General features: G+C 37.3%; 5 protein-coding genes, 2 long non-coding RNA genes and 1 pseudogene across 10 annotated transcripts; 5 read left to right on the forward strand and 3 right to left on the reverse strand.

Annotated features, from left to right (window-relative positions):
- The first annotated feature begins 15,505 nt into the window (after positions 1–15,505).
- Positions 15,506–20,114, forward strand: LOC103948730 (putative pentatricopeptide repeat-containing protein At5g08490). The gene is given in 7 exon segments (XM_009359788.3): positions 15,506–16,642; positions 17,151–17,716; positions 17,718–18,149; positions 18,151–19,215; positions 19,217–19,255; positions 19,257–19,419; positions 19,422–20,114. Coding segments are annotated over 6 exon segments (2,649 nt in total). The 5' UTR covers positions 15,506–16,642; positions 17,151–17,299; the 3' UTR covers positions 19,955–20,114.
- A 7,128-nt stretch (positions 20,115–27,242) lies between these two features.
- On the reverse strand, positions 27,243–32,194 carry LOC103948707 (nitrate regulatory gene2 protein). Its single transcript, XM_048591736.1, has 4 exons — positions 30,874–32,194; positions 30,505–30,692; positions 29,386–29,609; positions 27,243–28,312 (listed from the first exon to the last, which is right to left on the reverse strand). Exons 1-4 carry the CDS (start codon positions 32,177–32,179, stop codon positions 27,523–27,525), a joined length of 2,508 nt encoding a protein of 835 aa, XP_048447693.1. The 5' UTR covers positions 32,180–32,194; the 3' UTR covers positions 27,243–27,522.
- Positions 32,195–35,893: 3,699 nt separating this feature from the next.
- On the forward strand, positions 35,894–36,992 carry LOC125480672 (annotated as a pseudogene).
- Positions 36,993–38,470: 1,478 nt separating this feature from the next.
- On the forward strand, positions 38,471–39,680 carry LOC125480759. Its single transcript, XR_007261028.1, has 2 exons — positions 38,471–39,062; positions 39,291–39,680. It is a non-coding gene; the product is annotated as an uncharacterized LOC125480759 (long non-coding RNA).
- Positions 39,681–61,976: 22,296 nt separating this feature from the next.
- Positions 61,977–69,734, reverse strand: LOC103944865 (leucine carboxyl methyltransferase 1 homolog). 2 transcript variants are annotated; one of them, XM_048591811.1, is made up of 13 exons: positions 69,680–69,734; positions 69,539–69,637; positions 69,215–69,303; positions 68,974–69,116; positions 68,657–68,704; positions 68,315–68,396; positions 67,954–68,056; positions 67,169–67,337; positions 66,043–66,126; positions 65,613–65,677; positions 64,482–64,533; positions 62,745–62,783; positions 61,977–62,509 (listed from the first exon to the last, which is right to left on the reverse strand). In XM_048591811.1, the coding sequence occupies exons 2-13, from the start codon at positions 69,601–69,603 to the stop codon at positions 62,414–62,416; spliced, it is 1,035 nt and encodes a 344-aa protein (XP_048447768.1). In that variant the 5' UTR covers positions 69,604–69,637; positions 69,680–69,734; the 3' UTR covers positions 61,977–62,413. The 2 variants fall into 2 exon arrangements, with proteins under 2 accessions (XP_048447768.1, XP_048447769.1); XM_048591812.1 differs by having other exon boundaries at positions 69,539–69,686.
- LOC125480730 lies at positions 62,443–63,602 on the forward strand. Its single transcript, XR_007261008.1, has 2 exons — positions 62,443–62,579; positions 62,721–63,602. It is a non-coding gene; the product is annotated as an uncharacterized LOC125480730 (long non-coding RNA).
- Positions 69,735–79,644: 9,910 nt separating the features above from the next.
- Positions 79,645–85,341, forward strand: LOC103933371 (COP9 signalosome complex subunit 7). Of its 3 annotated transcripts, none has more exons than XM_009343059.3 (9): positions 79,645–79,832; positions 80,035–80,110; positions 80,948–81,036; positions 82,793–82,882; positions 83,619–83,663; positions 83,810–83,880; positions 84,289–84,427; positions 84,752–84,857; positions 85,017–85,341. In XM_009343059.3, exons 1-8 carry the CDS (start codon positions 79,674–79,676, stop codon positions 84,821–84,823), a joined length of 741 nt encoding a protein of 246 aa, XP_009341334.2. In that variant the 5' UTR covers positions 79,645–79,673; the 3' UTR covers positions 84,824–84,857; positions 85,017–85,341. The 3 variants fall into 3 exon arrangements, with proteins under 3 accessions (XP_009341334.2, XP_009341332.2, XP_009341333.2); XM_009343057.3 differs by having other exon boundaries at positions 84,769–84,857; XM_009343058.3 differs by having other exon boundaries at positions 79,646–79,832; positions 84,749–84,857.
- Positions 85,342–137,023: 51,682 nt separating this feature from the next.
- Positions 137,024–137,560, reverse strand: LOC103933375 (ethylene-responsive transcription factor 1-like). Its single transcript, XM_009343063.2, has one exon. The coding sequence runs from the start codon at positions 137,558–137,560 to the stop codon at positions 137,024–137,026; it is 537 nt and encodes a 178-aa protein (XP_009341338.2).
- Positions 137,561–144,179: the final 6,619 nt, after the last annotated feature.

Consider the following 144,179-nt stretch of genomic DNA (forward strand, 5'->3'; position numbering starts at 1 on the left):
TAAATCGAAAATAGACCTTGTACGTCACTTACCCTCTCCTACTTCGGTTAGAGAGGTACGTTCATTTCTTGGCCATACAGGGTTCTATAGGCGTTTTATCAAGGACTTCTCCAAGATGTCCAACCCTCTTTGCCGATTGCTTCAAAAAGATGTGCCATTCAAGTTTGATGAAGAGTGTAATTCGGCATTTAACCAACTCAAGGAGAAGCTAGTCTCGGCCCCATTATTGTACCTCCAGATTGAAGCCTTCCGTTCGAGCTCATGTGCGATGCATCCGACTATGCATTAGGAGCTGTTCTAGGACAAAGAAGAGACAAGCGGCCGCATGTCATATACTATGCCTCTCGGACTCTCAATGATGCCCAATTGAACTACTCCACGACGGAAAAAGAACTTCTAGCTGTGGTTTTTGCTTTAGATAAATTCCGTTCATATTTAATTGGTACTAAAGTAATCGTTTATTCTGATCATGCAGCTTTGAGGTACTTGCTCACGAAAAAGGAAGCAAAGCCGAGGCTTATCCGTTGGATTCTTCTTCTTCAAGAATTTGATATTGAAATCAGGGATAAGAAAGGAAGCGAAAATGTAGTGGCTGACCATTTAAGCCAAATGATCCACGAGGAGCATGAACATGCCGTACCTATCCCTGAAACTTTTCCCGATGAGCAGCTGCTATCCATTGAGGTAAGTGAACCATGGTATGCAGATTTAGTGAATTACTTGGTGGCTAAACAATTTCCAAATGAACTAAACAAGCACCAACGTGATAAGCTTAAAAATGATGCACGTTTCTATGTTTGGGATGACCCTTATTTGTGGAAGTATTGCTCAGATCAAATTGTACGTAGATGTGTGCATGATTCTGAATTTCACTCAATTCTAAGCTTTTGTCACACATATGCATGTGGTGGTCATTTTGGCACACAACGCACTGCCCTCAAGGTTCTAGAGTGTGGTTTTTATTGGCCGACTATATTTAGGGATGCTAGAACCTTTTGTATGTCTTGTGATCGTTGCCAACGAATGGGTAACATAGGTACCAAGGACCAAATGTCGCAAACCCCTGTCTTTAATGTTGAAATTTTTGATGTTTGGGGCATTGATTTCATGGGCCCTTTCCCTCCATCTTATGGTTTCACTTATATCTTGCTAGCCGTTGATTATGTTTCTAAATGGGTGGAAGCAAAAGCCACCCGTACTAACGATTCTAAGGTGGTTGCAGATTTCGTGAAAACTAACATTTTTGCTAGGTTTGGAATGCCGAGAGTAATCATAAGTGATGGAGGGTCTCACTTTTGCAATCGAACCATTGAGGCGTTGCTAAGAAAGTACCATGTCAACCATAAGGTCTCCACACCTTACCATCCTCAAACAAATGGCCAAGCCGAGGTGTCTAACCGAGAAATTGATGCGTGAATTATACGCACACAAATTAACCCTCTTGTTGTCAAATTGTAGTAAGGATGCAAGTAGGGATCGTTCTAGACCGGGGATTAGGAGGGCTTGCTAAAACCTCTAAATTGACTCAAAAACATAAAAACAAAGTTAAAAACGTTCACAAAGACTCAAAGGACTCAAAACAGGTTCAAAAGACTCAAAACTGCCTAAAAACACTAACTAGGCAGTTTCTGACCTTAAACACAAATTTGGACGAATTTAAGATTATAGGTTGATTCAAAACACTTTAAAACACAAATTAAGACACTTTAACACTAAACTAGACTCAAAGAATGCAAAACTAAACACTTAAAACACTAAAACAAACCAAAAGACTCAAACAGCACCCAAAACACTCAAAACTGCCTTAAAAACACTTTCTGGGCAGTTTTGAGCACTTTGACTACTTTGGACGAAATTGGGTAATAAAATGAATCAAAATACTTAGAAACACAAACTAAGACACTTTCTAACTAAGTTGGACACTAAAGCAAGGGGGGATTGAGTTTTGGACGAAATTAAACTAATTGCACAGATTCTAATTAAAACAGATTGTAAGTATGAATGTGATGGATTGTTAGCTAAGGGGTTCATCTCCACACATGTTACACTTGCATACTAAAAAGATTTCCAATTGCATTTCAATAAACCATGAATTCTCAACACCCCAAGTTAACCGTGATGCACTAATTAACCTTCAAATCTTCCTAACGTTATTGAATTGGATGATTGCATACGACAACCCAAAACATTCCCCACAAGTCCCCTACATGATTGCATAATAGAGATACAAGCAAGAATCATTACGCTCTATGAAAATTATAAGTGTTGACGAGGCATTCGTTACTATGATTGCATGAAACTTATGCCAAGAATTCGTTTAACGCGATTGTTTATAAGCAACCTCCACTACTTGTGAATATAAGTTCGTAACTATTAGGTGAAACTCACTTATATTCTAGCGTCATATTCATGCATGAAAATTAAGCGTGTACTCTCAATAAACATACATATGAACGTTTAGGCACTCTTCTCCTAAACATTCCAACATTGTAATCGAGGAAAAGAAACACCTAAACATTCCAACAACTCAAACTTGAATTGTATGAACGTTTAGGCACTCTTCTCCTCCTCTTCGTTGTAGCACAAGGTCTAAGGATAGTTTGATGGTGTGGATGTGTGTTTGAATGAATGAATTTCTGAAATGGAAGAATGTATGAGAATGAATGGGAATGCCTGAATTGTGGCTGCAATGGATGCTTATTTATAGGTGAAAATAAGGGAATATGACAGCTAGGAACTTGGTGGAAATCTGGAATGGTGATGGGAGATGCATGTGGCTGATTTATGCATGTGATTAAAGGGTAATGACAGCTAGGTTATGATGATGAATGCATGTGCAAAGTTGGTTGAATGATTATGGGTGCATGTGGCTGATTTATGGTGCAAGGATGAAAGGCAAAGTGCATGTGGCTGATTTGTGAAGGGAATGCATGTGGAATGAATGTGTGAATGATGGCAGATTGTGTATGTGAATGATTAGGGTGAATGTGCATGTGCTTTGACAGCTAGGTTGAATAAATTAAAGGGAGTGCATGTGGCTTGGCTGGAATGATTGGAATGCAATCTGAAATGGGATGTGTTGGTGTGAATTTCTGGTACAAAGGGCCTCCTTTGGTCTTCAATTTCGTCCATCTACTTGGCTTCAAGTATATGCAATCCATTTAACGCCCCAAACTACTCCAAAATGCATCAAAATGCACCATTTTGCATATTTTGCCCTTAGAACCTGAAAACACACAAAAGAAGCATAAAGGACTAAAATAACTAAAGAAACATAACGTAAATGCAAGAGAACAAGCCATTTAAGTCGCATGAATATGCTCCTATCAGAAATCAAACAAATTTTGGAGAAGACCGTTGGACCAACAAGGAGGGATTGGAGCTTACGTTTAGATGATGCACTGTGGGCATATCGTACGGCGTACAAAACACCCATTGGGATGTCACCTTTTCGGCTCGTCTATGGTAAGCCATGTCATTTGCCCGTAGAGTTAGAGCACAAGGCACATTGGGCCGTGAAGACTTTCAACATGGACATAGATGCAGCGGGAGTTCATAGGAAGCTCCAATTGAATGAACTTGAGGAGATTCGGAATGAAGCCTATGAGAATGCCCGGATGTACAAAGCCAAGACCAAAGCATTCCATGATAAAATGATTCGAACCAAGACCTTCACAGTTGGGCAGAAAGTGTTACTTTTCAACTCTCGCCTACGTTTGTTTCCTGGTAAGTTGCGTTCTAAATGGATTGGCCCGTTTGTTGTTACTAACGTTTTACCTTATGGTGCAGTCCACATAAAAAGCTTAAGGAATGGCGTAGAATTCAAAGTGAAGGGGCATCGGTTGAAGCCATATTACGAGCATGGTGTGGGGCAAGTGGTGGAAGACATTCCTTTCCATTCCGTGGGCTCAAATGAAGATTGAAGAGAGTACTCGTCCGACTGCAAGACGTAAAAGCAAGCGCTTCGTGGGAGGCAACCCAATACAGTGAATAAAGCTTGTTTATTGATTTCCGAGTGATTACAAAAAAAAAAAAAAAAAAAAAAAAAAAAAAAAAAAAGGCAGAAAGATGGAGCCTTCACAAAGGTTGTGTACGTGAGGCCCCACTACGTGGCAACACTCTCGGAACAGAAGGCATTGGAGCGGGAGGCATCGGAGCAAGAGGCATCGGAGCGGAAGGCATCGGAGCGGGAGGCACCAAAGATAAATCATTCAAGGCCCCAAACCTTGGTGGAACGCTGGATGACCCATGAAAGAGGTGCCTCTGGAAGAAAGCTGCAAGCTTTTGACGGTCATCAAGTGTTGGAAGTATGCCCACAAAGCCACTCATTTGATGTAATAGCTTTTTGGAATACTTATTGTGTTAAACTTTTATATGTTTAATAGAAGGGCAAAGCTTATTGTTAATCACTATTTATAGTATCTTGTGTTTAAGCAATAAGGGAATCCAAGGAATGTATTTGATCTAAGAGACAAGTGATTTAAGTTAGTTAAATTAACGAGACCTTTCTCTTATGTTCATTCCTAAAACGTTCCTAGCCATAGGATTGCCAATTGGGCATTGACAATCCGCTAAGGTTAGTATGTGTTATGTCGACTCAAGCGTGAGTATGAACTAGTCTCAAGTCATTTGGTGTTGGACACTAAGGCAAACACATAGGTGCTCGAAAGAGTAATCGAGTACACTGAACTACAATCAAACAAGAGTTCGAACATACATGTCATGTGAGAACTCAATAGTTGCAATATGCAAAGTAGTCCTTTGACCTGAGGCATCATTGATGTCTAATGGTTAGGTCCTTGATCTTTGATTATGTCAACGGCATTCCATTGGAGTGTCCACGGCATTGTTGGGGTCAAGCTATCTAGTCATGTAGGCATATGAATGTACAACAAGGGATCTCTAACCTTCCATGATGGAAGGAGAATACTCTAAGATATGATTCGAGAGTCTTTGGCCAAAGCATATGAATATGACTAAGGAAGATGTTCCAAATCTTATTCCATTGAATCATATAGAGAAGTATCACATTGGATAGTAGACATGAAACAAACTATCACTTAAACAATGTGATTAAGAGTATTGTATTAGAGAAGGACCGTATTGCATTGTAGTTGTAACTGGATAGGTTCTCCAACCACTTCTACTTAGCTTGGGTAACCATGACATGCTGCTAGGCGTCACCCAAGGTTTGTGGAAGCCCTAAAGATTAGCAAACACTAATTTAAGGGAGAATTGAAATGTGGTTTCAATTCACAATCGATCGTTAAGAGTAACATCGCCCACTACCTCGCTAATTGGAACCTAATGGATCGTACACCGAGTAAAGATATAAGTGAAGAAATTATATGAAATGGATAAGCAATTAAATGGTTTAATTGAAGAATGGTCAAGATTAATTAAATAGTTAATTAATTATACGAAACGTTCGTATTGGGCGTTTAAGTTAGTTTTGGGCTTCGGGGCACAAAAACGTTTTGGCCCACAAGGCCCATTATGTTTAAGTTGTATGACAACTAAAACAAAATGGGCAATTAAGCCCAAATACATTAAATGGCCGGCCATAACCTTAAGGGTAGTGAACTTGGCTTAATTGCAAGTTTGCCACTCCATTGTGAGGTGGTATAAAGACATCTTTATAGCCATTTCACCCTAAGGGGTTTCTAATTGAATTTGGGTGAAACCTATTCTCTCATTACCTTAGGTGAGGAACATCTAGCAATCTTTCTTACCTAAGTCATCCATTTCATCTTCACACAACATCTTTGGTGTGGAGACTTAGAGACACTAAACTTTTGGTGTTTTGGAGAACAAATCCTCAAATCCTCAAAGAAGAAAATGAGCACTAAAAGGGAGGAAATCACAAGGAAGATTCAAGGAGCAAGGAGGTGACTTGAAGGCCCTCCACTTGGGTGAATCCCTTGTGTAATCAAGGATGAGCTTCAAGGGTAAAGAATCTCTAAATTCTTATTCTCTTTAATTTTGTTAAAGAGTCTTATGGTTCACCATATACTAGGCTTTGAAAGTCATGGGTTTTATGAATTGTTTTTGAATGCATGCCTACTTTAAAGAGTTATTAGTTTGTATATGTATTCAAACGTTCTTACATGTTCTTAGCTAGGACAAAATTTTTCCTTCATCAAGCTCATCAAGTTTCCTCTTCATGCATGTCGAATAATTGTTGGCAAGCACGTGCAAACTTCGCTTCTCGTACTTAAGCTGTTTGATCTCCTGCTTAAGACTCTCCACCTCCACCATCAAGGATTCAACCTGACGGGAGCGAGCAAGTAGGCGTTGGCCCATGTTGGACACAGAGCCAGCGCACTGAACGCTAATAGCCAAGGACTCTTGAACGGCCAACTCATCGGACCATCCAGAAAGCAGCTGACTGTCTTTGGGAGTGAGGAGGTTCCGAGCTACTATCGTAGCCGTTGTGGCATCCGTCATCACAGAGTCCTCATCTGTAAAAGGGCCATGAGAAGATAAGAAAGATGGGCACCATACCTTATCCTGACGCGGCGTAACAGGATCATTGCTTAGACTCAAATCTAAGCAAATGTTCGATGGGTTAGATGAGCTAGCCATTTTTCAAGAAGCTAAAAGAGAAGGGTTGGATGGAGTGAAATCTCGACGGGCCGGAGAGGATTTCTGGGCAATTTTCAAGTGTGCATGCTAGAGGTGATCGCTCACCTCTATTAAAGGAGAGGCGTTCACCGATTCAGAAATGAAGAGACAACACTCTTCAAAACCGGAATTTCCGGCGTAAAGATCGCCAGCTCGTCAGACGCAATCCCGGCTTTTCAGAAAGCGTGTGTAACTTTGTCAAAAGCTCCCAGCTTTTCAGAAGACGCGTGGAAGGCGAGAATCAGCTGCACACTTTAGCCGACAAACGTGGGTGACAAAGCCGAAAGCTCCCGGTTTTCCAGAAAGCGAGTGCAACTTTGTCAAAAGCTCCCGGCTTTTCAAAAGACGCGTGGAAGACATTGCCGCATCCGCACTGCCATTTGCCATTACAATTCCTATATACATCAACATTCATGGCAAGGCATACACCCAAAAGCGCATAACTTTCCTTCTCGGCCGAAAATGTAAGCTGCAACCAACCCTCTCAAACATGCTCAGATTTCTCCTTCTCTTGAAAACACACTTTCAAACATGGATGTATCCCCCAAAGAAGATACCAAATGCCTGCAGTACGAATGAGGAAGAGGAAACGGTGGATCGAAACATGTGGATTCATTCGCTGCCTCTTCGAAAGCAAAGGTATCTCATATCATGCTCTTTCCCTGTCTTTTCCTTTGTCCTTGATATTACTTGCATGGCAAAGTGAAAGAAGCAATCAGCCGGCACTTGGAGTCTATCTGGACTCTATTCCCTGGTTGCTTACCTAGCTTTGCCGAGCTATCCTCTAACCCTCTTCAATACGAATTGGAGAGATTGAACAAAGAAACAGATAAAAGGAGTAAGCTCAGACCTTCGGGGGAGACCAAAAGAATCCTGTTGCCCAGTTCAAGAGTAGCACAAAGGAAAATCAACGATCGGAGGAAACCAAAAGAATCTCCAGCTCAGTTCAAGAGTAGCCTGTGGAAAAACTCAAGATGAAGCCTCACTGTAATCACCAAGGAGAAGATGGAATTTACACTCCATAACCAGATTTGCATCCCTAAACTCTTCTCTTTGTTAGATACATTCTGCCATGTTTAGTATGTTTAATTGCTGTTTATTGTTTGCTTGTGTTTAGTGTGGTTTTAAGCTTAAAACATTGAGGACAATGTTTGATTTAAGTGTGGGGGAGTTACTAAAGTGTTTTGATGCAAATTCGTAGGGTTTTATCCACCATAACTTCAAATGTTGTTTCTTGCTGTTTTTAAGTGTGTTTAGTGTGTTTTGACTTAAAAATTCGAAAATCACATAAAAATTTGAAAAACATGTTTTGAAAAGCCTAAAAAGAGTGTTTTGAGTCGTTTTTGTGTCGTAGGTCACCTTCCAACACAATGATAAGGATTTGGTTTCTAATTGCATGACTGTTAAAAAGAGTTATAAACATAGAGAAAAGTTTGATTTACTCTTGGTATATGCTTGGTTATGGTTATAATGTATGACTTCACATGCAACCATAAAAGAAAAATTAGTTTTTGTAACATGCCTGAAGGAAGGAACTCAAGCAAACGCTACAACCCTGAGAGACTTGAGCCTATAACGTTCTTTGGAGAGTATAATCTGTGATTTCTTGTTTTCTAAAAGTCGTTGCATGATCTCATTATTCTTTGCTTGGTTACTACTTAGAATGTGTTTCATCATATAGTTCCAAATGCTAGAACTCATGCCCATTTCATTCAAAGCATGTTATTGATTTGCATAACATATATCAAGATGAAGTTGTGTAGTTGCCACCATAGCCAAATAGCCTCACTTCCCATTTTTCGTATATGTTGTAAGTTTTACCTCCGTTGAGCCATGTTAGCCCGTGTTCTTTGTTAACCCACTTTATCTTCACCTAACCTAGAATATGACCGTCCTTACCCTTGTTCTTGAAGCATAGTAAGCAATGAATTCCTTTTGATTAAGGTATTGCAGAAAATAAGTGTGGGGGAAAGAGTGTTTATGTAAGTTGATGTGCCATAGGCACGGCCAAAAAGAAAGAAAGAAAGAAAAAAAAAAAAAAAAAAAAAAAAAAAGTTGAAAAGTATTGTTGGTTGAAGTAAGGGCCCAAAATAATAAATTAGGCCCTAAGAGTTGTTGAATCTCCCCCTTATGTCTAAAAGTTGATTTCTGCATGCCAAGTGAATTCTAAGCCTTAATTTCATTACTTTGCTTGCTATTGTTTAAAGAACTTTTGTTTAACCCTACCTTTCCTTGTGAGCCAATATCCCAAGCCCCGTTACAACCCTTGACTTCTATCTTGAGTGTTGTGCATTTCAATTGTGAAGTTTGAATTTGGTATGAGCATATGGTGTCACTGGTTCTCGCATCTAAGTAGTAGCATTCCATTCATGAGATCATATCTAAACATGCTTATTAACTCCAAAAATTGCGTTCTTTGTGATACATATATGTGAGTGTTCGTTTTCATGTTTACATCAATCTTCTCACATATGACTAGATTAGGGTGTGTAGTTAGAAAATCTGAGTGAAAATTGAGTGCATATCTTGTAAGGAATTGAGCAAATTCTCTAAGGCATGTTACTACATTCAAAACATGGTTTTAAATGCTTAATTGCGAACTAGTATGTGGTGACTATGATTAAGAATGTACTTAAGGGTAAAGATGGCTAAATTCTGTGGGAATAATGATTTTTAACTTGTCATGTGCATTGGAAATCCCTGAAACGATTGTTGGAAGGTGTAGGTTGTGTTTTACGTGTTTAGTGTCGTTTTGTTTATTTGTTTTTATTCTGTTTTGCTCGAGGACTAGCAAAAGATAAGTGTGGGGGAGTTTGATAGGAGCATATTCATGCGACTTAAATGGCTTGTTCTCGTGCATTTACGTTATGTTTCTTTAGTTATTTTAGTCCTTTATGCTTCTTTTGTGTGTTTTCAGGTTCTAAGGGCAAGGTATGCAAAAGGATGCCTTTTGGAGCCTTTTGGAGCAAATTAGAGATTGGAATGGATATCATATGCTTGGAGCCAAGAGGATGGACGAAATTAAAGACTTGAAGTAGGAAAGTTAAATCCTAAAAGACCTCATGTTTAAGCATCATTGAAGACTCCTACGCATTTTAGAACACAAAAACAACATTCCTTGCAACCTTAGGACATTGTCGTGTGTTTCCTTGTGTCTCCCTTCCTTGCCATGCAAGGAAGGGCTTTGTTCCCTATTTTAAACACTTAAAGCATTCACTTATCATATCATTCATTTATCACTTAACATATCATTCACTTATCACTTATCATACTAATAATCATCTACACATTTCAACCATTTAAACATATGCATTTCAACTCACATGCACACCCACCTCTTTCCACCTAATCCACATGCATTCACACACATGCACATCATTCATTCTTCTTCCTAGCCGTGCATCCCCTTAGCCATTTCCAACCACATTTTTCCACTTCCCACTTCATCATTACACCACCTAATCCACATGCACTCCCATCCATTTCATCATTGCATTCATCACCAAAGAACCAACAACAATGCCGTGCATTACTCATCAATTCCAGCCACATTCCACATGTTTTCACAACCTAATTCACATGCACATTCAGCCACCTTTCTCCCAAAAACAGTGCACATGCATTCATTATTCATTCACTTTGCATTCCCTTTGCATTTACACCCCACATGTCCCCTTAATCATTCAACCACATTCCCATTAACCACAAAACAAATCACACAACACACCAACACACATGCATCCTGAAATTCTTTGCCGTGCAAACACATGCATTTTCCTTGACATTTTCAGCCATCACACTTCATCATTACACCACCATTCATTCTTTAATCCACATACATTCATCATCATTCACCCTAAACTTCAATTCACATGCAAACAATACCCATTTCTGCACCAAAGAAGCCCATGCCGTGCACTTCCCTTGCCTTTCCAGCATTCTTCACATGCATTTCCCACCTAACATTTCCCCCTTTAATGCACATGCATTCCCATCATTCAATTACCCCATTCACACACCTTTTCTTCAAGCCTAACCCGTGCATTCCCTTACCTTTCCACAATCCCATTCATCAACACATGCAATCACATGCATCACAACCACAAAGAACCATCCAGAAAACACATTGTCGTGGCATTCACTCACAATTCCAGCATCTTCACATGTCTTTCTAGCTTTCCCTTTCATTTCCACCACTCATTCTTCATCATTTCAGTCACCTACATGCATTATTTATTAAACTCTTCATCATTGCAGCCAGAAAATCATCAAAAACTTCCCAATCACATGCACACACATGCAATTCCAGCACCAACAACAAGCCATGCCATGGGGATCCTTGTGCTTTCCAGCTTTCCTAGCTGTTTTCCACCACATTCAAGCACATGCATGCTTAAACAAACAGCCATATGTTCCCTCCACTACTCCTATAAATACCCTAGCATTCATTCATTCATTCATTCATAATCTCATTCACAACACAACACAACACACCACAAACACTTCCATTTCCTTCTCCTAGCCGTGAGTCTCCCTTAGAATCAAAAAACCATCTTTCATTTCCATCACTCCTCACTCCTTTCCACACTTCCATTCCCCCAACCAACTATCCCTAGACCTTATGCTACAACGAATAGGAAGAGAAGAGGGCCTAAACGTTCATACAATTCAAGTTTGAGTTGTTGGAATGTTTAGGCGTTTCTTTGATTTCAATGTTTAATTTCAATTCTCTTTGTTTTGTACGTATGAGGAACTAAACCCTTTTTGGCTAGGGGTGATTTCAATACCATGATTATTTATGTGATATGAATTGATGAATTCCGGTTATGAACTCTTGATTCGTGAATGCAATTGGCTTAACTATTTGATGATTAACTTATTTGTGTTTGTTGATTGAGGGTCGACACTTAATTAGCATGCATGAATATGTGGCTAAAGTTTAAGAAGGTTTCACATAATCGTTACTAACTTATACTTGAAAGTAATGAAGGTCGCTTGTCACGATCGCGTTAAGTTTAATTCTTAGCATGAGTAACATGATGTCATAGTTACAAATGCTTTGTCAATGCTTATGGTTTTCATTATTCTTAATGATCTTCGATTGTATCTCTATTATGATGACATGTAGGGAACTTTTGAGAATGTTTTGGGTTGTCGAATGATGCCATCCAATCCAATAATATAAGGAAAATCTGAGGGTTAACTAGTGATGTCACGGTTAATTTGGGGCATTGTCGTTCATAATTCAATGAAGGAATAACTGGAAATTGATTCATATGCATAAATATCATGTGTGGAGAAAGAACCTCTAGCTAATTCACCAACCATCTTGTTTCACAACACTTGTTTACAATCTGTCCATTTTTGCATTTTGTTTGTTTATTTCAACTTCGTCAAAACTAAAACCCCCTTTTTTTATTTCCTTGTTCCCAAGTGTCTTAAATCTGTTTTAATTTAGTTTTTATGTTTTTAAGTCAATTTAGAAGGTTTTAGCAAGCCCTCCTAATCCCCGGTCTAGAACGATCCCTCACTTATCCATTCTACTACAATTGTCAAACGAGGGTTTAATTTGAGTGTCAAGTAATTCTCACATCACTCCCCAATTTGGTACTACCATAGCAAATACACCATGGCTGTCGTCGGTCCTACCCCATCCCTTCTCTAGCCTTTTGCCTCCCTTGCTTCCTCTTCAATCCCTATCTCGTCCGGTGTACCCACCCAAAATCCCTGTCTTCTCCATTGAGCCCAATCTTCAATCCCTCTATCTGCAACAATCCACTGATAATCACTCTCTTCATTGGCGACTCGATGAGCCCAACCCTCACTTATTTCTTTTCTGGTGAGCCCAATCCTAACCCCTTTTTTCCAACGAGCCCAGCACTAAAGTATGTCTTTTCCAGCAATGCCACTTGAAATCGTCCTCTTCAACGGTCGTCGATTCAAAGATGAACGGTCATGGAATAGGAGATTGATAAAGGGATGAGAGAAATGGGAGTAAGATGTTTGGTTACAAAAATAGTGTGAATATCAAATTGTTTTAAATTGACATATGTTTGTATTTTGTTGGGCAATTCAAGAGAGTGAGTAAATTAGGTTCTCCTTGGGGGGAAAATGATTCTCGTCGGATCCTTTTCTTGGGGATCTTAGGGATCTCGTGATTGTGACCCTTCATCATACATCATTCGATCATAAATCATTTCAAAATTTAAAATTTAAAATTAAATATAAATAGTACCTAACAAAAACTGACCGCACGATGTACGGTGAACGGTCACAATCGCGGGATCCTTAGGATCTCCAGAAAAAGAAGATCCTTTTCCCTTCTCTGAAATATAATACAGTACATAAGGAAAAATAGTAGAAGAAAACACAAGGCCTCGTTTGGTACGTTGTATATAACACCGAATAGTACTAATAGTATGGTACCAGGTGTTTGGTGCACTAATGTAATAAATAGTAGCCAGACTAAATTATCCGACCCCACCACTTTAATACTCCTCACGTCCGCCTAATTATACAACCCAAAAGCTTCATATTATTAGTTTGACTCACCCCCACTGTTTTCCTTGCCTTCATCTTAGTGCATCTACCCCCGTTGTCTTCGTTACTTTCATCCTGACGATATGTGACAGTGCTTCGTGGAGATTGAAACCCATGTTAAAGAACTTCAAGAAATGCCTAATTTTGGGTTTCCTGTATCTGATGGCGTTCAGAGTTGCTTAAGATTCCATGCGCAATTGCAAATCCGTTTGATCTTTCTTGCTTCCATGCTGATTTAAGACCATCTCCAACCATGACCTAAAACCTAAAAATATTTAGCCCAAAAAATTTAGGTTTTAGCCCAAAAACAGTTTTTCTACTCCAACCCTTTTGGCCTAAAATTTTAGCCCCAGATTATTAAAAAATGAATTTAGGCTAATTTTTTTTTTAAATTAACTTAAAAAAAAATTATGTAGACTATCCTAAATTAATTTTATGAACATTTTAACCTAAAAATATTTAAATTCCAATAAATTTTGAAAAATCACTAAATCAATACATAAAAATCATGATAAACCACATAAACTTAATACAAACGACACTTAATAAACCACCTAAAAAAAATAAAAAATAAAAAAAAGACAATTAATAAACCACTTAAACTTAATACAATCAAAAAATCATAAACTACATAAACTTAATAAGGATATCCACCATCTTGACTTGGGTGATAGTCTTGAGATGAATCATCATCTTGAAATATACTCATTGTGGCATTCCTTCGTAAAATGTCCATTTGCTTACCACATAAGTATTTCTTCCTCTCTGGAGTGTATTTGTCGAGGTCCTCCATCATCAAATTAATTTCAAACCTTTCTTGCTCCCTATCCCTTTCTTTCTTCATGGCTAAACGATTTTGGGCCGATTCTTCTTGCCGAGAGATCTGACTTTCGTTCATTCTTGCAAATCCAGTAGCAATATGTGCACTTATCTTATCAGAACTTGGGACTTCCCTTTTCTCTTTGCTTCCTTTTGCTTATCTCTACCCAGGGGCCTTGCAAAAGAAGAAGCTAGGGTCATTTGTTTGACACCTTCATTGACATCATTTAGGGGTGGGGCTTCACTACGAAATAATCTTCCACATTGTTGGTCCACATCGGTTTCCCACCTTGGACAATCCTTAAGGATGTTCCAAGCATGATGCAACTTAAAAGCTTGATTTTTTGGTGTAGTTATTGTCTTGTAAATTGCCATTGCTTTGTCACCCTATGCAACAAATACATAAAAACAATTAGTTGCAAAATACTATTATGTACATGACAAATAAAATATCAACAAAGAAACTCACAATTTCTAAGGCACCCCTTCCACTAGGGACAAAGAAAATTCAATTCCTCTTGACTAGTTACATCCTCATGCTTGTTTTGTTTTGCCTCTTCTAGAGTTGGGATGGAATCAAAATGCTTCTTCAGCTTGTGTCGAAAATCAACAAACCGCCTTTGTAATGCATTCTTAATATATGTACTAACATGAGTTAGTGATATATCAATATCATACTTGCTCTGCATTGAATTCAATTTATGGTAAATCTAATTTAAGAAGACTTTTTCATACTGAATGTAACAAAAATGTGAAAAGAAAATATCACTCACAGTTATTCTTTCAATCATCTTATCCACATCCTTCTTTTCTACATTCCTCCATTGCTTCACATTTACTGGTTCATAGGTCCGAACCACAACCATGTGGCTCTCTCCAATCTTCCCTTCCACAAAGTGCATGCTTTGTTGATAATCTTCCACTAATCATAAACACCACTAGTTCCCTTTGATCGGCGTTGGAGTTTTCATGGAACTTATCAACGATTTTACCCACAAAAACTTTCTATTTTGATTCGTGCCAACAGCACCATCTTCGCTAACAGAAATCCATGTCAAACATAAAGCAATATCTTTGTCAAGGGTCCAATTACGACCTCTAACATGCTCTTTTGCCATCTTGAAAATTTTGGAAATGAGAAGAAATGGTAGAAAGAAAATTGGAAGAAGTGTAGGAGAAAATTGAGTTTTGTGTGGATGTTTGAACAAATACAGAGGTATTTATAGAGGTTTTGGATGAATTTTGAGTTAAATAATTTTTTTTTAATTATTTTAGTCATTGGATTTAAATTTGGACCGTTAGATCTTTTTTTTTTTACCGTTAAATTTGATTATATTCAATTTAAACCGTTTGATTCAATAAATATATAAATATAAAACGAAAAAAAAAAATTTGAACTTGGACCATTGGATTAACCAACGGTCCAATTAAACTAGTTGTTAGATGAAGAAAAGTAGTCGTTGAGCTACAGTGAAGCTGACACGCAAGGGGGACAACCCCACGTGGATGGGCCTCGGCTGGAAAGGGATGTGGAGCGTGACGCTCGTTTGGGCGTCTAGGTTTTAGGGTGTGGGCTTCACAGCCCACTTTTCACTCTCATCCGTGGGTCCCACTTCAATTTGTGGGCTAAATTGTGGCCGGTATTTGGCTTCCTTTTAGGTTTTAGGTGTTAGGTTTGGTTTAGGTTTTGGGTTGGATTGGATTTTTTTTTTTTTTTTTTTTGGGGGGGGGGGGGGGTGGGGAAAGGAAAATTTGGGTTTTAGCCCAAGGTTGGAGTGGGTTTAAGAAGGTGTTCATTCTTGTGATTAAAGATTTGATGTAGCTAGCGCTGGATAGATGTTTATGGAGATATGGCACTATACCTGTTTGACAATTTGTCTGATTTGAAATATGATCTGCAAGTTCTAATTTCTATGGATCTCTTTTCGTTTTTTAGGTTATGTTTTCTAATTCAATGGATATCTTTCTGTCTGAATGTCATAGAAACTTCCTGGAAAAAAAATTGGATCTCAAATATTTGGATTTGGAAAGTGAGGGGGGCAGTGCGGTGGAGAAGATCTGGGGAAGAGAGGATTTAGTATTTTTTTTTTATTATTTTAAGTAATTTGGTTTAAGTAAAGAATAATTTGGAAATGTAATTTCAGAGTTCAAACTGGCATACAAGATCTTGTTTTTTTATTTGATGCATTTGGTGGTTGTGAATTTTTAAATACCTAAAAAAAATTTTCCTTTTTTTTCATTTCATTAATCATTAATTTTTTTCTTAAAAATAATAATAGTTTAAAATCCTATTATCAAGTACCAGTATCAAACATATTATAAATAGTACAGTTATTGGTTCGATACTGCATCAAACATACGACTAAATTTAATCAGTAGTATCCAATAATAAATTATCCTACCTAACTGAAATAGTTAGTGCAGTTCGAATTGCTAAACGACTTCAAACAATTTAATATCGAAGGGTCAAAACAGTGGGTGTATTTTGCACCCTCCTTCTCGAATTCTTTTCGTCCTCCACCACGTTCTTGTCTTTCATTTTAAACACCGTTAATATTACTCTCTCCAGTCTCCAGCGGAAAAATTTTGTGCAAGGTTGAGTAGGTTGCAGACGCAATCACCACCAGAAACTGACGGAAAACGCAACTTTGAATTCTGGGTATCGTACTGAAACAAGTTTACTGTCTGTCTATTATATATTGCCTGATACGTGTTTGATGAAATGCTTCAACGAGACTTGATCATCAATTTTGATTGCTTGAATGAGACTTCATCACCAACTGGGTTATTTAAGATAACAGCAACTGGGTTAACCTAGATTTTGGAGTTATGTCAACCGTTTATTAGTTAGAGTGTGGTGGACTGGATTCATCAAAACAAACTTGGTAGCCAATTTATTTGTTTGGTATATTTGTACTGAGCATCAGAGGACTGAAATTCTAAGAGAGAGGAACGCGTTCCTCATAATTATATGAGGGTTCGGGGGGTGTGCTGTTCTGGAGGATAATATTTGTTTTCTGCTTTGATTATTCGACATCTTTTTATTCAGTCTATGTTTCTTGCATTTCTATTAGTATTAGAAAAATGGGGATAAGAAAATCAAACGATGGTTTTCTTCCTTCGTTTATGTTGTGTCTAACATTGAGCTGTTTGATTTTCTTTTTCAGAAATCAATGTGAGGTTTGTTGTTCGCCAATGCTTCAATGGATTTCATGTAGTAAATACATTTTTCATGCATGTGGTCCTTCTAGAAAAAGCCTCTCACACCCTGGAAACGTGTGCGAAGAGAGCTTAAAATTACTGATGCCGGGGTAAAATGCTGAGAATATTCAATGTTATAAACCTAAATTTAAAAGGCACGAGAGCTGCCTATGGAAATGCTTCAATCAGATTTGAAAACATAACCAGGAGCTACCGCGTAGATGCCAGGCACTATGAAGAGTTGTCTCTTCTGCTTCAAAGTTCCCAAAGTTCATTAGCATTGAAACCCAATTACCAAGTATTATGTGCCATTCTAAAATCCTGTGCTGCCCTCATAGCCATCAACTTTGGGAAGTCTCTTCATGGTTATGTTGTCAAACAGGGCCATCTTTCCTGCCAGTCTATCTCTAAAGCTCTGCTTAACATGTATGCCAAATGTGGTGTATTGGGTGACTGCAAAATGCTTTTTGGTCAAATAGGTTCCTCGGATCCTGTCATATGGAACATTGTCTTATCTGGGTTTTCAGCATCTCGAAATTACTGATGCTGAGGTAATAAGACTCTTTCATGAAATGTGTTTAGGTGGGAAGCCTAAGCCCACATCTGTTACCATTGCTACCATTCTTCCTGTATGTGCTCGCTTAGCAGATTTAGATGTGGGGAAAAGCGTGCACTCTTATGTGATAAAGTCTGGATTGATGACAGATGTCCTTGTTGGAAATGCTCTTATATCAATGTATTCAAAATGTGGGCTAGTTTCTGCTGATGCATACGCTGTGTTTAATGGCATTATTGACAAAGATGTTATTTCATGGAATGCAATGATTGCAGGGTTGGCTGAAAATAGATTCATACATGATGCATACAAGTTATTCAGTTGGATGCTCAAAGGACCAGTTGAACCAAATTATGCAACTATTGCAAATGTTCTGCCAATTTGTGCTTCTTTAGATAAAAATACTGCAGTACTGCGCTGGGAGAGAGATCCATTGTTATGTTCTGCGTCGGAATGAATTGGCAGCAGATGTTACTGTGTTCAATGCTTTGGTAAGTTTTCATTTACAACTTGGACGAATGGAAGAAGCGGAATCCTTGTTCCACCGAATGAAATCAAGAGATTTGGTTTCATGGAATGCAATTATTGCAGGGTATGCTTCAAATGGTGAGTGGTCGAAAGCATTGGATCTGTTTCACAAATTACTCTCTCTGCAGACGATTCGGCCAGATTCTGTTACCATTGTGAGCATTCTTCCTGCTTGTGCACAGTTACAGAACTTGGAGGTGGGGAAAAAGATCCACGGGTATATTCTTCGACGTTGTAGCCTATTTGAAGCTACAACGGTTGGAAATGCCATGGTTAGTTTTTATGCAAAATGTGATAAGCTTGAAGCAGCTTTTGAGACTTTTTTGATGATTTCTAGGAGAGATTTGATATCATGGAATACCATACTTATTGCCTTTGCAGAGACTGGGTATATTAACAACTTTTTGAACCTATTAGATGGGATGCTAAGGGAAGGTATGAGGCCTGATCATATAACCATTTTAAGCATAATACAATTTTGTGTTGCAATTTTGAGAGTAGATAAGGTTAAAGAAACTCATAGCTATTCAATTAGATCTGGCCTTTTGGTAGGCAATTGTGAGCCTACTATTGCAAATACTATGCTTGATGCATATGCCAAATGTGGTAACATGATGTATGCCTTCAATATTTTTCAGAGTTTATTGCGGAAAAGGAATTTGGTTACTTGCAATTCTATGATTTCAGCTTATGTGAGTTGTGGTTCACTGGATGAGGCATATATGATATTTAACAGAATGTCTGAAACAGATCTCACCACTTGGAATCTAATGGTTCGAGCTTATGCTGAAAATGGTTTTACTGCTGAAGCCCTCAGTGTGTTCCGTGAGTTACAAACTCAAGGAATGAAGCCTGATGCAATGACCTTTATGAGCCTTCTTCCCGTGTCTTCTCAAATGGCCTCAGTCCACCTGCTGAGACAGTGTCATGGATATGTGGTGAGAGCTTGTCTTAAGTGATCTGTGCTTGAAAGGAGCTCTGTTGGATACTGTACGCAAAATGTGGTGCTATAGTATGTGCTTATAAGCTATTTCAGTCAAGCCCGGATAAGGATCTGGTTATGTTTACAGCTATGGTTGGCGGGTTAGCCATGCATGGAAGGGGAGAGGAAGCACTGAGGGTCTTCTCTCACATGCTTGACTTGGGTGTAAAGCAGATAATGTTGTTATTACTGCTGTTTTATCTGCTTGTAGTCATGCTGGCCTGGTAAATGAAGGGTTGAAGATATTTAATTCGATAGAAGAGGTTCATGGGGTCAAACCAACAATGGAACAGTATGCTTGTGTGGTGGATCTCCTTGCGAGAGGTGGAAAAATTGAGGATGCATTTTCTTTTGTGTCCAGGATGCCTATTGAAGCTAATGCTAGCATATGGGGAACACTGCTGGGTGCTTGCAGGACTCATTGTAAGGTGGAATTGGGCCGTGTTGTGGCAGATCATCTTTTTAAAAATGAAGCTAATAATATTGGGAACTACGTGGTGATGTCAAATCTATATGCAGCAGAAGCTAGATGGGATGGGGTCATGGAGGTAAGAAAGCTGATGAAAACACGAGATCTAACAAAGCCAGCAGGATGCAGCTGGATAGAGGTGGAGAGGAGGAAGAATATTTTTATAGCTGGAGACTGGTCTCATCCAGAAAGAAGTGTTATTTACAGCACATTAAGTGCATTGGACCAACAATAAAAGAGCCAGTTTAAACATGAGTTTGTCAATGCCTAATTTCTGAATGCAGAATCATTCTGTCACTTCGCATTTAGGTTCGGCATTCCAGTGAGCTGCTCCATACATACTCTTGTTATGCAACCAAACCTGACTTTTTTTAATGCCAAATTTCATGATAGCATATGGGATGCTTAGCTGCTGCTTCAGAAAAATCTCAAATCTTGGATAAGTTTGTTATATGCCCTTAATCAAGTTAACTGATGTAATGGAGATGTGAAGGAAGTTAAGTGGTTTGGTAACCTGGTGGAAATCTCTCTAAGAGTTTCCGGCAACTCTCATGTCTGGAACGTTGGAGTGGTTCTTACATGTTTCACCTGCGTACATTCTTCCCACAGTTCCACCATGTCCATTGGCAAAGCATAGGGTATACCTCTTGGAAGTCGCCAGTAATAATTTCGTTGTGCCAAGAACATTACAGATAGCAGGCACACGTTTAAGGATTCTCAGACATGCAGTTAATGGACTCACACTGTAGGAGACTACACACTGCACACTAAGCAAGCTCAAGTTCCTACTACAGACATGCTACCTTGTACGGACCTATACCTTAGAGCGGAATGTCCATACCATAGCAAATATGAAATTACTAAAATCTGGTGCCACCATGGAAGTGCCAGGTGCTAGTACAGAGTAATGGAACTATACCTTAGAGCGGAGGTCGTTACCATAGCAAATATGATCCTTGGGAGAAATGACTAAAGTCCTGTGCCACCATGGAAGTGCCAGGTGCTAGTGCAGAGTAATGGAAAAAGGACTCGTCCACAGCAGTTACCAAAGGGAGAGAATTAACATTTTGGGTAAAACTAACGTTAACATTCAGTTAAGTTCCACTACGTCAAGTCCATTCATATTCCTGATTTTCAATTACTGTTCCCTCCCTCTTTCTCAGCGGTGGAAGAACCTTAACTGAACAAAGCTGTCTCCCATTGAAGCTTTCTGGTGATCTGAAGCAGGAATGCACCGGGGTGATTTCATTTTTTCTACTAAGCCTTAGAAACTTTATGAGGTATCTGCGAGGTCTCATCCTAAGGTGTACAGGTACTTCAAATTTGAAAATGTAGGCTCCCCCCATTCATTTTGTAAGATTTCTTCTTTTAATCCTTCTTTGGCTTTTCTTTTTGCAGGCTTCAAATTTCTGGGCATCGGCATTGGTTTAGCACCTTGCTGCCTCTGCATTATTATTTTTTTTTTCTATTGATTTATTCCAGGTACTTTCGTTTCTTTCATTTTTTTAGCGGAATCTAAATCTTACTGCAATTTTTCGGTCGAACTTTCTTTCATCTGTTTGGCATGGAGTTTGCTTAAACTCTGGGGTTTGGTTTTGGGTTTTGGTTTGATAGATGCTTAGCAAGCTAATGTGCAGAAACATAGTAAAGAAACAATAGGATTTTGGTGCCGGGAAAAATGCTCCACTGGGTGAACAAACCGGGGTTTGAGTTAGCTGATCAAGCTGTCTGCGACGAAAACTTGTACGGTTTTAGCTTGCTCAATTACCTAGCTCCTCTAAGTGGCAGCAATAGCTAGTACGAATATGGATATTCCTTGACGATGGATAATCGTTTCTGAGATCGTCGGCTAGCACCAAGCTTCCTCGATCAATCCTGAACAAGACAGCAGAAATGATATGCAGTATGGATGAACTGGAAGCATGAACAGCTACCTGATTTCACTCAAGGTATCGAAAAATCTTGGCTGAACTGCTACCCTATACAGTGTTCAAGCTCAACCGATTCGGTGAGGCATTGAATGAAGCAAACACTCCAGAAACTACTGTACGTCTGTCTAATTTGAGTAAGAAGCACTCATAATTCAAATAAAGATGAATGGATCGATACAGAATAACCAATGTATTCGATAAGAAAAAAATAAGTATGGAATGATTCAATCTCTTATATGTAAACAAGTAAGATATGCGGGGATGTTGATGAAAAAGAAGGCTAATTGCAGTTTCAGTCCGCTACTCCTGGTTTAATTGGCTTTATGCAATTCCCACGACAACCTTAACACAAGCTTTGGACCTTTGGTTGCAATATTTATTCTTAGGAAACCATTTGGGAACAAGTGATATTATTTACATTAAGGAGGAGGGGGTGGGTTAAGCCTCACAATGGACTAGCAATAATGTGGTTCAAATTCGGCTTTGACGAGAATCGAATTTACAACCTCTCACTTATAAGCGAAGAAGAATACTATTAGACCGTAATACTAAGTGACTTCTCCAAAACCTTTTTCCATCAAAAAATGATAAAACGCCAATAAGGAAGGGATGAGGACACTCTTTGTGGGGATCTTAGATACCAATTCATCTTAACCGTTCATCGTATGTTGTACTATCATTTTTCATTAGGTATTGTTTGTTTCTAATTTTAAATAAAAAAATTTAAAATAATTTCTAGTTGACTGATGAACGGATAAAATAAATTAATCCCTACGATCTTCACAAGAGCCGTATTTCTTCTGTGCTTCTAAATTTAATCATGTTGTTGTTTAAGTTTAACTTGAACTAAATCTCTTTTTTTTATTTTTCACTAGGTTTACGATGTAACTTAGCTATGAACACTCGAATTTTTTTTATTTATTCAATTAATCTTTGCTTGTTGAATTACTGCTTGTTACCATCAAAATGCTTGCTACTAATTCTTTGATTAGAAGGATTAGGTTGAGATAGGAAGGATGTCACACAGGCCCGGGACGGATCACTTCCCGGGCCCACTCCACAACCGTAGCACGATATTGTCTACTTTGGGCTTACCATTCCCTCACGGTTTTGTTTTTAGGAACTCACGAGCAACTTCCCAGTGGATCACCACTCATAGGATTGCTCTAGCCCCCTTCTCGCTTAACTTCGGAGTTCCTACGGAACCCGAAGCCAGTGAGCTCCCAAAAGGCCTCGTGCTAGGTAAGGATGTGAATATACATTTAAGGATCACTCCCCTGGGCGATGTGAGATGTTACAAATGAGATATCTAATAGCTTCTTGTAACAAATGCCATAAATTACATAGTGGACTCAGAAGATTAGATTATGTTTTGTGTGACATCCCACATCGCCCAGGGGAGTGATCCTTAAATGTATATTCCCATCTCTACCTAGCACGAGGCCTTTTGGGAGCTCACTAGCTTCGGGTTCCATGGGAACTCCGAAGTTAAGCGAGAAGTGGGCTAAAGCAATCCCATGATGGGTAACCCACTGGGAAGTTGCTCGTGAGTTCCCAAAAACAAAATCGTGAGGGAATGGTAAGCCCAAAGCAGACAATATCGTGCTAGGTGTGGAGCGGGCTCAGGAAGTGATTCGCCCCGGGCCGGGATGTGACAATTTGGTATCAGAGCCTAACCCTGGTCGCGTGTGTGCCGACGAGGACGTCGGGCCCCTAAGGGGGGTGGATTGTGACATCCCATATCGCCTAGGGGAGTGATCCTTAAATGTATATTCTCATCTCTACCTAGCACGAGGCTTTTGGGAGCTCACTGGCTTCAGGTTCCATGGGAACTCCGAAGTTAAGCGAGAAGTGGGCTAGAGCAATCCCATGATGGGTGACCCACTGGGAAGTTGCTCGTGAGTTCCCAAAAACAAAACCGTGAGGGAATGGTAAGCCCAAAGCGGACAATATCGTGCTAGGTGTGGAGCGGGCCCGGGAAGTGATCCGCCCCGGCCGGGATGTGACATTTTGTGTAGTTTTGGTATTTTTCATTGAACGTAACTAAGGGGTTCCATAACTAGGAATAGAGTTGATTGTTGGTGAGGAATACAACTTGTATAACTCGCAAGAGAGTAGTGGTGAGATTCTCCAATAAACAAAAAAAATGTGGGAGGTACTAGGTTCGATGCTTTGAGCTGGTGAGTCTACTTGAACTTGACCACAGGTACGGTGAAAGGGCTCAGAAAGGGTGGATAACTGTGATTTGCTACTAATTGTTCCCATTTAAAAAAGACAAAATGAAAAAGAAAAGATTAAGGAAAATTACTATCAACATGTTAGGTGAATGAGAGTTAATAAACTTGGCGGGATTTAGTTAGGCTTAATCGGTGTCCTATTGCTTTATCAAATTTTGTAGTATTAGTTTTTTATTTGTTGGAAATCAGTATCATTATTTTTTGTTATTTTAATTGTTTTGTTGTAGGCCAAGGATTAAGATTTTTTTGCTCGTTAAATTTATGATTTCTTGTCTCTTAGGGATTAGATTAGGGTTGATTTAGTTTTCTCTATAAGTAGAATGCTTTATAACTCATAGAATTTTAAGTTACTCACAATGTAGTCCTTTGGTTGTAGTCATCATGCTCCGGGCAAGATATTTATTTTCGTTTCTTATCGGTTAGTTCTTCAATTTGTCGGAGACTCATTAAAATTACATACCAAGAATAACAACCTGGCTAATAAACTGAAGAACAAGCCGATAAGAAATGAATATAATTTTATTAGCTAAAAAGAAAGTTTGTGATGATGGCTACAAACTAGGGGACTATTTTATGAGTAACTTAAAATTCTAGAAGTTATAAAGCATAATATTTATAGAGAAAACTAAACCAAAAATTGTGATTCTTTTCTAATATTTTTTTTTTCTATGTCTATTATATTTATGACTTTATATCAATCTATTTATATAAAGCTTGACATAAGAGACAAGCATTTTGAAACGAGTCAAACAACAACCAAGTTGTATCTCACTAAGTGGGGTCAATTGTATGAATCTTAAAATGTCACCGAGCTCAGTTTTACACGAAATCTTTCATGAGCTCGAAATACTCTATATCATGTCTTATGTCTCTTCCAGGGTCTTCCTTGGTCTTCCCTTACTCCCTTTGTGCTGAGCCTCTGTCTCATAGTCGTATTTGTAGGTTTTCTGTTCACATGTCCAAACCATCTTAACCAATTTTCTCTCATCTTATATTCAATTATGGACACTTCTACCTCGCATATCATCGTTCTTAATCCTATCATTTCTCGTGTGCTCACACATCTAACGAAGCATTTTTATCTCTGCTACACTTAATTTTTTGCACATGTTGCTTTTTGACCACCCAACATTTCGTGCATAAAGCATCGCTGACTTTATTGTCGTCCTATAAAAAATTTCTTTAAGCTTTAGTGGCATATGACAATCGCACTATACACTTAATGCACTCTTTCACTTCATCCATCTAACTTGCAAACAAATCTCGCAAAGTCGTTCTCCAAAGGGATTATTAAATAATTTGAAACAAACCAAATTCCAACTAGTTATTGTAAAACAGAAATCTAAGATAATTGCTTTTTATGACCTAATTTAATAAAACGAATTTAATTAATAAAAATAAAACAATCTACAATATTAAAGTTGAAAGAAAAGGAAAAGTTTTGGAGAAATCAAATTAAGAAAGCACTAGGGTTCCACCATCACCTAGCAATCCTATGAACTTTTACCAATTACTTATGATCTACAGATGCCACTTTGAAGGTTAGGTTTTCCTAATTTATATTCTACTTGGAACCTCCAACATAGAATGTATATCTAACATGCAACCCGTCCGGACGTTCGGATCAAATCTAAACATGAGAGACTCATTATGCTTTATGAAAACCCTTTGAAAAACCATGCAACCCTTAAACATGGTGTTCATCTTAAGCGAAATTACAATTATTAACCACAAAAAGCCAGCGTCAATTTCAGGAAACCTTCCAATCAAAATTGCATCAAATTACTTTTCTAAAGGTCCTAATGATGATCAGGCATTAAGACAATTAGATAGTTTTAATCACGGTGTTTAATGATTCAAAGTGTGCATGCAATCAATCATAAGCAATTAAATAAAAATCACATATTCATGTTAAAACCCAAGGCTTCGTCCCCAGCAAAAGGAATTAATTACGCATATTCATAATTGAAATCATAGAAAATATTATTAAGAATAAAAGGAATGAAAACACCTTAAAGTAGAAAATCTCCAAGAACCCTAACAATTACTCTCTGTCTCCAAAGTTGCGTAAAAGAAGCGTGGACAGAAAACTCAGAAAGGCAAAAGCCTTAAAATCCCCTCTAGCTATCGCACAAACCCTAGTCTTTTTCTCCCATTAGGAAACTAAATAACAAAATAAAATAACTTAGAAAATAGAGTCCTAATTAAGAGAAGAAAATCTGCACAGAAACTATCCATCCACGTTTTAGCCTCAAATCTCCTCCAAATCCGGCCCAAGATAGCTTGTTTTAAAGATCAAGACGTTTTGAACACGTCTCTAGAAGGCCACGAACCCATTCTGAGGTCATCTTGGGCTCCAAAAATGCAAGTCAAGCCCAAAACGTCACTATTCTAGCACCGCGCATTTCTTCTTTATTGTATTGCCAGAAAATCATCGCTTGGTAGAAAAATCTGATATTTTGATATGATCAAGCCAAGTGACTCACGAACATCCTCCAACTAGAATTACTCCAAAATTCGTCCATTTGGCCATGTTTTGCTCCAAAGGAAATTGAAAATCCTATTTTGAAAATATAATTCAAAGTATCAAAATTCTTTTAAAATATTAACCAAAATATACTAAAATTAGGGTTAAAGATATAATATAAAATCTTCTCATCAAGTGGCATATAACAATCGCACAATACACTCGATGCACTCTTTCACTTCATCCATCTAACGTGTATTTCATGTTTGAGATCTCCATCTAATTCTCCTTTATTTGCAAGATATGTCCAATAAAACAAAAACTTTCAAGTTTTGGTACTTTATGATCTCCAAAGCTCACCCATATCTCATTTGGGCCCCTATTCTCATCGAAATTGCACTACATATAATATGTCTTTGACCTACTTAGGTAAAGATCTTTAAATTTCAACACTTCACATCAAAAATGAGAGAAATGGTATTTCAAGTATTAAAACTAAAAAATGAGAAGAAATTTCAAATATAAATATAATCGAGACTGCCCTCAATCATAAATGGATGATTTGGTGTAGTGGTTATGATTATGCATGTTTACCTTGTGGATGAAGATTCAAATTTCCACTCGTCACATTATTCCATTTTTGGTGGTGATTGGCCAGAGCTTGGCCGCCGGTGGTGGTCGCACGAGGAGAATCTCACCGGAGTTGTTAGTTATTGCTTAAGTGGCAAATGGTGAAATAAAATTTAATTTTAGTAGGAGTTATGATTGTATGCAAATACGACAGTGGCATCAGATCTTAGATTACAAAATATAATGATTATGAGCTGAGCTATATGATTAGAGATGATATCGGGATCCTAATTTGCAGCCGGCACTAGTACTACGGTATATTGGTAATTCCTCTTCACATATAAGTCCGATGATTTAGGTTCAACTCCTTGCAGTGACGGACGCGGGTTGCAACAATCTTAATTGCATCCCTGTACATGCATATTTTTCCTCCCTCCAAAACAAAAGGATTTGCAAACCACAAAATTCCACAAATTTCCATGTTGTAAACCCCACAAAAGAATACTACTAACAATATGAGACCCCTGACAAAAAATTTCCAGCTCTACTAAACTCCAACCTACCGGAAACCCCACAGGCACCAAAATCACGTTCCCACCTATTTAATGGCGTAGGAACGGGTACAAACCGACTCTAGTGCCTCCGTAAATAGGCCAGAAAAACTGGTCAGTGCCTGAAAAACTCCTGGCAAGCCTGTTTGAAGATTGTTTAGTGTCATGGCTCTTGTCACCTCCACCGCCTTTGTATGCCTCATCATCTCATCTTCAACCCGCCTCTGGCAGGTTGTAAGTTCAGATTTCTTCTCAGCAAGCGGGTCTCGCGCATCCAAAACCTGCCCGTTTTCAGGCCCTGAGTCAGGAAGCCCGATGCCAACCATGGAGTAGGAGTTGTAGAATTTCTTTTCAATGTTTCGGAGAGAAGAAGCCTTTTTCTCAAGCTCCCTTGATGCAGCTTCAGTGCGTTTTTTTATCTTGAGCTCTTCGCTCTGTTTCACAGAGATTACGTGGACAACATTAATAAAGCTCTTGATAGCCTCGGAAGCTACTGTGTCAGGGACGCGCTCAAGTGCAAGCTTCCATTCATCACAGAAGGAATATACATCAGAAGATTCGTTGTGCACATTGAAGGTCATGTCGTTGTTTACAGGAAGAAGGGTGAGCTTGAACCAACCATGAACAGACCGAATAAAGTCCCGTTTGAACCTTATTAAGCGGCAGAAACTGGAATGCCAGGCAGAGACAGCCGATTCAAGGTCACGAGTTGCCTGCCGGTGCAGTTCCGAAGTTGAGTCACCCTTTGCCAACCGGTTCTCAAGTCCCTTAACCTGTTGTACAATGTTGTTCTGGACTTCATGGTACTGGTGCATTGCTTTCCACATGTACATGAACCTGCACTCGGTATATCACACATAAATGTTGACATTTTGAATTAAGGTCACCGTTAAGATAAACCCTACTCACACGACAATCGGATCTACCCATTATTCAATAAAACAGGGTCATCAGAATAATTTAACTACTGTATTCTGCAGTTCCATGTATGACGGGCGATAAATCAACTTTTTTAATCAATATTACAGAAAATCCTATTCAAATCTGAGCTTTAACAGAGAACCGAACACACAAAAGTTACCCTCCATTTCATTCACTCCTTTCAGACCAATATATGTCCACCTCAAGAAAGAAGAGTTAATTGGCGTAGGACCTTTTGGTAATCGATGTTAGTAATTATGCTTCTTCAAAATGGAACCCACAAACATGGTGATGAATAAATTTTCACTTCTCATAACAACGAGAGATTCTCTCTTGCAACCAATTCATACTCCCAGTGGTACCACCCAGCCAATCAATACTCACCAAATGTTAAAAAAATTGAAGCACCCGCCAATAAGAGCTTGCGATGTGGTGAATTGGTGACGAGAGTCACTTCTTAATAATGACACTGATTTATAAACCATACAAATTTGTAAAATCAATGCTGTTACTGACTTGTTAGTTAATCAAACCTGGAAGTGGATCCAGAAACAGACAACGGTGGGACATATCATAGTTAAAGTCCAATCCACCTAACTTTCCATCTATAATAACTGTTAACAAAAGGGTTTGCAGACAAGAGGAAACATAGCCACCCCACCTGAGAAGCAGTTTCAGGATTACGGTCTAGTTTTAAGAGGTGGCCAGAGATTGGATGGATTGGATTGGATTGCATTGGACTGGACAATCCAGGACAAGAGGGAACATGTGGTTCCAGAGGAGGGAAGAAGCAAGTGGCACATCTGAGGAGTAATTTCATAGTGCTTTCAACCACCAGCCACTCAGCCAGTGACCTAACCTTGTATTTTCCACATGTGCTAAATTTAAGTTACCAACCGAAATTTCATATCGAATGAAATACCCGAATATATTTTTCCACCGTAAAGAAAATACATCTTATTCAGTTAATGAAAAGAGATGAGACTTACCCATGGCACAGTTCAACAAGCTGAGGCACAAGATCAGAGTCTCTAAGATCGATGATTGCCGTGGAGGTGGTTGAGACGGCCTGAGATGTGACAATAATTAGTGATTGCAGCCTCTTTATCGACGCCTTGGTCTTGTCTACCTTGGTTTCATCCTCGCCCTTGTACTCCTGATGTTGCAGTGCCGACAGCTTCTTCTCGTGCTCAATCTTGACACCTTCTCTCACCTGAAATTCAATAACAATATGTTGCCTGCATCAGCACTTTCCAGTTGGAACGACACGGCTTCCACATAAATACAACAATGGAAACTTATTTCCTGATACAGCCGAATCCGGGACACGACCGTCAAGCCAATCATTTCTGCGACTCTGATCTTTGGTCTCATCTGGGAAAAATTTCTATGTTTCCACAATATGACAACTACGACATGATTCTCTTCTATTTGAAGTAAAAGGCATGAATCATTGAAACCATTCAAAGTTCAAACGTACCAAAAAGAAAGAGTAAATCCATACGATGCGAAGCTTATCAAATTTTGAACAAGAGAAGAACAGAATGCGTGTATTTTTTCCCGTGCAAACCCTCCTCCAACCAAAAGGGACGGGCGGAAAGAGTACTTGAGGAAAAGTAAAAAGCAATTTATATACCACTACGAATGTAGTAAAAACATTATACACAAACACGGAAAGAGACTCCTGAGAATACGAAGCTATACTCGTTAAGATGTCCATATTTGCCAACCAAAAACGCAGTAAAGTTTCCCTTTAGGCGCTACAGGCTGCATCCACTTTATCAAACCCAGATTACAGGACAAAGGCAGGCTGCCATGGGCATATCGGTCATTTGAACCAGCATTCCAAAAGCAAATCACAAAAAGAAGCCCTCAGGAAAAAAAAAAACACTTTTTGAAATTCAATCAAGATACTTATTTTTTCCTTCTACTTTTACTATATTACCCTTTGAATATCCCATACAGGACACCCAGTTTAATCTAGTAACTCCGTAACGACACTTTAACAACAATAATCTACGACACGTTCATTTCCCATGAAAATTAGAATGGGGAGAAAAACTATGAGTAAAAAGTTGATGGATGAACAACGGGAAGAAAAAGAATACCTTGACTTCCTCATAGAGCTTCTTCTCCCAGGCCAAGAGCCGTTCGAAGGTGGAGCAGAGGCTCTTTGAACCGCCTGGCTCGCTCATCAGCGAGCCGGCATCCAGCCGGTACTTGACTTCAAGTGGCGGTTTTGAACTCCAAGTGGAGCTCAAACTGCTCAGCAAACTACTGGAGTGGTACAATGTCCCTGCAAGAAAGAATTGGGACAAAATATAAGTTAATTTCAATTGAAACCGAAATCTAATCACATCTACAAGTTCAAAGTATCCGTTTGAATTTTGATCACATTCCGAAAGATTTTATTTTATTTTCCCACACTTTTTCCCGGGAACCAAACACCCCCAACTCCAAGTTAAAGAAAGACATACTCTTGAGTTGCCGGAAGCTCCGATCAAGCTGCGCCCGGCTGGTCTCGAGCATCTCGGAAACCTGGTCGCCGGCGGCGGAGGCCCTGTCGAAATTCTCCTTAATCGCCTCCACAATCTCCTTCAAATCCTTGTGCCGCACCACCATCTTCATATTGGAGATCTCACTGCTCCGGTAAGTACTCCCTCCCTCCCACCCCTCCGACCTCTCCGACTTGCTCGTGCTTGGCGCATACCTTGGCATCGCCTGAGCCACCGGAACACCGCCCGAACCGGCCACCGACTCGGCCCGAACAAACTCCGGCTCGAAATTCGACCGGGTACCCATCTCGGATCTCGACTCCCTCTCGTCGTCCCCTTCTTTGTCGGAGCTCGTTGTGCTGTAGTGGTCGTGGTCGTCCCACTCACTGCACTCCACCTCCTCCCTCTCCGATGGAGCGTACTTTTCGGACTGAGCGTATTTCTCGGACTGGACGTATTTCTGCGAAGGCGCGAGCTTCTCCGACTGAGCGTACTCGTACCTTTTCTGGTGATGGGCGTTCTGGGCATTTGGGTTTCGGTGGTTGAGGACGAAATCGTACTCCGATCTCTCGGTTTCGGTCTCTGGCGGCTCCATCTCTGTATCGTTTTCGTCCGAATGTTCGGGGTCGAGATGGTGGGGCGATTTTTGGTGTTGGCGGGATTGGAATTGAGTTTTTTGGCGTTGGTCGAAGAACTCCGAATCCGGCGGCGACGGAGGGTAGAAATTTTCCCAGTTCCACATGGAGGAGGCCTGAGACGGCGTGGTCGAGTAGTTCGACTCCGCCTGGAAAGCCGACGGAAACCCATAAGGATTGCCGAAATTCGACTTCTGACTTCCAGGAGAAGACGGAAGACTCGATTCCGACAGTATGTGAGGGAGCTTCGGGGCCGGCTGGCGGCGGCGCCGGTGTTGGTGAGAGGCGGGGGCGGAGGAGGAAGAGAGGATGTGGGGAAGGTTGGAGCTGTTGATGGTGGGAGAGAGAGGCGGAGGAGGTGGTGGCGGGTGGAGGGAGGAGGGAGCTGGGGAGGGGGCACGTGGAGGGATGTGGTTGGTGGGAGGGGGGACTTGGTGGAGGAAGACGGCGGGGGTTTGGTGGGAGATGGAGAGGGGTTCGAAGGCGGCGAAGGAGACGAGGGCGGAGCCAGTGAGGCGGAGGGAACGGCAGTAGTCGGCGTGGGCGGCGGCCAAGTGGTGGCGAGCGTAGACGGCGTCTTTCATGAGGCGGCGCCGCTCCTTGCACCGCCTGACAGTGTCCTCGTTGTCCAATTTGGACGCCGTGCACCCCATAAAGGTAAAATAATAATATAATAAGTACCAAAGTGGGAGTGAAGAAGCCTCTGGTTCGAGCTCAGAGCAGGGAAGGAGACGGGAAGTTATAGTTGTTAGGCTTTGTACTGTTGCCTTGCCTGTTCCGGTGGTTTTTGTTTTCTTATTAATTTTTTTTTAAATTACTTTTTTTATTTTTTTACTTTCTATGGAAAGTAAAGTGAGTTTTATTTTTTATTTTTTATTTTAATAAAAAGTATAAAATAGATTGAAAAGGGTTGGCAAATAAAATCTTTCGAAAATGTTTCTTTGTCGGGACTTATTAATTTATTTTCATCATGTATTGTTTGGGTTTGTTTCTCTATGGTAAGTGGCTACGTAATGTCATGTTAAGAGGGGAAAGAAGATAGCTAGTTTGGTGATTGTGGAGTGAAAAATAATACACAACATCTTGGAGCTAACGCATGAAATTTACGGGAGGCAAGAATGCCCTTATTGAAGACCAACTACTACTTCTTCGAGTTCTTCCGTCCATGCCAAAGAAAAAAGTTAAAAGTATTAAAGATACGATTAATAACCAAATTCTATCTTCAAAGCCTTCCTTATTGAAGACCAACTTCATCAAGTAAAGAATCACCATCAAATCCAATCAAGAATTCCACGAGATAGTTACAAGATATTATTAATTCAATAATATATTTGGGATTATTGCTCAGGTATCTTTAAGATATCACAACATCTCAATGACACTTTCCTACTGCATCCAATGGATGACACATCTTGGCGAACTAAACGTTGACACAAGGCATGACAAACCCTTCACATGTGGCCAAGTATCTCCTTATAAATACCTCATCGCAACCAATTTCTAGTAAGCTTTTGCTACGCAACTAAGCCATAAACTCTCTCTTTTCAAAGAAACTGAATTTGATATCAGAAATGCATTGGCCAAACTTCCGCCAGTTCGTGGGTGTGTGGATTTGGTCTTTAACTGTTTTGTAGGTCCACATTTATCTAGACTGAAGACGATGGATTTTTGCTACTATAATGAAGTTATGATGTTAAAGTGTAAATTTGAAACATTTTTCATCTTATGTAGAATTTTGTTTAGAATTAAAATAGGGTAAATACCCATGACATAATTAAAATTAACGACTTTGGTTCAGTTTTAAAGTAAGAAAATAACATATATACAGGCAGGTGTGGCACAACCTAATTCATTATTTAAACGTATTTAATTAAATTAAGTGTTTAGTTATAAGATGTGAAATTTTTTTTTCTTTCCTTTTTGTCTAAAACTCTAACCTAAATCTAATCATTTTGTTGTTGCAAGAAAAGTTAATTAGACTAAACCTGTTTTCTGTTCCTTTTTTTTTTCTGGCAGATAAAGTATAAATTAAAATTCTAGTTATGGTAATGTTTGCTTAGTTTAGTTGATTAATTAGAGACGTATTCAACTAGGATTTTAAGGGATTTTAATAAATTTATAAATTTATTGATCTTAATGGAGTTTAATTGATTTCTAAAGATTACATGTGAAATTTTGAGTTAATTACCTCAAATTTTTAAAGATGTGAAATTTGAGAATGTTTAAAATACATTACGATATATTTTCAATTCTTCAACTTTTTGAAATCCTGTAAAATCAATTTTTAATCAAATACACCTAAAATATTATAAAGTGAAAAACTTAATTAAATAAACCTAAACTTTTAGAAAATTACTTAAATTCATGACCCCTAAATTTGTAAAAAGAATTAAAATCCTAAACCCCCTTAGTTTAGTGTTTTGTATTGTGGAGTTAATCAAATGAGAGTGTTGAAGAAGGTCGCCTTTTCGTGACTCCTCGGAGGGATCGGGGGATGGAAGATGAAGACAGGTGGATGTTCTCCAAATTGTGTGGGCCCCTTGGTTGATTATTGAGTCTCCAATTGAGTAAATCCATTTTCTTAGTGGGAATGTCTATGAGGAGAAGAACGAATCCCACGTTGATTGGGAAGAAGAAATTTTATATGAGTTTATAAGTAATTTAGTCTATTCTGTATATTACTAGCTAATTTTATGGTAAAACCTTAGCTACATTAAGGGACTCGCAAATGAAATTATGCATGGACTCTTTACCACCTCATAGTTTAAAATTAATTATTGTGTCAACGTTATAAAGCATACATGGTATCATAGTCTATCGAGTGTCCCACTTCTGAGTTTTGAGAAGAGTTTACATAGAACTTCTCTTTCTAGCTTGTATAATGTCTGTGCGCTTTTCTCAAGTGAAGGTCTTAGTGTGACCCCTGTAAATAAAACTTTAATACTAAATAAGTAATGATTTATTGTGAAGTTTAACCCAATTTATTCTCTTAATATTTTTGCAGTAGAAGTTATATTATTACAAAAAAAAAGGAAAAAAAAAAAACAAATCGTGTTATTTAGAGTTTTAGACCATGCCACCGCTTGTATTGTCAAAAGTTCAAAATCAATTTATTTCTACACTCCTTGTATAAATATTTTTTTTTATATAAAAAATTTAAAAAAAAACCCTAGTTTAATGGTTATTTTACTTTTTAGCATGCACAATTTGAAACAATTCTCCTCTTCAATTAAGTCAATAAAACAAATTTCATCTCCAACTAAGGTCAATATCCCTTTCTAATATTTTTATTTATTGATCTCTTCTTAAAAATTGACTCAATCCTAATGTTGAAAATGCATGTGATTTAATATCCTAATGGATAAGACATTGGGTTTTTATCCATGCTCTTTAGGTTCAAAACTCTCCCTCCCCTGAACTATTATAATCGTTTCGAACCTTTTTTCCTTCCTTAATAATAATAAATTAAAACAAAATCCTAAAGTTGGAAATAATTTGGGTGATCTAAAATAATACTAATATGCATTATTGTTGTACTACATTTCTATCAGCAAGACCTTTCTTTTCTCTGAAGTTAAGAGTATTACATTTCACACACTTTAGGTTTAGACTGACTTGAAAAACAAGTCATGATATTTCAGTTCATTCATATTGCACCATAAGATTTTGAAGTCGTATAAATTCATGTGTTTTTTGTTATTTGATCATTTAGTCTTTCATTTACAGTGGTGACACGGAGAGTGTGGAACCCCACGAGGGGCAACGTGCGAACTACATGTGCACCACATGGACCGAAAAAAAACTCATGAGTTTCGGCTTCTCCCAAATCGTTATTTGTATCCTAAAACACCAACATATAACATATTTTGGCCCCAACTATGAAAGTGTGACTACTATGTCAACTTATAAATAGGTCTCACATATGTCACGTCATCAATTTAACATAGTTATAAATTTATGCAATTACAAAACCTTATTATATGATGTAGAAAATTGAAACTTCGTGGCCATTTTGGAAACCGCCTGAATCCTGGAGGGTGTAAAGTGTAGTTAGCCATATTTTTCACACTTTTATGGAGTCACGTATTTATTTTCAATTAGATATACATGTATATATGATCCTCACATGATAAAACCTCGACGTTAGAAGTCAAAACTTTATGATAAATGAAAATATGACGACGGGAGGACATTAAGCCTAAGGGGGGTGTATTCAATTTAGATTCTTAGAGAGTTTCAAGGAATTAATAATTTCAGGAGTATTCAATTAAGAATTTAAAGGATTTCATAAAAGTTTAGGTGTATTCAATTGAGAATTATACACTTTTTAAATGTCTCTAATTATAATGTATCATCTAAGATCATAAATGGGAGATTCACAACAAGAAAAGGGAAAAGGAAACTATAATCAATGGTCTGTGGAAGAGAGCAACCTGTTGTTGCGACTACTTGTTGAGGTCGTAAAAAATGGATGGCGTGATGCTAATGGCATAATAAGCAAGCAGACTATAGGAGCCAAAATTGTTCCCGTGCTCAATGAAAAACTTGGGTGTCAAAAAACTCAAAATCATGTTAAGAACCGTGTGAAAACGTTGTGTCAACTTTTTAGGCATAGTTCTAGTATTTGGTTAGGACCCCGTCACAAAGAAGTTCACGGCTAGTGATGAAGTATAGGAAGGCTTCCATAGGGTGAGTTCTTTTTCTTATAGAATATATTATTTACAGTGATGATCTTTCATTTATATTGATTTTGTATTTTAACATTTATTATGTTTTTCTTTTTCGCAAGTCCCACCCAAAGAGTCAAGGTGTTCGCAAAGAGACATTTCTGGACTATGAAGATTTGATGACGTATTTGGCAATGCAACAGCTAAAGGAAATAACTCAATTGGATTGGGTGATGACACTGATGCCATAACATATATAGTCGATGAAAGTAGGCCAATCAGAGTAAACGAATTTCCTCCACCTGATGAGAGCTTTGAGCAACTTGATCCATTATTTCAAAATCCATCATATGCATCATCTTTCCTAGATGCAAATTTGGAGGGTTTCGCTCTAACACACGTACAAAAGCTACTTCCAAGGAAAATATCTCGATCTAAGTCTGAGCTAAAATCAAATGAGATCACCCCTCACATCGTTCTTATAGAAAAAGTTTCCCTTGGAATGGATTTGATTGCTGCAATTGCCACTGAAATTCAAGCAATTCATAGCATAATGGAGAAAAGAGAAAAAGATAGAGAAAAAAAGGAAAAGGAGAGAAAAGAAGAAAATAAAAACAACAATGTTTGGGATGCTTTCAAAGAGACTCCAAACTTTGATGCTCCCGTTCATTACAAAGCAATTGCATTGGTTCAACATTTGGGAATGAAAATAGAGTTCTTGAAAATGACACCAAAAGAACACTCAGAGGTGTTCGGTATCATCTTCAAGATTTTGCTGGTAATGTTCGTGACCCCGTAAATGCAAATGAGTTGTTCAATCTTCGACATGCTTCCTTGAGAAACATAATAGAGAGGATATTTGGTGTATTTAAATCTCGATTCACAATTTTGAAGTCAGCACCTCCATTTCCAATTAAAACACAAGTAGAGTTAGTGTTAGCTTGTGCATGATTGCATAAGTTTCTTTGCAAGGTGTGCCGTTTGATGAATTTCCAATTGAATCAGAAGATGATGAATCTAAAGATGAAGAAAATCATGATGAACCAGGTAATCAAACCCAAAAGCAACAACGACAGATTGCTAATGCATGGAGAGTTGGCATAGCTACAAGTATGTGGACAGATGATGTGAATGATAGGATTCAAAGATGAGAAATATAAAGGATTATTTGACTTTACGGGGTTTTTTTTGAATTTCTATTCTTATCTCTCGGATTTTAGGATGGTGGTAGAATAAAAGGCTTGAGGACCATTGGCATTTATTGAGTATGAAAAATGTTTCTTTTTCTTGCGCAAAATAACTGTTGGTAAATTTCATTAGTGATTTTATTGATCGAGGTGAGCAAAATTTGCAGGTTGGTCTCTGTTTCTTACATGTAAGTCAATTTGTTACATTTTTGTCAAGCCCGTAAGCAATGGCTGCAGCAGTTAGTTTGTTTATAATGCGCTCACATTCAAGGCCAGCAATGGCAGAAGCATTTTTGTGACTAGTGACAACCCCAATTAAAATATATTTTAATGCGTATTCATGTGCTGTGATTGGATTGTTATTTTGCTTCTTCCTTTTGCCTTCTGGGACAACCCGATTATACCAATTAATTTGGCTTTTCTTGAAATAAAATAATCACCATGACTTCATGGAAATTCAAACAAATCTCTTGAAATTCATGAATAAACTCTCTGAAGTTCTCTAAGTCCATGCAAAGATTTCTCTCACAATTCATGTGAATTCTATGAAACTTAACTCAGAATCTCTGGAAAGTGATTTTTTTTTCTTCTCAAATTCTTTCAAATTTCATGGAATTAGATTCTCTGAAACTTTCTCAAAATTCTAATTGAACACACCCCCCTAAGTCTGATTAAATCTTATAAACTGATTGAAGTCAGTTAATAAGATTAAAAAAAAAAAAAAAAATTAGATGAATGCCCTAATCATTAGACGACCTAATTGCAACAGAGCTTAAAGCATATGAATATTATTAGGGAAATTACATTTTAACACTTCAACTTTGGGTCTCATAACAATCTCATACCTTATTTTTTAAACATTACAATATTATACATCAATTTACAAGTTTGTTGCGATGACATATCTCCGTCAATGTTTCTGTTAATTTTTTAAGAAAACTAATGAAAAATGCTTTAATACTTTGAATTTTAACAAAAAAAAACCATATACTAACTTTATTTAATGATTAGGACAAAATCCAATATCAAATCAGCCCAATAAAACTGCCCAAACAAAGTAATTTATCAAATTTCTGATTTTACCCTTAACGTCAGTTTTTGCCCCTAACGACAAACCTCACTGTTGGTTCTACCTCTCCTCAGACCTCGCTGGTGCTTGCTTCAGCTCTGTGGTTTTCAACTCCATGGCTTTTTTCAACTCACAGCAAGAAAACCACCACGAAAACCTTGCTTTTCAAGTCCATGGTTTTTTTTTATATCTCAAATTCTTTTTTTTTTTTTTGCTTGATCTTATGTTTGATGGAGATGTTGAATGCAGGGTGGCTCGATAAGGTTATCTTGGGTTTGTCCTCTAAAGCTTCATAAAACTCCTCAACATCACAAACTTTTCCAAATTGCTTGAAATCAATCGGCAACATCGCCATCATCCTTCATCTGCACCAAATGCCATTCCAATTACTAAAAATGTAATTGATGGCCAATACCAAGTAATAGGTGTAATCAAATTATAAATTTTGTGTGGAATTAACAGATTTCATAGAAGAAGGAGGAGAGAAAAACAAGACATGGGAAATGAGAGCTTGCCCCGGCGTCATGGAGAAGAAACCGATGAGCGAGTATGTGAGATTGAGCCATGGCTTGTCATCGCCGAGCTCGATTTGTGCAAAGTAGAAGAGCCAGAGGTGTGTAAATTTCCCCACAAAACCCTTTATTTGTTTATGGCACGCAGAGAATCAAGCTCATCAATTTGAAGGGTTTTTTTTTTCTTTTCTATTTTTTTAAAGTTCTAAAACCATTTGTCTTGAAATTTGTACAATCCACCATCAATTTATTTTATATTATTTTCTTTGCAATTTCTCTGTGATTTGACTTCTGAATCTCAATAGATATGCTCATTGCAACTTGATCAGTTTGAAGGTATTAAATTGTCCTCATTTGTTGTAAGCGATCTCAGTTTAGCAAATTGGCAGGCAACCTGAAGGAGATTGCATGCCCCTCACTGCAGTGTGACTTGGACCGACTCATCCTATAAGAATTGCTTTACAAATTGTCATACTTACAATCAAATATGTCCCTAGCTATGCAAATTATATGTCTTTGCAATTTGTAAAATTGAAAGCCCCTGCATAAAAACCCTAAATTAATAGAGCATTCAAACAAATTAGTAAAAGATGCAAATCCTATACTTTAACATTAGAGTAAAAGTTATTTACTTATTTATCTAGCATATGAGCGCGTTGCATTTGTAATTAAAAAAAACAGTTAATTATAATTCAAAAGAATCATATTATTAAGGGAAATTTGCATCAATGTCCTCTTTAAGAAATTGTGAATATCAATGTTCAGTTTTAGAAATAGTGCAGTAGCCATGTTTATTTTTAGAAATAGTGCACTACCCTTGTTTAGTTTCAGAAAGTCAGTTTCAAAAATAGTGCACTACTCGTGTTTAGTTTCAGAAATAGTACATTAACTGTGTTTAATTTCAAAAATAGTGTAGTACTCGTGTTTAGTTTCAAAAATAGTGTAGTATCCATGTTTAGTTTCAGAAATAGTATAGTATCTATGTTTAGTTTCAAAAATAGTTTGTTCCATAAATAGTGTAGTACCGTGTTTAGTTTCATAAATAGTATAGTATCAGTGTTTAGTTTCAGAAATAATCTGTTTCATAAATAGTGTAGTATATGTATTTAGTTTCAGAAATAGTTTGTGTTCAGTTTAAGAAATAATGATAGTACCGTTTCAGTTCTAGAAGTAGTGAATGTTTGCTAGTGTTTTCATTTGATTGTCACATTCACTCTAATTGAATATTTTGTATAATAAGGCCCCCACATAAGCTTTGCATATATATTTTTTCATATATTGAGTGCACCAATCGAACTAAAAAATATTTGTTCACCCAAAATTGCACATATTCTTGGTCTAGTAATATAATTTCTTCCTAAATCAAACAACTAGCCACTGGCCAGGAGACCTTTCTAAATTTAATTCTCTCATTTTGATCACTAGTTTATAAATTAGTAAATGAGCAATTCTTACATCTCATTTAGGGATGATAATGGGGTGGATCGGGTTTGGATGTGTCATCCCCATACCCGAACCCTCTTATTGTCCCCGAACCCGAAACCGTAGAATCCCCGAATGGGTTTTCCCCATAACCGAACCCATTGGATAACGGATTTTCTATTAGGCAACAGTTTTTCCCATTATAATATTTTTATATTATTAATTAAATAGTAAATTTTAAATAAAAATTAAATAAATTACTGATACTGTCACATCCCCGCCCGGGGCGGATCACTTCCCGAGCCCGCTTCACCACCGTAGCACGATATTGTCCGCTTTGGGCTTACCATTCCCTCACGGTTTTGTTTTTGGGAACTCACGAGCAACTTCCCAGTGGGTCACCCATCATGGGATTGCTCTAGCCCCTTTCTCGCTTAACTTCGGAGTTCCTACGGAACCCGAAGCCAATGAGCTCCCAAAAGGCCTCGTGCTAGGTAGGGATAAGAATATACATTTAAGGATCACTCCCTTGGGCGATGTGGGATGTTACAATCCACCCCCCTTAGGGGCCCGACGTCCTCGTTGGCACACACGCGACCAGGGTTAGGCTCTGATACCAAATTGTTACATCCCGGCTCGGGGTGGACCACTTCCCGGGCCTGCTCCACCACCGTAGCACGATATTGTCCGCTTTGGGCTTACCATTCCCTCACAGTTTTATTTTTGGGAACTCACGAGCAACTTCCCAGTGGGTCACCCATCATGGGATTGCTCTAGCCCCTTTCTCGCTTAACTTCGGAGTTCCTACGGAACCCGAAGCCAGTGAGCTCCCAAAAGGCCTCGTGCTAGGTAGGGATGGGAATATACATTTAAGGATCACTCCCTTAGGCGATGTGGGATGTTACAGATACAATGCATATACAGCATATGTTAAATAAGATTAAATATTAAATACTAAATAGTGTTATTAATACAATTGATACAAACAATGCATGTGATAAATATTGTTAAAAACGAGATTAATACTATTAATAATTGATAAGAATATAATTTATATTATTAATGATTATTGATAACTTTCTTCTCTATATAATAAATATTGATATTTTTTTTATTAATTCAAAACAATTCGGTTTCGGGCATGGGTTTGGGGCGGATACCCTAATAAGCATAACCAAATCCGATACCGAAAAATTTACCCAACGGTTACCCATAACCGTAAAATACCCAAAATTTAATCCCCAAAACCGAACCATTCGGATCGGTTACCTACGGGGAACGGGTTTTGTCACTTCCCGGGCCCAACTCCACCATAGCACAATATTGTCCGCTTTAGGCTTACCATTCCCTCACGGTTTTGTTTTTTGGGAACTCACGAGCAACTTCCCAGTGGGTCACCCATCATGGGATTGCTCTAGCCCCCTTCTCGCTTAACTTCTGAGTTCCCATGGAACCCGAAGCCAGTGAGCTCTCAAAAGGCTTCGTGCTAGGTAGGGATAGGAATATACATATAAGGATCACTCCCCTGGGCGATGTGGGATATCACAATCCACACCCCTTAGACCAACTCCAATGGTGGGCTAAAAGCTAAATTACCCCCCAAAATTTCCCCCCAAACGCACTCCAACCCAAGGGGAAATTTTGAGCTAAATGCTAAATGCTAAACCAATGTCAAATTCCCCCCGAAATTTAGCCCAGAAATCAGGGTGAACTCTACCCAATATTTATCGGAATTTAAATTTTTTTAGATTAAAATGTTCATAAAATTAATTTACGATAGTCTACATATTTATTTATTTTAAAATTTAATTTAACAAAAAAAATAGCCTAAATGTATTCTTTAATAATCTCGGGCTAAAATTTTAAGGTAGAATGGTTGGAGTAGAAAAGCTATTTTTGGGCTAAAAGCTAAATTTTTCGGGCTAAAAATTTTGACTTTTAGCCCAACCATTGGAGATGGTCTTAGGGGCCCGACTTTCTCGTTGGCACACCACGGCCAGGGTTAGGCTCTAATACCAAATTGTCACATCCCGACCCGGGCGGGACCACTTCCTGGGCCCAACTCCACTATAGCACGATATTGTCTACTTTGGGCTTACCATTCCCTCACGGTTTTGTTTTTTGGGAACTCACGAGCAACGTCCCAGTGGGTCACCCATCATGAGATTGCTCTAACCCCCTTTTTGCTTAACTTCAGAGTTCCCATGGAACCCGAAGCCAGTGAGGTTTCAAAAGGCCTCGTGTTAGGTAGGGATGAGAATATACATATAAGGATCACTCCCCTGGGCGATGTGGGATATCACAGGTTTGACGGGTCAAATTGCCATCCCAATTCTCATTTTAGTTCCTCTAATTTCATTTGTAAATTTTTATGCACACCATAAATGTAGTTGAAGCTACTCACAAGCCCCACAAGACATAACATGGGCCAATTGAAAGATATAATCAATTGTCACTCAGTACGACGGTCTGGTGGTATTTATCTAATTAGGTTTGAATCTTGTGGATGGTGAATTCGATACTAAATTAGGCTACCCATTGTGTAGCTTTGCCAAACTCCCCCTCCCCATAGTGTAAAAATATCGATGTACTAAAAAAACATAATCAATTTAATTTTAAGTATATATGATTAATGTTCAGCAAGTAAAAGAGTATATGGCTATGGAGACAAAGGAGGAATATGTAATTGAGCTTGACTGGCTCCATCAGTCCAATTTAATTAGTATAGTATCTTTATATATAAAGCCAACAACCCCTTTTGAGGTCATAAGCTTCACCAAAAAGTTTTAGCCAAAAACGCCCCAAAACAAAAATATTCAAAAGCAACCCAAAATAATGCACCAAATAATGCAGGGGTAATTTTGTCATTTTAATAGTGCTTTTTAATAATTAATTCTTTTTGTACAGTTTTTTTTTTTAATTAGTACATCACAATGGACTAGTAATGATGTGATTCAATCAATTGTTCATTAAATATTATTTTCTCTATTTTAAATATGTTCAAAACATCTTAAGAGACGTCTAATGCCGGTTATAAAAATAAAAAAAATTAAAAAATAAAAAAGTCTTTCGCACGCACATAATAATGTAATTAAATTAGCTGTCAAATGATTTTTTTTTTGAACAAATGATATTATCTACACTAAGGGGGCGGGGTGGGCTTAGCCTCACAATAAGCTAGCAATAATGTGATTCAATCAGTTGTTTATTAAATATCATTTCTCTATTCTTAATGTAAATTCAATATAATGTAGATAAAAACTGAAAGACCGATTTTATTATGTGAATTCAGCTGCTTTAATTGGTTTGTGAGGGGTTTTTTCTAGCATGATCTAAGATTATTTATTTACTTCAAATATTTTTTCCTTTTGTCAATTCACGCATATTTAAAACGTGTAAATTGCGAGTAGCTTGCCGTAATTCAAAAAATGCCTCATGCACGCGCGTGAGCACATGCATGAAGGCTAGTATCATATAAGATGGGAAAGAAAGAAGGAGTTCTCACATGTCACATCACACGCATTTGAACCAAAAAATTGCAAACTTTCTACTGCCTCGACGAGCCACGTGTATTCTACTTCCTCCATCAATTCCCATTAGATTTCACCATTAAAATAATTAAAAATATAAATTTTAATATAAAATAATATTTTCTCTCTCTTCATCGACCTTTGTAGCTCTCAAAATATCATGAATTGAGAAAACTTTTTGCTAGTTGACAGACAAATCAAGAGGAATTGGACTGATGGACGGAATTGAGCTTCTGTCGGGGGTATAGGCAGGAAAGAAAAAAAAAACATTGTTTTGCACATGAGCTTGTTTTCTAATTATGAGTTTTAGTTTTTGTTCTTATTATTTTGTATTTGGTGTAAACATTCCTAGTCTAAGTATGATTATGTAAATTCTAAATTAGATTTGATTTTAGTTATCCTTTCCTATTGTATCTTATATTCTTTGGGGATGAAGGAATATCTTCTCTCCCTTTACTACTATAAATAAAGGCATAATATAGGAGGGATAACAACACACACATTCCCCTACAATTCTACAAACACATCTCTCTCTCTCTTCTCCTTGTCGCCGGCCCTCTCTCTCCTTGTCAGATAAAATAGACCACAACACGTTATCAGCACGCTTCTACCGTTGCGTTTAGGAATCTGACGTTAGAGATTTTTCTGCATCAAACCAATTCATCCATATCATCACACAATCAGGTCATTTCAAAACAACGGTTTTTAACTCAATATTTTTGCAACCTGGTAGCAAGAACATTCACCATGTTGCATGACCCAACTTTACGTTTTACATATTTTAGATTCTACATAAATTGTGTATGCCTCATAATCATAATTGTTGAATTATGTGAATTTGATATTGGTTATGAACTGCATCAAATGTATTTGCATATGCATATTATTAAATTGAATTGAATTTACGTTGAAATGAATTCCATTGACATATTATTGTTTTGAATATGCATATAATTGAATTAAATTGAAAAAAAAATTCGAATTTGGGAACCTAGAGTTCTTTCAAACCCGTGACCACTATCCTGTAGATGGGTTTCCCCACGCTAAGCCGAGAGCCTGTAGTGTTGGAAATGTGCCCTAAAACCAATCATATGATGATACTTTATGGACATTTCACATGTTAAACTAATCTAGTTTAATATTAAGGGCAAACATTATTGTTTGAGCCGTCTCATATAAATGTTATATGCTTAAACGATAAGTCCAAGGAATATGTGATTGGAAGAATGCGATCTAAAGAAGTTAGATTCATGAGACCATTCTTTCGTTGACACATCCTAAACGTTCCTGATCATAGGATTGTCAATTGGGCATTAACAGTCCGAGATCAGTACGTGCTATGTCTTCTCTCAGGGAGAGTGACTAGTCTCAAGTCATTGGTGTGTGTGACATCAAGACAAGTACGTAGGTGCTCAATAGAGAATGAGTTCACTGAACACGATCAACAAAGAGTTTTCATATTCATGTTACATGAGAACTCATGGTTGGGATAATGCAAATTAGTCTTTTGACCTAAGGCATCACAGTTGTCTTGTGGTTAGGTCCTTAATCTTTGATTATGTCAAAGTCACTCCATCATGAGGGTGTCCATGGCATCGTTGGGGTTAAGCCACTTAGCCATGGAGGCAAGTGAATGCGCAACAAGGGATCTCTAACCTTCAAACTGTTTGAGGGAGAATACTCTATGATATGATTTAGAATCTTTGGCCAGAGTATGAATGAGATGTTGGAATGCGTTCCAGATCACATTCAAGGTAATCATATAAGTACAAGATTCATATTGGATAGTAGACATGAATAAACTATCAAACCAAACAATGTGGTCAAGAGTATTGTATTAGAGAAAGACCGTATTGCATTTGTAATCCTAAACTGAATAGGTTCTCCACCTCTTCTGATTAGCTTGGGTAACCATGACATGCTGCTAGACGTCAACCATGGTTTGTGGAAGCCCTAAAAGTGTATTATCACTAACGGGAGAATTGAAAGTAAGTTTCAATTCACAATCGATTAGAAAGAGTTTTAATCGCCCACTGCCTCGCTAAAAGGAACCTAATGGATCGTTCACCGAGTAAGGTAGAGTTTGAAGAAACAACGGAGATGAGTAAGAATAATTAAATGGTTTAATTATTTATCTAAGGCTAGGATTAATTAATATGTTAATTAATCAAACGAATAAGTTCGTTAAAGACCTCAGGTTAGTTTTGGGCCGCAAGGCCCAATGGGATTTGAATGTCAAACCCATTAACTCAAGTTGTATGACAACTTGAATAAAACAAAGGGCTTGAAAGCCCAATAAACCTATAGGCCGGCCATGTGTAAAAGAATAGGGCTTTTGGTCCATTAGGTCACTTATTTGAAGGGACTATATAAAGGACTTTATAGCCTAAAATTTACTAAGGGTTATTTTTGGGGGAAAGGATGAGAACACAAGCTCTCCTTTCTCTCTAAAAATTTCGGCCAACCTTGGAGGGATCATCTAGCAATCAAACTCCTCCAAGGTCACTCATTTCTTCTTCATTATGCCTTGGTGATGAATAATTAGAGGTTCTCAATTTTGGGAACTTGGAGAAACCTTTTCATCCATCCAAATCCATGGATCTAAGATGCAAGGAATGAAGGCCCTCTCTTTGGGTGATTAGCCTTTGCTTATGCAAAGAGGAATCTACAAAGGTATTGATTTCTCAACTCACTTTGTTTTGAGTTGAGTCTTGGTTCACCTATCTACTAGGCTTTGAATTTCATGGGTAAATGTTTTGTTTTTAAGTGCATACAAGCATGATTCCGCCTTTAATTGTTAATTGCATGCTATTGATGTTGCTTAAATGAACATGTTTTTCACAAATTTTCCTTCATGTAGCTCTCCTCCTCACGGAAAACCCACGGAGCTACAAGCTCCAAGTCCCAAAACTAACTAAACCCGGCACCTTTCATGGTGTCCCCAACCACAGCATGGCCTGTAACTATTACGTTGAACCTTTGGTTCATGTTGCCGATGACCAGAAGTCGTCCCAGGTCAAAACACGGCCATCAGCAGTGGCGGCACTCCAGCGACCCTTCCCAGCAAACGTTGGGGTGTTTTTTTTTTTTTTTTGGTTCTGACCCGAGCCCATTAGGACTTGGCTGCATATGATCCCAACACCAGCCTTTTGGGCTTTGGTGTTCTGTTCGAAACCTACTGGAAAGCAATTGCAATTTGGGTTTCCATATTGCGGCCCATACGTTGAAACCCGGCCCAAGCATACACCAACCCAAGGGTTATGGTTTCCCATATGCTTGCACCGCACCGGATCACTGCCCCTGCACGAGCGAATTTAGATCCAGCCGATAATCTGGGGCCTGCTACTTGAACCCATTCCCTCGCCCACTGTCTTGGGCCGACTGAAGGAAAAAAAAAGAAATTTCTTTTTGGGTCTGCCTACAACAACTCAGTCCTTTCCCCGTGGGCCTGCAACCCCACCCAAGACACCCTAGCCCAATTTCGAGCCTAGGTCACATGGTCAAATTTTTTTTTAAGCCACCCATGGCATAGCTTTTCCTTTAGGCCCCAAGCTATATTCGCCTAATTATTTTTAGGCCCAATGAGTTTTATATTTTTTTCACCCACACTTTAATTTGTCACGAAGTCCAAATAATTAAAATTCAATTATAATTATAAACCAAATATTATATTTTTGCATATTCTTGTTGCATATTTGTTTGCATATATATTTGTGTTTGCCTGTAGGAATATATGAACCTAAATTCATAATTATTTTGAAACCTGAAGTTTCTTACATACATGCCTTGTTTGAAAACCTGAGGTTTTTCATTTAAAAACATCACCCATGAAAACCTGAAGTTTTTCATGCAAAATTAAACCAATATTAGAACCTGTATGTTCTACTCATGCGTGAATGGATTGATTTTTCTCCATTACACTAACCACATCTTGTCCATCTCTTTTGTGATAGGAATATGTCAAATTTGAACAAACTCGACTTCACCGCTTTAGAGGTCTCTGGAAAGAACTACCTTAATTGGGTTCAAGAAGTGAAGCTGCACCTCACTGCAAAGAACTTTCGTCCTGCTATTGAAGAAGCAACAGATGAGCCTACTGGTGAAGCTGAAAAAGCCACTGCTATGAACTTCATCCGAAGACATATTCATGACGCTCTGCAAACTGAATATCTTGCTGAGGAGGATCTACGTGCATTATGGGTCACCAAAATGACATATTCTTGCCTGAAGCAAGACACGATTGGTAGCACTTAAGCTTCCAAGACCTTAAGTCTGTGAATGAATATAATTTTAAAGTTTGTCGAATCCAATCACTTCTAAGTTTTGCAATGAAACTTTGACTGAAGAGGATCTCCTAGAGAAGACTTATTCCATCTTCTCTGCTTCTAATATTGTCCTACAGCAATAGTATAGAGCTCAAAAGTTCACTAAGTTCTCAGATTTGATCTTTATTTTACTTCTCGTTGAAAAACAGAACCAGCTGTTGATGAAGAATCATCAAGCTGGACCTACTGGGGCGACTGTTGTGCCTGAAGCACATTATAACACAAACCAACACCCAAAACGCCGAAAGAGGCGTGGTAGGGGCGACCAGAAGCCATCCCACCAAGGTCAATAGATCCAAGGCCCATCTAAGGGAGTAAACAAAGCCTAAAAGGGCCCAAACCTCGCTCCCAAGGCCCCGAACTTCAAGAATAAGGGCAAAGAACCTAAAACCATGGATGTGGACATGTGATATTGTTGTGGTTCAAAGGACTATCAGTCTCGTGTTTGCTAAGCTCCCAAGAAGGTTGTGGACGAATATCATTCTCATCGTAAGAAATTTGAATCAGACTTCATGCAAGTGGATGAATCAAAGACTACAAAGATGGAGGTTTCTAACTTTCAGGAGGATACCACCCCTATGTAAGATTAGAATCTTAGACATAGATTTATCTTTTAGTTGAAATAAGACAATTGGGGCCGAATTCCACTAAGTGGCCGAACCCCCCCCCCCCCCTTGTTTTATGGTTGATTTTTGAACAATTTTCCTTTATGTTTGGATTATTAGTTGGTGACTTGTTTTTTGGATATTAATTTTTAATTAACTACCATCCTTGAATACAATGAAATTACTTTGAATTGATATTTGTTTTTACAAACTTTTATGCAAGTGACTGATTCAAATTAATTTTTCATTCTAGGTAGAACTAGTGGGAAAATTAATTGTCTGGCAGATAGTGCAACCACGCACACTGTTTTGAGTGAACGCATCTATTTTACTAACTTCATACCTAAGAATGCACCTCTGACAACCCTCTCAGGCCCATCCAACCTGATAGAAGGATATGGTAAGGCACGTATAATGTTGTCCAATGGTACAATCTTGACCATTGATGAGGCACTCTATTCTCCACATTCCAAAAGAACGTTGTTAAGTTTTAAAGACATTAGAGATAACAATTACCACACTGAAATCCACGTAGAAAATGGAGTTAAATTTCTGTGCATAACTTCCTACGAATATGGCCAGAAGCGTATTCTAGAGAAGATGGAGCGTAACCCGAGTGGTCTGTATACTACAACCATACGCCCCATTGAATGCCACTATGTGGCCGGCCCTACTATTGGGACCACGCACCAAATTACACTTTGGCGTGATCGTTTAGAACATCCTGGACGAATAGCGATGTGTCGTATCCTCAAATCTTCACACGGACATCCACTAACCCGAAGTTTAGGTTCAATCCAAGGAATTGCATGTCAAACATGTTCAATGGGAAAGCTTATTATTAAGCCTTCTTATGACAAGATTTGTTCGAATCCTCCCATTTTTCTACAATGGATTCAAGGGGACATTTGTGGACCGATTCACCTTACCTGCAGACCATTTTGATACTTTATGGTTTTGGTGGATGCTTCCACACGTTGGTCACACATGTGCTTGTTGTCCACAAGGAACGCTACATTCTCCAAAATGTTGGCTCAGGTTATCAAGCTCAGGGCTCACCACCCTGATTATCCGATCAAATATATTCGATTGGATAATGCTGGAGAATTCACTTCTAAAACTTTTGATGACTATTGCATGTCGGTTAGGGTTGAATTTGAACATCTTGTACCCCATGTTCACACCCAGAACGGCCTCGCAGAGGCTTTCATTAAGCGCTTACAAATGATTACTTGATCATTAGTCATACGTACCAAGCTCCCGATCGTTGCTTGGGGCCATGCAATATTGCATGCAGCAAATTTGGTCCACCTGAGGCCTGTTGCGACGCAACCATTTAGTGCCCTTAAGTTGGTTACCGAATACAAACCTGACATATCACATCTGTGCGTTTTTTATTGTGTGGTATATGTGCTTATCTCGCTGCCCTTACGTGCAAAAAATGGGGCATTAGCGAAGGATGAGAATCTATGTCGGATATGATTCTCCTTCGATTATTCGTTACTTAGAACCTTTGACAGGCAATCTGTTTACCGCTCGTTTCGCAGATTATCACTTCTATGAGACAGTCTTCCCGTCGTTAGAAAGAGATAAGAACGTCAACGTTTCTGAAGAACGAAGCAAATTATCGTGGATGACTCCCATTTTGTTTCATTTAGATCCCCGCACTGCTCAGTCTGAAACTGAAATGCGGCACATATTAGATCTCCAGAACATAGCTCAGAGCATGGCAGATGCTTTCACCGATCTAGCACGCATGACAAGATCACATATTCCAGCTGCGAATACCTTTGCAAAGATGGATGTACCAAATGTACGACGGACTACCCTCCTGGAAGCCCAGGATGCCAATCTTGGTGATCCATGCACATTAGTGGCTAGCCAATCATCTGCCCCTACAAAAAAGCATGGCAAACCCCTTGGCTCAAAGGATTCACACCCCCGAAAGAGGAAAACCATGGCACAAGGTCCCGAAGAGCCTATCGTGAATTCGATTATCACTTACTAATTCTATCCAACTCATGAGGAAATTCTAAATTACGGAAGCATCCTTGAAAAGACGAATCCTCTTCCCGATAATCGTGAGATTTCGGTCTATTATGCTAGCTTAGATGAAGTGTGGCGTAGAAATGAGATGATTGTCGATGATGCATTAGCATTGGCATTAGCTACTAAGATCATGTTGGGCGATGACATTGAATCGCGTTCCGTTGATGAATGTCGACGTAGAACCGATTGGTCAAACTGGAAACAAGCAATCCAAGTCGAACTTGATTCGCATATGACACGTAAAGTGTTTGGACCTGTAGCTTATACTCCTCTACATGTGAAGCCAGTTAGCTACAAGTAGGTTTTCATTCGGAAGCGGAATGAGAAGAACGAAATTGTGTGTTACAAAGCTCGTCTTGTTGCATAAGACTTCTCATAATGCCTCGGGATTGGCTATGACAAAACTTATTCACCCGATATGGATGTGATTACTTTTCGCTACCTTATCAATTTGGAAGTTTTTGAAAAACTGGATATACAGCTGATAGACGTAGTAACCGCATATCTTTATGGCGATCTTGATATGAAAATTTATATGAAAGTTCCCGAAGGACTTACATTGACTGGTTCAAATATTTCCAAACCCCGGAACACGCTCTCAATTCAACTAAGGCGTTCACTCTACGATTTGAAACAATTCAGAAGAATGTGGTATAACCGTTTGAGTGAGTATTTGACTAGTCAGGGATATGTGAACAACGAACTATGCCCTTGCATGTTCATTAAGAAGTCACATTCCGGATTTGCGATTATTGCAGTATATGTCGATAACATGAATCTCATCGAAATTCCTGAAGAGCTCGCAAGAACTGCCGCACACCTGAAGTCAGAATTTGAGATGAAAGATCTAGGTAAGACTCAATACTATCTCAGTCTTGAGATAGAGTATTGTTCAGATGGAATCCTAGTACATCAATAGAACTACACCCAGAAAGTGTTGCGCCGCTTTAATGAGGATAAAGCGAAGTCTTCGAGTGCTCCTATGGTCGTTCGATCACTAGATGCAAAACGAGATCCCTTCCGTCCGAAGGAGGATGATGAAGAAATTTTGGAGCCTGGAGTTCCTTACCTAAGTGTGATAGGTGCTTTATTGTACTTAGCTCAATGCACTAGACCTGGCATCTCATTCGCTCTAATCTTTTGGCAAGATACAGTAATGCACCTACACGCAGAGATTGGACTGGCGTGAAAGACATCTTTCGTTACCTTAAAGGTACTACAAATTTAGGCTTGTTTTATTCCTACGAACCCTTGAATGATGATGCACCCTTTGATTCTCGAGTCAATTCTTGCCTTGCTGGTTATGCTAACGCAGAATACTTATCTGATCCACACAAGGCGTGCTCTTAAACAAGTTATGTCTTTACCGTTGGAGGCATCGCAATCTCTTGGAGGTCAACTAAATAGACCTTAGTTGCCACTTCGTCTAACCATGCTGAAATTCTCGCCTTACATGAAGCAACTCGGGAATACTTTTGGTTGAGAGTAGTAGTGGGCCATATTCAAAGCTCATGCAATCTTTATCCTGCCGTTAATGCCCCGACAACGATTTTTGAAGACAACGCAGCTTGCATCGAACAGCTCAATAAGGTTTACATCAAAGGAGACAACACCAAGCACATTGTGCCAAAGTTTTTCTTTACAAATCAACAACAAAAGCATCCGAAGATTAAAGTCACGTAAATCCGTTCACAAGACAATCTGGCCGACCTCTTCACCAAATCACTGTTAAAGACAACGTTTCAGAAGCTTGTTCATGGGACTAGTATGCGTAAACTTTCTGAGTTGTAACTCTGTTATTTCTCTTTTGGAACTGTGTCAAACTCAGGGTGAGTATCCTGTAAATACTTGCTTGATCTTAATGTACTATTTTTCCCTACGATTATGAGCATTTTTCCCACTGGGTTTTTGCTACCTAACTAGGTTTTAACGTGGTACCCACCTTGGGCTAGTCATATCCTTTGATGACATCTTGTAAACGTTTCTTTGACTTTGCATTTCTCATACATTTTTCCTTAGACTATGGATTTTGTCCCTCCTCGGCTTTTTGTCATAGCCTTAGGGTTTTTTAGTAAGACTTACTACTTATGCAAGTTCCTACCTTATTGAGAATAAGCGTTGTTCCTTGGAATCATTGCCGATAAGTCGACTTCCTCAACTTCTGCATGATGTTAAATCTACCTTGAGTATTTACACACTCAATGGGGAGTGTTGTAAACACTCCTAATTTAAGTATGACTGTGTAAATCCTAGATTAGATTTGATTCTAGTTATCTTTTCCTATTGTATCTTGTATTCCTTGAGGATGAAGGAATATCTTCTCTCCCTTTACTACTATAAATAAAGGCACAATGTAGGAGGGATAACAACACACACATTCCCCTACAATTCTACAAACGCATCTCTCTCTTTTCTCCTTGCCACCGGCCCTATCTCTCATTGTCAAATAAAATAGACCACAACAATATTGTGTCCTTTTTATTAAATTTTAGGCCTTTTATATCAAATAAAGTTAGTAGATGGTTTTTCATTTCATTAAAATGAACTTAAGTCAAACCATTTTCAGTAAAGCTCTTTAACTTTTATATTAAATGTTGACGTGGCTGACACAAGACCTACTTCTTTAACTAACTGGGTTTGAAAATTAGTTAATTATTGATTATTAAAGATTTTTTTAGTTCTAAACAAAATTAAAGTTAATAAAAAAAATCTCTCCTCTTTCTCCTCCACCACGCAACTCCCTCTGCAATTCTCCCCTGTAGCCCAACCACTAAACCATCGCCAAAGGCACCAACCATATGTAAACAATTTAAACCTCCTTCCTTCTCCTCCTCTATCTCCACCTCCGTCCCATAGAGACCTTCTACAACGGCATCCTCAGTGGCATCATCGTAGAGGAAGCGAAATCGTGGTAGGCACCGGCCCATTTGGCTGAAATTATGCTTGCTAACGTCGACGATAGAGACAATGACTCCTGGTCCTCGGGGATGGAAACATTGGTAGGCAGGGATGAAGCCTGCACGCACAACTCGGTTGAGTTGCTTCATCGCCAGGGGATCGATTTCAAGCGGATCCAAGATTTCAAGGTAGACTTGATCCGGTTCGCAAAACTGATGATGTCTTCTTCGAGGCTTGTCTGCAAACGATGCCATTAACTGGGTAAATAGGCCTCGTTGGAAAATAAACCTCGTCAGGGATCGCAATAGATCTGAGGTGATTGTCAGGTAGAAGTGGCGGTGCTGAGCCCAGCCTTGGATGTGGGTGATTGGCGGGTGAGGGTGGCGATGCGGGGGCGGGGGTTGTCATTTGTGGTTTTAGTTACGAAGGAAGGAGGAGGCGAGGGGAAGAGACAAATGGAGAATGGGAAAGATGAGCATGATGGGTGGTGGAGGTGGGTCCCACTATTTTTTTTATAAAAAATTAATTTTGAAATGATTTTATCCTATATTTATTATTATTTAATTAATTTTTTTAAATTTTGTGGGTCGGGATGTGGGCTCCGCGCCTGCTAGTCATTTAACTGTCAAACGTAATAGAAATTTAATAGAAGTTTGATATTATAATGAATTCGTAATATGATGTATGACATTGTAATCTTTAAAATATGCGGTATGACATTGTGGTTTCATTTATATTTGAGGTAGTTTTGTGTAATTTATTCATATTATTATTGGAAGAGGATCCTCTCCGGATCTATTTTGTGGGGATTTTAAGGATTCCCACATCCTAGATGTTCATCGTACATTATGCAGCCAGTTTTTGTCAGGTACTACTTGTGTTTAATTTTAAATAAAAAAAAAAGTAAAATGATTTCTAACTGCACGATGCATAATAAATAGCTAAGATATGAGAATTTCTAAGAACCTTATAATTTAGATCCGGATGGGAACCAAATCTATTATTATTAACATAGAAGGGGAGAAGCTTTCACCAATTAATTGGTAGGTGCACTTGGAAACATGTACACAAATCAACCACACAATCATCATCTCATGTTCTTTGTCTCTATTTGGTCATTGGTTCATTCATTCCATCGTGATCATTTTCAAATATTGGGTTTTTACACTCACTCTTTTCTTTTGTGGGTGTGGGTTCACCATGGTGGTCACACACTCAATTGCCTCATAATCTTTAGCAAATATTGCAAATTGCAAAAGCGTCAAATGGCAGGGAAAAATACATAATATTCCCCCAATAAGTGGAACCTTTTACACAAAAGTGAAGGGTAAAGATTAGAAGCAGACTTGACTGTGTATGTGTATGTGTGAGAAAGAGAGAGAGAGAGAGAGATTGAGATTGGTGAAAGAGTATTCCTTGCCTAACTTTGTATATCTCGAGATTAAATCTTCTGCTTTTATTTTGTATGTGTAGCATCTAGTATTGATCGACACATGTTTTTTTTTTTTTTTTTTTTTAAAAAAAACGATTTTATTGATACGTGTTAACTTCATGACAAAAAAAATTAAGAAAAATTAAGTATATTAATACATGTCAATTAATGGTAAATATCACAAAAAGATCATACACAAGATTCGTGCAGAAAATTTTACACCGTATATCTCATGGTCGCACTCACTGGACCCAACCATCCATCCACACCACATGCAATTGCATGCACATATGCCTTTTTTTCTTTGAGAACAAATTTTGGTGAGAAAAGTGTATTTGGTTTTGGAACTTAGCTGGTAAGTTTTCAACTTAAAGGTGTGAAAGGTTTTCATTTTTTCTTGGGTATTTCTGCCCCACATTGTGAAACGGGTTGATACCAATTATTATTTGTATTAAACAAATAACAATTATTATAAATTATAAATAAGAAGAAAAATAATGGAAAAACAGAAGACGAAAGAAGAAAAGGTAATCTAACATTATGCAGTGAGACAATCAGGGGAAGGAATCCCCATTTAAAAAAAATAATGAAAAAATAGTTTTGGGACCCACTCCATATCGAACTTTAATAATCCGAATCATTTATTTTGTAAGTCTTGCTTATTATCACGATGAAATTTCAATGTTTCTTAGATAATAAAATGTTCGTCAATTTTTTTGAACTCAATTAGATGTCCTCAAATATTTCCGATTTGACTAATATTTTGCAAAGATAATCTATGAGATGCAACTTAAAGAATAAACGGTTCAGATCATTAAAGTTTGATGTAATGTGGGCCCAACAACTAATTCTTTTTTTATAAAAAACAAAAATTTCTTCTCTTAAATGCTTCATATATATACATATATATATATATATATATATATATATTAATCTAAAACAGTCCAAATTATATTGGTCTGACACTAAATTTTCAGGAAGAAAAAAAATGAAAAAACAAGAGTTATATGTTGTAGGCTAAATTAATTGGTCAAATAATTTGTTTGAAAAAGCATATTTCCCCAAGTTCAAATTTCGTTCAAATAAGGGAGGTGATCTTTCCTCTCTCCTTTTCTCATACATCTTTTCTAATAGAGATATTAAAGAGAATGGAGAATTGGGTAATGTCACACGATGAGCCAACCACTAATTAGGTATCGGACTCAACACAAATATAATACGTCGTTATCATTCATATGATTCTCATTTACAAGTTACAAATGAAGAAGAATATCTATAGACTGTTGTAATACTAGTCGGTCTTGTGTATTTTTTTTTAGGTTAAAAGAAATTGTGAGTAATAATTATTATGTATAATGTTGTCCCATTACAATCAAAATATTAAGGGCATGTTTTGCGCAACGAGAAATGCTAAGGGACTTTCTCAAAAGTGGATTTTCTGCCACCTCATTTTTTGCACAATGTTTTATAAAGTTACATAGAAATTGACGTTAAACACATGGTTAAGGGATTGGACTAATTGATATATCATATTTTACATCCAGTAATCACTAATTAAATTACAGTCCTAAGGTAGGCATAGTATTCTCGAACTAGATTGTGAGCCCTATCACCCAGAATGGGTCTCAATTGGCGAGCTTTAGGGGCATTGAGGAATGAAATACTTTGGTCGTCTCAAACATCAAGTTTCTTGTCTTGACTACAAGTATCCCAATAGTCCACATTCATGGGTCGTGTCATGTTCGCTTAGAATTTGGATCGGGTTGTACAAACCAGCACGACCCACAATTCCTAGGTATCGAGACTCGCAATTGGAGTCTATCCTACTCACCAAAGTCCCCCAAAAGCCCCTGGCTCCAAGGTTCTCAAGCGGGAGTCTTGGCCACAAGGTTTTGATTACCCTAAGATTAGTTATCCAGAAAAATACATATGCTGGGATTATAGTGAGATTCTTATCCAATCCGCGGTCAATATTTAGTACCAATATAGGGTTAGATTCAACTAATCCAATCCTACTACTTATCCTACGCTAACAAAGAGAAGTGCCTAAGTCATTACGAGTAGGATAAGAATATTGTAATGAAGGTTATACATCGTGTTTTTTATTTTTTGAATAAACGATATTATCCATACTGAGGGAAGAAAGAGTGAGCTTAGTCTCACAATGAGTTAGCAATAATATGATTCAAATTAGTTTTTGACGAAAATCAAATATAAAACATCTCACTTGCTGATGGAGGCAATTGATCGCTTTATTAGGTAAAAAAAGACATAAAAAGGATTTTTCCCTAAATTTGGGCGCGACAATTTCTCTAACATTGGGACTAAAAAGTTGAAAGGAAAATAGGAAGTGTTGATGAAGAAAGTGGGATCCTCCCTGGAGTCCCATGACATTTCCACATTGCACTGGATTTGGATTATCGAAAGCATTTCGATTTTTGTTTCCAACTTTTCAAGGCGGTGGGACCAAAATGACAATCGACCAAGAAAAATGGTGTCTGCTTTGCTCCATAAAGTACAAATTTATAATTCAAAAACAGTTATCTAGGGTGTAGTTAGGCCTGGCAAACGGGACGTGTCTATCGTGTTCGTGTCGTTTTCGTGTAACACCTGTTATCTTAACGGGTCGTGTCGTGTCACACCCGTTATCTTAACGGGTCCTTAACAGGTCGTGTCACTTTACCCAACGGGTAAAGTGACCCAACCCGTTATGACCCATTATGACCTGTTAAGAAAAAAATATTTTTTTTTTAAATTTGCACATACCACACATTGCCACATAAATATTACTTCAAAACATTAAAACATTTCTCGTTCAAGTACTATATCTACACTTGAAAATAAAAGCCTAATAAAAAAAATAATATATACACTACTAATATATTACAAATATTAAATGTGCAAGGATAAAGAGTTTTTGTTTTTAAGATTGTAAGTCTTTCTCAAAAGTTTACACCTCCATTTACAAAATCTTCAATTTACATCGATCATAATGAAATTGTATTCAATTTACACCTACATCTATATAATTATTATAGTTTTTACTTTTTAGGGATATAAAATTATTAAATTAATGTATATAATTATTAATATTATAGTTGATTCATACTTTTATTAAGTATATAAATTATAACATAAGATTTTGTGATATCCACATCCACTAGTGTAAATATTTTAAATTGAAGATCAAATTCATTCTTTGTATTCATATAGGGTTAAGGAGTGTAGCTGTAAAAATTCATCAAAATCAGAGTTAAAATAACCGTTAAATCTTGATTTTTCGTTTATAACCGTCGAAAAGCTTTGTCCCGTTACTTGATCTCTGAATGTTTTTTTTTTGTGATTTTTTGTTGATGTGATCTCCAAGCATATACAAACAATTTTGACGGTTTGGATCGTTGAAATTAGTTTTGGAGAATTCGTAAAACGATAGATTGACTAACACTTAGAGTTTATTTATACTTTCATTAAGTATAACATAAGATTTTGTGGTATCCACTTGTGTAAATATTTTAAATTGAAGATCGAATTCATTCATTGTATTCATATAGGGTCAAGGAGTGTAGTTATAAAAAATCATCAAAATCGGAGTTAAAATAACCGTTAAATCGTGATTTTTCGTTTATAACCGTTGAAAAGCTTTGTCCCGTTACTTGATCTCTGAATGTTTTTTTTTTTTGTGATTTTTTGCTGATGTGATCTCCAAGCATATACAAACAATTTTGACGGTTTGGATCGTTGAAATTAGTTTTGGAGAATTCGTATGCCATCAATCAAGTTCCGTGTGTGTGTGTATATATATATATTTATTAAGTAGATTTAAATCTATTTATTTTATATGTATAAATTATAATTGACTGGTACACGGAATAGTACATACATCACGTGTCACGTGTGTCATTATAAAAATAGTGAGATATGTCATGACAGTCATGTGTGTGATAAAAAGTTAATAACTTAAAAAAAAAAAAAAAAAATTTCTCACCACTTCTATTAATTTTCATTTTTCCCTCTCTTTTTTGTTTCCTTTTCAACTTTTTCTTATCATTTTCACTTTTCCCTCCAACATCTTTCCCTAATTCCCTCACTTTTTTGTTTCATTTTCAACTTTTCTTAACATTTTCATTTTCCCTCAATTTTTTTTTTTTCAAAAAGGGCGGCAAGTTGGCAACGACAAGAAATTGACTATTGAAATTTGAATGGAAAGAAATCACATCAAATTTCAATGGATGCAAAATCATGCAATGCATCATGCATATTAAATTATTAATTAATAATTATTATAGTTTTTATAAAATTTAATATATATATATATATATATAATTATTATAGATAGACTTAATATTTTGGGGGTATAATTATTATAGTATATATAATTATTATAATTATTATAATTATTATAAATTTTATAGTTAATTTAATATATATATATATATATATATTTATTTATTATAATTTTTAGGGGTATAAAATTGTAAAATTAATGTATATAATTATTATAGTATTTTTTTAGGGTTATAAAATTATAAAAATAATATTCTGCTTATCGTGTATTGTGTTACCCACGTGTATACCCGAACCAACCCGTTATCTTAACAGGTGCTTATCAGGTTACCTGATAACGACCCGATTCGTTATCGTGTCGACCCAAACACCTGTTAATTTCGTGTCGTGTCGTGTCGGGTAATCGGGTCGTGTCAGAAATTGCCAGGCCTAGATGTAGTAGTGATTTTTGCGTTCTTTTTCGCATTTTCTGCTTGTGCTCTTTTAATTTTGATATTTAATTATTTTTTGTTTTGTTTATTTCAATGACGCAAAATGAAGGGTGTATAAAAATTATTATAGTATTTTACAAAGACAAAACTTAAATGAATATGGGGAATTACAGCTCCTTTGGTACGTAGTTGGTTTGAAATATATATAACAAGTTAATTTCAAGTATGAAGAAGGGAGAAATGAAAAACATTATGTCTAACTATGAGGTACAAGACGAATTATTCAAATAATAAACTTTGAAATTAGGGAGATAACAATGAGGGAGTTTTAAATTTCGCGCCTAATCCTCTTATGATCTCATCCCAAAAAAATAAATAAATAAATAAATCTCCTCGAAATAAAAATTCATTCATTTTTACCTTTAATATACTTTGAAATTAGGGAGTTTTTGGTACCGATCCAACCTTACGTACCAAATGGGCCCTTGAGGACTGGAATCTTAAAGTTTAAGCTCTATATGATGATTCTACATCCCAAAAGAAATATTCATGTTAATAAATAAAACCAAGCAGAAGAAATTAAGTCGAAACGAGGTTCTTAATCTGATCGTTTTATAAAACATGTCTAGAGAATAACTGTAACATACTCCCAAGTGTGCGAGCATAAAATATGAATGATCCAACCTTCAAAAACCGAACACCAATGTGACTTATTGAGTGAGGAGAAAGATAGAGAGCGAGAGGAAAGATTGACATGCTTACTTACTAAGAATGAGTAGCAAAGCATTTATCTTTCTCAATCTTGACATATCCTTCATTTACTAAGACACAATGGACGAAAAAAATAAATGGATCCAAAATTGAAATAAGGTATGTTGTACCCAATTTCAACTACGTATCAGTACTAAAGGAAATTGTTATCTCATACTTGAACAACTACATTGTATCATTACCATATCATTTGGGCAGTGTTATTCACGCACCCATTTTTACTTCTCAACAACCTTGATAATATTTATCCATCGATCTTATTTTAGTAATTCAATCCGACGATCGAAAATTGAGGCAAGTGTGTGAGAGGTAAAAATGTATGTGTGAACAACACCCTATCATTTTCACACCTGAAGAAGTAAACATGCTCTGGGTAGGAAACAAAGTTTTTCTCCTTCCATGAACCCTAAACTCTAAACCTGCATTGGTATAATATACTTTTAGCACTAGAGCTCGTTTGGTACACAAGATTAGATTATAATGGAGCACTCCTTAAATTCAAAGGTATAGTGAAGGTGCAAGTGACTGATTTTTTATTTGGAAGGGGATTTAAAGAGGGTTGTCTAATAACGAAATTCATCCCTTCTAATCCTACCATTTTAAGGAGGATTGAAATAGATAAGTTTCCTACCATTTTAAGGAGGATTGAAATAGATAAGTTTTGTTCACGAGTACATCCAGCTTGTATCCTCTAGAACATCATAATTTTATAATTTCTCCATTCAACCTACCTTTAGTTTAGCGGATTATTCATTACAATCTATGTGTACCAAACAAGCGCCAAATATCATTGCTTATAATCTCTCTTGTAAAAACAATGAGACTAAAAAACTGGTAGAAAATTCAGATTTGGGGCATTGATTAAGTTTGACTACTGCGAGTCCGAACCAGTATTGCCCTCAGTGTGTAGTGTGCTTCTGGTCAAATCAATCTCGTCCCCTGTCCTGTGTCCTGTGCTGGCACAAGACTGACGCACACGAAAATGTGACATCGAATTTCCACTACCTTCCAAGCAATGATAAATTTCTTCGATAACGTGAAATTTCTTTGAAAATATCTAAAAAAAATCAAAGAAAGATATGAAAATGGAATGTGAAATCTAAACTTCACCTTATATCCGTCGATATTTACAAAAATTTACAATCGATATTTTCACCGATACTAATATTTTAAACCCTGCTTCCAAGCCAATGACATAACGGTCAATCCAGAAACAAGAAAATAGAGGAAAGAAAAGCAAGAAGATAAAAGAATAGGGAAATCCAATAGGAAAAAAGGACCAACCAACCAATCCAAATCCTTATATTTTATTTTTCTCCCCCGCCTCACATGGCCTTTTGCCCCACAGCCACAGGACAGAAGGCCGATGAGATTACATACTTTTGGGTGCTATGGTGGACCCCACCAAGTTTCTTTGCCAAACAGCTAGCACAAAGAGGAACAACCAAAAAGGATCTATCTTCTTTCGAATCAAAACAAAACTAACACACGAAGATAGATGGCTCATCACCTTTTTTGGATATTATAGCCTGAGAGAGTAATTAATAGTTGAGACTTCACATCCTTAGAGAGACCATCTGTTTACCTGACAGACCTCCCCCTCCCGGAAGTAGGGCCGCCACGTGCAGTTGGATGGGCTCCTCTGATGCATTTGTTTAACCAGACTTGGTAATGGCATGGCAGTATGGTCTAGTCTCTCGTGTTTTCATAGTGATGCTGACGAGGAGGGGTTGAGCACGTGCGGCTGAGGCTGCTGGTGGACGTGGTGGCGGTTAAGAAACCCAAAATCACCGAACAGACCCTGAAACATATGAGGAAAGACAAGTGAAAATGTTAACAGTTTTTTACCACGAGTTCTCGTTCACCATCAGGTAGGCTAAATGAGAATTTGGATCTTATATTTGTTCATATTCCAAAAGATTATTCGAGTTATTTGGGTCGGTCTTGCGTGACAGAATATAACCATGAAAAAACGTAGACTGTAAAACGCATATGTGTGATATGCATCCCAGGATTTCAGTCGCATATGGACATACCAGTGCATCATTGATTGCATAAGCTACGCAGTAGTGCTCCTGAAAATCAGAAGATTGGGACAATACTCAGCGAAAAATTAATGATAATATCAATGAGCATATGACAATAAATCCTTCACTGCCCCCTGACTAGAGGAGAGAGATAAAGATGACCCAAATCATATCGGCATTTTCTGATAGGGCGGTACAGGTGGCACGATCCAGCCTCCCAGACAAAGGAGCAATCGTTGCGTCTAGCCCTACGCAATGATAACTTATATGTTTCATACATTTATAACATCCATTCCTAGTCACTTTGTGATATTTTTGAGTTAAACTAGTTGCATTTTACCCTCTTTTGTTTTAGTGTGCAGCTAATTGTATTTTGGAGCTCAGTTGAGGACAAATAAGGCAAAATGGTGCTAAAAGTGGAGAATTGAATAAGGATGCTGATGCAGACAAAGAATTAAAAGTGGAAACTGAATATGGTGATGAATATGGCTCTTTATAAGACCAATAACAGCAAAAAAACGTGGGAATTAAATGCCCAATTACTGGGATGTATTGGCAATCTGTAACAGCCTCTTTAACCTTATAAAACTGAGAGTTTCAGCCACTTTTACAACAAGCCCCCTTGGGGGTCGCCTAGAGCTCTCTCTCTTCTCTTTCTTTGGCATTTCTTCCAGAAACAAAACCCTAATTCCCTTCACCATCCGCTACCACTGAAGAAACCACGCAGCCGCGCTGTTCTTGAAGATGTTCAACATCAGAATTGCTTCAAGGGGGTTTCTTCTATAGTTTCACTCATGTTGTTCTTGATATTTGTATATTTTGTAATCATATTGGGTAATTAAGTTCATAGCTGGGGATTTCGATGTAGCCTTGCAAAACTATTCCATGCTATTAAGTTAAAGTATTCGATTCACCAATCTGTGTTCTTGTTTCATTCACTGATTTTATAGTTTAATTTGTTTGTTAATCTTAATGTTTGATCACCATTAGGGCTGCTTATGAATTATTTGATCAAGGTTATAGTACACATCATGCTTAATCTTGGTAGACATGTGAATGAATGAAGAAACTGCTATGCATACATCCTGCCCTGTGATTTCTTTGGTTCTTTGAAGTTTTCTTGTTCTTAATGGATTCTTACTTGCTAATCTAAGTTGAACATCACAACTAGGTTGCATATTAGGAGTACTTGATCATAACCACACATGAAATGGATGATCATAAATAAGTAAAACGAACCCTAGTTGCAGATTGGAGAGTTGAATGCGTTTTGACTTAACTTTCATGGAATTGACTAGTAATGGTGAAATCGGTATCCCTAGTTCCATTCCAATTATTTCTGAATCAACCTATCATATATCTTTATCTTTCTTGCATTTTTAAGTTATTTAAACTTTCAATTGAAAAATCTAAATTCAGTTTGCATTTTCATTGTTTAGTTAGGGTTCTCATAAAGCTAGTAATTTGTAGAGTTCTAATCAGTCCCTATTGTTCGACACCCTTACTTGTGCCATTATACCATCCTTATATTTGCACTTGAAAGGAAACACAACACACAACCTAGGTCCCTGGACTCACTGCGGTCCCATGAATCGTGTGCCTGCTTGTGGAAACTCACACATGCGCAAGCATACGCACAAATACAGGGAGGAGACCAATTTAACTAACCCCTGTCAAATTACTTTTACCAAAAAATGTTCTAACAATTCTGTTTCCCTCAACAAAATAAATGAAGAGGTGACTTGCCTGCATCATATGCCATTCTTCAAATTCATCAAACAATTCCAATCGTTCAATCCTAATCAACAAGACATCACATATCCCAATAATAATTCAGAAATGATAGCAAGTTAGCTGACAAAGAGCCATAAAAAGAGCAAATGCATGGACAGAGAAATAAAAACAAAAACGAAAGCAGAGGCACTTTATATCCTAGAAATTAGAAGCTTTAGAACCTTTGAAAACAGAGGTGGTACAGCAATATCACTACCACAGGATCTTGGTACAACCATATAAAATCAAAGAAACTTTCAAATATATAATAGCAATAGGAATACCAAAAACAGAAAGAACAAGAAAAAGCATAAAATCAGGGAAAAGACTTCCAGAGAAAAGTCTAGAGGGTTCTAATTTTCTGTATAGTAGATTTTGAAAAGCCGCTTATTTGCCCCTTTCCTAACCTTCAGGATCGAAACCCAAATTTGAAGTTTTTATTCTTAGGAGTACTCACGGATGGAACTCAACTCGTGTAGGAATGTATATGTTAGGAATGTACATGTAATGAAAATATTAAACTAGGAACTGGCTTTCTAAGCAGGTACATGATCAATTAGATAGTTAAGAAAATGAAATCCAAATATGAGTACTAACGACCGTACGACATATTCTATTATAACTTCATGTTTGGTTAGCTTGGACCATCTAAATTTTTTTTCAAGCAGAGCAGAATAAAATGGGTATCAAGATATTCTGAAAGCCAAGCAGTTTCACAGATTTGTAGAACTTAAAAGACAGTTAAATAAGGAGAAAATTTTGATAAACACTAATCCAAGTTCCTGGTAAAAATTAAGTGATGGGAATTGAAAAAGTGAATATTGTCCTTTCATGTCGGATCTGGCTGTCTGGCTATATTTGACAGTTATTCTGTTCACTGGTTGTATTGTGGGTTCATTCCCTCTGTACTATTTTACTAACCCTCAGTGGATGGCTGGTTCACTGATTTTGTATCGGTATTCTTTTTCAATTACAGAAACATTTTCAATTATAGAATGATTGTTCTTCGCAACAAAAGAGTAACAAGAAAGATAAGAAGTGAAGCATGTCACTGCAAAGATGAGCAAACAACCAACAGTTTTGCAAGATACACATTAGAGATACCTGCGTCTTTCTTGAGCTTCAACAAAATCACTGTACACTTTAAGCATGTCCCAGGCAACAGCCCTCTGAAACCTCACACATTCAAACTCACAACATTACTAAAAATAAAGATACATATAGGATGAAGATTAATCAAATGAAATAGAAACAGCAGTGGACATAATGCAAATAAAAGCAACCTAAAACATAAAACTTGATTTTGGAAGGTGACCAAGTTTTAATGGTGATCATAAATTCCTACGATGTGAAACTTCATTATTTTTTTGGGGTGTGAATTAAATCTTCAGAGAAACTTAAAGTTGTCATGTTATTATTTGTTCCAACCTATTTCCTGCTTATCTAGTTCATGCTATCATCATATACATCTCAGTATATCCAGAATATGATAGTTTAATGCCAAAAGGTACTAAATATAATTTACACAATCTACCTGCCATCCTTGGTCAACAAAAAGGTTTTCCTTTGCCTGTAATGTTGGTGTATCATGTATGCCCAAGAGCGAACAGCCTCGACTCTGAAAATACAAAACAATAACGATACTATTTACACATCAAATTTTTATTCCAGATAACATGAGATGGTGCTGAGCAAACATAGTTTCCCCTAAAGGAATAAAGAGATAAAATTAAGCATGAAACAGAAGCAGTTCCGGACCAATGTGGCCTAGACAATCTTCAAGTTTGATATATCCGTTTTTGGATTGATTTATATATTTATTCTATTCAAAACAAGAGAATTTATTTAAAATTTAGTCCACAGTAATAACTGTAATTCAGGTGCCTAGTAACTGAAACAAAACACAACTGTCCTCAAATGTCCTATTATTCCTCTCCGCCATAAACACAACGAGAGGCACAATGACATTTCTTCTAATATTTACAGAGTATTTAAAATATATACAGGACTCAACAGACTCTAAATGGACACTACAAGCATAAAAGTTGAGGCAAGCACAAAATCATCATAGCCCATGCTCATTGTAGTTTATCACACTGCACAAAGTATTATCTTCCTTTGTTTAACGGGACCTTATAATTAACAACAGAACTTGGAACTTACAAAACCTATTTTGGTTGCATGAGCAAAGCCCCAAAACATATTCCCAATGAACAACTGACCTTATCTATCATGAGGTGCTAGAGTTTAAAAAACAAAATCATTGCAAGGTTCTGCCCTGTTCTCAGACAAAGGCTGAGACAAAATTGTCATGTATATCAGAGAACCTAAGTTTTGAAACGTGTAGTTTTGGCACTTTAATGGTAATTTGATTAGGAGATCTCTTGTATGAGTACTCTTCCAACACCTGTGCTTCTGATATTCTTTTAAACATTTAAGTTTTTATCTATCACTAATTAATTCAAAACTAAGTATAATAAAATGGTGAAGATCTGCAAGGGCTCAATTTTTATTTTATCTTTTTAGAAAGAATCGACAAAGACAATAGAAAGACACCAAGGGGAAAGCCACATCGTGAATCAAATTTAAAAGAAAAGTACTGAATTACTAAATAAATAAGGAAAAAGAACTGGAAAAACTGGAAGAAAGTAAAAACAGACCTCCAAGTTTCTGATCATCTGCTGCCCAAAAGCATCATCCGGATGAATCTGCTCATATAAGAAAAATACCGCCGTAGAAAATGCTTTTGCTGTCCATCTAAGTATGGAACGACTTGAATCTGGATCCAAGTATATCAAAACGCATTCTGCAATTATAAAAGTTGGAAGGCTGATAATAATATTAGAATAAACCATTTAATCACTAACTCAAGAAAAACTTAAACAACAGGATATGAAGAATAAAGGAAAGACTCAGTGAATACATTAACAACATACTGCAGGTTCCCTAGGATTCACCACACCAAATGGGATGGACAGCAGAATCAGCATAGACCCTATACCCTATAACATGAGACTTCTTCCCAAATGTTCTATGCATGTGAGATTGGTCCCTGATCTCTCACATTTCTTTCCATGAGGAGTTAACCCAATTCCAACTTTTACTTTTAATACCTAATTCCCAAGGGAAATTTGTTTCCTACTTATTTCTTACCCCCCCCCCCCCCAGGGGGAGTCGTCTCTCATGTTAAAAAGATCCACAGGTCTTCTATTAATTTATTCTTTGATAAGAATCAAGAGGCAATTTTTAGCGAGTACCAAATGCATATTTTGTATAGTAGATAAAACAGTCTCCCTAACAATAAAAAGCATCACCATATTTTAGGGAGGCTACAGTAATTGATATCTAAATGACACACCACAAAAGGAAAAATCAGTAACCCAAAACTCCAAAGAAGTGCTGAAATTACTATAATGAGATCTTGAGATCTAATGTAAGCACATACCTCGGATTCATACCAGCTAAAGCTATAACATCGTCTAGTTTTGGTATGTCACGTAAATCAACAGGAAGTAGCTTGTAGTGGTCACTGAGCACTTCTCCACTCTCTGCAAAGTAAAAATACTATAACTGTGTACCGATAACGGTTTGAATATTTCAATTCTGAACATATGAAAAATAACTGACATTCCTAAAGATACGAATTAAATTTCCAATCACAAGATAAAGGGGAATCAGCAAGGAAAGTTTTAAAAGTGCATCAGTGAAGTTTGCAACTTTGCACAATTCATATAGGTACATAAGGAAAAGAAAAAAATCAAAGAGAGCACTTCAAAGGCACATGTGGTCAACACAGGAGTACCTACCTTGAGAGATTGATGCTGTTGCACTAATTTTGTCCCTCAAATGACTGCACGTTTCAATAAGTGTGGCCTTCTTACTAGTTACCTAACAAACAAAAAACACATAGTTTGAATTCCTGGTGTGATAAAGATGCAAGTAAAAGTAAAAAATTGAAGATAATATTTCTCTGCACTAGATACAGCAGAAAATTAACTCTTGGTCCGAATGAAAACGGTCGGTTAGCTTGAGTTCATCCACAAAATATTCATTCATAAAATGCAAGATGGTTTGCATCCTCGAAGAAAAGTCAGTGTCTATCGCCAACACAATCAATGCAATGTTAATGAACATTTCATAATCCATACCTCCTTAAAATCCAGCTCAACATATAAATATGGTGCTCTCCCCTCATCCTATCAACCAAAAAATCAAACAAGAGTTAATATAATACTATTGACTCACGAATGTAGGAGACGAAGAGAAGATCACAAAAAGAATCACGCTAAAGATTTGTACGGAAAAAAGCACTCCTGATTCCTGAAACTATCTCAAAAGGGTTCCATCCTATTTCACAACCACAATGCTAGTAGGACGAGATTGACGTAGTTTCAACACCATTTTTTCCAAATACAAAATCTTACACAACCCACAACCATAAAAAATAAAAAAAAAAGTAAACTACCTGCAGCTGAAAATATGTTGTATCAAAGCCAGCTCCAAGTGATAATATCTGCTTCTTCAAATGACCCTTTTCGCCACCATTTCCTCCGGCATCAAGAAACTGATTTAGAAGCTTCCGCAGAGCGGCCCAACGTGCAAAGTAACCTGGTTTAACGCACAAACAAGCCAGAAAAGGAAATCAAAAGTCTTTACTGAACTTTCAACTCTAATTTTTTTATGGAGCAAGTAAACCTAAATCATACCACGGTTAATAATCGGAGATCTTCTCACAGGTCTTCTCACAAACAAATGGACATAATCGTCTTTCATGTACCCTTTCTTCACGCACGACCTTTAAACAGCGATACAGTCACTTCAAAGTTAGCATCACACTCTTGACACAAAATTGGATTTTCCTCTCTATTTTCTCGGCAACCAAACAGAAATTAAAGAAAATTTCATCGCACAGTACCATACAAAATGCAAATTTTGACGGAAAATATATGCAGACTCACAAAAATTAAGGAAAAAAAAAAGGAAGGCTTAATTCGAAAGGGGCAGAAAGTGGAAAGGTACAGAAAGCGCACAGTTTGCTGGCCGAGGCGTCGTCGTTTGTTGCTTGAACTGCTTCTTTGTTGCTGTGCGAATCCATTTCCAGATTTCAAGTTTTCTCCTCTCTCTCTCTCTCTCTCTTTCTTTCTCTGCATTTATTTTTAGGATGTGCTCTCCGTAGACTTCTTTTTACTTCTCACTTTGGTGCGTATTTCTCGGACGACACACTAGTTCAGTTCGGTTCCTCTTTTTTTTTTTTTTTTTTTTTTTTTTTAACAAACAATATTATCTATATGTTTACACGAAAATTCGGGTTTTAGCTGAAATCGAAAACCATATCGAATATACTGTTCGTTTCGATTCAGTTTTCCATCGATTTTTTTTTATTCGGTTCAATTTTGGTTCAATTTTTTCTAGTTCAGTGTCGATTAGGTTCGAGTTTTTTTATGAATATTTTTTATAAAAAAAATGAAAATTGATAAAAAAATGTTGTGCTAAAAATTGCAATCTCTTACTATAAGAAAATCAAAAAATTATTTACACAACGGGGATAAAAGCGATAAAGTCCAAAGATGCAATGTGATTATGCTGACTGAGACACAATCAAATTCGCCCCCCACAATTTGTCCAGTTTGACAATGAGAAAATGAAAAGCACTTGCAGAACGTATGGGGAGAAACGAGAAAATGAAAATAGAAGGTGGGGAGAAACAAAAGAAAAGAAGAGGGCTCAAAATATCCGGTCTGCAAGTTTGCTTTTAAAGACATTTGGGTAGGGGTGGGCATAAAAACCGCCAAACCGCAAAACCGCATCGAACCGTAAGAAAAAAAAACCGAAAAAAACCGTGTTGGCCGGAAAAGTCAACTTTGAGTGAAAAACCAAACCGAACCGAACCGTTCAAACCGGTTCCGGTTCCTGTTTCGAATGACCAAGAACCGGCCGAACCGAACCGAACCGTTTTATTAATAATAAATAAATAAATTATATATACACACACATGTCATGGTATAATAGGTTGAAAAATTGTGTACAGGAGCTGCTGCTTCTTGCTTGCTCTCTGAAGTCTGAAAACCTGCAATTTGCTTCATCATTTTTTTGTTTGTTGACTGATTGACCAGTGCATATGTATTTTAGTTGTCTCTTTTTGTTGATTTGGTGCCACTAACAAAGACATTTGCATTAAAAAAGATGTGTTGTATGCAACTTTATGTAATCAGTTTTAGAAGATGTATTTGAATGCATAATGATTTGGTGTTCAAATAATTTATTATTAGGAACCGTAAACCGGCAAGAACCGAATCGGAACCGGTGTAGACCGAACCGTAATGTTCTAGTAATAAATTTAAATGGAACCGCACCGAATCGAACCGTTAATATATTTCGGTTTCGGTTCCAATTTAGGGGTGGAACCGCACCGAACCGCACCGTGCCCACCCCTACATTTGGGTTTGAAAATTGGGCCCAAAAAATAAATACCCAATATAAAATAAAAGTAATATATTTTCAATTCGGTTTGATTTTCAAACTTTAGAAACCAAAACCGAACCAACCACATTTGGTTCGGTTTCTTCTTCAACCTCGGTTCAATTTTCGGTTTTTTTTAAAAACCCACTCAAACAGGACAACCAAACTTCCAAAAACAAACCGCAACAAAGTGTGGTGTGCACGCAGCGCAATATAAATGCCTTGTGTATGCAGTGGATAGAAATAGGTTTTAACATACATCAACTTGAATTTCAGAGGATTTTAAAAAAATGTTTTATATGTGGCAAATTTCAAAGGACTTTAATAGATTCTAAATGGATTTGACAGATTTGTATAGATTTCTATAAATTTGTATGGATTTCTTAGGATTTCAAAGGAATTTAACTTGTACTCTTTGTAACTGAAATTCTTGCCAAATGTTGCTGTAGAGAAGAAAATGTTGAGGCCAATCTAATATCAATATTATAGACTCGTCTTCCAAAAAAGAAAATGGCCTTGCAGATAATATTGTTGGCTTGGCAATCTAATACTGAAACAAGACATGAACAGTGGATCATATGAACAATCTACATAATATCAGATCAAATTAACAAAAAATTCTATCATCCTTAACTACATAAATCATGTGTGTTTTATATAGGGTGCAAGCATGTACTAAATAAATTGATTTCTTATTTACCAGCAAGGAAATGCATGAGGATATTGAGATAACATAGAATTAGCCAAAGTTATCTAGGAGATTGTTCCCTAGTTTCTCTTAACTTATTTTGCTCTCTAGTTTTTAGAAGACATTTTCTAGGAATGATTTTATTTTATAAAGCTATAAATAAGGCTAATTAGTCATTAGGGTTCACTACACATTTGTTTGGTGAACTCAACTTAGAGAGTTTTTGACGATTCAACTTTATTTTTATAAGGTGTTTTTTATCCATGCTTTCAATAATATTTTGCTTTTTGACTATGATTATACATAATTAATTCGATGTCAATTTACTTATGTATTATGCAAGCAAATTTTGAATTATTAATCACCGTATTTGGAACTATCTAATTATCCTAATAATTACGATATTTAGAAAAGTAATTTGATGCAATTTTGGTTAGAGAATTGACTAAGGCTTCTTGTGATTAATAATTATAATTTCACTTAGGATGAATATCACATCTTAAGGGTTGCATGATTTTTCAAAGGATTTTCATAAAAACTTAATGAGTCTTATATGTTCATATTTGATCTAAATATCACAGATTGATTACATGTTTAATATACGTTCTATATTGGTATCCAAGTAGAGCATACTTTAGAAAAATCTCACTATCAAAATATGCATGTATAAGTCATAGGTAATTAGAAGAACTACATAGAATTATTAAGGTAATAGCGAACTGTAGTGCTTTTACAACTTGATTTTCAAAAAGTGCTTTCTTTTGTTTCTCTTACTTTGTTGATTTTTTAATTGTTTTAGGGGTAAATTACATTTTACCCCTTTAGGTTTGAGGCACAATTACAACCTCATACAATATCTTTAAAACATTTCAATGAAAAAATGCATAGTTAAAAACACTTGCAAAGCATATGGGGAGAAACAAAAGAAAAAGAAGAGGGCTCAAAATATTTGGGCTTCAAGTTTGCCTTTCAAGACATTTGGGTTTGAAAATTGGGCTGAAAAAATAAATACCCAATATAAAATAAAATTAATATATTTTTAGTTTGGTTTGATTTTTGAACCTTAGAAACCAAAACCGAACCAACCACATTCGGTTCGGTTTCTTTTACAACCTCGGTTCGATTTTCGGTTTTTTTTTTTTACCCACCCAAACAGGACAACTGAACTTCCAAAAAAAAAAAAAAACCGCAACAAAGTGTGGTGTGCACGCGGCACAATATAAGTGCCTTGTGTATGCAGTGGATAGAAATAGGTTTTAACATACATCAACTTGAATTTCAGAGGATTTTTAAAAACTTTTTATATGTGGCAAATTTCAAAGGATTTTAATAGATTCTATATGAATTTGACAGATTTGTATAGGTTTCTATGAATTTGAATGGATTTCTTAGGATTTCAAAGGAATTTAACTTGTACTGTTTGTAACTGAAATTCTTGCCAAATGTTGTTGCAGAGAAGAAAATGGCGAGGCCAATCTAATATCAATATTATAGACTTGTCTTCTAGAAAAGAAAATGGCCTTGCCGATAATATTGTTGGCTTGCGAATCAAATACTGAAACAATAGTTGACATCAACAATGGATCAGATGAACAATCTACATAATATCAGATCAAATTAACAAGAAATTCTATCATCCTTAACCACAGAAATCATGTGTGTTTTATATAGGGTGCAAGCATGTACTAAATAAATTGACTTCTTATTTACCAGCAAGGAAATGCATGAGGATATTGAGATATAGAATTAGCCAAAGTTATCTAGGAGATTGTTTCCTAGTTTCTCGTAACTTATTTTGTTCTCTAGTTTTTAGAAGACCTTTTCTAGGAATGATTTTATTTTATAATGGTGTAAATAAGGCTAATTAGTCATTAGGGTTCACTACGCATTTGTTTGGAGAACTCGACTTAGAGAGTTTTTGACAATTCAACTTTATTTTTACAAGGTGTTTTCTATCCATGCTTTCAATAATATTTTGCTTTTTGACTATGATTATACATAATTAATTCAATTTCAATTTACTTATGTATCATGTAAGCAAATTTTGAATTCTTAATCACTGTCACATCCACATCTCGCCTGAGATGTGGTGGGGGCCCAGGTCGGGAAAAGTTAAACCTTCGATCAAAGATCAATGGTAGGGTCCACAACCCCACGCAACTCAATCCGGAAGATCCACATCTCGGATTTCCGATACGAAACTTCTAAAGATCCGCATTATACTTCTAGAACATCTTTAAGGATGTGTTTTACGTAAATTACATGATCTATTGATAAGAATTTTGAGATGTGGTTTGACAATTCTCCTAAGCGCCGATCGTTCAGAACGCCTCGATGGTTGTGCTAGGAAGTTGTAACATGGACTTCAGGTGAGTGGATCTTTTCCTTTTTATTGTGTGTGTATATATATATATATATACATGATTGATAATTTCAAAAATACTTTTAAATTGAATTAAGCAATTTATGTCATGGTTTATCCATATGCATGTTACCTACAAATAATTGATGTGAACTACGAATGGCTTGATCCCTGTTTAGGATACGTAGGCAGTCTAACGAGACGTTAAATGCAACCATACAATAAGTGAGATACAATAATTGAGACAAAAACCTTGTTTGGGAAATTGAGCAATGTGAAGAAAATTGGTGGAAATGTGAGTTTTAGCTTTATGAATTGGTGGTTAAATGTGGTCATAAATCAATGTGTGAGGAACAGAAAATTGATGTAAGAAATCGTCAGTTTGGATAGTTAGTTAAACTAGTGTTTAGTTGGGTTTATCACCGATAATTATTCATGAAAGTAAATAGTTTAGGAGTATGGCATTATTGATTGTATATTCTACGCCATATTATATAATTTGGGAATACTATGAAATGCATGATTCTTAGATTTGCATCATGGCATATTCTTATATATATTACCTGAACCTAATTATTGTGAATGCTTTGAAGTGCCAAATGACGTTGCGGACACTCAGGTAAGCTTCAGGTGAGTACATGTTGATGATAGTGATGGTAGTGAGTATGATTGTGTGCAGATGTATTTAATGCTCATTATCCTGCACCTTGGTGTTAGTACTTCGCCCGTGGCCAGGACCGCCTTCACGTGATCGTAGCACTTGAAAGTATTTATTTACACCTAGCTTGTCGTATAGACCATTCTAGGTGGTTCTGACTCTTGTGCAGGATTTGGTAGATGAGCTAATTGATGAGATATGTGATGAGATATGGAAGAACATATCACTTTAGGTGACTCCGACTTATATGCTAGCCATGATTGATGAAATATGTGATAAAATATGGATAAGTCGTACAAATCACTTTAGGTGACTCCGACTTATATGCTAGCAATGACTGATGAAATAATTGATGAGATATGGATTCAGCCGTACAGGTCATGTGAGCTGACTCCGACTAATACGTTGATGAGCTATTAGTTCAGTCGTACAGGCCACCAAAAGTGGATCCGATTGACATACCATTTCATATTAATTTATTTCATCTAGGTTACTTATTTTGTGTTATTGAGATATTTGGCGTGGCATATTTATGAATTTCGTTATTTTGAGCATGGTATTGAGATATATATATATATATATATATATATTATATATATATATTCTATTTTCTGGGAAAGTATACAAGTGTTACGGTGATGGGCCACTACCTTTGGTTTGAAAAGTTTTGTTCACTCACTCACGTTTTCTATTTTTGTACCCCTCCAGGTTCTAGCAGCAGAGTTTCATATCGACGAGGATTCGTAACACTTTCCAGTACATATGTTTTTTTATGATGGTATAATCATTATCTTACCTTACTATACTATACCTATACTCTGTATCACGCGTGAAATGGGTCCAGACCCGCTCATCGCGCACTCGTGTACTTAGGCACTTTTAGATTTTAATTTATTGACATTTTATACATTATCACATTTTATGGCTTCGTCACCTTCCAGGTGTCGCCCAACACGCCTCGATTTGAGGTCCTAGTGGATATTCCGGGTCGGGGTGTGTCAATCACCGTATTTGAAACTATCTAATTATCTTAATAATTAGGATATTTAGAATAGTAATTTAATGCAATTTTGGTTGGAGGGTTGTCCCTAAAATTGACTAAGGTTTTTGTGATTAATAATTATAATTTCACTTAGAATGAATATCACGTTTTAAGGGTTGCATGATTTTCCAAAGGATTTTCATAAAAACTTAATGAGTTTTATATGTTCGTATTTGATCTAAATACCACAGATTGATTACATGTTTGATATACGTTCTATATTGGTATCCAAGTAGAGCATACTTTAGAAAATCTAATTATCAAAATATGCATGTACAAGTCATAAGTAATTGGAAGAACTACATATGGCTGTTAAGGTAATAGCAAAAATGTGGTGCTTTGACAACTTGATTTTCAAAAAGTGCTTTCTTTTGTTTCTCTTACCTTGCTTATTTTTTAATTGTTTTAGGGGTAAATTACATTTTACCCCTTGGGTTTGAGTGCAATTGCAACCTCATACAACATCTTTAAAACATTTCAATTCATACACAAACTTTTATCTTGTTGCAGTTTCATACATTCGTTAATTAAACTATTAGTTTGACCGTTACGTGATGAAGTGTCAAATACATGACCCACATATTTGATGATGTGGCATATAAAAAACAATTTAAACAAAAAAATAAATTTAACCAAAACAAAAAGGGGCCCACCCCGTTCTCCCACCCGAGACCTTTATCGCCATCTCCTTCTTTCTCCACCAACACCACCCATCCCATATGTAGAATTTTTCAGGTCGATGGCCCGAGGGCATACTCCAACAACATCGATATTGTCCCCACTTAACCACTTGCATAATCTTCAGGTGTGGATTTTTATCACAAAAGGCCTTGATGTTAGTTATAGAGGGGTATTTTTATTCAAACTGCTCTTATCTTCTCTCTCTGTTCGATGCGGGACAAATGAGGGTTCCAACACCATACAACCATGTCAATCATCCCCCTCTTAAATCTCCCCATCTTAATCCCTAATAGTTCCAGATTATCAAAGTTGAAAATTGCACAACCAATAATTTGAAACCAAATATATGATTCCCAAATCATGACACAAGGCACGGCGTCGATTAACTCCTTCGACATTGGCGATGATCGTCCTTGCCACCCAACCGCTGCAGCAACAAGTCCAGGTCCGAATATCCTTTGTTCACCGCCACACGTTGATGAGGTCGATTCCTTCCTACGGGGTTTGTCTTTCCAGGTTTTCTCCATGGGCCTTCTAGTCATATGTCGCGGTAGAGGCGGCTGCACCTAAAATTAAAGGCATGAGCACAGAGAGAGCTCTCGATCTCGACCTCTCCTCACGACCCAGTCGAAAAGGGAAGATAATTCAGAAACAAACTTAGCTTTGGCAGGAAATTTTTTGGGTTTTTTTTTTTTTTTTTTTGGATTGAGAGCGAAAAATTGAGAGAAAATTTTAGGGAAATTTGGGGAAGACGAAGAATCAGAAAAAAAAATGGAAAATCTGCGAATGGGGTTTAGGGATTGTCGGGGGAAGGGGCGGAGGATTAACATCGTTGTTGTATGGGATAGGTCGTGGTGGTGGATTTTTCATAGTCAAACTTAGTAGCCGAAGAACACGGAGGAGAGAGAGAAGTCATCTAAAGAAAAAGCCCCGAGCTTTCCCGAGAAAATGGTCTAATAGAGAAATCTCCAAAAACCTAATTCAGAAAACGCCACGATTTTCCAATCCCCTGTGGGTTTTTGGGAAAGTTTCCACCTTGGTCATTCGAATTGAGCTCCAGAACACGAACAAGCAACTGGGTTTTGGGTTTCGAATTTCAGGTCAAGTTTTATCATCTGTGATCTGAGGAAGAGTGATAGGGGTTTGGAGCAGTAAGGTGATGAGAAATTAGAGAAAATGCCACAGCTTTGCACATATCTATGAACTCTGTACAGACATTGGAGAGAGAAGAAAATGGTGATGGAGGTCTCGGGTGAGAAAAGGGGATTGTGCCCTTTTTTGTTTTGTTTTAATTTATTTATTTTTTTTGTTTAAATTGCTTTTTGTTAACAAATGATTTTTTATATGTCACGTCATCAAATATATGGGTCATTCATTTGCCACGTCATCACTTAATAGTAAAAATAACGGTTTAACTAACAGATGTATGAAACTGCAACAAAATAAAAGTTTTTGTATGAGATTGAAGTGTATTAAAGATATTGTATGAGGTTGTAATTGTACCCAAACCTAGGGGGGTAAAATGTAATTTACCCTTGTTTTAGTTAAACTTCGTTTTTAATATTTTAAGTCACAAAATCATTCTTTCCAAACTTTGGTTTAAATAATTAATTAAGAATTAGTTTCAAATATGAATTGTTTTTAATAATTCATGTGGAGAACAATCTTGCATAAGCATTTATACTACAACTATTTGTACACTTGCAAGTATTTTCAAGTGTTTTTATCTCTACTTTTGCATGTGGTAGAAATCCTATCACTTATCCAGTGATCGGGTTCGAGATGTGCCTTGAATCTATTCGACAAATTGTGCATGAATTTTCTTCCACATTTGTTGTACCCTCATCTCATTTCTAGTGATTGGGTCATGAGTAACACACACCTAATCCTCAAGCAAAGCAACGCCTTATGCGATCAATCAAATTGCCTTCTCCTTCATTGTCAAATTTTAGTTGAAAATCCAACCGTCCAAATTATCTGGCGATTGAAAATTCAACAGCTCACAACAAGCCACATCATGGAGTCGTTGGTCTTCTGCAGCGAGGCCCACCCTTGCAACTGCTATTGACCACTCACCATTTGTTGCACATATGTTACACCGCTTGACAGAAAAAAATTAAAATAATGGGTGACGTCAGCTTGATGTATAACTCCAAAATTCTAAACCCTTTAACTGTATATATTCACCTATAATATATAAGGGTAAATTATATTTTACCCCTCAGATTTGGAGGTTGTTACAACCTCATGCATTATCTTAAAAACACTTCAATCTCGTATATTTATTTATCATTTATTTCAATTTCATACATTCATGAGTAAATCTATTAGTGAAATCGTTAGTTTGATTGTTAAATAATGATGTGGCAAATGCAAGTCTTATATTTTTTGCTGACGTGTCAGTCAATTGTGCCACTTATGTGGATTTGACTTGGGTGCGCCAAGCTAATCAATTTCATTTTTATATTTTTATCTTTTCAATATCTATGAAACTTGATATTCTCTCATTGTTAAGTGTTAACGCATAAAAAAGATTTATAATCAAATTTATTGTACGTATGACATAATATTATGGGGTGTTGGGTTCCACGTATTGTGTATGTGATGACCTATAAGTTTTAGAGAGAAAAGAGATAGTCGATAAGGGATCGTTTGGATGTATTTTTAAAATGACTGAAAGAGCTTTTAGAGAAAATATTTTTGGGTTCCAAAAGAACTTAAAGTGCTTTCTACAAGAAGCAATAGTTATGTGCTTCTTCAAGAAACACTTTAAATGATTTTTTCAGAATTTATTTGCATATTTACTGATGATTGGTTCTAAAAACATTTTCATTAAAAACACTTTCAGTCATGTCAAAAGCACATCCAAATTAGCTCAAATCAAAACGAAACGAATTTTGAGTTTCAAAGATAAAATGATGACTTTTAAGTTACAGGATGTAGCTAAAAATAAAGAAAAAAAGTGCTAGAATCATTAGGTCTGATGTGTTTTAAGCGGTTGATCAGCTGGGCCCTACATTGTCCGTACTATCATCCACGGCTATACACCATGCCACATAACTAGGACCGCTAACCACTCTTGGGTTCAAATAGAATCAGACTATGCCACCTTTCTACTCTAGGATCCTCTCTCCGAACCGAAACCCCTCTATTTTCTCCTCAATCTCTTCCCAAAATTCAAGCCCACCAAATCCCTAGCTTTCCACTGCTGTAATTTTCACCGTTTTGTCTCCAATTTTTTCATCGCTGAAATTATATTTTTGCTGTTTTGAGAGATGGAGATTGAGCAAAAGCAAGAGGAGGTCATCGATCACTTCGTGAAGCGAGCCTCGTCTCTCGACGGCTCCGCCCTCGGCCCCCTCGTCGCGGAAGCCACCTCCCACCCTGCCCTTTTCGCCTTTTCGGAGATTATCGCTGTACCTAATGTTCTTCAGGTTCCCATATATTTTTTTAAATTTTTAATTTTGTGAATTTTCCTTTTTCTGTATGTTTTTTGGTGTTGTAGTTTCTGGGTGTGAGCAAAGAATGTTGTTGCAGCCAAAGAGAAAAATAAAATTGTTGATTGTTACTGGGTTCTTAATTTTTTTTACCATGAATTTTGATACGCATTTGTTTTTGACTCTGATATATGTGCAGCTTGAAGGAACTGAAAATTCTGTGTACCTGGATCTGCTTCGATTGTTTGCACACGGCACATGGAGTGATTACAAGAGTAAGCACACGAAACTCGCTTCAGTGTTTTGGTCGATTTTATAGTGGGTTTGTTAATCTCTAGCTATTGGTTTGATTGCTTTGGTCATCTTGCACCAAATCGATTAATGTTTGTTTTCCGCTTCCATGTTTGTGATAAAGAAATCGAGTAATGACGCCCTTAAATTTAAACGTCGACAATTATGCTCTCCAAAGTGATATGCCCTGTTGCAACATGGAAACAAAAACCAGAAGGAGAAAATCCCAAAATTCGAGCCACTGTTGGAACTGTCTATTGGCTCATTGTTTAATACATTGTGCAGCCTCATTTGTCTAGTACTTGTGGCGGGGTTTTGGGTGCTAACATGGTGGGTACTTTTGTCGTGTTAATGTAGCTTCAGGATGTAACCTACCCGTGTATACTTCTATCAAGCTCGTCCTTGGAGTCATCACTTTAGCACCAGTTTTGGTTTCTTACTGCTTCTTTGGAGATGTCAAACACAGATACTATCTTATACTTTTTCACTGATAAGATGAATAAATGAGGCAGCAACATATTCTCGTAAAAAGAAATTTTAAACTGCCACATCTTTCTTAAAGCTACCGCTGTATCTTTTGTTAAAATCTGCTACTGTATCGTTTATTATTTCCTGCATTCTGGCTGAGATGGTACCCCTCCATAACATTTATGCTTTTCCTTTTTACTTCAATAATTTTTAACATTCAGTGAGATATTGTCAACTGCTAGGAGAACTCCATCCCATAAACTCCCGAGTATTTTTTTCTTTGAAAAAAGAAATTTAAGCTTCTTTTGGCATTGTGATGGAATTTAAGAAACTGAAAAGTAGTTAAACTGCAGGTGATGCCAGTCGCCTACCACAGTTGGTCCCTGATCAAGTCTTAAAGCTGAAGCAGCTCACTGTTCTTACACTGGCTGAGACAAACAAGGTATGTTTCCTTAAATGCGTAATCCTCATATTATGAAAAGTTGTTGGTGATATACATCTCTGATTGTGTAGTAATGGTTATGGCTAGGGATGGGCAAAATACTCATGGGTATGGGTAACCGCGGTTATCCGCTGATTTAAAATTGACAGTTACAGTTATGGGTAACCGGTCAAACAAATACGAGGTTGTGTGTATAACCGTTTACCAGTGAAATATAAATGGGTGATTATGGATATTTTCAGCGGTTACAAATAGGTACCCATTTAACCATTTGTAATATTTGTAAAATTTAAAAAAATAAAAATAAAAAGCCCTAAAAACTACGAGACCTCTCTCATCGCTGCTCCTCTCTCTCTCATCACTGCTCTCTCTCTCATCTGTGCCTCTCTCTCATCTCCGACAAAACAATTTTGTCATGATGTCGGTTCTTTCCAAAACCATTAACCTTCGTTAGCTCAATAAAATACCCTCCTGCGTATGGAGTTGCCTCTGGTTGTATCTATATGGCCATAGTGATACAATACCCACACTAAAGAGGTAGTTTTAAAGAAGGCAGAAGCTACCTACAAAATATTATTTACCACAAGTGGCCTGAAAAACAAGCTACATTTTTCTATCAACGATTCACTTTTTCTCGATCAAATAACTGGTTCCTCCTCAAACTTAGTAGTTGGTCTAAACACTAAGGATTGGGATTGAAAATATGTGGTATCTGTACTCGGCATGGCAAAACTTCTTCATTAAAATAAAATGAAGAGTTGTGACAACTATTTGTAAGCTTTATAATTTCCATCATTCAATTCTAGTTGACAAGAGATTGATCAAATAAATCACTTGCTTCTATAATGGCGTTCAATTGTCCAAAAAAGAAAATTATGACAAATTTCTTTGTTAATTTTCAACTTTAAAAAAACGGGTAAACGGGTAAAACCGGATAAACGGTTATGCGGTTACGGTTAAATGGGTACACGGTTATGGATACGATTACGTGTTTATAAACGATTATGGGTATGGGTATACCCGTTTATACAGTTACCCAATGGGTAAATTGTTATGTGGGTAAGGGCTTAAACGGTTATGGGTCAATAACCACGGTTACCCCCAAGCCATAAATAGCTGTATGGTTTTTCAATGTGATTATATGGAGCTTGTCTCTTTTGGTACTTGATGTCTTCCATGCTTCAAAAAATATGTCGTCATAAAGGAAAAGTGAAGGGAGAGGAAAATTGTCATCACTTCTAGACAAGTCTTATGGACAGATATTTGTTTTAGTTGCACTTGGATCAAAGCCTGTAGTTTCCAATTGAATTCTGAATGTAATAGATTATGGTTCCTTTTACTGCAAAGAATGATGTGAAAAGTTAATTTAAAATATGGAATGCCATAAGCTTATTAGGTCCAATTAAAATCAGAACAATAGTGGGCTTACAGGTCCTTATTATCTGATGCATTTGATTGATCATATCATGTGATTGTTATGCTAAAAGACTATGAAGAAAGTCTTCTAGAACCTTTTTAAGTATTTGTAATGTAGTGATTCCTCATATCATGATATTGTTATGCTAAAGGCCTATGGAGAAAGCCTTCTAGAACCTTTTAAGGATTCAGCTACACTTTTTTTTTTTTCCTTTTTGGGGAGAGAGAAGGGGAGGGGGTCTAGGTCACTATTGAGTAAATATCCGTTTTTGATATACACAGATGTCCCATATTGTGTCGTGCATTCTGTTTTCTCATATATTTTTGAAATATTTTCCAGGTACTACCGTATGATCAACTTATACAGGAGTTAGATGTTATTAATGTACGTGGGCTCGAGGATTTTCTCATTAATGAGTGCATGTATTCGGTAATTATTCTTTCATCCCTCTACCTCTATTGTTTCCAGCTACCTTGAAACATTCATCTTTTAATGGACAAAAAAGTTTCTTTAGTGAAGGCTGTGGAATGAATATCATAACTTCAACAAATTATTATTTAAATAAATACTCTTCTCCCTGCCAATTTGTCTCAGTGTGTGCATGTGGGGCAGGACACTGCTATGATTATTTTATTATTTCTGTATAAAATGTGTTCTTCCCTTTGTAAGAATATTATTTTTGAATATCGGACAGTACCTGAAAATTGTTACTGTTAGTTTTGTCTATGAAGCCCAGATATTCCAAATATTGCAGGTGTGGAGTATCCTGTAAGGATATGGCCCTGAGCACCCGATAACACCAGAACAGTTATCGGATACAGATTTGCAGTATTCGTTGATGTTTTGTAAGTTTGACTTTTGGATATAGTGCAACATGTGTTGTGTACGAATGCATCCAGATGCACAAGGTTTTTTTTGGTGAATTTTTTCCTTAAAAATGGGGGGTGTCCATGGTATTTTTAAATTATGAACTCATTTCTGACTTTCTTATGTAGATAACTTTTGCACATATATATGTAATGTGATTATGTGATATATACTATTTAATTATCCCATCCTTGTTGTATGGTACTTTATTCTGTGTTTGTATCTGTGTAGCATAGGTTTAAGTGGATAGAGAAAACATGAAGGAGATGTCTGATTGTTACTTTATATGTTCTCTTAGGGCATAATAAGAGGAAAGCTGGATCAGTTGCGAAAATGCTTGGAGGTTTGTGTCTTTTTACTGCTACCTTTGCTTCAATTTTTTTATTTTGTTGTGTTGTTTCTTCTTGTTTCGCTTGCCTCTATCAACTCTTCGGTTTTTGTGTATTTCCTTTAAGAAGTATTGAATCTATTATTTCTTGTGAAATGCAGGTACAGTTTGCTGCTGGGAGAGATCCGAGACCTGGACAACTTGGGAGTATGATTCAAACACTGTCAAACTGGTAACATCTCTGAATTTGATGCAGTTTCTCTGTTTGGTTGTACGTTCAGTATGCAGATTTACAACTTCTTGTCCAGAAAGTGGTTCCTAAGCATGTGCATTATGATCTGAAAACATTCATGTCTGACCTTGATTGCATAAATGTTTCCTGACTCTTCGTTGTGTACAATCTCGTGCTATGGAGCATCTCTTACCAATTTGATAACATTGTTTCATGTGATATTGAGTATATAAACCACTACCAAATTAAAAAAAGCGGTTCCATGTTTATCGTAGTTATGCATTCTCATGTTTAATCCAGTATGCTTTCTGATATGTTGCTGCTAAGTTAATGATATTTCAAGTTTCTTTTTGAGATATAAATCTGATGGTATTTGCATAATATTTTTTTTTTTTGTGAAAAACCTAGGTTGGATACCTCAAACAATCTTCTTATCTCAATTCAAGAAAAGATTAAGTGGGCTGATGCTATGACTGAAGTGGCCAAGGAACACAAAAAAGAAGTTGAAAATAGGGTGGAAGAAGTAAAGAAGTCGATTTCCATGAAGGTCAGTTTGATCCAGTTTTGTTTTTTGTATTGCTTCTACAAGTATCTCTTTCCTAATAAAATTGACAAGTTCCATTTTTTTGATTTGGACACTATGGCATGGCATGGTAAAAGAAGATTTTTTATTTTGTTTTAGTTGATGTATTTATCTGCGCCTAACGTGCACAACGCCTTTTTGATGAGCTGTTCTGAAGCTATAGATAATCATAGATAAAGAGTGCTTTATTCCCACCCCACACACAAACACCCTAATTTTTAATTAGTCTTTTTCTTGTTGTTATTTGGATATGTTGGTCGATGTGTCTTACTTACGTTGTGGCAGAAGTTCCCCACTGTAAGCAGGCCAACGTTGACCTCCGGGGGCACGAGGAGACCTACTCCGAACCTGGTGGAGTGATGGACTATGAGGAAGACCAAAGTCGACCAAAGAGGTAATGCAATCACCTTATTTTCTTCATTATGGTTTTTATTTACAAATCAAATTCTCTCTCCTCTTTTACTGCCAAAACTATTATCTGCAGTATTTGCATCTTTGGTTTGGGTTATCAATATGATTTGCCTTCATTCCACTGTTTGATGTGGAATTGCAGGAGACGGCATCCATATATAGATAAGAGTTGAGAGGTGGAAATAACCGGTGTTTCCGCAAATTTAAGTAGCCTCGATTTTTGTTCGTGTCTTTCCCAGATCTGTTGATATCTCCTTTTTGGAGACCACGATCTCCGTCTCTGATATTAAACTCTTTTATTTGTTGGTTTAGGCTTATAGTTAATATATAATTTAGCTCGTCTTAAATCCATTGTTATTCCAATTGAGTTGACACAAACAGGAATGAATTATGAAACCACATTGGTTGGTGCGGCTAGCATGCTTTACGGATTGATATTGAGATTGCTATAACTCTACTCTTCTTTATTTGATGGTCTACCTGGTGTTATGCTTGCTCTATCGAACTTGAATAACGCAGGTTGATGAACATTATGTGCGGATTGTTAAAAACATTGCTCATTTGTTTTGAGGAAATAATTTTCGCACATGCATTTTCCATTCTAAGGCCATTTCCGGTGCGAAATTTATGTTGGTTCCGATTTTTCAGTACCTTGGGGTGCAAGTTTGTATATGTTTTGTGTATATGAGAAGGGTGGATAGATATGGATTCATATGAAAATTGTTCGTCATTTTGTAATAGGTTCACAGACCATTTAACAGAATTAGAAACTAAACACAACAACAAAGCTTTATCCCATTAAGTGGGGTTGGTTATATAAATTTTAGAACGTCACTGCACTGGATTTTGTGTCATGTCTTCTGTTAGATTCAAGTAGTCTAAGTCTTTCCTTAGTCTCTGAGTCTTTCGAGGTCTTCTTCTACCTCTTTGACTTCGATTTTGTCTCGTAATCATATTTTTTTAATCGGAGCATTTGTCGGAGAATTAGAAGCTAAATAACTTGAAAAAAAATTAGAACTTTCGTAACAAAAAACATTCATGAAGTTGTGTAATCAAATGTAAATTGCAAACAATATATTTAGGTTTTGCACTAAACTTGTTCCTCGTAATGATGTGGGTAAATCTAGAGGTTTCCTTCTTCAATTGTAAGAGAGGTTTTAGGCTCGATTCTCGTCAAAGGAAACTTGGAACCACATTATTATAGCTAGCCTATTGGGATGCTTAACCCACTCCCTCTCCCTTCCTGTAAATATTGTTTGTTTGGAGAAAAAAAGAAGGAGGGGGTGAGGTTAATCTCATAATGAGCTAGTAATAATGTAGTTCAAATTTGTCTTTGACGAGAATTGAACCGAAGACTTCTAATTTACAAGTGAAGAGGAATACTACTAGACCGTAGTATTACCTAGCATATATTTACCGTTTAAGATTACTTTTGTTAATTTTGGTGTGTGACACTTTTTCCTTAGATTGGTTTAAAAGCTCCGACAGCTACAAGATTTTTTTACGAAGGCTCACTAGCTAATTTTGGTCTGCCACGCTTTCTCAAAAATTTTAATACAAATAAAAGGATTGGTTTGTTTTGCTTAAACTTCTGAGGAAATTGGAGTATCTTTGGACCTTGGCCACTTTAGAGTTATGGTTACTAAACTAAAAATTCTGAAATATTGGTTTCTAAATTTGTCATAATTTGAAGCAATATCTTTTTGGGTAAGTATTCCTTAGAAACCAAATCGTTTTAAAGGGGAAAATAAGGGACAAAAAGGAGAGGGAGAGGGAGAGGGAGAGAGAGAGAGAGAGAGAGAGAGAGAGAGAGAGAGAGAGAGTTCCAAGTGTGGGAGGCAGAGTGAAGTGTAAGAATATTTCAATATTTTGACGTGGCCCATATGAAATGGCTCATGTGTGATATATTCTGTTTAATAGATATTTGGCAAATTGTGAGAATTGATTTTATATTTTAACCTCGATGAGTGGTGATTAATTATGAATTTTATTAGCAAATGGATTCTCTCTCTGCTTATAATAGTACACATATTCATCTAGTGCCCATTAATGAAAAACATGTATTAGAGTTTTAACGGGCAAGGCTAAAGAGAGAAACCAATTGTCAAAGGATCACTCAAGAGAGAGATTTATGTGATATTTGACAGCTAATTATCAAGGTATGTAATTCATGTATTTCGTAATAATCGATTGTGAAAAACATGGAGTTCAACATCCTGGCTATATATACAGGCCTTTTATGCAAAGAGATTCCCAATTTTTTCAAAAAAATGGGGATTAGGTGTGGGTGTAATATTCCACATCGCCCAGGGGAGTGATCCTTAAATGTATATTCTCATCCCTACCTAGCATGAGGCCTTTTGGGATCTCACTGGCTTCGGGTTCCATGGGAACTCTGAAGTTAAGCGAGTAGCGTGCGAGAGCATTCTCAGGATGGGTGACCCATCGGGAAGTTCTCGTATGAGTTCCCAAAAACAAAACAGAGGGTGCGGTCAGGGCCCAAAGTGGACAATATCGTGTTACGGTGGTGGAGCGGGCCCGGGAAGTGGTCCCCCCGGGCCGGGATGTGACAAATTGGTATCGAGCCTAATCCTGGCCGCGTGTGTACCGACGAGGACGTCAGGCCCCTAAAGAGGGTGGATTGTAACATCCCACATCACCCAGGGGAGTGATCCTTAAATGTATATTCCCATCCCTACCTAGCATGAGGCCTTTTGGGATCTCATTGGCTTCGGGTTTCATGGGAACTCTGAAGTTAAGCGAGTAGCGTGCGAGAGCATTCCTAGGATGGGTGACCCATCGGGAAGTTCTCATGTGAGTTCCCAAAAACAAAACAGAGGGCGTGGTCGGGGCTCAAAGCGGACAATATCGTGCTACGGTGGTGGAGCGGGCTCGGGAAATGGTCCCCCCTAGATCGGGATGTGACAAATTGGTATCAGAGCCTAATCCTGGCCGCGTGTGTACCAACGAGGACGTCAGGCCCCTAAAGGGGATGGATTGTAACATCCCACATCGCCCAGGGTAGTGATCCTTAAATGTATATTCCCATCCCTACCTAGCATGAGGCCTTTTGGGAGCTCACTGGCTTCGGATTCCATGGAACTCCGAAGTTAAGCGAGTAGTGCGCGAGAGCATTCCCATGATGGGTGACCCATCTGGAAGTTCTCGTGTGAGTTCCTAAAAACTAAACTGTGAGGGCGTGGTCGGGGTCCAAAGCGGACAATATTGTGTTACGGTGGTGGAGCGGGCCCAGGAAGTGGTCCCCCTGGGGCTGGGATGTGACAGTGGGGCTCACTCCACATTGTACTTCATCGATCCAACCTGTCTATTTTGTCAATCTCAATTCATAAATCATTCTTGCAAAAATTTAATTCAATCTAAAACAATTTGCCAATTTAATTGTCAAGATAAAATTTTATTGTTTATTATATAACAAAGTATTCGTTAATTTTTTTGAACTCAATTAGATATCTTAAATATTTCCGATTTGACTAATATTTTGCAAGAATAATCTATGAGGTGACTAATATTTTGCAAGAATAATCTATGAGATGCAACTTGAAAAATAAACGGTTCGGATCGTTAAAGTTCGATGTGATGTGACCTTACAACTAATTCTCATTTTTATAAAAAAATAGAAATCCTTTCGCTTAAAGGCTTTAGACACACACAGAGACACACAAACACACAAACACACATATAGACGTTCAGTTTCCACACTGTTGAATGCCAGCATATTTCTACAAGTTGAGTTTTCGATGTGTTACAATACGAAACTGAAACGAACAACTGCAACTCTAATTTGAAAATCATACGAATAACAATACGCCCAGTTAAATGAGTTGCATCGTACTGTAGTGACTATATCAATCCACGCATTTCACGCTCACATTTGTTCGAGAGGGAGTGAATCCCCAGGCAACCATCAATATACCTGAATTCCGCGCCTATTATTCCATGTGGGAAATAACCTCCACTGCATAGACAATATATATATATATATATATATTTTTTTTTTTTTCTTTAACAAACACTGATTAGAGAATATTAATCTTTATATATCGTTGAAATTAAGAGATGTAGACATGAAACATATCTCAAAAGTCATGCATGCTTTCATATCTGAAAAGAACGCCAATACATGGAATAACATGCCGGCACATATAAACAGATCATGCTTATACAAATACTGCTCATCCCTTTTCGTCAAATGATGCAGAAACAGTGGCCCAGATACCTTCATTTTCCTTTTTTATTTAAAAAAAAAAGAAAAAAAAAGAAATAAATCGGTTGCACGTACATCGCTGCCGAAACATACCCACGCATGAACTAATACCACGAAGGCTGAGGCCTTGCATTAACTGTATGCAACTCTTCTTAACAGAAAGGGGTAGGCTACACATCAATTACAACCTTATGTTGGAGCAAAACCAGAAAATGTGAATTTTAATATAAATTTCAATGATGATACGACCTACAACCATATAAACTACAACAAAAAGTGTGTCTACGAACAATATAAACAGTGGAGGAAGTAAGAAACATTGACAAACTTGCCGAAAACAGTGGAGAAAACATTGACAAATTTGCCAATTACGGTTTGCATGAATACACTGTCTAAAGACATAATTCAGCCCATGCCCTTCTGCCTTACAGTTCGTTGACGTCTGCCTTTCATGATTCAACAACCAATAATTTGAAGGCGAAGCACCACAATCTTCTGTCTCTAGCAAACCATTTATATATTTGTACTCTTAAAGACAACTTGGAAAGACTTAGAGAATGACATATACATCGGATTTTTGTTGACCCTAGAAATTACAAAGCCTATGTAGCATGTAGGCTGAGTAATCTACTAAGCAAACTATGTCCTTCATGTGGATGCATGCTTGCCAAATTGCAACCAAGCTCGGTCGAGCGAGTGAAATGGATGTGATGGTGTGGTGTCGAACGCGCTGCTAACTTCTACACTTGAGTGCCTATGGTCGAGGAAGGAACAATCTCGGCTTGGGTCTTAGAACCTAAAGACAAGGTTAGTTAATTCATTGTGAAGTTCAAGATCTTCTGCACCAGGTTCGGCAGCTTCAACTATATTCGTGAGAATATAAGTGCTTCGAATAGGTATTAGGCTATAGGGGCAAAGGTACTCAAAGGATATGAGCATTTATGGTGAACGTCATTCGGTTGTATGAATGCCGAACTCTGAGGTGCACCTAAGAGTAACCAATCATAGAACACTTCACCTTGTTGGGAAGCTAATGAAGTAACCATTTTTTTTTTTTTTTGTTTTTTTTTAGCGAAAGAATCGTAAACTCTTTGCTTGTTGAGACTTGGATAGATAATTGTGGTAGTAAATTTTCGTCATCTTCGGTCTTGAAGAAGTTGTACCCACAAAACAAAATAACATCTTTGATCAAAGACCAAAGCTATGCGGATCCATGAGGTTGGGGAGGGGGGAGTGTTGGCCAATAGATCTTTGATGCCTAAGTTAGTTTCTCTAAAGAGAGAGAGAGAGTTTAGGGCTTAAGTGCGTAGCAAAAGTTTACTAGAAATTTGGTGGAGATAGGGTATTTATAAGGAGTAGGCAGCCATAGGGTTATGGTTTTGCCCTTCACATGACGGCTTCCCAGGCCAAGGTGACCCGTAGGATGGATGAGGAAAGAATAATAAAAAGGATATTTACTTATGAGATAATATCTTGGAATGATGATGGAAGTATCCTTGATTGATTGCGATGATGATTCCTTATTTGTTTGAGTTGATCTTCAATCATGAATGTATTAAAGATAGGAATTTGTAATTAATCCTATTTTTAATGTCTTTGACTTTTCCTCCTTTCCACGAGTAAGGGAGCTTGGTGATGTCGTAGTCTGTTGTTCAAGCCTCCAGGTATGTTGGACTACTTGTGGGAATATTTGTGGGTCCTGCCCATTTAATGAAAGCATTCTTGTCTTTTTAAGAAAAAGTCCATGTGGTAGCTCCAATATTTTTAGGATTATTTTTGGTTCCACAAAGACCCACTGTACTGCATGCAGAAAAGGTAGAAGGTGTAGAAATCCAAATGGGAAAGTCAAAAGTTGTTTCCTAATTTGGTCTAGATTCTCCACTTTGATTTAGAGTTAGTTTTGTAGGAAAGGGAAACCAATTGCCTCTAGAACTTATTTAAGTCTACCTTATGTAGAGGGTTAAATAAACTTAGAGAGTAATTTTTATCCTAACAAGAAAGACAAAAAACCAGAAGAAATTGTATCTCATCCCTTAGTTTTCTTTTTTGCTTGCCCTTGTGAAGAGTTGATCGTTGTCGTTGTTTTCTTCCCTGTGTCGCACCAAGGTAAGAAATATTTCCATCTTTTTCACATCAAGGAGACACATTGCGCTCGACTTCCTGGTGGGTCGGCTCATCAGGGAGCTAGGATGTTGTGGTGCGGCTAAGGCAGACTTGGATGGTCTAAGAAGGTGGACGACTTGGATAGGAGCAGGGTTGACAAGCTTGGGCTTGATGTTGGGTGAGCCATGTGGCTCAAGCTCTTTTAGATTTTGGGCCTAGCGTGGGCCAAGTGTGATGGAGGGAGAAGAGGCAATTGAAGGCTTAGGCCTTCTTGCTGCTACACCGAGTGAAAGGAAAGTGTGGGCTCGGGCTCGCCTTGCCGAAAGAGAGAGATCCTTGGTTCTCTGAGCTATAGGGCATAGATCGTAAAAGCTAGGTCTTGCGGCTTGGAGCATGGGTGCTGGGCTTTACGGTCCTAGACTGAAGGGACACAAGTTGACTCTATGGCCTTGCTGATTAGGGCGCGGGGTGTTAGGCTGTGGTCTAGCATCCCTTATTATTATTTTTTTTTTCCATTTTTTCTGAAGGGAATTTCTAAATATTTTCTTGAACCTTGTATGCAAGATTTTTTCAAGATGTCTTCTTCTAGTTGCAGGAATGATGAATATCCTCTGCCTAAGCATTGATAGGGTGGATCCTTAAACAAAGCGAGTTGCTTCAAGGTGCCCATGTGAAGATTAGCTATGAAGAATTGTTCTATGATTTCCTTGATGCGTACATGCATGCAACCTTCATATTTTGTGTTAAATGAGCGAAGGAAGGAAGCGGTTATGAGCCATACACTGAGGCTGTTGAGGTAAGAAAGAGAGCTATCAGGTTCTACTCGTATTATTTTGTGCTTGGGTTTACCTTTCCCATGTCATGCTTCTTCCAAGAGGTGACTTACTTCATGAGATGCGCTTTTGCTCAATGTTCCTCGAACGTGGTTCGCATGATGGTGGGTTTTTCGAACTTTAGTAAATTATTTGATCTGAACTTGACCATAAATGAGTTTTAGTACTTTTTCGAGCTTGTTCATAAGGATGGTGCAAAGCAGCTAAGATCTTGCCATAAGTTGTATGACTCCTCGAGTAAAGATGACCATGAGTGGGTCAGGGGCACATTGGAGATCAGTGGAAAGTGGGAGTTAGACTTTTCACTTGAGTTGCGTGTCCCGACTAAAATTTATTGATGATAAGTGAAATCTCCTTTCTTGGTCTGCTTGGAGTTCTTGTTGAGTTGCCTTTGACTTCGAATTATTGAATATCTTCATTTCCTTTAGCAAATTTGGAATTTGGCTCAACTCTAAAGACCATGCCTGATATGAGAAAAAGTTCACGTTACCCTGGGTATTCTTACTGAGTCCCTTTCACATGAAGAAAAGTGGATAACTTCCATAAGAAGAAGTTAAACGGATTAAGGATGATCTGTTTACTCGTTTGACCACCATTGTTGAGCCTGTTCTTAGTGAGCGTGGAAATAAGAGGTTTTCTCAGCTAGCAGCAGAATCCACCTTCCCACTCTTCATAGTGGTGACCCTTTTAGAAACCGAGCCAGACTTAGCTCTAGACAAACATCTCAACGCAGATCTAGACACAAGGGGCATTACAGAACTGCTAAGATGTGCAATCCTCTCAGTTATGGTTCTAGCCACCTTTGGAGTAGCATGCTTTGTAGCCTTAACAGCCAAGCCCCTATAGGCAGCGAAAGAAGTCTCGGTCTTTTCTCAACCGGCAACTCTCGAGCAGGGGATGAAGATCTATTTTTTATTTTTTTTCCACTTTCACTAAGAATAGGCTAAACAACTATGATCAGAGGAGTTAAGCCATTCCACTTTTCTCCTGACAATGACAATCTTCAATTGGGAATGTATTTAAGATAGAATTTGGTGATTAATCATATTTTTAATGACTTTTCCAAGCTATGAGTAGGGGTGCTCTAAGCAGTCGAGGTCAGCTACTTAAACCTTGAGAGACGCTGAGCTGTGCGTGATAATATTTGTGTACCCTGCTCATTTAATGAGGGCAATCTCGTATTCTTCAGGAAAAAGTCCATGTGTCGTCTCCAAGAATTTTTGGACTACTTTTGGCTCGACAAACGCCCGTAAATCTGCTGGGTTGTTGCAAAAAAAGGCAATAGGTGTAGAAATCCCAAGCTATATAGGTGAGCAGAGAGTTATTTACCAATTTGATGTAGATCTTCCAATTTAACTTGAAGATAAGAGTCTTCTAGGAAAGAGAAACCACTTGCCACCAAAACCTATTGATGAGTAGATTTTATATTATATATTTTACCCTATTCATAGTATGTTTTGGTTATTATTTTGGAAGAATTTTGATACTTTGAATTGTATTTTCAATATAGGACTTTCGACTTCCTCTAGAGAAAAACAGGACCAAATGGACGAATTTTGGAGTAATTCTAGTTAAATTACATTCGTGAGTCACTTAACTTGATCGAATCAAAATATCATATTTTTCCACCAAGCGGTTATTTTCTGGCGATAAAATAAAGGAACGATGCGCGGTGCTGGAATAGTGACATTTTGGGCTTGCCTTGCGTTTTTGGAGCCCAAGATGACTTCGGATGGGTTTGTGGCCTTCTAGAGATGTGTTTAGAATGTCTTGATCTTCAAAACAACCTATTTTGGGCTGAATTTGGAGGATATTTGAGGATAAAACGTGGCTGGACAGTTTCTGTGCAATTTATCCTAACATAATTAGGATTTTATGTTTTAATATATTTTTATTATTAGCCTAGTGGAAATAAGAGACTTGGTTCTCAGGGATTGTGCCGCTGGCTTTTAGTGAGATATTTAAGGTTTTAGTCGGCCCTAGTTTAGGGCTACGCTTTCTTTTATGCAACTTTGGAGATAGAGAGTAATTGCTAGGGTTCTTGGAGATTTTCTACTTTAAGGTGTTTTCAGTCCTTTTCTTAATAATATTTTCTATGATTTTAATTATGAACATCCGTAACTAATTCCTTTTGCTAGGGCGAAGCCTTGAGCCTTCGTATGAATATGTGATTTTTATTTAATTGCTTATGATTGATTGCGTGCACACTTTGAATTATTAAACACCGTGATTAAAACTATTTAATTGTCTTAATGCTTGATCACCATTAGGATGTTTAGAAAAGTAATTTGATGCAATCTTGGTTGGAAGGTTCCCTGAAATTGGCGTTGGCTTCTTTTGATTAATAATTGTAATTTCTCTTAAGATGAGCATCACGTCTTAAGGGTTGCATGGTTTTTCAAAGGGTTTTCATAAAGCATAATGAGTCTTTAATGTTCAGATTTGATCCGAATGTCCGGACAGGTTACATGTTAGATATACGTTATGTTAAAGGTTCCAAGTAGAATATAAATTAGGAAAACCTAACATTCAAAGTGACATGTGTAGATCATAAGTAATTGATAAAAATACATAGGATTGCTAGGTGATGGTGGAACCCTAGTGTTTTCTTAAATTGATATTTTAAAAACTGTTTTCCTTTTCTTTTAGCTTTAATATTGCAGATTGTTTTATTTTTATTAATTAAATTCGTTTTATTAAATTAGGTCATAAAAAGCAATTATCTCAAATTTCTATTTTACAATTATTAGTTGGAATTTGGTTTGTTTCGAATGATTTAATAACCTCTATGGAGAACGAGCTTGCAAGATCCGTTTATATTACAATAACCTTGTCATTCTTGCAAGTATTATAGGAGTTTTTTGCCCATTTGCGTGTGTGGTAAAATCCCTATCACCTATTTAAATCTACTTTAAGTAGAGGATTAAATAAATTTGGAGAACAATTTTAAATCCAACAAGAAAGAGAGAAAACCAGAGGAAATTTATTCCCGTTCCCTTGGTCTTCTTCTTTGCTTGCCCTTGTGAAAAGTTGTTCATCATAGTTGTTCTTTTCTGCGCCGCACCAGGCAAGAACAAATTAATATTCTTTCTTCTTTATTTTTTTGGAGCCTAAGGGCTTGATGTGATGGCTTGGCAAGGGCCGAGGATATGAATTGGGGTGGTTGAGAAGCCATAGTGCTAGGATCAGCTTGGGGAGCTAATGCAGGGCTGCAGTGCGACTGGCTGGGCTCGGCTCAGCTTGGGCCGAGGTGCTGGAAGCATGAGTTGTGACTCAGCACACGGCTAGTGAAGGCTAGGAGTGCTGGGATGCTGGTTTTAGGGGAGTTGGGTTCGGCCCAGGAGAGAGGGTGAGAGGAAGAGGGAGGTCGTGGGCTTCTTGGCTACTGGAAGCCGAGGGAGGCAGGAGATAGGTCATGAGGCCTAACATGTTGGTGTTGGGCTCTTACAATCTTGGGGCCTATGCTGGAGCGAGGCCAAGAAATATGCTACCAATCTTGGGCCGTGGGGCTAGGCACATAGGCGCTAAGTTCTTGTGGCCAAGTATTTTGTTTTCTTCCAAGTAGACTTCTAAATATTTTTCTTGATGACTTTTATGCAGGAATTCTTTGAGTATGTATCAAGTCTCAAAGGTGATGAGTATCCTCCGCCCCTGTATCGTTCAGACGGATCTTCTGGTAAAGTGGACTACTTTAAGGCTGATCACATCACGATTAATTCCGACGAGCTATTTAGAGAGTTCCTTAAGACATTCTGGCATGGGATCTAATTTAGAGTTCGTGTGAGACGAACGAAGGAAAAGAGTAGTTATGAATTGTGCAGTGAGACTACTAAGACTGTGAAGAGGGCCATCAAGTTTGATCCTTACTACTTCTTGCTAGGGTTCACTTTTCCCATATCAAGCTTCTTCTAGGAGGTAATCTACTCCATGAAGTGTGCTCTTGCCCCTCCAAATGTAGTCCTCATGATGGTGGGATTTCTCAATCTAAGCAGGTTCTTCAACTTGAACCTGAACATCGATGAGTTATGGTATTTCTTTGACATTGGCCATATTGACAAAGTTGGGCAACTGAGGTCTTGCCATAGTCTTTTTGAGCTCTCAAGCAAAGGGATCACGATTGGGCCAAACACACCTTGGATATCAATGGAAAGTGAGAATTTGACTCCTGCCTTGAGTTGCGTGTTCCAATTACCTTTATTGATAGTAAGTGAACTGCATCGTCTTTGGTCTTCTTTATGCTTTTGTTGAGATGCTCTTGATTTCAAATGGTTAAATCTTCTCATCTTCTTGTGTAGATTTAGAATTTGGCTCAACTCTATAAACTACACCGGATATTGAGAAAATGCATGTCATATTGGGCATTGCCTCATAGGGAAGAGATTGAGCTGATTAAGTAATCCATATCACAATCAACCAAGGATGTTTCCATCATCATCTCAAGATAATATCTCCTAAGTAATATCTTGGTAATATTATTTCCTCATCCATCATACGGATAACACAACCTTGGCTAATGGGAAGTCGCCATGTGTAGTCAAACCCTACACCTAAGTTGGCCACCTCCCTATAAATACCTCATCTCCACCAAATTTTGGTCTAAGCATACAAAGGCTAAGCACTCAATTTTTTTTTTTTTTTTTTCTAGAGTCACTATCATAGGTATCGGAGATCCATTGGCCAAACTTGAACCCCAACTCTTGCGAGTGTGGGGCTTTGGCCTTGATCGAAGATGTTGATTTTTTTTTTTAGGTACAATTTTGTCAAGATTGAAGACGGCGGACTCCTGGTACCATAATTATGATACTAATCGATATTGAAAACCCTTCAACCACACCATATCTACAAAATTATGTAGTTTCAATACTTAAGGATGAAATACTTGTGGCCTTTGTTCATCGTTAAAGTATTAAAACTATATATTTTGTGGATATGATCTTTCATATTGTATATTCCCAATATGACAAATTCCATGGTTTTAGAATTGTATTAAACTTTTTCTTTCTCGCATGTAAAAAAAAAAAAATCCAAATAATCTATAAAAAATGAACCACCCATTTTATTTCTCTTCCTTAGGCCTATTTGGATGTGTTTTTTGAATAACTAATTAAAAGTGCTTATGATTATGATTTGTAAAAATAAGTAAAATGCTTATGGGTCAAAAATGCACCTGAAGTGCTTTCTAGAAGAAGCACCTATTGTGTGCTTCTTTCACAATGCACTTCAAGTGCTTTTTTTAGGGAACAGTTGCATTTTTATTAAAAATTTCAATGTGCTTCTAATAGATGCACTTGTAGTAGGGCCGGTCTTGAGATTTTTGAGACCTAGGCGATGCCAAAAAATATGCCTTAACTTTGTATAAGAAAAATGATTTGTTTTCACATGTAAGACTTCGATAAATTATACTTAGAAAAGCACTTCAAACTGAATAATTTAGAAACATGGAAAAACCAATTTATTTTGTATTGAGAGAATGGAACAAAAAAACTTGGGCTTCATGATTAGATTATTACTTTTTCTTTTTTATATATTTTTATTTTTATTTTTATTTTTTGTGTGGAAAGATTTGGTATTAGATTCATTTACTTCAAAAATGGTGCAATACATGAGTTACATCAAAAGCCAATCATGGCATTACATTATCCTCTACAAGTAAGTTAGTGACAATACTTGGGGGAGTAAGATCCCATCTACAATCTTCATGCACCGAAAGACCAAAATGTACAAGGTGATGAGCAACCGAGTTTACTCGGCGACGTGTGTGGGTAATTTTATCTTCAGTGATTGAATGGAGGAGCACCTTGATATCTTCCATAATTTGCCCAATGGACGACAAATTAAGAGAGAGATCGCACGACACCTCCACAATCTAAAGTGAATCGCGTTCGAAAGAAACCTATTGAAAATCCCTATCAACTGCCCAAGACAAACCTACCCTTAAGGCCACTGCTTCTGTTTGGAGAGGTGAGAAAACATCCTCTTCCCTGCCACATTTGACTAACACAACATCCCCTGTTTCATCACAACCAATGCCAACAAATCCAGCCACATTACATTCCCTGTTCTAAGCCCTATCAATGTTCATTTTGAGGTGTCTTGATGGTGGAGCAGCCCACTTGGAAATTTTTTGCATCGGAGCATCATGGCTTGGCACCGAAGTTTTAATGAACTTGTGCCACCATTGTGTAGCTCAAGTTACACACACATCAGAAAGGTCGATCCTGTCATTCCATAGTTTTCCATTCCTTGCTCCCCACAAAGACCAACAAATCATGAGGAAAAGCTCAAAATTTTGCTTTGAAACTAACCTTGCCACATCATCCATCCATAATAGGAAATTTGGATGTTGGGTATTCCTCAATAAGTGTCTAAGACTTGAAGCTAGCCAAGCACACTTTGCAAAAGGACATTCCTTCATAAGGTGGACGGTTATCTCTTCATAAGTGTTGCATAGGACACAACCCAAATCTGTAATTATATGCTGAAATTGGGTATTAAGCGGAATATCTGGCAAATAAAAAATTTAACTTTGCACAGTAGACTAATCAAATGAGCTGGTCAACTATTTACAAGTTAGTCAGTGATAAAAAATGTAGTTGCAAGAGCAAAACCTAACTGACCAATATGTTCAACTAATCAGAGACTGCCTAGATTAGTTTCACGACAATAATCCCTAAACTTGAACACATTTACATATCAGTTCATTATGCAAACAGCAATGACAAAGCAATTATGAATTAAAGCATGCTAGATTGGCTAATCAAGCTCACCAGTCAACTAAGTACATATTTGTATCAGTTAAACAAACACAAATTTATGAATCAAACTTAGTTTACTACAAGTTATCCTAGTCAACAACAATTCAGTTCATTGCTCATAATATGTAGTGTAAACTTTGAAATCAACTGTACTGGCTAGTCAAGCATACTAGTCAACAAAGTGTAGATTATTAGGTGCCCACAAGCATATAAACCAAGCAAAGTTATAAAGCTAAACAAGACAATGTGATCTTCAGTTATGTTTTAGCCTTGATTCTCGAGTTATGTTTACTTGGTTAACAACATGTCAATACTAGAAAATCCTACAATGTTTATCTCTAGCAATGGTTATTATGTCATAAAGAATGCTATGTAAACTAATGAACACAAGGAGGTTTTTGGCCAGAAAAACCCACTTATTGGTTAAAAAACCTGGGACTCTCCACTGAGTCCAATCTGTTGGAAGTATGCCTGATAGGAGCATATTTATACGACTTAGTTAGCTTGTTTTCTTGCATTTAATTAGCTAAACTATGTTAATTATAGTGTTTAAAGTTATTTTCGTGCAATTTCAGGTTTTAGTGTCAAAGTATGCAAAAAGAAGCAATTTGGAGCATTCTAGAGCATTTTTGGGCCAAGATTGGATAGTGCAAGCATGGAGGCATGAGGATGGATGAATTTGAAAGGCTTGAATTCAGTTAGGGAGTTGCAAGGGGGCTTAAAAACCTGATTTCTAGAAGGCTACCTTAGAGCCACATGCACTTCTGATAGGAGCATATTCATGCGACTTAATTAGCTTGTTCTCGTGCATTTATGTTGTGTTTACTTAGTTGTTTTAGTGTTTAAGGCCACTTTTGTGTATTTTCAGATTATAAGGCCAAAGTGTGCAAGAAGATGCAAATTGGAGTCTTTTGGAGCGAAAGAGGAACGAATGAGTTGAAGACTTGAAGAAACGATGAAATCATACTCCAACGATGAATTCTTACCAAAACGAGGAATCCTACTCAAACAAGGTTTCCTATTTTAGGAAAGTTAACCCTAAGTTTCCCGTTTTGGTAACCTTTCCTAAACTTAAACGTCCGCATTTTCTAGCCACTTTGACGGCCTTATAGGCACTTTAGGACACAAAACCAAGGCCCTAGCCCTATTTCCCTTCCTAGCCGCACCTTTATATTTATGTTTTAATTTCCTATTTTCGTAAGCCTTTGATTTAATTTTAAATAAGCTAGGGTTAGTTTTCTGAAATCATACATTTTCCTAACCCTAGCCGCAAAACCACATTCTCCCTAATTCTATTTACCATGCAGCCACTTCCACATTTAAACCATCCCATTATTCTTCTCATAAGCCGTGGGTTCCCATTGTCCATTTTTTTTAATCAACCACTTTTTCCCATTTTTCTACCATCATCCGTGCAGCCCATTATCCCATTAATCTAACCTAAGCCGCTGCCATTGATGGATTCCATATATTTAACCTTCCAGCCGCAAGACTTCAAAAATATTCTTTGCAGCCGCATTTTTGGTCCCAAAAACTGTGCAGCCATTCCACACCTTTTCTCCATCACAGCCGTGCAGCACCATCCCAAAAACAATTCATGATTCAGCCATTTTATATTCTACACATTCACAGATTTTGGACCCTAACAGCCGCACCTTTTCCATAACCTTCCAGCCGCAGCAACCAATTCCCAAAAATCATCTCTGCCGTGCCATCTTCCTTCCATTCCAGCAGCCTCCCTAAACCGAAAGCCTTCACACACAACTTCCCATCATTGCCGCAGCAAGGAGAAGAGGAAAGAGGAGCTTCGACGCGCACCAATTCATGTGGAATCGTTGGGCGTTCTAGGTGTAATCAATCCTTTGTGCTTTATGTTTAAATTCAATTGTATTTCTCTTTTTGCGAATATGAAAGGCTAAATCCCCCTAGTTAGCTAGGGGGTGATTCGAAACCATGTTTATGCTTGCAATATGAATTGATTATTTTTGGTTGGAATTTCATGAATGGTGAATTCAATTTGTTTAACTGCTTGTTCGATAACTTATTTATGTATGTTGATTGAGAGTGCACGCTTAATTTTCATGCATGAATATGATGCTAGAGTATAAGTGAATTTCACCTAATAGTTATGAACTTATATTCACAAGTAGTGGAGGTTGCTTATAAACAATCGCGTTAAATGAATTCTTGGCACTAGTTTCATGCTCATCATAGTAACGAATGCCTCGTCAACACTTATAGTTTTCATGATGTTTAATGATCTTTATTGTGCTTTTCACGTAAAGGACTTTTGGAGAATGTTTTGAATTGCGTTGCGCTAACCCATCCAATTCATTAACTTAAGGAGAACTTGACGGTTAATTTAAGCGGACCTAATTAACCTGGGGTGTTGAGTTTTATAATTTATCGAAAGACCAACTGAAAATCAAATTGTATGCAAGTGTGACATGTGTGGAGAAGAACCTTCTAGCTAGCATTCATCCATATTTTCATCACATTCATATTTAAATACTGCCTTTAAATTACAATTTGTGCATTTAATTTATTTTCGTCAAAACCACAATCCCCCTTTACCTTAGTGTCTAATTTTGTTAGAAAGTGTCTTAATTTGTGTTTTTAAGTGTTTGGTATTCTTTGAGTCTTTTGATTTGTTTTAGTGTTTTATTGTTTAGTTTTGCATTCTTTGAGTCTAGTTTAGTGTTTCAAACTTTATTTTACGTTTTTGAGTTAGTTTCCAAGTGATTTTGCAATCCCTCCTAATCCCCGGTTAAGAACGATCCCTACTTATTCATATACTACAATTGTCACAAGAGGGTTTTAATTTGTGTGCTTACTTAGTAGACAGCATCAAATTTTTGGCGCCGTTGCCGGGGATTAGCAACTTTGCTAATCCCTTGGATTGTTTATTTTCTGTTTATTTATTTATTTTGTTGAAGTTTCTGATTTTGTTTTGTTTTGTTTTTCTTGTTTTATGCACTAGTGCATGACTCGGAGTTCTCAACCGATTCGTGAGCGTATCTCGGACTTTGACAGTGACTTTGAGAGGACTTTGAGACGAAGGAAGAAGCATCACGAATCAAATCCGCCAAGCCCGGAACCTGAGCTTGACGAACAAGGCTTAGAAGAGGAAGAAGAGGCCACGACAGGGATTTTTGAGGAGCCACAAGACATGGCCGTAGACAACCGGACACTTAAGGAGCTTTCCGCTTCGGGATTGGCGAATGCAGCACCCTTGTGCATCCAATATCCCCCACCGGCCGAAGGGAAGACCGAGGAGTTTGAGTTGAAGTCAAGCTTGCTCCACCACATTCCGAAGTACCATGGGATGTCCATGGAGGATCCGAACAAGCATCTAAAGGAATTCGAGGTGGTGTGCTCAAGTATGACTCCCGTCAACGTTGACGGAAGTATATTGAAGATGAAGGCTTTCCCATTTTCTTTGATGGACAAAGCCAAGGATTGGTTGTACGATTTAGCTCCCGGAACCGTCACATCGTGGGAGAGCATGAAGAGGGCCTTTCTGGAGAAGTTTTTCCCAACTTCTCGAATCATCCTTTTACGAAAAAGGATAAGTGGAATCCAGCAAGAAGATGGTGAGTCTTTTCCTACATACTATGAACGTTTTAAATCTCTTGTTGCTTCTTGTCCACAGCACCAGATGAAGGAGGAGTTGCTTCTGCAATACTTTTATGAGGGGCTCCTGCCAATTGAACGACAAATGCTTGACGCATCGGCGGGTGGAGCATTGGTGGACAAGACACCCATGGCGGCCAAGGTCTTGATCGCGAACCGAGCGTTGAACGCTCAACAATATGAGGGAGTAGGCCAAAGAGGACCCCCACGGCAGCAAGTGCATGAGGTAAGTTCTACACCTGATATTCATTCACAGTTAGCTAATCTTACCTCCATTGTGTCTCAGATGGCTGAAGGCATGAGGATGCAAGGACCGGTTGTATGCGGGGTGTGTTCGATCCAAGGACATGCTTCTGATAAGTGCCCACAACTCATAGAAAATGGTGGATGGGAAAGCGCCAACGCGATTGGATTTCAGGGTCAAAACCAACCAAGGAACGACCCGTACTCGAACACTTACAATCCGGGTTGGAGAGACCACCCAAACTTCAAATGGAGTGAGCCCCAACAACCACCACAACAAGGGGGCTTTAGGCAACAACCTCCGGGCTTCTTCACCAAGCCATTCGCACCCACACAAGCACCTCCACAATCTGCCCAAACAAGTTCAGGTAACTCTTTAGACAATGATACACTTATTAAGATACTAACTAAGTTGTCTAATGGGCAGGAAGATCAAGCAAAGGCTATGCAAAACCAAGATAAGAGGGTGGATCAACTTGAGAAACAAATTGGGCAGATTGCCGAGTTTGTAGGTAAGTTTCGAGATCCCGGACAACTCCCTAGTTCCACCATTCCAAATCCGAAGGGAGGTTTCGAATCAGCTAAAGCAATCACCGTAAGAAGTGGTAAGGAAGTTGGGGCAGGTCCGACATCAAAAACAGGTCATAACGAGGATGAAAAGCTGCAACATGAAGAGGAGGAAGCAAGCAAGCCCACGGCAAGGGTACAAGCACCCTTGCCGCAACTATCAAGGGACATTAATGCACCCAACTCATCTCATTCGGCCACCAAAGGTAATTTGGGTTCAAACTTGATTAATTCTAACTTTGTTCCACCCGATGTTCCTTTTCCTAGCAGATTTTTGCAAACAAAGAAGGAGGAGGATGAAAAAGACATCCTGGAGACGTTTAGGAAGGTGCATGTCAATATCCCGCTCCTTGATGCAATAAAACAAATTCCAAAGTACGCGAAGTTTTTGAAGAAGATTTGTACAACAAGGAAGCGGATTCGGGAAAAAGAGGTGGTTCATGTAAGTGAGAATGTCTCTGCCATCTTGCAACGCAAACTACCTCCCAAATGCAAAGATCCAGGTAGTTTCACTATCCCTTGTGTCATTGGGAATACTAGATTTGAATCTGCCATGCTTGATTTAGGTGCTTCTATAAATGTTATGCCATATTCCATTTATGCATCTATGAACTTAGGAGCATTGAAAAATGATGGTGTTGTTATACAATTAGCTGATCGATCTAATGCATACCCGAGAGGAGTCTTGGAAGATGTTTTGGTGCAGGTAGAACACTTGATTTTTCCTGCAGATTTCTATGTGCTTGACATGGAGGATTCAACCCACTCTCCACCATCGCCACTCTTACTTGGACGACCTTTCATGAAAACAGCCCACACCAAGATTGATGTGGCCAAGGGAGCTTTAACTATGGAGTTTGGTGGTGATACAATTAACTTTAAAGTTTCTGAATCCATTAAGAGTACTAATGATGTTCATTCTTGTTGTGTTATAGATGTGCATAAGGACTTAGGGCCGAAAGGATCCGCACCAATCAAGAAGGATGCATCTAGAATCACCATCAAGGAAGGAATTGGATTGGAGCACAACGAGCACGCCATTACCATAAAAACATCCAATATGGCCGTGCCTTGTGCTAAAATTGGCGAGATAGTGGCTGCCCTAGGGACATTGCCACAACATCCTAGTAAGTCTCCAATCCCAATTCCGATTCCCATTTCAAGTAATAGGTTGTTACCTTCTGTGGTGCAGGTGAAAAACCAATTTAAAGGTGGTGGGAGCATGTACATGGAGTGTCGGAACCCAAGCACCAAAATCAGGGAGGATCACTATCCCCTCCCATTCATCGAGCCGTACTATGAGAAATTTCAAGGAGTATACCGTGGAGGACATAACCCTCCATTTCGTGAGCCAGAGTAAGGAGTAATGGAAGCATCGTCCGGCTGGAAGACGTTAAAGCAAGCGCTTCGTGGGAGGCAACCCATGCAATCAACAAAGGAAGAACTTGGGAATCGCTCCACACTCAGATTTGCGTCCCTAAACCCTTCCCTTTGTTGCTTACTTTATGTGTTTTGTAATGTTTTTTTTAATTGTGTCTAAAACATTGAGGACAATGTTTAGTTTAAGTGTGGGGGGGTAACATTCTGTTTTGAGACTTTGTGCATGAAATTCGTAGGGTTTTACCATCTAGCATGTCTAAACTTGTTTCCCACTGTTTTTAAGTGTTTTTAAGCTATTTTAGAGTGTTTTAAAGTGTGTTGACTTAAAAATCCGAAAATACCATAAAAATTTGAAAAATTGTTTTGAAAAACCCAAAAAGAGTTGTTTTTGTGTGTTTGTTTGTGTCGTAGGTCACCTTCCAACACAATGATGAGGATTTGGTTTTTAATTGCATGACGGTTAAAGAAAGTTACCAACATGGTTGGACGTTTGATATACTCTTTGGTTTATGCTTGGTTGTAGTTATAGTTTACGAATTCACATGTAATCACAAAAGAAAAAAATAGTTTTTGTAACATGCTTGAAGGAAGGAACTTAAACAAACGCTACATCCCTGTGAGACTTGAGCCTAAACGTATTTGGAGAGTTAAAATCTGTGCATTAATGTTTTCTAAAGTCGTTGCATGATCTCATTATTCATTGCTTGGTTACTACTTAGAAGGCGTTTCATCACTTAGTTCCAAATGCTAGAACTCATGCCCATTTCATTCAAAGCATGTCATTGATTTGCATACCACATATTCAAGATGAAGTTGTGTAGTGACCACCATCAAAGCCAAACAACCATGTGCCCTTCACTCATTTTGTGTTTAAGTTTAACCCCATTGAGCCGTGTTAGCCCATATTCTTTGTTAACCCGCATTATCCTCACCTAGCCTAGATTAGGACCATCCTTACCCTTGTTCTTGAAGCATAGTAAGCAATGAATTCCTTTTGATTAATGTGTTGCAGGAAATAAGTGTGGGGGAAAGATTATTGATGTGAGTTTATGTGCCATAGGCACGGTTAGAAAAAAAAAAAAAAAAAAAAGAGAAAAGAAGAAAGAAAGAAAAGAAAAGAAAAAAAAAATGAAAGAAAAAATTGAAAAGTATTGGTTGTTGAAGTAAGGGCCCAAAACAATGAATTAGGCCCTAAGAGTTGTTTGAATCTCCCCTATTTGTTTAAAAGTTGATTTCTGCATTCTAAGGGAATTCTAGGTCTTAATTTCATTACTTCACTTACTATTGCTTAAAGAACTTTTGTTTATCCCTACCTCTCCTTGTTAGCCAATTCCCCAAGCCCCGTTACAACCCTTGACTTCTATCTTGAGTGTTGTGCATTTCAATTGTGGAGTTTGAATTTGGTATGAGCATATGGTGTCACTGGTTCTCGCATCTAAGTAGTAGCATTCCATTCATGAGATCATATCCAAACACGTTTAATTACCCCAGAAATTGCGTTCTTTGTTATAACATATGTGAGTACTAGTCTTTCATGTTTACATCAATCTTCTCACATATAACTAGTGTAGGGTGTGTAGTCAGAAAATCTGAGTGAAAATTGAGTGCATAACTAGTGAGGAATTGAGGGAATTCTCTAAGGCATGTTACTACTTTCAAAATGTGTTTTAATTGATTAAATGCGAACTAGTGAATGGTGACTATGATTAAGTATGTGCTCAAGGGGAAGGAAGACTAAAAGCTATGTGTGTAATGATCTTAGACATGTCATGTTTCATTGGAAATCCCTGAGGCAAACGTTGGAAGGTTTAGGTTATGTTTTGTTTGTTTTGTTTCGTTTTGTTTAGTTTAGTTGTTTTGTTTTGCTCGAGGACTAGCAAAAGTTAAGTGTGGGGGAATTTGATAGGAGCATATTCATGCGACTTAATTAGCTTGTTCTCGTGCATTTATGTTGTGTTTACTTAGTTGTTTTAGTGTTTAAGGCCACTTTTGTGTATTTTCAGATTATAAGGCCAAAGTGTGCAAGAAGATGCAAATTGGAGTCTTTTGGAGCGAAAGAGGAACGAATGAGTTGAAGACTTGAAGAAACGATGAAATCATACTCCAACGATGAATTCTTACCAAAACGAGGAATCCTACTCAAACAAGGTTTCCTATTTTAGGAAAGTTAACCCTAAGTTTCCCGTTTTGGTAACCTTTCCTAAACTTAAACGTCCGCATTTTCTAGCCACTTTGACGGCCTTATAGGCACTTTAGGACACAAAACCAAGGCCCTAGCCCTATTTCCCTTCCTAGCCGCACCTTTATATTTATGTTTTAATTTCCTATTTTCGTAAGCCTTTGATTTAATTTTAAATAAGCTAGGGTTAGTTTTCTGAAATCATACATTTTCCTAACCCTAGCCGCAAAACCACATTCTCCCTAATTCTATTTACCATGCAGCCACTTCCACATTTAAACCATCCCATTATTCTTCTCATAAGCCGTGGGTTCCCATTGTCCATTTTTTTTAATCAACCACTTTTTCCCATTTTTCTACCATCATCCGTGCAGCCCATTATCCCATTAATCTAACCTAAGCCGCTGCCATTGATGGATTCCATATATTTAACCTTCCAGCCGCAAGACTTCAAAAATATTCTTTGCAGCCGCATTTTTGGTCCCAAAAACTGTGCAGCCATTCCACACCTTTTCTCCATCACAGCCGTGCAGCACCATCCCAAAAACAATTCATGATTCAGCCATTTTATATTCTACACATTCACAGATTTTGGACCCTAACAGCCGCACCTTTTCCATAACCTTCCAGCCGCAGCAACCAATTCCCAAAAATCATCTCTGCCGTGCCATCTTCCTTCCATTCCAGCAGCCTCCCTAAACCGAAAGCCTTCACACACAACTTCCCATCATTGCCGCAGCAAGGAGAAGAGGAAAGAGGAGCTTCGACGCGCACCAATTCATGTGGAATCGTTGGGCGTTCTAGGTGTAATCAATCCTTTGTGCTTTATGTTTAAATTCAATTGTATTTCTCTTTTTGCGAATATGAAAGGCTAAATCCCCCTAGTTAGCTAGGGGGTGATTCGAAACCATGTTTATGCTTGCAATATGAATTGATTATTTTTGGTTGGAATTTCATGAATGGTGAATTCAATTTGTTTAACTGCTTGTTCGATAACTTATTTATGTATGTTGATTGAGAGTGCACGCTTAATTTTCATGCATGAATATGATGCTAGAGTATAAGTGAATTTCACCTAATAGTTATGAACTTATATTCACAAGTAGTGGAGGTTGCTTATAAACAATCGCGTTAAATGAATTCTTGGCACTAGTTTCATGCTCATCATAGTAACGAATGCCTCGTCAACACTTATAGTTTTCATGATGTTTAATGATCTTTATTGTGCTTTTCACGTAAAGGACTTTTGGAGAATGTTTTGAATTGCGTTGCGCTAACCCATCCAATTCATTAACTTAAGGAGAACTTGACGGTTAATTTAAGCGGACCTAATTAACCTGGGGTGTTGAGTTTTATAATTTATCGAAAGACCAACTGAAAATCAAATTGTATGCAAGTGTGACATGTGTGGAGAAGAACCTTCTAGCTAGCATTCATCCATATTTTCATCACATTCATATTTAAATACTGCCTTTAAATTACAATTTGTGCATTTAATTTATTTTCGTCAAAACCACAATCCCCCTTTACCTTAGTGTCTAATTTTGTTAGAAAGTGTCTTAATTTGTGTTTTTAAGTGTTTGGTATTCTTTGAGTCTTTTGATTTGTTTTAGTGTTTTATTGTTTAGTTTTGCATTCTTTGAGTCTAGTTTAGTGTTTCAAACTTTATTTTACGTTTTTGAGTTAGTTTCCAAGTGATTTTGCAATCCCTCCTAATCCCCGGTTAAGAACGATCCCTACTTATTCATATACTACAATTGTCACAAGAGGGTTTTAATTTGTGTGCTTACTTAGTAGCCATCAACTTCCATCCTTTAAGCCATTCCACATGCAATTCCAACCTATTCCACATGCATTCATCATCATAAACAAACAGCCATTCCACATGCATTTCCACCCACATGCTTCATAATCATTCAACCAACTTTGCACATGCATTCATCATTTAACCTAGCTGTCATTCCACTTTAATCCACATGCATCCCCTTCATAAATCAGCCACATGCTTCATAATCATTTCAGCCACACTCCCACATGCATTCATCATCACAACCTAGCTGTCATATTCCCTCTTTTCTTCCTTCATTCACCTATAAATAAGCATCCATTGCATTCATTCTCATTCATTCATTCTTCCATACACATTTCAGTCACAAACTCCAACCATTCCCTTGTGCCGTGCTCTCTCCCTAATAATCCAAACACCACACCATCACTTCCATTTTCACCACTCCCCAAACCATTCACACCATCAAACTATCCTTAGACCGTGTGCTACAACGAAGAGGAAGATAAGAGGGCCTAAACGTTCATACAATTCAAGTTTGAGTTGTTGGAATGTTTAGGTGTTTCTTTGATTCCAATGTTTAATATCAATACACTTTGTTTTGTACGAATGAGGAATGGAAGAGAAGAGGACCTAAACGTTCATACAATTCAAGTTTGAGTTGTTGGAATGTTTAGGTGTTTCTTTGATTCTCTTTGTTTTGTACCATGAGGAACTAAATCCCCCTTGGCTAGGGGGGAATTCGAAATATATGTTTATGCTTGCATTTTGATTTGATTACTTCTAATTGCGTTTCATAAGTTGTGGATTCAATTTGTTTAACTGTTTGATTGATAACTTATTTATGTATGTTTATTGAGAGTGCACGCTTAATTTTCATGCATGAATATGACGCTAGAATATAAGTGAGTTTCACCTAATAGTTACGAACTTATATTCACAAGTAGTGGAGGTTGCTTATAAACAATCGCGTTAAACAAATTCTTGGCATAAGTTTCATGCAATCATAGTAACGAATGCCTCGTCAACACTTATAGTTTTCATGATGCTTAATGATTCTTGCTTGTATCTCTATTATGCAATTCATGTAGGGAACTTGTGGGGAATGCTTTGGGTTGTCGTATGCAATCATCCAATTCATTAACTTAAGGAAAACTTGACGGTTAATTTAAGCGGACCTAATTAACCCGGGGCGTTGAGAATTCATGGTTTATTGAAAAGCAATTAGAAATCGTTTTGTGTGCAAGTGTGACATGTGTGGAGAAGAACCCTCTAGCTAGCATTTCATCCATATTTTCATCAAATTCATCTTTACAATCTGTTTGAATTAGAATCTGTGCATTTTATTTAATTTCGTCAAAAACTCAATCCCCCTTTGCTTTAGTGTCCAACTTAGTTAGAAAGTGTCTTAGTTTGTCTTTTTAAGTGTTTTGATTCATTCTATTACCCAATTTCGTCCAAAGTAGTCAAAGTGCTCAAAACTGCCCAGAAAGTGTTTTTAAGGCTGTTTTGAGTGTTTTGGGTGCTGTTTGAGTCTTTTGGTTTGTTTTAGTGTTTTAAGTGTTTAGTTTTGCATTCTTTGAGTCTAGTTTAGTGTTTTAAACTTTATTTTACGTTTTTGAGTCAGTTTCCAAGTGATTTTGCAATCCCTCCTAATCCTCGGTTAAGAACGATCCCTACTTATACTTATACTACAATTGTCAAAAAGAGGGTTTAATTTGTGTGCGTATAATTCTCGCATCAAATTTTGGCGCCGTTGCCGGGGATTAGCAACTTTGCTAATCCCTTGGATTGTTTTATTTCGTTTGTTTTTATTTTTCCAGATTCTTAATTTTGTTTTGTTTCTTGTTTTAGGTACTAGTTCATGACTCGGAGTTCTCATCCGATTCGTGAACATATCCTGGAGTGATTGGGTTCTTCGTCCGGCTGCAAGATGTAAAAGAAAGCGCTACTTGGGAGGCAACCCAATGCACTGAATAAAACAAAGCATGTTCATTAAAAAAAAAAAAAAAAAAAAAAAAAAAGATACTAAGCATGGAGAAAGATGGAGCCTTCACAAAGGATGTTTACGTGAAGCCCCACTACGAGGCGTCGGAGCAGAAGGCATCGGACCGGAAGGCATCGGAGCAGGAGGCATCGGAGCTAGAGCATTCCAGGGCTCAATACTGGGTGGAACGCTAGATGACCCAAGAAAAAGGTGCCTCTGGAAGAAAGACGCAAGCCTTTGACGGTCACTTTGAACGCGACCTTGAGATTCTTGCAGCTCATCAAGCTTCCTCTTCATGCCCGACGAATAGTTATTTGCAAGCACATGCAAACTTCTATTCTCGTACTTAAGCTGTTTGATCTCCTGCTTAAGATTTTCCACCTCTGCCATCAATGATTCCACTTGACGGGACCGAGCAAGCAGGCGTTGGCCCATGTTGGACACAGAGCTCGCACACTGAACACTAAGTGCGAGGGACTCTTGAACGGCCAACTCATCAGACCGTCCTGAAAGCAGCTGACTATCTTTGGGAGTGAGGAGGTTCCTAGCTACTATTGTAGCTGTTGTGGCATCCTGCATCACGGAGTCTTCACCTGTAAGAGGACCGTTAGAAGATAAGAAAGAAGGGCGCCATACGTTACCTTGACGCGGCGTGCCCGTATCACTGCTAAGACTCAATTCTAAACTAAGGTTCGATGGGTTTGCCATTTTTCAAAGGTGTTCAAGAGAAGGGGTGGATGAAGTTAAATTTCAAAGGGCCGGAGACAATTTTCAAAAATGGGCAGTCTTCAGAGTGTGTATGTTTGAGGTGATCGGTAGCTCTATAAAAAGCCAAGGTGACGCGTCCACCAATTCAAAAAGCCAGAATTTCCTGCGCAAAGTTCGGCGATGATCTCTCGGCTTTTCAGAAAATGCGTTCACTTTGTCAAAAGATCTCTGACAAAGTGAAAACACGTGGAGGCCATCATCGCAACTACACATCTTTAGCCGATAAACGCAAAGTTCGGCGACGCTTTCTCTACTTTTCAGAAAACGCATGTAGCTTTGTCAAAAGAGCCGCATCCGCACTACTACGTGTCGTTCAGGAAGCGAAGGGGCGTCGCTCAGAAATCGAAGGGGCGCCTGCTCAGAAGTCGAAGAGGCGTCGTTCAGAAATCGAAGAGGCATCACTATTTCAAAAAGCCGGATTTGCGGGATCAAAACGTTTGTCGACAAGGGTAAAAGAACAATACCACCACTTGCTATTGGAAAATCCCTATATATGTCGACCTTCATCTTTTATGGCAAGGCAAACCTGAAGAAAATGCCGAACTCTTCCTCACCTCTGAGGGCGCACTCCCAACAAAGCCTTTCGAAATACTCCATTCTTTCTTCTTCCCCAAAGATGATACCAGATGCCTGGAGTACAGATGACCCAGGAGGAAACAGCACCACAAATACATGTGCTGATTCATTCACCGCTTCTTCAAAAGCAAAGGTATCTCATATCATCAAGGTCAAAAGCAAAAGTATCTCATATCATGCTCTTTCCCTGTCTTTTCCTTTGTCTTTGATATTACTTGCATGGCAAAGTAAAAGAAGCAATCAGCCGGCACTTGAAGTCTACCTGGACTCTATTCCCTGGTTGCTTACCTAGCGTTGCTCTCGAGTAGTCATCTTCAACGGTTGATACACTTCCAGAGAAGGGACCACTTCTGCAAAGGGGAGCAAGTAAGGCAAGTGAAAATGACACATTGAAGCATGTGGAGACAACTGCATATGCTGAGCTATCCTCTAACCCTCTTCAATACGAATTGGAGAGATTGAACAAAGAAACAGAAAAAATGAGGAAGCTCAGACCTTCGGGGGAGACCAAAGGAAGCCTGCTGCCCAGTTCAAGAGTAGCACAAAGGAAAATCAACGATGGGAGCAGCGCAGTTCAAGAGTAAGCTTGTGGAATCACAAAGATCCAAGCCTCAATGCAATTACCAAGGAGAAGCTGGAATTTACACTCTATAACCAGATTTGCGTCTCTAAACTCTTCTCTTTGTTAATTACATTCTGCCATGTTTAGTATGTTTAGTTGCTTTTTGTGTGTTTACTTATGTTTTGTGTGAATCTTTGCTTAAAACATTGTGGACAATGTTTGATTTAAGTGTGGGGGGGGGGGGGGGGTAACTAAGTATATTTGATGCAAATTCGTGGGATTTTATCACCCATAACTTCAAATGTTGTTCCTTGCTGTTTTAAGGTGTTTTTAAGATGTTTTAGAGTGTTTTAATATATTTTGTTTTTATAACTCCGAAAATCACATAAAAATTTGAAAAACATGTTTTGAAAAGCCTAAAAAGAGTGTTTTGAGTCGTTTTTGTGTGTTTGTGTCTTAGGGTACCTTCCAACACAATGATAAGGATTTGGTTTGTAATTGCATGATTGTTAAAAAGAGTTATGAACATAGAGAAAAGTTTGATTTACTCTTGGTATATGCTTGGTTATGGTTATAATGTATGACTTCACATGCAATCATAAAAGAAAAAAATTGTTTTTGTAACATGCTTGAAGGAAGGAACTCAAACAAACGCTACAACCTTGTGAGACTTGAGCCTAAATGTTCTTTGGAGAGTTATTTTCTGTGATTCTTTGTTTTCTAAAGTTGTTGCATGATCTCATTATTCCTTGCTTGGTTGCTACTTAGAATGCAATTGTATCATGATAGAACTAAATGCTAGAACTTATATCCATTTCATTCAACGCATGTTATTGATTTGCATAACACACATTCAAGATGAAGTTGTGTAGTGACCACCACCTTAGCCAAAAAGCCGTGTGCCCTATGTCATTATGTTTTGTAGGTTTTTAACCCCATTGAGCCTTGTTAGCTGTCATTATTTGTTAACTCATGTTTTCCTCACCTAGCCTAGATTAGGACTATCCATACCCTTGTTCTTGAAGCATAGCAAAGCATGATTCAAATTGAAGTCCTTTTGATTTATGTTGGCAGAAAACAAGTGTGGGGGAAGTGTTTTTCATGAGGAATTGTGTGCTATAGGCACGAAAAAAAAAAAATTCGTGGAAAAAAGAAAAAAAAATGAAGAAAAAGTTGAAAAGTTGAGAAAAAGAGTTCCAAAGTATTGTTTGTTGAAGTAAGGGTCTAAAACAATGAATTCGGCCCTAAGGAGTTGTCTAAATCCTTCCCTTGTGTTTTAAAGTTAATTTCTGCAATCTAAGTGAATTCTAAGTCTCAATTTCATTGCTTTGCTAACTATTGCTTGAAGAACCTTTGTTTTCCATATCCCTTCTTTGTTATCCACACACCCCAAGCCCCGTTACAACCTGTGACTTCAATCTTGCGTGTTATGTGTTTCAATTTGCGGAGTTTGAACTTGGTATGAGCATATGGTGTCACTGGTTCTCGCATCTAAGTAGTAGCATTCCATTCATGAGATCATACCTAAACATGCTTATTAACTCCAGAATTGCTTTCTTTGTGATACATATATGTGAGTGTTCGTTTTCATGTTTACATCAATCTTCTCACATGTAACTAGATTAGGGTGTGTAGTTAGAAAATCTGAGTGAAAATTGAGTGCATATCTTGTAAGGAATTGAGCAAATTCTCTAAGGCATGTTACTACATTCAAAACATGGTTTTAAATGCTTAATTGTGAACTAGTATGTGGTGACTATGATTAAGAATGTATTTAAGTGTGAAGATGACTAAAATCTGTGGGAATGATGATTTTTAACATGTCATGTGCATTGGAAATCCCTGAGGCAAATGTTGGAAGGTGTAGGTTGTGTTTTGTTCGTTTTGTTTTGTTTTTGGTTTCTTTTGTTTTGTTTTGCTCGAGGACTAGCAAAAGCTAAGTGTGGGGGAATTTGATAGGAGCATATTTATACGACTTAGTTAGCTTGTTTTCTTGCATTTAATTAGCTAAACTATGTTAATTATAGTGTTTAAAGTTATTTTCGTGCAATTTCAGGTTTTAGTGTCAAAGTATGCAAAAAGAAGCAATTTGGAGCATTCTAGAGCATTTTTGGGCCAAGATTGGATAGTGCAAGCATGGAGGCATGAGGATGGATGAATTTGAAAGGCTTGAATTCAGTTAGGGAGTTGCAAGGGGGCTTAAAAACCTGATTTCTAGAAGGCTACCTTAGAGCCACATGCACTTCCATCCTTTAAGCCATTCCACATGCAATTCCAACCTATTCCACATGCATTCATCATCATAAACAAACAGCCATTCCACATGCATTTCCACCCACATGCTTCATAATCATTCAACCAACTTTGCACATGCATTCATCATTTAACCTAGCTGTCATTCCACTTTAATCCACATGCATCCCCTTCATAAATCAGCCACATGCTTCATAATCATTTCAGCCACACTCCCACATGCATTCATCATCACAACCTAGCTGTCATATTCCCTCTTTTCTTCCTTCATTCACCTATAAATAAGCATCCATTGCATTCATTCTCATTCATTCATTCTTCCATACACATTTCAGTCACAAACTCCAACCATTCCCTTGTGCTGTGCTCTCTCCCTAATAATCCAAACACCACACCATCACTTCCATTTTCACCACTCCCCAAACCATTCACACCATCAAACTATCCTTAGACCGTGTGCTACAACGAAGAGGAAGATAAGAGGGCCTAAACGTTCATACAATTCAAGTTTGAGTTGTTGGAATGTTTAGGTGTTTCTTTGATTCCAATGTTTAATATCAATACACTTTGTTTTGTACGAATGAGGAATGGAAGAGAAGAGGACCTAAACGTTCATACAATTCAAGTTTGAGTTGTTGGAATGTTTAGGTGTTTCTTTGATTCTCTTTGTTTTGTACCATGAGGAACTAAACCCCCCTTGGCTAGGGGGGAATTCGAAATATATGTTTATGCTTGCATTTTGATTTGATTACTTCTAATTGCGTTTCATAAGTTGTGGATTCAATTTGTTTAACTGTTTGATTGATAACTTATTTATGTATGTTTATTGAGAGTGCACGCTTAATTTTCATGCATGAATATGACGCTAGAATATAAGTGAGTTTCACCTAATAGTTACGAACTTATATTCACAAGTAGTGGAGGTTGCTTATAAACAATCGCGTTAAACAAATTCTTGGCATAAGTTTCATGCAATCATAGTAACGAATGCCTCGTCAACACTTATAGTTTTCATGATGCTTAATGATTCTTGCTTGTATCTCTATTATGCAATTCATGTAGGGAACTTGTGGGGAATGCTTTGGGTTGTCGTATGCAATCATCCAATTCATTAACTTAAGGAAAACTTGACGGTTAATTTAAGCGGACCTAATTAACCCGGGGCGTTGAGAATTCATGGTTTATTGAAAAGCAATTAGAAATCGTTTTGTGTGCAAATGTGACATGTGTGGAGAAGAACCCTCTAGCTATCATTTCATCCATATTTTCATCAAATTCATCTTTACAATTTGTTTGAATTAGAATCTGTGCATTTTATTTAATTTCGTCAAAAACTCAATCCCCCTTTGCTTTAGTGTCCAACTTAGTTAGAAAGTGTCTTAGTTTGTCTTTTTAAGTGTTTTGATTCATTCTATTACCCAATTTCGTCCAAAGTAGTCAAAGTGCTCAAAACTGCCCAGAAAGTGTTTTTAAGGCTGTTTTGAGTGTTTTGGGTGCTGTTTGAGTCTTTTGGTTTGTTTTAGTGTTTTAAGTGTTTAGTTTTGCATTCTTTGAGTCTAGTTTAGTGTTTTAAACTTTATTTTACGTTTTTGAGTCAGTTTCCAAGTGATTTTGCAATCCCTCATAATCCCCGGTTAAGAACGATCCCTACTTATACTTATACTACAATTGTCAAAAAGAGGGTTTAATTTGTGTGCGTATAATTCTCGCATCAATGCCCACAAAGCCACTCATTTGATGTAATAGCTTTTGGAATACTTATTGTGTTAAACTATTATATGTTTAATGAAGGGCAAAGTTTATTGTTAATCACTATTTATTGTATTATGTGTTTAAGCAATAAGGGAATCCAATGAATGTATTTAATCTAAGAGAGAAGTGATCTAAGTAAGTTAGATTAACGAGACCTTTCTCTTATATTCATTCTTAAAATGTTCCTAGCCATAGGATTACCAATTGGGCATTGACAATCCGCTATGGTTAGTATGTGTTATGTTAACTCAAGCGTGAGTATGACTAGTCTCAAGTCATTTAGTGTTGGACATTGAGACAAACACATAAGTGCTCAAAAGGGAATTGAGTACACTGAACTACGATCAAAAGAGAGTTCAAACATACATGTCATGTAAGAACTCAAAAGTTGCAATATGTAAGGTAGTCCTTTGACCTGAGGCATCATAGATGTCTAATGGTTAGGTCCTTGATCTTTGATCACGTCAAAGGCATTCCATCGAGAGTGTCCACGACATTGTTGGGGTCAAGCTAACTAGTCATGTAGGCATATGAATGCACAACAAGGGATCTCTAACATTCCATGGTGAAGGGAGAATACTATGAGATATGATTCGGGAGTCTTTGGCCAAAGCATACGAATATGACTTAGGAAGTTTGTTCCAAATCATATTCAATTGAATCAGGTAATAATCTGAGAAAAAAATTCAAATATATGAATTGGATATTCATAATTATGAATATGTGGAAAGAATCGAGAATTTATATTAATTTATTTGAATTTGGTTTTAAATTAAACTAGTTACGAAGCTTGAAGTTTGGAGATTAATTATTTAAAATCCGTACACCTTTTGATGTCACAATTTATATTTTTGAATAGAACTTGATCTCACGAACGCGTAGGCGTAAACCGTTCAGGAAACGAAGTTATAACGAAGAAGTTACTAACATTTAAAGTCAGGAATATTTTGGTAAATTTACTTTATTTTAGAAGGCTCCAAAAAATTTGGAGCAAAGAGTTGTGCCACGTGTGTGGCTGGGATGAAAGCAATAGGAGAGATGGACAGCTGGGATGGAAAGTAAAGAATAGAAAAGGAGAGAAGGAAGAAAGGAGAAAGGGGGATGACCAATCAGAAAGAAAAAAAGGAGGGGAAAGGAGAGAAGAAGAAAAAGAAAAAAAAAAAGGTGGGCCGACCCATGTAACCTTCGGACCCGACTCGTGTAGCCCCTTCTCGAGGCTTTTTTGTCGATTTTCTGGTGAATCAAACCACCTACCCACCTGGGAAACACTCTAAGACCTTCCTTCTTTCCATTCCACACCAAGTTTGATGGAATTTGGCTGATACTAGAATATAATAGAAAACGGAGAATATAATGAATGTGAACTACGAAAGGCTTCATCCCACTCAAGGGTACGTATGTAGTCTAACAGTGTTATATGCAGCCTTAAATAATCGAGAATTAATCTTTTGTTGAGAAGTTGTTTTGATAGAAATTTAGGAATTTAAATTGATAATTTAAGGGAAGTGTTATTGGCACTCCAAAAATCTCATTCTACACTCCTCACTAGTAGGGGTGGTTCGGTATGGGATCCCATACCGAAACCATTGTCCCGATTCCCAAACCGAAATTTTTGGGAATCCCAAATTCAATCTCAATCCCAAACCAAATTTTCGGGAATCCCGAAATAATTTCGGGATTTCGGGACAAATCGGGAATCCCGAAATGCTTTTGGGCTTTTGGACTAAAATTTGACATATTATGTTTTTGGGCTAAAATTTGACATATTATAAAGTAATAAATAAAGTAACAAACTCAAAAGTAAAAATAGTAGTTACAAGCCAAGGTTTATAAATAAAGTAACAAACCCAAAATCAAAAAAATTAGTTATGAGCCAAAGTTTCAATAATTAAGTTACAAACCAAAAGCTAAAAAGCAAAGCTTAAAGTCTATAAATATTGTTGGCCTCTTCGGCCCCTTCGTCCCCTTGATCTTGTTGATGCTTGTGGTTGCTCCCTTCTTGTTGGTAATTGTACTCTTCCCCTTGATGTTGATGGTTGAGCCCTTCCCCTTGCAATGGGTGGTCGTGGAGGTAGTGATTGATTTTGACGTTGTTGAACTTCAACTTGGAGTGGTCGAGGAGGTGGAGGTGGCATTTCATTTTCTTGTGTTGTATTCTCCTCACCTCCCAAATTAGCCGTGCCTAAAACAATAAACCACAAATCATTTACATTGAATTATAGTCTAATAGATAATAAATACTAAGAAAATAAAAGAGGAAATTAAATTGTTTACTTACTTCTTTCTAAGCGTTCAAGCTCCTTGTAGAAATGGAATTCGTCAAGTGTAGGCTCCTTGTAGAAACAAAATTCTTTTCCTCTAAGCCAATCACTAGTACACACTAAAGCCTCAACCGTTTTAGGTGTTAAGGAAGTTCTAAAAGGATCAACAACTCTCCCACCAAGACTAAAGGCATTCTCACTAGCAACGGTGCTACTAGGAAGCGCCAAAACATCCTTAGCAACTTTACTAAGAGTTGGATATTGAGCACAATTTCCTTTCCACCAATCCAAAAGATTGAAACATATGTTAGGCTTTGATGTGGATCATTGAAGTACATATCCACTTCATTGGCTATCTCATTTTGTTGTGCCTCCGCTATCTTTCGTTGGATCTTCTTTGTCATCCTTGAAGCAACATCAATATCTACAATCACACCCCCCACATCATCTAGTACAACACTTGATCTTTGCTCCACATTTGAGGTAGCACTACTACTAGTACTACTAGTACTACTACTACTAAGGACCACTCCCTCCTTGTATGCATTATACAACTCGGTTACATAGCCTTTAACCTTTACTTTCTCCTCCCTTATTTTGTCCCATCCATAGCCGAGCTCTTCTAGATTTGTCTCCAACATATCAAATTTGTACCTAGGGTCGAGTACTTGGGCTACAAAGAGAATAGGATTCACCTTTTCAATGTGACCCCAATATTTGTCAAACTTAAGCTTCATTGAGGTAGCCACACTTTGCAAAGTGGCATTAGCGGTGTTTAAAATTTGTTCTTGTATCTCCACTTGCAAGGCAATCACTGTGCTAAGTATTAAGTGTGACGTTGGAGTAAGGGTTGCACTCAATGTCAAGGTGGCATCATAAAACTTTTTAAGAAAATGAGCAAAACTCATCGACCTTTCCCAATCATCCACCTCCGGAGGACCCACCCGCTTGGTCTTTGTTGTCACCCCATCAACCTCTTTCGAGACCTCCTCTTTAAAGTAAGCAATAAAAGAGTCACACTCAAAGGCCATCTTAGAGAACACTTCTTTAAACTTGAAAGCACTATTAAGCATCTCATATGTAGCATTCCACCTTGTGACAACATCAAAAGGGATACTTGACATCCTATCAAATCTCAACAAGACACAATATTCCCTAAAAGACTCCAACCTTGCCGGGGATGAGTGTATAAACTTCACACAATTTCTTATGGCATCAATTTCATAACTAAGCTCCGTCATTCCATCCTTAACTATCAAATTGAGGATGTGACAAGCGCACCTCATGTGCAAGTGAGCCCCGTCAAGTAAAAGAGTACCATTTGACTTGAGTCTTCTTTTCATGTATGCAATGGTGGTGTCATTTGCACTAGCATTGTCAACGGTAATGCTAAACACCTTGTCAATGCCCCAATCATTCAAGCAAACCTCTAGACATCTTCCAATATCATCACCCTTATGAGAAGTAACTTGGACAAAGTTTAGGATCCTCTTATGCAACCCCCAATTAGTGTCCAAAAAATGGGCCATGATGACCATGTAGTTTATCATTTGAATTGAGGTCCAAGTGTCGGTTGTAATACTCACTCTCAACCCCTCAATCACACTTTTTATTTTAGCCTTCTCTTCAACATACAACTCCCAAACCGCCGCCGCCACCTTATGCCTATTAGGAAGTTTGTATTTTGGATTCAAATCACGAATAAAATCTCGAAAGTCTTCTTGATCAACCACCCTAAAAGGCATCTCCGCTATTATAATCCACCTCACACATCTCCTATCAAGTCTTTTTTGATGGAAAGTGTGAGTGACAAACAGACCTCCCATCCTCGCTTGTGTCAATGTAGGTTGCTTCGGATCCACATTCTCAAAGAGACTAGAACCCGGGCATTTCCTCAAATGCTAAAGAATTCCCGTCGTCCCATGAATTATAGGGTGTGCCGGTACTAAGAGTTTGCAATGCTTGCATTCGGCCATGAAAGATTTCTCCCCATTATTATCGGTGATTGTTACCCTCTTAGCATCATTCCACGCCGGACTTGGACCCTTTCTCCTATTGCCCTTTTTCCGAGGAGGACCCTCCCATTGTCTCACTACTTCTTCTTCTTCTTCTTCTACTTCCTCTTCCCCCTCTTCCCCCTCTTCCTCATCTTCTTCTATTTGTTCTAATGCAATATCCTCCTCCATATCGGGATCATCATCCCAACAATCTTCATAATAATCATTATGCAAATAATCTTGAGGTGAGGGAGTACCTAGTTGAAGGGTACCACTAGGTTGGGTTTGTTTTCGTTTTCCTAATACCGAGACCATAGGTGTACTAGATTGGCTACTAGACCCGTCCATCCTAACAAATAAAATAACAATGCACATTAATATATCACAACCACAATTCAGCATATATCCAAATTCCAATCAATAAATAAAATAAATGGTTCAAAAATTTGAGCATTCAACAAGAAAATATATGGTTGTGAGAAAAATAACTCAAAATATATAACAGAAATCAAAAGAAATCTGCCTATTCAATACTTTCATGGCATCTGCCCAATCTGCCAATTTGACATAGTTTATACTTTGCTATCAAACATTAAGGCAAGACCATGTATCTAAGATTCTCAAAGCTAAAACAAAAATATTACCTAATGCAACGTGTGACTAATTTGAAGTTTGAACATGTGGAATGATTAACTCCTAAGTTGCTACAACAGTGCTAAACCTGCAAACACTGCCAGGAAAAAATAACAAGGTGGCCTATCCCTAGTCAACACAATAAGCAAGGTCTATAATTAAAGATTTAGAACATGCAAAGGAAATTGCTTGACGAAATTAAGATTAGTACCAAACATAACAAGGTGGCTGTGTCTCGTCTTAAAACAAATCCAAAAACATGTTTCTAGGTTAGCGGCCGATCATTAAGATTGGTTGACAATTTGTGTCCCTTAACGAAATTTACAAATAACCAGTCTTTGCATGTTTGACCACACGTATCATGGATTCATGGCTACGATTCTTTCTGTATCTCACTTATCATATGACTAGACCAATCAAACAAAAACTCTAACCTCGTCACACAATTAGACTAATTAAAGTTATCAAACAAGAGTTTAATCACGTAATGAACAGTCTTAATTCGATCAAGGGTGGCGGGGCGCAGGAAAAGAAAACACAGGATCTCCCGCGAGCAACGGAAACCAAATAACAAAACTAGTTCCAACATGCAATATCATTTATGGGTATATTTCAAAAGCATTAGATAATATAACTCATGCAACTAAATCACTACATTCTATGAACGGCAACAAAGAGTTTATGACAAGCAGAAGGGCAATGAAGAACACATGCCCATAGATTTTCTATGAATGTTAGCAACTCCTGCACATAATAAGGCCGTCTTAAATGTTTCTTACAAATACGGGCAGTGAAATGAAGCAGTTTTCTTTACATTAACAAAGTTCATCACAATTTACATCCTGCTGGTGATTTGCAAAGGTAAGAGGCGGCTTTTACCTGAGCTCTGAGAACTCCAGTCCAACCAATATTATTTGAAAGCAGCCACAGCAAAGCTCAAGTTCAGAATCACATATCTTGTATGAGATTCGCAATCAACAGAACAATGCCTAAATAGGAAAATAAAAGGCTGTTGAAGAAGAAACAGGTAAAATAAAACTGTATCAATTCATTTGTAACTACTCAAAAAATGTAACTACAATGTGGTGAATACATTAGCAACTGCAAGCTAGAAAAGTGCACAGTTGACAGCAAGTACAAAACAAAACAAACCCGCGCAAAAGCATAGTCAAACAAGCTGGGTGTTGATTTGTGAAGGAAGGCTGAGCCGCTGGAGAGTCAGAGACGATTCGAAGGAAGGCAAGCTGGGTGGTGATGGCTGGTGGCACAGCACTGGCAGTGGGAGTGGCACAGCGGCTGCGCTGATGGAAGTATGGAAACGGAAGTGAAAACTGAAATGGGGGAGAGATCTAACCTAAAAACAAATGAACGGCACAGATTAAATCTAAAACAATGAACGGTTGAAATAATTCTCTTATAATTAAATAATAATATATATATATATAATATTTATTTCGATTCGGTATGGGAATACCGAAAAAATTGAACTGCAATACCGAATCCCATACCGAAAATTTCGGGAATTTTGGTTTGGGATCGGGATTTTTTCGGTTTGGTTTGGGATTTTTGGGATTTTTTTCCAGCCCTATTCACTAGTGTATTTTTCTTTCCTAATATAGAAAGTTTGGAGTGTAGAATAAGATTTTTGGAGTGCTAATAACAATTCCCTAATTTAATTATATGTTTTGAAAATTAACAATATGGATAGTTTTGTAAGAAATTAAATGGTTTGGAGTATAGAATGTGATTAATGGAAATAAATTAACCAAGATTCTAAATTGGGCCTATCATTGGAGTTATTTCCCGAAAATAAGTATTTCGGGGGTGGGTTGTTACAAATGGTATCAGAGCAAATGATCCTGCTCTATAATATGCATGATTCTCTAGATCTTGTTGGTGTGAATTATGATATGAAATGTGGTTGCATGATTTTAAAAATTTTGTGAATAAAGTAGCATTCATGTGACAGATATATGTGAGATACATATATGATTTGCATTGTGTTAGTGGTGCAATTTCTGTCACATCCCGGCCTGGGGGGGACCACTTCCCGGGCCTGCTCCGCCACCGTAGCACGATATTGTCTGCTTTGGGTTCTGACTACGCCCTCACGGTTTTGTTTCTGGGAACTCACACGAGAACTTCCCGATGGGTCACCCATCATGGCAGTGCTCTTGCGTGCTACTCGCTTAACTTCAGAGTTCCGATGGAACTCGAAGCTAGTGAGCTCCCAAAAGGCCTCGTGCAAGGTAGGGATGAGAATATACATATAAGGATCACTCCCCTGGGCGATGTGGGATGTCACAATTTCCCTGGTGATTATGAAATTCGGATAGTAGGAATTATTATTTGCATTGATATTGCATTATTTTCAAAGTTCTTTGAATAATGAGGAAGTTATGTGGAATATATATATTGTGAATCATCATGAAATCTAGTGAATTGGATTGATATTATGTTATGCATTATGGAAATTTGATGATGGTGAAATTATAACAAGTAGTTGGAAAAGTTGTATTATGTCTGTGCAATTGAGAAATGTTGAATTTGGGCGAAAAAGCCCATGGATGTGTGGTTTGGGCGAAAAAGCCCTTGGATGCGTGATTTGGGCGAAGAAGCCCGTGGATGTTGATTTGGGCGGAAAAGAAGCCCGTGGATGTGTGATATGGGCAAAAAAGCCCGTGGATGTGTGATTTAGAGGAAGAAGCCCGTGGATGTGTGGTTTGGGCAAAAAAGCCCGTGGATGTGTGATTTAGGTGAAGAAGCCCGTGGATGTTGATTGGGTGGAAAAGAAGCCCGTGGATGTGGATTTGGGTGAAATGACCCATGGAATGTGGAAAAGTGATTGAATGGGGCATTAAGACCCAGTGTTATGGGAGAAAAGCTCCATGTGTGGACTGTGAGAATGAATTATTGAAGTAATAAGAATATGTGATATGTATTGGTCAGGTATATTACAATCTTTTCCAGCCTATTAGTCACTGATTGAGATAAAAGAAAAAGGTGGTGAAATCATTGTTTTGACAATGATAGGTGTGGCTAGAAATTTTAAAATTTTGGCCAATGATAATTGTGGTTGGAAATTTTAGTATTTATTAAAGTCATGATGATTTATCGAATGGGAATAAAATTATAAAATGTGGTTATGGTTGATCATTATATTTGGAATGCTGAAATTATCATAAAGATTTCTTCATTTATTATTGGTGGACAAGAATGAAAGTATGGAATGAGATTTCGAGTTCGTTAATATAAACGTTTTTCTGGTTAAGTTTTACGTTTGAGGAAGAGAATTGACGGGGAAAGTTTATAAATTACAAATTTGATTGCTTTGGTTTGCCATTAACGAATTATGGTGTGAAATTCTGATATTTTGTTAGCCGTGATAGTCATAGCTTGAAATTTGACATTTGATTTTGCCAATGTGAGAGAAAATAATTGGAGCACTATTAGTTTAAAAAGATTCATTGATGCTCCATTTTCTACACAATTTGTTGCCTCTTGACATGTCAAAGTGCATTATGTGATGTTATGACCAAATTTCGGTGCATGGAATCCCACAAGCCTTATGCTCTTTTACTTCTTTTTATTTTCTTCTCAACATGAAAGATATTTGACACTTTAATCAAATATACATTACGGAAATGAAGATTTGAACATGAATGCAGAAAGAAGAACATTTGCTCTAATCAATATGATTGTGCCTACATTTGCATTGTTGGATTTTGTTAGAGAAATATTTAGTATTATTTGCACAGATGGTTAATAACAAAACGCATGTCATGTGTTCGTAATCTCGGATGCCCTAAGTTTAAATGCAATAGATGAACATATTCTCAAGTTCAACCGGTGCCCTTGATTGGTTGATGCATGTTTAATATCAAGCATTGGTTTCTTTATAATTAAGGTGTTTAGTTTGTCCTTGAATAGCTTTGGAGCTCTCTGTCTAGTTTATGCTCACGTGTGGGAAGCTTTTCTAGAAAGAGTTCAAGAACATATATATATATATTGGGTTTCCATGCCCATTCATCAAACAATGGGAAGGAAAAGAAAAAAAAAAAGATACGGTTTTTAAATTTACTATGGGTAATTTAGTTTAATTGCAGATACGAATGAAATCATAGAACGAGATTTGATTTCGTTAAATGTTGATGATATGGCGGATTTGGTTTTAAACTTCTTTCCATTACCGAGTGATGTGATTGGAAATTCCAATAACTTTGGTTGGAATCTTCGTATTTGATTTGCCAATTCTAATGGTTTGGCTTGAAATTTTATTATGTACTTAGCCATTAATGATCATGGCTTGAAATTCTGATATTTAATTGGCCGAAGATAGATATGACTGGAATTTATGATATTTGTGGTTATTATGCTAGTATTTATCTAGCCAATGGTGGAGGTGGTTTGATGTTTTGGCATTTATTAAGCCACTGAGAATTATGACTTGAGGTTAGATATTGTTTTTGCCAATGTTGTTATGACCAGAATCTCTGATATTGGTGCTGCCAAAGTAATGGTAAGTGGTATTACCACTTATTATGATTTAAAATTTCAATTAGAGTGATTTGAGATTTCTGATATTTATTTTGTCGATGTATGCGGCTAGAAGTTATGGTATTTTTCCTTACCAAAGAATGTGGTTGGAAAACTGAGAAAATGTGTGAGAATTACGATGAATTCTTCGTTAATTTATTTATTTTCAACTTGAATAAAATCGTAGACGGAGGTTATAATTTTATTCACCATAAAAGAAATGGTGGAAATAGTTCTAATGAAGAAGTTATTAACGTTTTGAATAGAACTCAATCTCACAAACATGTAGGGCAAACCGTTCATGACACAAAATTATAATGAAGAAGTTATTAGCGTTTAAAGTCAGGGATATTTTGGTAATTTTACTTTATTTTAGAAGGCTCCATAAAATCTGGAGCAAAGAGTTGTGCCATGTGTGTGGCTGGGATGAAAGCAATAGGAGAGATGGACGGCTGAGATGGAAAGTAAAGAATAGAAAAGGAGAGAAGGAAGAAAGGAGAAAGGGGGGAGGAACAATCAGAAAAAAAAAAGGGGAAATGAGAGAAGAAGAAGGAAAAAAAAAAAGGGGGGGGGGGCCGACCTGCATAACCTTCGGACCAGAGCTGTGTAGCCTTTTCTCGGGGCTTTTCCGTCGATTTTCCAGCGATTCAAACCACCTACCCACCTAGGAAACACTCTAAGACCTTCTCTCTTTCCATTCCACCTTAAGTTTGATGAAATTTGGCCTTAAAAATAGTGAAACCCGCACGGTGGGTGCAGAGGGTTTGTGTGTAAATTCCTCAAATCCTAAAATGTTTTCCTCCAATTACCACCACCATTAGACTTCCCTTGAGGCTTGGAATAAAGTCCGTGCATTGGTTGGGGCGTCAGAGTTGTTTTGGAGTCGAATTAAGAACACCCAAATCAAGGGTTTCTGACAATTTAAGGGTGAATTGAGGTGTTTTCTGGCTAAATTGGACTTCGGCTTCGGTATAAAAGTTATTCCTCTCATTGAATTCTACTTGCCTGTAAAATTTTGGAATTTTTAAAAATAGTAAAATTTTCTAGTGAGTCAGGGCGCCTGACCGCCACCTGTGGCGGTGTGTGGCCAGTGGGCCAACGCTGCATTTTTCATGCAAATTTTGATGTTTTGAATCCATAATTGATAACAGTTTGATTTGATTTGATTGTGGAAGGTAAAATGGAATTTGGTTGATACTATAATATAATAGAAATTGGAGAATATAATGAATGTGAACTACGAAAGGCTTGATCCCGCGTAGGGGTACGTAGGTAGTCTAATAGTGTTAGATGCAGCCTTAAATAATCAAGAATTAATCTTTTGTTGAGAAGTTTTTTTGATAGAAGAAATTTGGGAATTTAAATCGATAATTTAATTATATGTTTTGAAAATTAAAAATATGGATAGTTTTGCAAGAAATTAAATGGTTTGGAGTATAAAATGTGATTAATGGAAATAAATTAACAGAGATTCTAAATTGGGCTTATCATTGGAGTTATTTCCCGAAAATAAGTATTTCGGGGGTGGGGCGTTACAAATCATGTAGAAAAGTATCCCATTGGATAGTAGACATGAAACAAACTATCACTCAAACAATGTGATTAAGAGTATTGTATTAGAGAAGGATTGTATTGCATTGTAATTGTAACTGGATATGTTCTCCAACCATTCTGCTTAGATTGGGTAGCCATGACATACTGCTTGGTGTCACTCATGGTTTGTGGAAGCCTTGAAGTTTAGCAAACACTAATCTTCATCATAGGGAGTATTGAAATGTAGTTTCAATACACAATCGATCGTTAAAAGTAACAATCGCCCACTGCCTTGCTAATTAGAACCTAATGGATCGTACACCGAGTAAGGATGAAAGTGAAGAAATATAAATAAGATGGATAAGCAATTAAATGGTTTAATTGGGAATGGTGAACAATTAATTAATTAGTTAATTAATTATACGAAATGTTCGTATTGGACTTTCAAGTTAGTTTCGGGTCTTGGGGCCCAAAAGGGTTTTGGTCCACAAGGCCCAATATGTTTAAGTTGTATCACAACTAAAACAAATGGGCAATTAGCCCAATAACTATAGGATAGCCGGCCAAAGGGTAAGTGGTAATGGACTTGGGTTAATCGCAAGTTTGCCACTCACATGTGAGGTGGTATAAAGGCAACTTTATAGACATTCTCTCACTAGGGTTTTCTTGAGACAAAGAAGAGAAACCTTTTCTCCTTTTTTTTCTCTAAAGAGGCCGGCCACTTAGGGGAAAAATAACTAGCAATCTTTTCTTCCTCTAAGTCATCCATTTCATCTTCACATCTCATCCTTGGTGTGGAGACTTAGAGACACTAAACCTATGGTGTTCTTGGAGATCATTTCCTCACATCCACAAGGAGCAAATAAGCATCAAAAGGGAAGAAAATCACAAGGAAGATCTAAGGAGCTAGGAGGTGACTTGAAGGCCCTCAACTTGGGTGAATCCCTTATGTAAACAAGGATGAGCTTCAAGGGTAATGAATCTCAAAATCCTTTCTTCTCTTTAATGTTGTTAAAGAGTCTTGTGGTTCACCATTCACTAGGCCTTGAAAGTCATGGGTTTTAGAATTGTTTTTGAATGCATGCCTACTTTAAAGTGTTAATAGTTTGCTTATGTCCTTTGTGGTTCTGATGTATTAAAGTTTTAGAACAAACACCAGCTAAAATTTATTATATAGCTTTTTGCCTTTTAATTGGTGCTTCGGTTGAACCTGATGCAGGATTTCTTGCACTCTGTCATGATCAGAACCTCACCTTCAATTGAGTATTCCTACATGCCATTTGACAACACTTCAGTTGTTATCGAAGCATTTAATAAGAGCATATTATGCAGCTATAGGACAAGTTGCTTCTAATAGACAAGGTTTTAACGGCTAATGGAGATACCGAGAAGATGTGATCGAACAAAAGATAAAGTTCCCAACAATATTGTTGTCTTGCCTATTGTTTTGAAGAGAGCACAAGAGTGTCTTTCAAATATTGACAAATTAGACCCTAAAAAAAGAATCATATATTAGGACATGCTAATACATGTTTTTTAATCTATCAAGATAGAGAGTAATATTTTTCTTAATTTTATTCTTGACGTGTGTTAAATGTGACAAATGTGTAAGACGTCTGTTGTGTGCATGTTTAATAAAGCCTCTCACACAAATTATATAGCCAATTAAAAGAGAACTGTATGTATTTATAAATCAAATAAAATAGAATACGAAAAAAAATGAAGGACATGTAGAACACAAAAAATTCTATATTAAATAAGGCAACATAAATAGTTCATTAGCATCCCTTCAAAGCTTTTGCTTCACATGTAGACAACACATTGATAGAGAAATAAAGGAAAACCACAAATTACACGAATTACGTATTTTTTCATGACAAGTTTTTATAACGTGCATGATAAAGAAAAGATCTCTCCCTTGCACAATACATTAAAAATATATTTTGACAATTACAATAAGAAACAACTAACATAAGCCATCTTTAGGGGCGTGAAGCGCCTGTGATTAAAAAAAAAATGCCTCTCGCGCATGCGGAGAGGCTAGTATATATGAAGTGTCCTACAATGTTTTAGGAGTGTGTCGCGCCTATCATTCATCCATTGAAGTTGCTAGAATTTTTAGAGTTCTTTCTATCTTTGTTTTAAGTTTTAGTATTTATTTTTTATTGCTTTTCAGTTATGATGAACATGTGTAACTAAGTTTCTTTTAGCTAGAGGTGAATTCGAAGCCATGATCATATGTTTTATATAAATTGATTACATCCAGTTATTGTTTCATAAAACATGAATGCAATTTACTTATTTGCTTTATAGAAAACTTGTTCTTGTATGTTTATTAAGGATGCATACTTAGTTTGCATGTAGGGATTTGATGCTAGAATATAAGGGAATTTCCCCTAATCGTTATAAACTTATATTTGCAAGTAGTAAAAGTACTAGTCATGATTGAGTAAAGTAAATTCTTGGCAGGAATATCATGCTTTTCATAGTTACGAATGCTTTGTCAATGCTTATGATTTTCACAGAACTTAATGATCTTTGAGATGTATCTTTATCAAGCTTTTCATGGTTAGGGAACTTGAGAAGAATAATTTGGTTGCGTCGTTGAGTCCAATTCAATGGACTTAGTAAAATCTAAGAGTTAATTAGTGTTGTTCATAGTGAATTTGGGGCATTGTCATTCATGGTTTATAGGGAGAATAACTGGAAATCCATTTGTATGCATATGATTCATGTGTGGAGAAGAATCCTTTAGCTATCCTTTCATCCATATTTCATTCACAACTTAATTTACTTGCAGCCATTTACTTTTTTAAATAAATTTGTCCAAAATCCCCACAGTCACAGTTTTTTTTGTTAGTTTAACGTAGTTTTTAGGTTTATAAGTTTAATTTGTGTTGATTAGCATCCTTTCTAATTCTTGGAATAAAATGATCCCAACTTACTCGTACTACGATTGCATAATTAAAGGGTTTAATTATGTATTAGTTTCTACCACATCAGATGGTTAGATAGCTGTTTTTCAATTGGTACTAAGATTAAAACATAAATTTTCTTTCTAAAGACCCTCCAAAGTGGTGAAATTGTGTTCCAAAAAGATTGATTGTTAAATGTTGGACAAGGTTCTTCCAAAAATTCAATTTCATACACAAGGTCACAAACTGACAATGAAAATGAATGGCTAATTTTTTCACTCCAAGGTTATTAAACAGATATAACAATCACAACACTAAAGCACAAGTAAACATGACAAGATCACAATTTGCATTCATATAAGAAAGAGAAACATACCTTGGATTTTCAATGCATATAACAATCAAAATTGTCTTTATCTTACCAGGAAACATCATTAATGTTTGAGCACTAAGGATCATTTCAACCAAAAGTGGAGCTTTGGAAATTCCAGTGTAAGAGACTCTTGCCTTTGGAAATTGCAGCACATAAACCTTCTTAGTCAACCCAATATTATCTACTTATGCAACACAAGTCACATCAAAGAAGGAGCTATACTTAAGGTAACAAAGGCAATGGCTTTCTCCTCATCATCTGATGACCTGTCAGAACAAACAAAATCTTCACTCTCGCTGTCACACTAGGTAGCCATTGTTGTCTTGCCATGTTTTTGATGCGGTTTATTGTTGTTTGCACATTTAGCATTCCGATGTCTAATACAACCACAAGAGAAACAAGGTCCATGCTCACTAGTAGAAGGCATGCCCATATGACTGATAATTCTTTCTTGTTTCCTACTAGCCATGGCCAATGTGACATCGCCTAGGGACCAATCAAACTTTGTTTTTTCAATAGATTCGCCATCCATAATCTTTGGGGAGCCCTTCATTCAAAGATGAGGTGATCAACTGCAATTAAGTCTTGTGCCTTCAAAAAGATTTGAAACTTTTCACACCATGCAGCATAGTCCGTTCTGTTAGATTCCACCAAATACTAGTAACTCCTCTATGTATATCTAGAGCAAGACTTTGATACCAATTGAAATTAGGTACTAGCAGGAATATCCTGCAACTAAAAATTTAACTTTTCATAGTAGACTAGTCAAATGAGCTAATTAACTAGTTACAATTTAGTCAGTGACAAAAAATGCAGTTGCGGGAGGAAGACCTAACTGGCCAATATGTTTAACTAATCAGAGATTGCACAAATTAGTTTCACAACAATAATCCCTAAGCTTGAACACATTTACATATCAATTCATTATGCAAACAGCAATGACAAAGCAATTATGAATTAAAGCATGCTAGAATGACTAGTCAAGCTCACCAGTTAACTAAGTTATCAGTTAAGCAAACGCAAATTTACGAATTAAACTTAGTTCACTACAAGTTATCCTAGTTAACAACAATTTAGTTCATTGCTCATAATATGTAGTGTAAATTTTGAAGTCAATTGCACTGACTAGTCAAACGTACCAGTCAACAGAATACAGATAGTTAGGGCCCATAAGCATACAAACCAGGCAAACTTATAAAGCTAAAGCAAGACAATGTGATCTTCAGTTATGTTTTAGCCTTGATTCTCGAGTTATGTTTACTTGGTTAACAATGTATCAATACTAGCAAACCCTACAACGTTTATCTTTAGCAATGGTTATTTGGTCATAAAGAATGCTATGTATAGGGAAGTTTTTGGCTAGAAAAATCCACCTTTGGGTTAAAAACTCGGGGACTCTCCATTGAGTCCAATCCACTAGTATAATCAGGGTTCATACAAAGACCACACAAGCTCAATTCCTAGATCCATATCTACAGAGTAGCTTTACCCTTGTGCAACCTTGCCTTACACGAGATGGATTCCTTTGATCTTCACGAAATGGTAGCTCCTTCTGAGCTCTTCACCTTGTGGCACCGAAATGGTGTTGTCTCCAGTCTTTATAAGATGGCAGCTCCTCTTGACATCTTCACCTTGTGGCATCGAGACCAACACACAAACTATGCATATGATGATATGGCAATGATATGAAAATCTAGATTCGATGTGTAGTCCGTTTCACCAATCAAACACTTGAAAGATGAAACTGACGAGAATCTAAAAATTAGGTCAGTTCACTGACTTGAAACTTGGAAAAACTTGACCTAAAACAGAAATCAAAATCACAAAAACAATGCTACCCTAATATGCAATGATGTGGGTATTTAGTGCATGAGTGTTATTTTGTGGCTATGGTTTTCAAGTGAGAACATAAGATATAGCTCAAAGCTAAAAACAAGTCTTTTCTAAAAATGTAAAACTCCTAGCCAAAACAAATGAGCATATAAAACGAATTTAAGTAAGCAATTTCAAAGATAGATTTAGAAATATTTGATGAAGAACATTACCCATAAAATTTGCTTGATGCTCCTAGAAAATCTGAGATGAAGATGAAAATAAAACTCTCAAAAAGTTTTCCAATCTCAAACCCCAAAAACCAAAAGAACCCTAACATGATCTCTAGAAAAAGGGCTTTAGGTTTCAGACAAGAAAGGGACCAGAAAAGCCACGTGTCATGTCCACAAACAATCAGGAAAGATCTAGGGATAAAAATCACTTTCATAAAAAAGGTGTTAGTTGATCCATGTGGCTGTCTTAATGTGTGTGCCTAGAAAACTGGAAAATAGCGAGAAATTGACTAGAGAGAATGAACTAGAAATAATGACGTGAAATGCATATGTATGAACAAACCTTTGATGTAATATGTTAAGTTCTTGAAAGAATATTTCCAGTCGCAAGATCCCAAAAATGACATTAAACCCTAAATCTATCTAAAGCATGTATGGTACAATTTACAAGATTTAACAAGGAAAGCCAAACAATAATTCTAGACTTTACATATGTCACTTTCCCATAAGTGCTCGGGCAGGTATGAAATCATTGTTGAGCCTCCATAAACAACCTCCATAAACATACCATAACCTTTGGTAGGACATTTGCATTCCACAAACTAGACCATAGTTTGTTTGCTACCTGCTAGGTTGATGAAGAGGCTCAATGGTTAGATGGTGGTAACCAGTTCCAAGCAAGATGGTATGCACACTGCGCACTGTGAACCTCCCATGTTTCTCATAATGCCAAGTTAAGTGGTCCAGTGGTTAGCGAATACTTAACAGGATGGAACAAACTGAGGTTTCCTCTTCCTTCGAAAACATACATGGTAACAAATCAATCTTCCATCGATGTGTGATGGGGTTGATAAGTTCGTTGATAGTTCTCAACGTACACCCTGATGGCTTGGGAGGGAAGGGGTGAAAAGATGAGGGGAGTGGGATCCATGAGTCCTCTTAGATACGGATGGTTGTACGACCTCCCACTTGCCAACGTGATCCTAGTTTAATTACATTTCATGTTGCACATATACTTTTCCAACAATGTGAAGAGCTAGGATATAGAGTTGCCTAAAAAAATGGCTCATTTGGGAAGTATTTCGCCTTTAGTATTTTTGTAACCAATGATTGGGGATCACAAATCAGCCTCCACCTTTGCTTTGCTAGCATTCCAAGATTGAATGCATATATGTTTCGAAACCCAAGTCCTCCCTTGGCCTTTGACATGCACAACTTCTTCCAAGAACACCGATGCATTTTTCTTTCCCCCTCTTCCTTATTCCATCAAAAGGACGCTATCATTCTATTTAGATCTTCACAAAAGTGGTTAGGGAGAAGGAAGCAGCTCATTGTATAATTTGGGATTGCCTGGGCCACCGCTTTGTCCAATATTTCTTTTCCTCCTATACTTAGTAATTTTCCTTTCCAACCTTGCAGTCTTTTCCATAGTCGATCCTTCAAGTCCGCAAAACATTGGCTTTTGTTTCTTCCAATTAGAGTTGGCATTCCTGAGTACTTTTCTTGGTGTTCAACCCGTTTTACCACTATTAGGTTAACAAGTTTTGATTGTACTTGTCTTTTGACATTCTTGCTAAAGAAAATTTTGCTTTTCTCAAGATTAATCTTTTGCCCTGATGCATTCTCATACAACTCGTGAATTTTCAGTACATGGCAACACTCTGTCTCAGGAGCACGACATAATAAAAGACTATCATCGGCGAAGAGTAAATGGTTTACTGATGGAGCCGCAGAGTAGATTTGGACACCCCTGATGGTACCTTGGTGCTCATGCTGGGCAATCAACGCCGACAACCCCTCGTCATAGAGAATAAAGAGATACGGTGATAGTGGATCTCCTTATTGTAAACCACATGGTGGGTGGATGTAGCCATATGGATTGCCATTTATAATTATGGAGTACGACACTATTGATACACAAGTCATAACCAACTTTATCTAATACCATTGATACATAAGTTATTACTTGAGTGTTGATTATCGTGCTTATTTTCTATTGGTGACAAGTCATATGATTTACAAATTTGGTCTACCTAGCATTATTCTTTGTTGAAGGTTAGACTTGAATTGGAATGAATGTCTTAAATTGCAACCTACGTAGCTACCAACAAGTGATTATTATCAAATAGGGGGTAAAAAAAAAATAACAACGAAACATAAATTTGTAAAAATTGGAAAGAAAAAAAACACACATAGCATTTCAAACCCAAGACCTCCTCATTAATTTTAAATAGCAAAACCAACATTTTTTGTAAAACTTCTTATTCATTTGACCAAATTTTGTAAATTTATACTTTTATGAAAAAAATTCATAAAAACTGGAAAGTAAAAAAAACATACATAGGGTTTTGAACCTGTAACCTTCTCTTTAATTTTAAGAAGGCAAAACCACTCCTTGTTAAACTTCTTGATCATTTGACCAAATTTTATAAATTTATACTTTTATTAAAGTATATATAAATATACCGCCCTGATGTTTTGGTGCCCTTGATTTTTCAGGCCTCGGATGATTGACCTGCTCGTATTGGACCAGGGCTGGTCCTGACTTGTACTGAGAGCACTTCCAATGTTGGTTGAAGCTCAGGGGATAGGCCAGCAAACAGGGCCCGAGAACCCGACCTATTGACTCCAGCGTGTGGGAGCCCAAGGGACAGGGTAGGCCCGGGCACCAAGCCTGTCACGAATTGCCAACCCGTGAGCTCGAAGGCTATTTGACGCAAGGCTGACGTCAGCCAGGCGTTATCCCCTTTTCTTATTTTTTTCTATCAAGCGCGTGCACTGCACACCCGCGTGGTGGTGCGTCACCCGACATGTTTTCAATGAATGGGGCCTGCGACACAATTTCAAATTGTTACCTTTGGGAAGCTACGTGGCTTCCTATGGTCTGTTGGATCTCAACGGCAAGAAAATATGGACCGTCAGATTTGCAAAGGTAAAAAAAAATAAAAAAAAGCTTATTCTCCTTTATAAAAAAAAAATAGTTTTAAAATTCAGAAATGTTACTGTTGTGCCACGTGGCACAATCTGAAGTGTTGGAATTCAAAATTTTTTTTAAATCCAACGGTAGAGATTAATTAGTTGAATAAAAAATTTAAAAAATTGTAAAAAAAATGAATAAGAATCCGAAATTGTTTTTACTTTTCTATAAATATCTTCCCATTGTCATCTACCTTACACCACAATTTCATATTTTCTCAACTAATTTGAACCACATTCCTATCTTTCTCTCAAAGTTTCAATTCAATTTTTTTCAACAAAATGACTATTGATGCAGGTACGAATTGGACGCTTCTTGAAGATGTTGCATTGTGTACTAGCTGGGTTGAAGTTACTCATAATTCACTTACGGGTAATGAGATGCAGAAACTATGAATCATGATAGAGATTTTGGTGAAGAAGGAAGCATAAACTATGAATAATGATAGAGATCTTGAGAAAATTGGTGTGAGATTTGTGACAATGGATGGTGGATTATATGGAGGATTCAGAAAGCATTAGGTTGTAGATAATGTCACGTGGCATGTCGTCATTTGTTAAAAATCTGATAGAAATCTATACTCAAAGATTGTAAACAGATTATGACACGTGACGCTATGTGATTGGTTAATAATCTTATCGGAAATTCACCACCAATAATTGTATTTTCGGATAATGACACGTGGCGCAACGACTACGATTAAAAATCTTATCAGAAATCCATCACCAATAATTGTCTTTTCGGATTTTATAAAACGTGGCGCAACAAGAACGATTAAAAATCTTATCCGAAATTACAAATAAAATTATTTTGTATTATTTATAACTTTTCGGATAATGACACGTGGCACAACAAGAACGATTAAAAATCTTATCCAAAATTACAAATACAATTATTTTGTATTATTTTATAAATAAAAAAATACTAATATTTTATTGCCTAGTGCCAGGGCTATTGAAGTGTAATGGTGGAGATGCAAAAAGCGGTTACTATTCATTAAGGGCGGTTACTATTCACTGGGTGGATAGCATAGTCTATTGGGGGTTCCCACGCTGGAATTGCTCTGAAAGTGCTTCTGAGCATAAGTGCTTCTCAAAAAAGCTATTTCAAGCGATTCCTTAGACACTTTTTTGTATTTGTATTTGTTAAATTGGATAAACAAAAACAAAGATCATGATTAAATGGTAATGTGCAGGTACACAAAAAATGTGTATCAATCATTTACCAAGAGTTATACACGATGAAATATGGTCAATTATGTTTGGCTAAAGTTACTTCTATTGTCTCACAGCTACCGAAAGATCGTTCAACTCCTCAACCAAAATTTGGCTGCCAGGTGCAGCAAGTGCTGATATATCCAGTTGGAATACTTGAAACTGTTCGGCTGCTTCTTCCAACTGTGGGGCTTTAGCCGCCAAGCCAACTCCACTCCTTCTCAGCTTAAGCATCGGAGAACCGCCTTCATCTGATGAGCTTGCTGGCGTAGATGATGGCTCCGATAAGCCACACTTAGGGGCCACACGACCCGGCTCTAAACCATGCGTCCCAATTAAGTGAGGAAAATTAAGCTTGGCCTTGGAGCCACGCATTTTAAAAGCAGCTCGGTCGTAAGCCAAGCCTGCATCCGCAGCGGTCTCATAGGTTCCGAGCCACACTCTCGCCCCGTTCTTCATAGGATCCCTTATCTCCGCCGCATACTTCCCCCAAGGGCGCCGCCTCACGCCCCTAAAATGCTGACCTTTCTGTGGTGCGTGCTGCTCATGCGCCGCCCCCTCTAGTATTTTTGATGTCTTCAAATCGTGGTTCACTCCCATTGTGGCACCCAAACCCTCAACATCAAAAGGAATACTATTGCTAGGGTTTGAGGTACCTCGACAGCTACTTTGTGAGTCCTCAGCAACATTGACCAAAAATGTTACAGTAGAAATTTTCAGGTCGACGGGCCGAGGGCCCACTCCAACAACACCGATATTGTCCCCACTTAACCACCTGCACAATCCTCAGGTGTGGGGTTTTATCACAAAAGGCCTCGATGTTAGTTAGAGAGGGGTATTTCTATTTAAAGCACTCTTCTCTTCTCCCTCTGTCCGATGTGGGACTGGGGGTTCCAACAGTTACCTGGGTTTCAAAATCATCGTCTAACAAGTACTGACGAATTGATTCCAAGAGAGCCCGGTTGGAACATGAGCTGGTTTCTGTTGACATTTTTCTGAGTTCAGATAGCAAGGGATAATGCTTTTTTTTCTAAAGAGTTGATGGTGACGACTTTGATTTGTAAATCTGAATGGCTTTTGATGCTGTGACTTGTTAGGTTTGCTAAATATATAGATGGAGAAAGGCTTTTCAACTTTGCGTCGTAACACATATATATTATTATATTGAGGTGGCTAATCTATTCCTATGAAACCTCACTGGTTTTTCTTTTCAATCGATCACATGCTTGGAATGTTTCAGTTGTATTTTATTCGTTTTGTTTGTCTTGAAATTGGTTGTGTTGGTTGGTTTATTAATAAAAAAGTTTAAAATATTTAAGATACCAATTGATAAAAATTGGAGTACGCGCATTAATGAATATTGTAAATTTGTATTTCGAAGTGCATGAATGAATGTTGATGTTTGCAGTGCATCTAGAAAATAAAATAAACCAACTCTTTAGAAAGAAGCTTGACGACAAATGGCCATTTGCTATAGCAGCCACTTACCTTTGCACCTATGAATTATTCTTCAATTATGTTAATTATTTTAACAAAAAAGCAGTTCTTCTTAAAGGATTTATTTTAAGAGATACATTCTATTAATCAAATAAAACGAAGAGTGTCATCAACTTGGAATACATTTCCATGATTAAAAACACAATAAAAAATAATACAAAATTTCAACTACAACTACATTCAACCACATGAAAAGATAACGCAAATGAGGACAAAATCTTACATCACTTTCTGATGAACAACACTCATTCAGCAAAGAAACCCTACAGTAGTAGCAAAATTCTACCATCTTCGGTCTTCACGAAATTATACATACAAAACAGAATAACACCTTTAATCAAGGTCAAAGCTTCACGCGACCACAATGTGGGGTGGGGGGTGGTTTTGGTGAATGGATCTTTGATGCTTAAGTCAATTTCTTTGAAAAAAGCGAGTGTTTAGGCTTAATTGCGTAGCAAAAGCTTATAAAAAAATGGTGGAGATGAGGTATTTATAGGGATGTGGCCGACCAAGGTAGGGTTGTGGCCGACCAAGGTAGGGTTGTGCCCTACACGTGTCGGCTTCCCACATTGACCAAGGCGAGTCATCCGTATGATGGATGAGGAAAGAATTATCTTGAAGATATTAATTAGGAGATAATATCTTAGGATTATCAGGTAAGTATCCTTGATTAATGATGATGAGGGTTGTTTACTTGTTTGAGTTGATCTTTAATCAGTAATGTATTAAAGATAGGATTTGGTGATTAATCCTATCTTTAATGCCTTTGACTTTTGCTCCATACCACAAGCAAGGGAGCTTGGTGATGTTGTTGACCATTCCACACGCCTATAGGGACATTGAATTGCGCATAGGAATAGTTGTGGGCTTGCCCATTTGATAAGGGCATTCTTCTCTTATTCGAGAAAAAATTCACGTATCATTTTTGGCTCCACAAATGCCACCACACCTGCTTGGCTGCATGTAGAAAAGGGCAGGAGGTGTAGGAGTTCTAGTTGAGTAGGTCTGCAAAAAAATGGGTTCTTTGACTACATTAGATTCTGAGTTATGACTTGCAGTAAATGTCTTCTGGGAGATGGAGTCAAACTTCTTATAGAATTATTTAATTCCATCTTAAGTAGGGGATTAAGTAAACCTTTAGAGCAATTTTCTTCCAAACAAGAAAGAGAGTAAATCAAAAGATATTATTCCCCTTCCTCCAATTTTCTGCTTTGCTTGCCTTGTGAAGAATCGATCGTCGCCGTATATGTGCATAGATCAAAATGTCAAACTATCTATCTTTTTTTATTGGTTACATAAGACATGAAGAGCCTAAAACAGCTACACAACTAGGCCTAGTAAACGGGTCGTGTCTGTCGTGTTTGTGTCATTTTCGTGTAACACCTGTTATCTTAACGGGTCATGTCGTGTTACACTCGTTATCTTAACGGGTCCTTAAAGTGACCCGACCCGTTATGACCCGTTCAGAAAAAAAAAATATTTTTTTAAATTTGCACATACCACACATTGTCACATAAATATTACTTTAAAACATTAGAACATTTGTCGTTTAAGTACTATATCTACACTCGAAAATAAGAGCCAAATAAAAATGTAATACATACACTACTAATCTATTACAAATATTAAATGTGCAAGGATATGCAAAATGAAAGAGTTTTTGTTTTCAAGATTGTAAGTCTTTCTCAAAAGTTTGCACCTCCATCTACAAAATCTTCAATTAAATCGATCATCATGAAATTGTATTGGAACTTTGGCTTGATCTATTGCCTTCAAGAGTTATGTTGAAGATGTTTTCAGTAAAGTTTTCCACGTCAGAACTCTCTTCTGCATAAAGTATAGAAAAACCAAACATTAAAAATCATTCAAATTATGAGAAGTTTACCAAAATAATTATGAAAAGAAATAAAATAATAATACTATACCATATAAAAACATATTAAAATAACCATTAAATCGTGATTTTTCGTTTATAACCGTCGAAAAGTTTTGTCCCGTTACTTGATCTCTAAATGTTTGTTTTTTGTGATTTTTTTGCTGATGTGATCTCCAAGCATATACAAACAAGTTTGACGGTTTGGATCATTGAAATTAGTTTTGGAGAATTTGTATCTTATCAAAACGATAGATTGACTAACACTTAGAGTTTATTTATACTTTCATTAAGTATAACATAAGATTTTGTGGTATTCACTTGTTTAAATATTTTAAATTGAAGATCGAATTCATTCATTGTATTCATATAGGGTCAAGGAGTGTAGCTGTAAAAAATCATCAAAATCAGAGTTAAAATAACCGTTAAATCGTGATTTTTCATTTATAACTGTCGAAAAGCTTTGTCCCATTACTTGATCTCTGAATGTTTGTTTTTTGTGATTTTTTGTTGATGTGATCTCCAAGCATATAGAAACAAGTTTGATGGTTTGGATAGTTGAAATTAGTTTTGGAGAGTTCGTATCCCATCAAAACGATAGATTGACTAACACTTAGAGTTTATTTATACTTTTATTAAGTAGAACATAAGATTTTGTAGTGTTCACTTGTTTAAATATTTTAAATTGAAGATCGAATTCATTCATTATATTCATATAGGGTCAAGGAGTGTAGCTATTAAAAATCATCAAAATCGGAGTTAAAATAACCGTTAAATCGTGATTTTTCGTTTATAACCGTCAAAAAGCTTTGTCCCGTTACTTGATTTCTGAATGTTTATTTTTTGTGATTTTTTGCTGATGTGATCTCCAAGCATATACAAACAAGTTTGACGGTTTGGATTGTTGAAACTAGTTTTGGAGAATTCGTATCCCATCAAAACGATAGATTGACTAACACTTAAGAGTTTATTTATATTTTCATTAAGTATAACATAAAGTTTTGTGGTATCCGCTTGTGTAAATATTTTAAATTGAAGATTGAATTCATTCATTGTATTCATATAGGGTCAAGGAGTGTAGTTGTAAAAAATCATCAAAATCGGAGTTAAAATAACTGTTAAATCGTGATTTTTTGTTTATAACCGTCGAAAAGCTTTGTCCCGTTACTTGATCTCTGAATGTTTATTTTTTGTGATTTTTTGCTGTTTTTTGTGATTTTTTGCTAATGTGATCTCCGAGCATATACAAACAAGTTTGATGGTTTGGATAGTTAAAATTAGTTTTGGAGAATTCGTATCCCATCAAAACGATAGATTGACTAACACTTAGAGTTTATTTATACTTTCATTAAGTATAACATAAGATTTTGTGGTATACACTTGTGTAAATATTTTAAATTGAAGACGAATTCATTCATTGTATTCATAAAGGGTCAAGGAGTGTAGCTGTAAAAAATCATCAAAATCGGAATTAAAATAACCGTTAAATCGTGATTTTTCGTTTATAACCGTTGAGAAGCTTTGTCCCGTTACTTGATCTCTGAATGTTTGTTTTTTATGATTTTTTGCTGATGTGATCTCAAAGCATATACAAACAAGTTTGACAGTTGGGATCGTTGAAATTAGTTTAAGAGAATTCGTATCCCATAAAAACAATAGATTAACTAACACTTATAGTTTATTTATACTTTCATCAAGTATAACATAAGATTTTATGGTATCCACTTGTGTAAATATTTTAAATTGAAGATCGAATTCATTCATTGTATTCATATAGGGGGTCAAGGAGTGTAGCTATAAAAAATCATCAAAATTGAAGTTAAAATAACCGTTAAATCGTGATTTTTCGTTTATAACCGTCGAAAAACTTTGTCCCGTTACTTGATCTTTGAATGTTTGTTTTTTGCGATTTTTTGCTGACGTGATCTCAAAGCATATACAAACAAGTTTGAAGGTTGGGATCGTTGAAATTAGTTTCGGAGAATTCGTATCCCATCAAGTTCTAATGGTGTGTGTATATATGTGACATCCCACATCGCCCAGGGGAGTGATCCTTATATGTATATTCCCATCCCTACCTAGCACGAGGCCTTTAGGGAGCTCACTGGCTTCGGGTTCCGTAGGAACTCCGAATTAAGTGAGAAGGGGGCTAGAGCAATCCCATGATCGGTGACCCACTGGTAAGTTGCTCGTGAGTTCCCAAAAACAAAACCGTGAGGGAATGGTAAGCCCAAAGCGGACAATATCGTGCTACGGTGGTGGAGCGAGCCCGGGAAGTGATCTGCCCTGGGCCGGGATGTGACAATATATATATATATATATATATATATATATTTATTAAGTAGATTTAAATCTATTTATTTTGTACGTATAATTGACTGGTACACGAAATAGTACATCACGTTTGTTATTATAAAAGTAGTGAGATATGTCATATGTGTGATAAAAAGTTAATAACTTAAAAAAAAAAAAAAAAAATTTCTCATCACTTCTATTAATTTTCATTTTTCCCTCTCATTTTTGTTTCCTTTTCAACTTTTCTTATAATTTTCACTTTTCCCTTTAGCATCTTTCCCTAATTCCCTCACTTTTTTGTTTCATTTTCAACTTTTCTCATCATTTTCATTTTCCCTCCATTTTTCTTCAAAAAGGGCAGCAGGAATGGAATGGAATCAAATCAATGGATGCATCATGCATCATGCATATTAATTAATAATTATTATAGTTTTTATAAAATTTAATTCAAAATTTAATATATATATATATATATATAATTATTATAGATAGTTAATATTTGGGGGTATAACTATTATAGTATATATAATTATTATAGACTTTATAGTTAATTTAATATATATATATATATATATATATATTTATTATAGTTTTGAGGGGTATAAAATTGTTAAATTAATATATATAATTATTACAGTATTTTTTTTAGGGTTATAAAATTATAAAAATAATATTCTGCTTATCGTGTATCGTGTTACTCACGTTTATACCGAATCAACCCGTTATCTTAACAGGTACTTATCAGGTTACCCGATAACGACCTGATTCGTTATCATGTCGATCTGAACACCTGTTAATTTCGTATTGTATTGTGTCGGGTTATCGAGTCGTGTCAGGAATTGCCAAGCCTATACACAACTATCAAATGATCAAACGGGACCAAGGCCAGGTTGTCACATCTCGGCCCGGGGCGGATCACTTCCTGGGCCCGCCCCACCACCGTAGCACGATATTGTCCTCGTTGGGCTTACCATTCCCTCACAGTTTTGTTTTTGAGAACTTATGAGCAACTTCCCAGTGGGTCACCCATCATGGGATTGCTCTAGCCCCCTTCTCGCTTAAGGATCACTCCCCTGGGCGATGTGGGATATCACACAGGTCATTATTTTATCGTCATGACAATTGGCGGAGCTAGAAATTTTTTACCAGGTGGATTATCTTCAAGATTTAAATCTTTATAAACAAAGAAAATTTTTCACAATATCAGCTACCTTAAGAAAATTTTCACAAGGTGAGCCAAATTTTTCCGTTATTCAAACAAATTCAAACTTGTACACATACAAGAAGAGATGAGCAAAAAGATGTGAGAAAAAGAGATGGTTTGTAAACTGTATTATATAATTAAACCGAAAGAATTCGAATCAGTAACTAAATATATGGTGGGCTACATTCGAAAATGAGTAAAAACTACCTGTAAAATTTTATTTTCTACTGAAAGCTACCTGGGCTACAGCCCAGGGTAGACTTTAATGTGGCTCTGCCAATGGCAAGGGCGGAGCCAGAAAATTTTCAACAGGTGGGCTAGCTAAGAACTATAAAAAAAGTTGGTTTTAA

Source organism: the organism of the source record quoted next, unplaced genomic scaffold, assembly GCF_019419815.1.
Source record: "Pyrus x bretschneideri cultivar Hongxiangsu unplaced genomic scaffold, Pyrus_bretschneideri_v1 Contig35, whole genome shotgun sequence".
In the NCBI taxonomy this organism is placed as follows: Eukaryota; Viridiplantae; Streptophyta; class Magnoliopsida; order Rosales; family Rosaceae; genus Pyrus; species Pyrus x bretschneideri.

Coding starts and splice junctions, on each gene's coding strand:
- LOC103948707 (XM_048591736.1), bottom strand. CDS start 32,179: ATGGGGTGCACGGCGTCCAAATTGGACAACGAGGACACTGTCAGGCGG. Junction 29,610..30,504: donor AGCTCTATGAGGAAGTCAAG/GTATTCTTTTTC, acceptor ATTGAATTTCAG/GTGAGAGAAGGTGTCAAGAT. Junction 28,313..29,385: donor CTTGTTGAACTGTGCCATGG/GTAAGTCTCATC, acceptor TACCGAGTGCAG/GTTCATGTACATGTGGAAAG.
- LOC103944865 (XM_048591811.1), bottom strand. CDS start 69,603: ATGGATTCGCACAGCAACAAAGAAGCAGTTCAAGCAACAAACGACGAC. Junction 69,117..69,214: donor ATCTCCGATTATTAACCGTG/GTATGATTTAGG, acceptor GCGTTAAACCAG/GTTACTTTGCACGTTGGGCC. Junction 62,510..62,744: donor ATGCAATCAATGATGCACTG/GTATGTCCATAT, acceptor CATATGTTTCAG/GGTCTGTTCGGTGATTTTGG.
- LOC103933371 (XM_009343057.3), top strand. CDS start 79,674: ATGGAGATTGAGCAAAAGCAAGAGGAGGTCATCGATCACTTCGTGAAG. Junction 82,883..83,618: donor TTAATGAGTGCATGTATTCG/GTAATTATTCTT, acceptor ATGTTCTCTTAG/GGCATAATAAGAGGAAAGCT. Junction 83,881..84,288: donor ATTCAAACACTGTCAAACTG/GTAACATCTCTG, acceptor TGAAAAACCTAG/GTTGGATACCTCAAACAATC.
- LOC103933375 (XM_009343063.2), bottom strand. CDS start 137,560: ATGGGAGTGAACCACGATTTGAAGACATCAAAAATACTAGAGGGGGCG.